The 140,924-nt window shown below is 37.5% G+C and overlaps 2 protein-coding genes across 6 annotated transcripts; one reads left to right on the forward strand and one right to left on the reverse strand.

Annotated features, from left to right (window-relative positions):
* Positions 1-57,792: 57,792 nt before the first annotated feature.
* Positions 57,793-90,660, reverse strand: TYW3 (tRNA-yW synthesizing protein 3 homolog). Of its 4 annotated transcripts, XM_016920874.2 has the most exons (7): positions 90,338-90,511; positions 87,128-87,208; positions 84,965-85,063; positions 75,387-75,458; positions 71,780-71,913; positions 70,871-70,971; positions 57,793-60,572 (listed from the first exon to the last, which is right to left on the reverse strand). In XM_016920874.2, the coding sequence occupies exons 1-7, from the start codon at positions 90,509-90,511 to the stop codon at positions 60,529-60,531; spliced, it is 705 nt and encodes a 234-aa protein (XP_016776363.1). In that variant the 3' UTR covers positions 57,793-60,528. The 4 variants fall into 4 exon arrangements, with proteins under 4 accessions (XP_016776363.1, XP_009421824.1, XP_009421831.1 ...); XM_009423549.4 differs by lacking the exon at positions 70,871-70,971 and having other exon boundaries at positions 90,338-90,660; XM_009423556.3 differs by lacking the exons at positions 70,871-70,971; positions 84,965-85,063.
* CRYZ (crystallin zeta) lies at positions 90,340-118,175 on the forward strand. Of its 2 annotated transcripts, XM_009423536.5 has the most exons (10): positions 90,472-90,777; positions 93,205-93,243; positions 98,810-98,926; positions 100,368-100,520; positions 104,273-104,436; positions 109,023-109,074; positions 113,407-113,556; positions 116,453-116,554; positions 116,662-116,757; positions 117,199-118,175. In XM_009423536.5, the coding sequence occupies exons 3-10, from the start codon at positions 98,816-98,818 to the stop codon at positions 117,358-117,360; spliced, it is 990 nt and encodes a 329-aa protein (XP_009421811.1). In that variant the 5' UTR covers positions 90,472-90,777; positions 93,205-93,243; positions 98,810-98,815; the 3' UTR covers positions 117,361-118,175. The 2 variants fall into 2 exon arrangements, with proteins under 2 accessions (XP_001167460.1, XP_009421811.1); XM_001167460.7 differs by lacking the exon at positions 93,205-93,243 and having other exon boundaries at positions 90,340-90,777.
* The last annotated feature ends 22,749 nt before the right edge of the window (positions 118,176-140,924 follow it).

The raw sequence follows: 140,924 nt of genomic DNA on the forward strand, positions 1-140,924 counted from the left end.
TTCAGTAATTAGCTATATATATGTCCCCTACTCCATTATGACGACACTCACTTTTCACTAAAATAAGTGGAAGTGGCTAGGATCATTTTCATATTTGGGTCAAATTGTCCTTGCATCAGTAGAAAGAGTGGAAAAAGCATTGGTCTTTTCAAATCAATTTGCTGGCTGGTCACAGTTAAATAATTTAACCCATATGAACCACATTTCTATCATCTGTAAAACATGGATAAATGTGCTAACTTTGGAGTCGTGTTAGGAAAACAAGATATAAGGACTCTAAATTGCCTGGCACAATATAAGTCCTCAATAGATATATCTTTAGAAAGTCTCTTGTAAAGTAACATTTTAGTACCATCGTTATTATTTTTATTTGTTTCCCGAGGGCCTAAAATGATAAAAGTGTTAATGTTATAGTATAATAATACTAGCAACTATGATTTAGCTTATTTGATCCTCACAGCACATGGAATAGTTAATGTTTTTCACTTTTTTTAGATGAGGAAACAGTCATGGAGGAATGGTTAAGTAATGTGCCAGTGTTAGTTGGGATTTAAATCTTGACAGACCAGGAGGGGAGAAAAATTGTCTTTTAGCACAGTGGTAAAAAAAGATATTCTGTTACTATTCGACCTCCCTTTCAGGCCCTATAGGGAATAAAACCAAGTGTAATATGCCTGATAACAGCCAAATCTTCTACCAAGCCAGATGATGACCCAATCATTCTGGAAAGTGAATCAAATTCTATGTAATTGTATGTAATATTAATGTTGCTTAAGAGGTTTTTCTGGAATGTCATGGATTTATTGTCTAGGGTCTTCAGTGTAATTTTCATGTTCCAGATAAAGGCTCCCAACCAGAAATGCGTATACTCTAAATGAAGCTATGAAGTGTATTTGCAAACTGAAGTATGAGACACCACCATTAAGAACTATTTCAGGCTCAGAATGAACCTGAAATGAATGTTTATTTGCATTGCGCTATAATTTTTAGATTCATGATTCAAGAGTTTTGAAGTAAATTGTCTTTATTGTATTGTAATGTTACAGCTATCTGTACATGTGGATCACATTACTTATTAAAAAATTCTTGGGGCTTTTACATTATAGAAATCCTTGCCATTGGCCAATAATCCCCTTATTCTTTAAAAATGTAATACACTTATTACATTATTACAATTTTCTAGTGTGAAAGTATCTTGTAAATTTCCATGTTGTCACAAAGCTATTCTAATAGCCCTGATCATTTCTCTTGGCAACCCATTTAGGATTGCTCACTGGGGAAGAGTCTGGGGAAATACCTCAGATGTTAAAGCTCAAAGGCACATTGTAACTGCCTGTCTTCATTTCCTTAGAACTCAGACTGTTACAAAAGTCTGAAAAACTAATGTTCTCTACTTTCTTTCCTGTCCTCCATAAACTTCTTCAAGCCCTTCCTTCTCATTCCCTGCAACTTACATAGTCAAATGAGAATGTCTTGCTTAACTAGTAGAGTGATGCATATGCTTTTAATTCAGGAGAGGGAGGCTGACAGTTTAGCATGTTTATGAATCAAGACCAGACTTGCACTTTACTAGAAACAGTTTGTGCTTACATATTATTGGAGGATGCTGGGAAGCTAAGTGTCCACTCTAAAATTTTTCCCAATTTTGATATGTCTAGAATTTTACCGACGGAGATGATTTCTTACAGTTATAATAACACAAACCCAAAGAAATGCTGGATAAAATACACAGTTAAGCAAACAAGAAAAGGAACATAGATGTGCTGGAATTAAAAATGAACAGTAGCCATAATGATAGTAATGTGAGCTCTTGAAACCACGGATCAGGAGGACATAGCATCTAAACAGAAGACCTAAAATCTTCTCATGAAAAAAAACTTAAAAAAAGTAAATCACGTCGAGAAACAATCCATGAAAAACTAGAGAAATAACACAATCCAAAAGAGAATGTGTTCCCTCAAAAACCTGAAAAGACAGAACTACCCAAAAGATCCTATAAAGCAAATATATTTAAAGTAATTAGAGACATAAAATAAGGAAATAAAAATTTTTTAATGAAATGGTAAGACCCTATAAGAAAAGAGTAATGGTTATTTGAAAAAGTACATTTTAGAAATAAAAAATAGTAACTGAAATTTAATTCCATGACCATCCTATATGGCAAGTACTGTAATCATCCCCTCCACTTAACAGATAAAGAAACTGAGGTTCAGAAGATTAAATAATTTGCCCAAGTTCACAAAGCTTGTAAATGCTGGAGCTGGACTTGAACCCATGTCTCTGACTCCAAAGTTTGTACTTTTAACTATTATGCTATAACTATTAATGAAAGTATGAATCGCATAAACATAATAAAGGTAGACACACACATATATCTTTATAGGTTACCAATATAAATATCTATATAAGCAAACACAGAGATATAGTAATGTTAATAGTGGTGAATTATGAGAGTTGATTTACTTGTAATCTTCTCTGTATCTAGAATTTTTTATGCTATGGACTCTTTGTCCCCTCTCCCCACAGATTCATATGTTGAAACCTAATCTCCAATGTGATGGTATTTGGAAGTGAGACATTTTGGAGGTAAGTAAAACATGAAGATGGGACCCTCATGAATGGAATTAGTGTCCTTATAAGGGTATGAAATTACCCTCTCCTCTATGTGATAATATGAGAAGACAGCCATCTGTAAACCAGAAGAAAGCCTTCACCAAGAACCCAACCATGCTGGCAACTTGATCTTGGATTTCAAGCCCCTAGAACTGTGGGAAACAAATGTTTGCTTAAGCGCACACCTTATAATATTTTGTTACAGCAGCCGAAGCTAAAACACTTTACTTAAAACATAATGCTATAAAAATAAATAATCACACCTTATGACTTCCTTTGCTGAATAATTGGATGAAGCAAAGAACGAAAAAGCAAAACAAAACCAGCCACAATGAAGAGGATAAAAGGCAGTTTGGATTCTGCTGAAGACAGAATGTGTGATATGAAAAATAGATCTGAGAAATTACCCATAATACAGTGAAAAGAAATCTTATACATTCAATTTCTAGTGGTTGCTGTCATATTTTAAACATACATACCTGGTTTTAAATAATCTAGTTACTCAGTATCTTTAGGCTCTTCCCAATCAACACAATGATATTCCAATTTTTAACTCTGAACATCTGTTTGAAATATAATTTTTGCTAGTATTTTATTTCTAACTTCTGTGTGTTCCCTCATCTTTATTATTATTTACATTGTCCTATATAGTCAGTTTGTTTAGAGTTACCCATTGCTTTTTATATCTCCTGTCTCCATCTTTTAAAAATACAGTGTAATAGTATTCCATAGCAGTGTAAGAAATTATCACAAACTTGGGGGTTTACAACAACATACAGGCAAGCGTTTTTTTGTTTTGTTTTGTTTTGTTTTTTGTTTTGAGATGGAGTCTCACTTTGTCGCCCAGGCAGGAGTGCAGTGGCACAATCTCAGCTCACTGCAACCTCTGACTCTTGGGTTTAAGCGATTCTCCTGCCTCAGCCTCCTGAGTAGCTGGGACTACAGGCATGTACCACCACGCCCAGCTAATTTTTATATATTTTTTGGTAGAGACAGAGTTTCACCATGTTGGCCAGGCTGGTCTTGAACTCCTGACCTCAAGTGATCTGCCTGCCTTGGCCTCCCAAAGTGCTGGGATTACAGGCATGAGCCACTGATCCAGGCCACCTTCTTTTATTGTACCTCACTTTATTGTGCTTTGCAGATAACTGTGTTTTTCACAAATTAAAGGTTGTGGCATCCCTGTGTTGATCAAGTCCATTGGCACCATTTTTCCACTATCACGTGCTGTGTATCTGCACCACATTTTGGTAATTCTCACAGTACTTCAAACTTTTTCATTATTATTATATCTGCTATGGTGATCAGTGATGAGTGATTTATGGTGTTACTAGTTACTATTGTAATTGTTTGGGGATACCACACACTGTGCCTATAAAATGAAGAACTTAATTGATAAATGTGTGTGTTCTGACTGCTCCACTGACCAGCAATTCCCCTGACTCTCTCCCTCTCCTCAAGTCTCCCTATTCCTTTAGAAACAACAATATTAAAATTAGGCCATTTAATAATCCCACAATAGCCTCTAAGTGTTCAAGAGAAGGAAAGAGTTGCTAGTCTCCCACTTTAAATCAAAAGCTAATTAAGCTTAGTGAAGAAAGCATGTCAAAAGCTGAGAGAGGCCAAATTGTATGGCCTCTTGTGCCAAGCAGTTACCCAAGTTGTGAATGCAAAGGAAAAGTTCTTGAAGGAAAGTAAAAGTCCTACTCCACCAAACACACAAATGATAAGAAAGCACAACAGCCTTATTGCTGATAGGGCAAACATTTTAGTGGATGGAAGATCAAATTAGCCACTACATTCCCCTAAACCAAAACTGAATCTACAGCAAGGCCCTAACTCTCTTCAATTTTATAAAGGCTGAGAGAGGTGAGGAAGCTGCCAAAGAAAAGTTTGAAGCTGGCAGAGGCTGCTCATGAGGTTTAAAGAAAAATCAGAGAAGTTATAAAAGTGCAAGGTGAAGCAGCAAGTGCTGATGTAGAAGCTGCAACAAGTTATCTAGAAGACCTAGCTAAGAAAACTGTTGAAGGTGGCTCCACTAAGCAATAGATTTTCATACATGAAACAGCCTCATACTGGAAAAAGATGCCCTCGATGCCTGAACCCAAAGTTTCAAAGGATAGGTCAACTCTCTTGTTAGTGGCTAATGCAACTTGTGAATTTAAGCTGATGCCAATGCTTATTTACCATTCTAAAAATTCTAGGGCCCTTAAGAATTTGTGCTAAATCTATTCTGCCTTTGCTCTATAAATAGAACAATTAAGTCTGGATGACAGAGCATTTATCCTGGTCTGTTGAATATGTGGCGCTCAGTGCTGAGAACTACTGCTCAGAGAAAAAGATTTCTTTTAAAATATTATTGCACATTGACATTCAGCTAGTCACCCAAAAGTTGTGATGGACATGTACAAGGAGATGAATCTTGTTTTCCTGCCTGCTAATATAACATCCATTCTGCAGCCCATGGATCAAGGAGTAATTTGAAAACCTTCCGGAAAAGGATGACTTTGAGGTATTCAAGACTTCAGTGGCGGAAGTAACTGCAGATGTGGTAGAAATAGCAAAAGAACTAGAATTACAAGTGGAACCTGAAGATGTGACTGAATTACTGCAGTCTCATAAAACTTGAACTGAAAATGAGTTGCTTCTTATAGATGAGCAAAAAAAGTGGTTTTTTGAGTCATCCATGAAGGTTGGAATCAAATTCTTCCAAACTCCTGTTAATGTTTATATTTTGACTTCCTTTCATGAACCATGAATGTTCTTAATGGCATCTAGAATGATGAATCTTTCCAGAAGATTTTCAATTTACTTTGCCCAAACCCATCATAGGAATCACTATTTATGGCTGCTATGGTTTTATGAAACGTAGTTTTTAAGTAATAAGATTTGAAGCTCAAAATTATTCCTTGATCTATGGGCTGCAGAATGGATGTAGTGTATGCAGGCAGTCTGTTCCTGGCGAAGATGCTGTAAACATTGCTGAAATGACAACAACAAAAAAATCAGAATGTTTACATAAAATTGGTTGATAAAGCGGTGGCAGAGTTTGACTCCCATTATGAAAGTTCCATTGTGTCTAAAATGCCATCAAACAGTATCTCGTGCTACAGAGAAATCTTTCACGAAAGAGTCAACCAATGCAATAAACTATAATGTTTTGTTATTTTAAGAAATTGGCACAGCCACACTAACCTTCAGTAGCCATCACCCTGATCAGTTAGCAGCCATCAACATTAAGACAAGACCCTCTGCCAGCAAAAGGACTGTAACTCACTGATGACTCAGATGATTGTTTGCATTTTTTATCAATAAAGTATTTTTAAATTAAGATATGTACATTGTTTTTATATATAATGACATTGCACACTTAATAGACTATAGTGTAGTGTAAACATAACTTTTATATGTACTATAAAACAGAAAAAGTTGTGTGACTCGCTTTATTGCAATATTTGCTTTATTTTGGTGCACTAGAATGGAAGTTGCAATATCTCCAAGGTATGCCTGTACATCCTTTCAGTTCTCTCTCAGTTTCTGTGGATCAAGAGTCCAGACACAGATGGAAACTTGGACCTCTGCTCAGCTTTTCAAAGGGTTGAAATCAGGTTGTCAGCCAGCCTGCATTGCTTCCTGAAGCCTCTGGGAAATAATATGCTTCCAAGGTTATTCAGTATATTGGTGACTTCCATTCTTTGTAGTTGTAGGATTTAGGATCCCATTCTGTTGGTGACTGTTGGCTTGGGTCTACACTCTCAGCTCCTAGAAGCTGCCCAGTTTCTTGCCATGTAGCCTCCTTCAACTACCCTCACACTTTGAGTCTCTCTGGCTTCCCTGTCTCTGATCCCTAAGCCCAGATCTAAAGGTCTCATATGATAATCTCCTTAAGACCAGTTGATTTGGGGACATCAATACATCAGCCAAATCCCTTTACGACAGCACCCCGATTAATGTTGATTGAATAACGAGTAGAAGGTATGTTTACAATAGCTACGGGTAAGCATCATGGGTGCCATTTTAGGATTCTGCCTACCACATAAAAGTGTTAAAATTTTTTAAAATAGAGAAACTATAAAGAGTAAACTCTCTCAGCATTTTCTTGTCTTAAAATTGTTGTATGGCTACAGTCTTTTAAATGGTTGTTAAGTTTGACTGAGGATTCTATATTGACAGTACAGTAGTCTCCCCTTATTTGTGGGGGCAACATTCCAGGTCCTCCAGTGGATGCTTGAAACAGTGGATAGTACCAAATCCTGTACATACCATGTTTTTTCCTATACATACATACCTGTGGTAAACTTTCATTTATAAATTAGGCACACTAAGGGATTAACAACAATAACCAATAATAAAATAGAACAATTATAACAATATGCCGGCATCACTACTCTTGTGATTTGGAGCCATAAGTGAAATGAGGGTTACTTGCATACAAGCACTGAGATGCTGCAACAGTCAATCTCACAACCAATATGGCTAATCAGTGACTAACAGGTGGATTGTGTATGTAGTGTGGATATGCTAAACAAAGGGAAGATTCACATCTTACCTGGGTAAGGCTACTCAGAAAGGTGCCCAATTTCAAATTTAACATTTTTTTTCTAAAATTTTCCATTTAGTATGTTTGAACTGCAGTTGACTGCAGGTAACAAAATGTGGAAAGCAAAACCACAGATAAGGGGGAACTACAGTAAACTCTCAGCTTTAAAATACTCCATTGTCTTCTGGCTTCTCTTGTTGTCCATAAATCTGCTGCATGTTGGATTCTCATTCTTCATATGTAGCAAATCTGTCCTTTTTACTTTGTTTTTGTTCTTTAATTTTTCTTTATTTTTGATGTCCTGCAATTTCACTAAGGTATATCTAGTGTGGATTTAGTTTTATTTATTCTGCTTGTTATACATCCTGAATCCAAGGATTTGTGTCTTAATAATTTTGCAAAATTCTCAGCCACTATTTGAAAATTACTTCTTTCCTGTTTTTCTTTTTTTTTGGAAACATCTATTAAACCTATGTTGTACCTTCTCATCAGATCTTTCATGCCTTTTAATTTTGCCTTAAAAATTTCCATTTCTTTATATTGCTAGGTTAGATTCTGAATAATTTTCCAGACACATTTTCTAGTATATTAATTCTCTGTTCAGCTGCATTTAATGTATTTTTAATTCATCCATTAACTTCTGAATTTCAATGACATTGTCTATCATTTCTGGATGTTCTCTTTAGTTCTTTTACAAATCTGCCTAGTTTTGTTGTTGTTTTTTTCTTTTTATGTTGTCATTTCTTTATTTTATATTTTAATTTATTTAAAATACTAATTTAACATAATTTGGCAACTAACATAGTAATAATTGTTTCAGGTAAGAATCATCAAGAGATCCTAAAATGAATGGGTAGAAGTTTGATAGGAAATAGAATATTTACATAGTCTCAAAGTATCTCTCCACATGAAATCTATTAATTACAAAGGAGAAATAGTAAGTTTGTGCTGAAGAAACCTGACATACATTTCTTAACCAAGTGCTCAAAGTTAATCTCCCACAGTAAAAGGGCAAATAGACATCATTTGCCTTTGATATGATGCACTAAGAAGAACACAATATTATTCCTGCCAAAAATACCTAACTTGAATCTACTCATGAGGAAATTTGAGAAAACGAAATTAGGAGATACAGTACAAAATAACTTGCCTCTAATCTTCAAAAATATCAAGGTCATAAATGACAAAGACTGAAGAAGGATTTTAGATTGAAGGAGACAAAAGAGACATAGCAACTAAAAGCAATGTATGGTCCTGAATTGGACCTTAAACTAGACAAACATTTTTTTCTTTTACTTTAAAGTATGTTCAATGGACAATTGACAAAATTTAAATAAGATCTGTAGATTAGATAATAGAACTATATCATTGTTTATTTTCTGATATTATAATTATATACAGTGATTATATGAGAATAGCCTTATTTTATGAAATACATACTGAAGTATTTAGTAGTTAATAGGCATTACATCTGTAACTTACTCTCAAAAGGTTCAGAAAAATATCTGTATATCTATAATAGAATGCTTACGTTAAACATTGGGAAAATCCAGATTAAAGGTATCTAGGACTTCTTTTCATTATTTTTGCAACTTTTCTGTAAGTCTGAAAAATTTTTGAAACATTAAAAATAATCAGTCTTATAGGTTCTATCATATTATATTATCTAATCAGCTGTTTGTAGCACTCATAATGAATTGTGTACTCTTTGATTGTAGCATTTGGAACTGTGAACTGATCTTTAGTGGGGCTTTAACTATGAGACTCAGTACACCTGAACTGACAGCATTTTGTGTTGGTTTCTTCCAGGAAATCTAGGGATAATATTGGCCTGAGAACAAATTTGGAGTCATTTGTTTCAGCTTACGGTTTCCCACAATACAAAGATGGTAAAAATTTGAGACCAAAGTACACATGATTTTCAGTTCTGTGGTTATAAAGTCTTAAGGGAGACTTTGTCCACCTATAGACAAGTTCTCTGTTATCTTCTTGCCAGCGAGCAGATTTTCTTTCTTTCTTTTTTTCACCCTGTCATTCACTGATGCTGTAGCTCTTTGACTTGTATTACATTTCCCACTCCCTCCCACATGTAGGCCTAATATCTCAAATTTGTGTGTGAATGTCAAAAACACTTTCTGAAATTGTCAATATGCTGGCTCCTCCCTCCTAACCTCATCCCAGTGAGAGTTATCACAGATTGGGTTTATATTCTTACCACTCTATCTTTTAGTTACCATCTCACATCTGATCCTTGAGGATTTTGCTTACTTTCTTGAGAACTCAGGTACACATTTATTTATTATATTTTAATCAAACAGTTCTTGGCACTTCCAGAATAAATTTTAGGTAACATTTCCAGAACTGAAGCTAACACATAAACAGATAAAAAAAATGTGTAAGCAGTTAAGAGATTTGGAGGCTAGAATAAGAAAGGCCAATGTATGCCTATAGAACTTCCAGAAGGATGTAATAAAAAGAATGGTGAGAGGTACTATTTGAAGAATTTTGTAGAGATTGAATAGCACATGCTAATCTAATGTATTTATTCCTTTTCATTTGAAGCTTTGTTCATTATCAATTGCTATTTCACTTTTGAGGGCAAAGTGCTATCAATCAATCATAATGTAATATATATTACCTACTGCTATGGTTTGGATGTTTGTCCTCACCAAGTCTCATAATGAAATTAAATTCCTATATGAACAGACACTTCTCAGAAGAAGATATTTATGCAGCCAACAGACACATGAAAAAAAGCTCATCATCACTGGTCATCAGAGAAATGCAAATCAAAACCACAATGAGATACCATCTCACACCAGTTAGAATGGCAATTATTAAAAAGTTGGGAAACAACAGGTGCTGGAGAGGATGTGGAGAAATACGAAAGCTTTTACACTGTTGGTGGGAGTGTAAATTAGTTCAACCATTGTGGAAGACAGTGTGGCAATTCCTCAAGGATCTAGAACTAGAAATACCATTTGACCCAGCAATCCCATTACTGGGTATATAACCAAAGGATTATAAATCATGCTCTGATAAAGACACATGTACATGTATGTTTATTGTGGCACGATTCACAATAGCAAAGACTTGGAACCAACCCACATGTCCATCAATGATAGACTGGATTAAGAAAATGTGGCACATATACACCATGGAATACTATGCAGCCATAAAAAGGATGAGTTCACGTCCTTTGCAGGGACATGGATGAAGCTGGAAACCATCATTCTGAGCAAACTATCACAAGGACAGAAAAACAAACACCGCATGTTCTCACTTATAGATGGGAATTGAACAAAGAGAACACTTGGACACAGGAAAGGGAACATCACACACCAGGGTCTGTCATGGGTTGAGGGCATGGGGGAGGGATAGCATTAGGAGAAATACCTAGTGTAAATGACGAGTTATGGGTGCAGCACACCAACATGGCACATGTATACATATGTAACAAACCTGCAGGTTATGCACATGTACCCTAGAACTTAAAGTATAATAATAAAAACAACAACAAAAAAAGAAATTAAATTCCTAGTGTGGTGGTATTGGGAGGTGGGGCTTAGTGGGAGGTGTTTGGGACATGGGAGCAGATCCTTCATGAATAGATTAATGCCCTCCCTCATGGGTAAGTGAGGACTCACTCTGTTAAGTTCCCAAAAGAGCTGATTATTTTAAAAAAGAACCTGGACCTCACCCATCCCTTGCTTTCTCTCTCACCCTGTGATCTCTGCACATATCAGCTCCTCTTTGTCTTTTATTGTAAGTGAAAGCAGCTTGAGGCCCCTACCAGATACAAGAGTGGGTGCTATGCTTCTTGCATAGTCTGCAAAACCGCAAGCCAAATAAACTTATTTTCTTTATAAATTACCCAGCCATAGGTATTTCCTTAGAGCAACACAAAACAGACCAAGACACCTACTGATTCAGAGCACAGGATTTAGAGTTACATGGACTTGATTTTGAGATCTTGAGCCATCATCCACCTTGAAAGTATAAAATGCTGAAGCTGAAATAGCTGGGAGAGAGGATTACAATGGAGAAGGCGTTTCTACTCCTGCGAGATAAAAGGGGTGCTTGTTTCCCTCCTTGAGCTAAGAAAGTCAGCTTCGAAGGAATTATTTGCAGGACTTGTCCTGTAATCCTGGATCCCTGAAGCAAGGGAAGGCAAAAGAAACTAGAGACAAATTGTCCCAAGACAATAGAGCAAGAGAAAGAGGGTTAACTTAGGAATGAAAACCTTATCCATCAACAGCATGGTGAGACAAGGATGCAATAGTTTTTTTCATAGGCTAGATAAGAGCCACGTGAGAGAGAGGTGATTGGAACTACTTTAAATTCCACCCCCCACCACCACTTCAAGAAACAGCCTGAATATGAGGTGTGACCCCAGTTAGGTAGTTGACTGCCACATGATCAGAGGCTGAGGGAAGAATTGAAAGCAGCTAGCAAGCAACAAGTAAGCATCAAGGGAGTTGTGATTAGAGGAATCCAGTTGGGATATCATTAAGAAACTCACCAAAGCATCCCACGAGAGGAAGAATCATCTTTGGAACACTGCCATACTCAGGGGCTTCCAGCATAGATTTTATCCATGCCACTCAAATAACACTCAAGTGTTGCATACCTCTCTTCCTCACTCTCCATCTCCAAGCCTGATAGAACTCAGATAAGTCCTAAAAACAGGAACAGGAGGATGAGGAAAAATAGACGGAGAAAAGAGAGAAGTGAAATGTGCTTTTCCCTCATTCTGTATTTCCAGGCTTAAAGCAATATCAAGGTGAGAGGTGGTGGCAGTGGTAAGAATAAGGAGCAGGGATTATTACATTCTTAGCCCTGTAATAAGACTATGGGTACACATAAAAGTGACTGGAGCACTTCTATTACCTGAGCATAATAAAAAGATTTTGAAACCTGCCAAGATTTCATTGTAACAGTGAGGAAGAAACAGGTCAAGAGTACATTTGAAGAGACATAGTGAAAAAGAATAGTTTTTGGTTTTGGTTTTTCTGCTTGTATTTGTTTCAGTTCAGATCACTCAGTGTCCAGGTTTCATCTGCAACTTGTGCAAGGTCGTGTGGTGGTTAATTGGCAGAACTGAAATTGAAATTCAGAGACTGTTTACACTATATGATAATGGCTTTCTTTTAAAAGGAGTATATTTGGTACTTATTTGCATAATTAGAAACTTAGTTTCATCTCTGGATAATTTTTGGCCCAAAAGATAAACACATGCTAAGTTCTGGATCCACAAAATGTTCTCTCCAAGGACACCCAAGTCTTGGCTGACTTGGGTATGGAGTTTACTCGGACATGAGGCTGAGACCGAGATGTCAGGATTTCCCTGGTGAGCCAATACTCAACGAGAGAGCAGATGGTTTTCAAAGTAAAACCTAGGGAGAGAGTTCCCAAGAGACACTGGATCTGAGGTTTTTTGGCAGAGAAGAGGTTGTTTCACCAGTAGACTGGAAACAAACCACACTCCCCCGCCCCCCAATTCCCAGTCTGATTCCCTTCATACACATACTTGAAGGATATATTCTCCACAATGACAACACACAGCACAGTGTTCACCACTAAAGGATAATCATATCTTCCTGCTGAACGCAGTGGGCTTTTCAAACAGATTATGGGGAGCCTGCATTTTGTCTATAAGCCTCTAGTAAGACTCAGAAGAAAACCAGAACACAGAGTTGGGATTTGAAACCATAGCCTGGCTAGTGACAGGAACCAGGCCTGGAGCGTCACTGTGGAGGGCAAGGAAGGCGGAGTGGGAACCAGGTGCAGTACAGGAAGGGGATTTCATGCAGAATCTGCTTTCAGTTCTGCATCACTTGGAAACGTCACTGTTACTGGAAACCATGCTAATGAATGGCAATCAAAGCATATGTGGTGTACTCCTATAATACCGGAGTTGCTTTCCAGAGCCATTGGCCTAACTATTTGCATGATATTTGGGTTTTAATGTAGTATGGCTTCAGTGTGTTATGAGGGGTAGGATACCAGGCTTAAATTGGATGTGTTTCCTACAGGAAATTTGCCATCTGAGCAGTGCTCACTCTAAAGCTCTGAAAACCAGTACTTCAGCTCCCTTCAAACAACCTTTCTGAAGTAGAATAGAAAACAATATTGACAGGAGGCTTTGAAGTTGGATTTATTGTTCCCGTCTCCTTTATAATAAAAGTTACCTTTCTGCCTCATTTTTACAAAAAAAACTTTGAGGAAATTTCAATTTACTTAATATTTGAGAAGGAAGAATGTAAAACTGATAATATTAGCCAGAGTTCTTAATGTTTGAAATTTTAAAATATTCTTTGAGAACACATTATAATTCTTCATTAATGGTAGCCTGTATTTCTTGAACATAAATAGGGATTCAATGGATAACTTAAAAATGAATAAAAATGTAAATATAAATTAAATTTAATAGTAATTATTAAATATGTAATTAAATATAAACACAATTACATTAATTATTATATTATATTATACAGATAATATAATATAGATATCTATGATATAATATTAATTAATTATCTTATGCAATTTTAATTATAATATTAACTATATATTAATTATTATATATTAATAATTAATGTATTACATTAGTTATTAATTTTATATTAATAATCATTACATATGATATGTAATAGATATAACTATATAACAATGTATAATTATTATACAATATTATTAATACAATTATATAAACATAATTATACTAAATTATATTTAATATAATTTTATATAATAATATTTTTTATATTTAATATAATTACATATAATTATATTATAATAATTATATATGAAATAATATATAATTTATAATGTAATACTTATGTAGGTATAACAAATATAACTATTATATAATTATACTATTTTATAATTACATAAAATGTATTATATAACAATATATACAATTATATATTTATTATATGTGATTATATTAAATATATTATTATATAACAATATATAATTATATTTAACATATAATTACCAATTATTATATATAACAATATATGATTATATTGAATTATCTTTAATATAAAATTATTAAATAAGTATATAATTATTAAATAATTTCATAGCATAGAGAGTATTATAGTATAATTATAAATATTTCTGTCTTTGAATAATGACCCAAAATACATAACCTTCTTAAATTCTTTATATTCTTTTATTTTCTGCATATAATATTAAGGAATCACATATAAGAAATATTGATCATATGTTCATTGCTTTTTGCATCTGTGGTTCTGACTCCATTATTAATGTTAACAGTAAATTATTTTTCAGTTTATGTAGTTTTGATGCGTTTAAAATGGGAGGCATGATGAGGAGGTAGATTAAGGAAAATTTCACTGAAGTGTCTTTCCCCTTAGATCTGAATGTGGTGTAAATAGCACATAAAAATGATCATTTATGTATATAGGGTCACGAAATAATAAATGTAAAATCTGTTACTTGTCTTCCTCTCTCAGTAATTCTCTGAGGGTGTCTATTAGCTGACTGGTCTCCCGTCAAATCTAAAGAAACAATTAAGTTGCATGCTGGTCTAAGAACATAACTGATGAAAATATAAATTATTCTACTATATTGGGAGATACAAAAATGCAGTGTTTTATGGTTGGAACAATATTTTTCATTCATATGTTTATATAGGATATGTTTCATTATACTAGTGTTTATCTAGTAAAAACAATACCACACTATCAAATACTTCAGGAGTAAATAATACCAGTCCCACACAAATGCTTTCAGAAAATAAAAAGGAGGGAACTGATATGAGATCCTCATTCCCCTTATTCCAAATGCAGGAATAAAAATAAAAGTACAGTAGTTCCCCCCTTATCCACAGTTTTACTTTCATGGTTTCAGTCACTCATAATCAAACATAGTCAACCGTGGTCTGAAAATAGGTGAGTGTAGTACAATAAAATATTTCATATTTTGAGACAGAGGGAAAGTGCACACATACACGTAACTTTTATTTTAATATATTGTTATAATTGTGCTATTTTATTGTTGTTGATAATCTCCTACTGTGCCTAATTTATAACAAACTTTGTAATAGGTATGTATGTGTAGAAAAAAATAGTATATATAGGATTCAGTACCATCTGCAGTTTCAGGCATACATTGGGTGTACTGGAATATATTCCTTGTGGATAAGGGGGTACTACTGTATAAAGAAATATCTCTTATCAATAGAGACTCAAAAATCTGTAAGAAAATTAGCAAATTAAATATAGCAATACATAAAAAATACTATATCATGATCAAGTGGGATATACCTCAATTAGCAAAATTTAACATTTGAAATTTTATCCATGTAATTCATCATAGTAACTGAATTTAAAAAGAAAAGACATATTATTATTCTAGTAGATATAGAAAAAGCATTTGAACAAATCTAATTTCTGTGACTGATTTAAAAATTGCTCTCATCGAACTAGGAACAGAAAGGAACTTCCACAACTTGATAAAGTACCTACAGGTAATATTATACTGAAGGTTGAAAGACTGAATGCTTTCCTCAAGATTCTATTTAACATAGTACTAGAGTTCTTAGTCAGTACAATAGGCAAGTAAAAGAAAAGAAAGGCATGCAGATTTAAAAGAAGGAAATAAAACTGTCTTTATTAGTGGACACCGTGATTGAGTACATTGAAAATCCCAAGAAACCTAAAGGAAAGCTGCTAGAACATGTGAGATTTACAAGATCACGGGATTCAAAGTCAGAAATCGGTTGTATTCCCATATATTAATATAAGCAGAAAACAATCAGACATTAAAATACTGATGCAATTGATGAAAACCTAAACTAATGAAAAAATATGCCACGTGTTTTATGAATTTTTAAAATATGCCATGTCTTTTATGAATATGAATTCTACATTATTGTCACTTCTCCCTACATTGATCTATAAGTCAGTGCAATCCCAGTCAAAATTCTAGTAACTTTGTTGTTAAAATTGGCTGCTATAGTTAGGATATTTGACCCCTCCAAATCTCATGTTGAAATTTGATCTTCAGTGTTGGAGGTAGGGCTTAATGGGAGGTGTTTGGGTCATGGAGATGGATCCTTGATGAACAGAATAATGCCCTCCCTGGTGGTGGAGACAGGCAGTGAGTTCTCACTCTATTAGTTCCTACACAAGCTGATTGTTAGAAAAGAGCCTGGCACCTCTCTCCTTTCTCTCTTGCGTCCTCTCTCTTCATGTGATCTCTACGTACATATCACCAGCTCCCCTTCCCCTTCTGCCATGAGTGGAAGCAGCCTGAAGCCATCACTAGATGCAGATGCTGGTGCCATGTTTTTTGTACAGCCTGCAGAAACATGAGCCAAATAAACCTCTCTTCTGTATAACTTATCCAGTCTCAGATGATCCTTTATAGCAAACAAATGGATTAAGACATTGGCTATCTTATTCCAAAATTCATACAAAACTACAAAGAACCTGGGATAACCAAAGCAATTCTTAAAAAAAGAACAAACTTCTATCTAATCTCAAGACTTGCTACAGCACTGTTAAAGATAATTTTATGTGATAATAAACATGTTCTATAACTGTGTGTTGACCTATATTGTATGAGATAAAGTGGGGAATCCAGAAGTATGTCTTCATTTTTCATCTAACGAACTAGGTTTATGGTGGTACTTTTTCCCATGAGGAAGACGGGGAAAAGAATTGGTTGAGGTGGACAGCCTCTTTTTAATATGCTTGCTAGACTTCCAAGTAGAAATTTAAATATTTATGTTTCAGTAGTCAGGAAGATTATGGTAGCTTGGACTGGGATGGTGTGGTGATGGCAGTAGTGAACTTGTGAGATATAAACTAACTGAAGGTGTTTTTAGATGTTCTCAAACCTTGTGATAGATGGGAGTGTAAGAAATATTCAGGTGTCAGAGATTACACCAGTTTCTTCTGGCTTGCTAGAAGGGTGGTGGCACTTTTGAATGGAAATGGACAAGATTTGGAGGAAGATCATGAATTTCATACTGGATATTTAAAGTTTAAAATGATTTTTAGACAGCCATAATGTGCTGTCAAGCTGACAGTTGTATACGTGTCTCTGGAGATATAGATTTCAGTATCACTGGAATGTAATAGGTAATTGAACCATGGTCAAGAAAAGTAATCATCTAGGCAGTGAATATAGAGTTATATGATAAAGCAGCATAGGACTGAGTCTGGAGGGATTCCAGTGCTGAAGGACTGGGTGAAGTATGTTGAGCTTGTAAAAGAGGATGCTGAGAGTCCCAGTAAGATAATTTATGTGGAAGGTATTTTACAATTTGTAGAAGTTCAGGCAAATGATAATTTTGATAATTAAATTAAGCCCATGCTTCTCAAATAGGGATTTGAGTGCCCCCAGATGTAAGCTGATTGAATCAAGGGGCACTTAAAGCCCTGGGATAAATAATGATACATTTTCTTTGAACATGAATTTTACTCAAGAGTAAGTAATTTTAAATATTCTTTTTATATGGAAACAAACAGATATATTATGGATAAAATGGAAAAATCAAGTCAACTTAAAGGCTATTATATAAGACTTCAAGGAAATCATCTGATTATACCCCCAGAAATTCCTCCCATAGCATACTTTTTCCCTTATCTCTTGTAGTCTTCATAGGAATGTTTAGTGGGGACATTTGAGTGCACTGATCAGAGTCTTTAAGGTGATGAAAAACTCTTCCCTCACTTTCAACTCAACATGGTAGCAAACAAGGTGCTTTTGAAAAGACACTCCTTTTTCATTTATAATTTTTAAAAGTAACTTTATAAAAACATTCAAGGTAGAAAAGTGTGAAAAGCAAAAAAATTCTTATCACTCAGAAATCACCAAAGTTAACATTATACAAATATCATTTCTCACAAATCCCTTTGTAAGTATACAAATGGTAGGATAAATATTTAAAGCCAATTATTTTAAGATGATGCTATGGACTGAATTGTATCTCCCCAAAATTCATATGTTGAAATTAAATCCCCAATGTATCTGGACATAGGGTCTTCAGCAGGTAATAAGGCTGGTGCCTTAATCAGATAGGATTGTGGCCTTATAAGAAGAGGAAGATCTTGCTCTCTTTCTCTCTCTCTGTGTGTCATGTGAGGACACAAAGAGATGGTGGCCAACTGGAAGCCAGAAAGAAAGAGTCCTCACCAGAACTCATCCACACTGGCTCCTTAATATTGAACTTTCCAGACTGCAGAACTGTGAGAAAATAAATTTCTGTTGTTTAAGCATCTAGTCTATGGTATTTGGTATGGCAGTGCAAGCTAAGGCAGATGAGATGATACTAAGAAAACTTTTAATTCAAAGTATAATTTAATTCTATCTTTAAGAAGAAAAAGAGAAAGTAAAATTAGACAAAAAGGAATTACCGAAGATTCCTAGAGGAGGAATTGTTTGTTTCTTGGAAAACAAAGAGTAAATTTTTTAATGCAAACTTACGCTCTCTTCACAAGGAAATAAAAATTCACATTTTCACTACATCCTTGCCAAAACTTAGTATGTTATTTTCAAAAACAGTAATTTTTTTTCCAATGAAATATGTATTGTCTTAATTTGTGTCAATTTGATTCCTGGAGAGGTAATGTTTTTCATTTGAGGATAATTTATATTTTTTTTCAAATATTACCTGTCACTACATTTTCTCTGTTTTGTTATTTTGGGGTCTTAGAGATACATAAACTAAAGTAATAAAGGAATTAGAGAATTGCTATTGAGCAGCCACAATAATAATAATTATTTTAGATAAGAATAATCAGTGGATGTGAAAATTGTCCTTTCATGAAGGGAGCTGGCTTGCCCAAGGCTATCCTCTGCTAGGTGATAGCACCAATCCACAAGCCAGGAGAGTTTATGTGGGACTGGATTCTGATGGTGCTGAATCAAAGGGATAGAATATAAAATTGGGGAAAAGAGAGTTTATCAATATAAGAGTGTTTTCCCAGGACACAGGATTTAATGCCCTGGCAAGGACCCTAGGAGACAACACTAGTATGTTCTAGAATGGCTGTTGAAAGCTTGGAAAAACTGATAGCCCACACTAAATGAAATAGAAATGCAGATTTGCCATGGGAGATGGTAGTAGAAGGGATTAAAAGACCCAAGTGGTGAGCATGCTAGATTGCCAATCAGCTATGTTCAGCTGGGGAACACTGTCAAAACAATAAAGAATGTGCTGGAGAAGGCGGCATTAGCATCATTAAGATCAATGGCTGTTCTCTGTAATCCAGGACTGTTTCAGAACTAGGCTTTCTAGTAGCAAAGGGATAAAAAGATTCTGAAATAATAGAGACAAAGTGACAACATGTAACCAGAAGCAAAATAGGCAGAATTATTTTAATGAGTACCAAGTTCAGAGTGGCATCCAAAAAGTCTGACCTACATAGAACTATAGAGTTTGTCCATGGAACTCAGCATTCCTATGGGCAAGATGGATGGGCAGTCAACAAGCATATGCTTAACTTATTTAACCAAAAGAAATTGAGCATGGATGATCAGGAAGCTGAGGGTTCCTGCCCTAGTTTAAAAGTCAGGATTCAGATCTGAACCAGGCAATTTCCAGACCTAAACCCAGTGCCTAAAAAGAGAGGCTATGTCTCCATGAGGAAGAATCTTAGAATAGCATGGCAAGTTTTGTCATAATGATTCTCTGTATCTTTATCCAAAGGGACATATGGCCTTTCACTTAGGTGACCATACATTGGAGTAAGAATACCCAGACATTTCAAGGACTACTGGAAACAATTGTACAAGTTGACATTGAAGGAAGTGTCACAATGGATTCTTCTATTAGTGCAGCAGTCAGTGGGATCCAGGTAGTAAATGGAGTCCTAACCTTGATCTCCCTCAGTGGGTCAGTTGTGTTCACAAACCCAGTGGCCATTTTCCCAGGCCTCAAGTGTATAATTGAAATGTTCACACTTAGTAATTGGCAGAGCCCTCCCATGGGTTCCTTGATCTGTGGGATAAGGACTAGCACAGAGGCAAACACCACACAGAAGCCTCTGAAACTGCCCCCTCCATTGGCCATGATAGAAAATCAAAAGTATTATCATATTCTGGGTTGGGTTTCTTTTATTTTTATTTTATTTTTTTTCTCTGGAGCATAGATTCAAGTTGCCCTGAATATACACACCTTGAGTTTCTTAGTGGCTTGCAAAAGTACAAGTAATGTTGGAAGAATTCTTTACAAAGAATTGACATTTTTATAGTTTTTAGCCTTCGGCTCCCAGAAGGATAAATATGCCTTTCCATTTATTCAAGGTTCCTTGCATATCCCAATCAGTGTGGTTTCCTACATATAAATATTGCATGTTTCTTGAGAAAGTTGTTCCTAAATATTTTAGTTTTAATTGCCATTCTGGATGGGAAAATTCACTACATTTTCTGATTGTTCCTGCCTCTGACCAGCTCTCCAGCTACTAGTGTAATTCCTTAATCCAACATAGGAATCATCATCTCTATGATTCAAAAAAAAGATTCCTTTGAGAAACACACCTAAGGACAAAGCAACCCATTCAGTTTTGTTTTGTTTTAGGGAGAAGAATATTAATCACTTATTCAACAAATATTTATTGGAGGCTCATTGTGAATACACGTTTGAACTAGATGCTTTGTAGGTAGGTATACAAAAAGGAATATGTAGGCCCTGTCCTCAAGAAGGTTATCAGTTCATAGGAGAAACAAATCTTTGTGTCATTAATAATAAGAATGACAATAACAAGAAAGGTAAAGGATTATTAAGGTGGGGAAGGTGGGAGAGGGAAGGAGAGAAGGAAGGAGGAAGAATGATGGCAGTTAGAGGAGAGAGAGTTGTCTTCTGAATAATGGGATTGCAGATAGTCTCAAGATACTGGGCAAAATGTCAGCCTTGGATAGGAAGTTCTCTTCCCTCTGTCATAAAGAGAAGAGTTGCAAGGATGGATTCAGAAAAAAAGAGAGAGACACTCAAAGAATGGAAACTGAAGAAATGTACCTTAGTTACCTTGTTATCTGTTAAGTAACAGGCAAAGTCATCTGTAGATAGTGAATACTGGGGTTTAACCCATTTATGCCTGAGGTTGCAATTTTTTGAATTTTTGCAATCAGACGTTGGTGATGACCTTGAGCAGTAGGATATAAATAACTCCCGCATGCTTAGCATTCCAATAATGGAACACTAGTTAAGGAAAAGAAGAGACCCGGCATGGTGGTTCAGGTCTGCACTTCGGGAGGCTGAGGCAGGGAGGAGTTCAAGACCAGCCTGGTCAACATAGTGAAACGTGTGTGGTGGCATATTCCTGTAATCCAGCTACTTGGGAGGCTGAGACAGGAGAATTGCTTGGACCTGGGAGGTGAAGTCTGCAGTGAGCCAAGATCCTGCACAATGTATTCTGCACTCCAGCCTGGCCACAGAGCAAGACTTCATCTCAAAAAAAAAAAAAAAGAAGAAGAAGAGATTTTAAAATTGGTAACATGGGAGAGAGTGTAGAGAACAATTAAAGATAAGAAAATGCAAAGTTTCACGAAGTGTGATCTTGCAGAGCACCCATATCTGAATCACCTATGGGTATTTGGTAAAAATGAGAAGTCCCCAGTTCCACTCTAAACCTACATAATCAGAAAGGAGAGGGCAGACAAGTGCATTTTAATGTCTTCTTTAGGAGATTTTTATGTTCACATTAAAAAAAAAAAGAATAGAAGGAATTGTGAAGCACACCAAGTGTTCAGATGAGGTTAGGTTACTTAAATTTGTATATGAAACATTCAATTAATTTTAACTTTTACATCAAGACCGAGGAATTTTTAAAGACTGTCTTTAACACTAATGATCAGTATTAAAAATATGTTTGGTATCGTGATAAAGGCCAGTTAATGACTTCTGGGAAGGGGACAAAACAGTTGGGGGATAAGAAGATAAAGAAGTTAAAGATGGAGTGGGAGGAGAAAAAAGTGGACAAGATGGAAATATTGGAGAAAGAAGGAGGAAGGCACATGAAGGAAAATATTAGAAGCAGAAAGGGAAAAGAGATACAGTTACACAGGGAAAGATATTAAGGGATTTAATAAAACGTGAAAAGGGGCTAAGTAGATTTTGGGGTTAATATTAGCATAGCCTGCTTTTTAATTTAGGCTTCATAATAAATTATCACATTGTTTTCACCTAATTTGCAATTCTGATTAGCTAATTTGCTACTCTCTTCCACAGTTAGGAATTTCAGCCAGCAATGTTTTGGCTAACCACAGCGGTCCTGGGAAGGAAGATGTAGTATTTCTTCTATGGCGCTTTTTGCCACAGGGTGACAAAATTACACCTAGAGCTCATTCTTCTGGGGACTTCCTAGTATAACTAACCCCTAGGGCTCAAACATCAGGGAAAACTGGAAAATCTGAGATGTAGGCTGCAGACAGTTATGGTTGGTAACCTGACGTTTGGTCACATACACACCATCAGGTCATTACTTTTCCTTTTGGAAATCACTTGTTACCTAAGTAACCAATCAACTAACTCTCTCTAATCTGGATGCTAGATCCCTAAATACATCGTCACTTCTTGTTTATATTCCTTTATAGAATAAGTGGAGCTTATTATAAGTCCAGCACTCCTGTGTTAGACATGAAACATAATAGTGGTTGATGCCCATCACAGAGAAGTTAGTTTCTAGTTGACCAATGGTATGGAGACTTTCCTGGAAATTCCTAAGCAAAGGTTTGAAGTGCAGAAATGAAGGCAATGTGGGAAAATTTTCTTCCAGGTAGTAAAATTTGTGTAAATTAAACTGTGTATTTACAAAATGACCTTTGATGAAGTTGAGAGGCATCACAAAGATTCGAAGAGGCACCTGTTGAAGGAGAAAGAGAAATTTCTTTCAGCAAGAGGTAGAGCAGACCTGTGGCCTTTGCATACTTCATAGCCTCACCACATTCTCACTTTTACCATCTTCATGATCAGCGAGTCACCTCCACTTCCTCTCTTCCCTCCCTCATGGCTTTGGGTGTTCTTTCATGAATTTTCTTCCTGTCATTCTTTTTGTTACCCTGATTTAATGAAGATAAAGATATTTCCTGTGGAATGGGGTGCATCTGTAGTTGTTTTTTTCCCCCCCAGAGATGACCTACTTAACAGCCCTGGAATGATGTAGTCTGCTGGGAATCAGTTTTTAGTTAGAAGGAATTTAGACTGTTACTATAACTTCATAGAGGATAGCAGCCTTGGACAGAGCTTGATTAATTTTTTAAATAAGTCTTAATTGCTTATTTTTACTATTGTTGAAGACAATTGGAAATTGTACCAATATTCCCATATGACATTGTATGCAAAAATAAAGTATAAAAATAACATGGACTCTTTAAAAGTGCATACGCTTTGGCTCAGAAATTCAGATTCCAAAAAGCTATCTAAAGAAAACTGGGATACCACAAATGACTGCTATGTATTTACCAATCCTACTTCTCTTTCTTCATGGGTACCTAGCCTATATCTCTCAGTCTCCTTTGCAGTTTGGTAGAATCAGGTGACTCTGAGATCTAGTAATTACAATGAGGGAAAAGTGATTTACATCACTTCAACACCTGGGCCATAACGAAATCTTCCATACAACTCTCCAGGCTCTCTCTTTCTCTATCCATGTGACTTTATGCTGAGGAGGAGAAAGTCCTAGAAGATGGCCGAGTCACATAAAGGAAGATGCTTAAGTCTGGGACTGATATGGTTTGAATGTGTCCTCTCCACATCTCATGCTGAAATGTTGTCTCCAGTGTTGGAGGTGGGGCCTGGTGGGAGGTGCTTAAATCATAGGGGCAGATCCCTCATGAATGGCTTAGCACCATCCTCTTGATGATAAATGAGCTCTTGCTTTGAGTTCACATGAGATCTAGTTGTCGAAAAGTGTATGACACTTCCCCCTTCTCTTCTTCCTGCTTTTGCTATACGACATGAAATCTCCTGCTTCACCTTCTGCCAAGAGTAAAAGCTCACAGAGGCCTCCCCAAAAGCCAAGCAGATGATGACACTGTGCTTGTACAACCTGCAGAACCGTAAGCCAACTAAACCTCTTTTCTTTACAAATTACTCAGTCTCAGGAATTTCTTTATAGCAATGCAAGAATTGCCTGATACAGAAAATTGGTACTGAGGAGTGGGGTACTGCTATAAACATACCTGAAAATGTGGAAGTAACTTTGGAACCAGGTAACAGGCAGAGGCTGGAATTGTTTGGAGGGCTCAGAAGAAGACAGGACAATGAGGGAAAGTTTGGAATATCTTAGATACTCGTTAAATACCTGTGACCAAAATACTGATAGTGATATTGACAGTAAAGTCCAGGCTGCTGAGGTCTCAGATGGAAATGAGGAAATTATTGAGAACTAGAGCAACGGTCACCCATGTTATGCCTTAGCAAGGAGCTTGGCTGCGTTGTATTCATGTTCTAGGGATCTGTGGAAGTTTTAACTTCAGAGTGATGATTTAGGGTATCTGGCAGAAGAAATTTCTAAGCAGCAGAGCATTCAAGAAATTACCTGGCTGCATCTAACAGCCTGTGTTCAGATGCAGGAGCAAATAAATGACTTAAAATTGGAACTTATATTTAAAAGAGAAGCCGAGAGTGAAAGTTGGAAAAATTTGCAGCCTGGCCATGTGGCAGAGAAAGGAAAAGCTTTTTGATGAGAGAAATTCAAGCAATCTGTGAAACAACCACTTGCTGGAGAGATTTGCATAACTAAAAAGAGCCAGGTGCAGATAGTCAAGACAATAGGAAAAAGACCTCCAAAGCATTTCAGAGATCTGTAAGGCAGCCCCTCCCATCACAGGACCTTAGACCTAGGAGGAAATAATGGTTTCCTGGGCCTGGCCTAGGGCCTTGCTGCCCTGCACAGCTTCAGAACAGCCCTCCACACACCCAGGCCCACTCTGGCTCCAGCCTCAGCTCAAAGAGGCCCAGATACAGCTCAAGCCACCACTTCAGAAAGTGCAAGCCATAAGCCTTGGTGGCTTTCATGTGGTGTTAAGCCTGCAAGGGCACAGAGTGCAAGAGTGAAAGAGGTGTGACAGCCTCTGCCTAGATTTCAGAGGATGTATGAAAAAGCCTGAGTGTCCAGGCAGAAGCCTACTGCAAGTGTGGGGCCCTCGCACAGAACCTCTACTAGGGTAGTGCCAAGAGGAAATGTGGGGTTGGAGACCCCACACAAAGTCCCTACTGGTGCACTGCCTAGTAGAGCTCTGAGAAGGGAGCCACTGTCCTCCAGACCCCAGAATGGTAGACCACTGGTAGCTTTCACCCTGCACCTGGAAAAGCCACAGGAACTCAACAACCTGTGAGAGCAGCCTCAAGGGCTGAACCCTGCAAAGACATGGAGATGCAGCTGCCCAAGGCCTTGGGAGCCCACCCCTTCATTGTGCCCCCTGGATGTGGGACATGGAGTCAAAGGAGATTATTTTGGAACTTTAAGATTTAGTGATTGTCATGATATGTTTAGAACTTGCATGCGGCCTGCAGCCTCTTTCTTTTGTTTCACTTCTCCCTTTGGTAACAGAAAAGTTTACCCAATTCCTGTACCCCCATTGTATCTTGGAAGTAAATAACTTGTTTTGATTTTATAGGCTCATAGGTAGAAGGGACTTGCTTTGTCTCAGATGAGACTTTTGACTTTTGAGTGATGCTGAAATCACTTGTGACTTTTGAGGGACCATTGGCAGGGGATGATTGTGTTTTGCAATGTGTGAAGAACATGAGATTCTGGGGGCCAAGGGTGGAATGATATGGTGTGAATTTGTGTCCCCTCCACATCTCATGGTGAAATGTGGTCTTCAGTGTTGGAGATGGGGCCTGGTGTGAGGTACTCAGATCATGGAGGCAGAGCCCTCATGAATGGCTTGGTGCCATCCCCTTGGTGATAAGTGAGCTCTTGCTTTGAGTTCACGTGATATCTGGTTATTTAAAAAAATGTGTGGCACCTCCCCCTGTCTCTTGCTGCAGCTTTTGCCATGTGACATGAAGCTTCTAATTTGCTGTTGCTATGAGTAAAAGCTCCCTGAGGCTTCCCCAGAGACTTCAGGGAGCTTTTGAGTAGATGCTGGTGCCATCCTTGTACAGCTGCAGAACCATGAGCCAGTTATACCTCTTGTCTTTATAAATTACCCACTCTCAGGCATTTCTTTATAGCAATGTAAGAACAGCCTAATACAGGGACTAACTGCTGAAGCAGAGTTCTCCTGCCAATATATGTTGAACTACATAATAGATAATTCAGTTTTACTAAGCCACTGAAAGCTTTCATCTATTTTTTATAGCATTTAGCTTACTTTCACAAATACACACGCTATAACACAATATACATGTTATAACACTTTAGTAGATTGAGAAGGGAGTACATAAAGATTAGAAAGTAGAAACAAAATGGTTAATATCAGCTAATATGGTCATCTAGATAGACTGTCCAAGAGAACATAAAGCATTAGAAACAATAGCAGAGTTCAGTTACATTTCTGAAAATAAAATAAATATTCAAAATTTATTTATGTGGAATCTATACTCAAGCATCAAACTATAAATTAAAATTATAAAATAGGTACTGTTTATAATACCAATAAAACCTATAAATCTGTTAAAATATGTGAAAAACTTATATGCAGAAAAATTAGAAAAGATGACCTGAAAATGTAATATATAAAGACATTTATCATAAGGAATCAGTTCATGTGATTATTAAGGTGGGCAAATCATAAGATCTGCAGGGTGAATCAGCTGACTGGGGATGTAGGAGAGCCAATGGTTTAGTTCCAGACTAAAGGCTAGAAGGTTTGAGACCCAGGAAGAGCCAGTATTTAAGTTAGTGTCTGAAGGCAGGAAAAAAGCCAATGTCCCAGTTCAAAGGCAGTCAGTAAGGAAAGAATTCTGTCCTACTGGAGGGAGGGGTCAGCCTTTTCGTTCTATTCAGGCCTTCAGCTGATTGGCTCAGGCCCACCCACGTTAGGGACGACAATCTGTTTTACTCAGTCTACCACGTTAAATGTTAATCTCATCCAAAAACACTCTCAGAGAAACATCCAGAATAATATTTAGCTGAATATCTAAGCACTCTATTGCCAAGTCAACTTGACATGTAAAATTCGCCATCACAAGCTGGAAGCCACCATCCTCAGCAAACTAACACAGGAACAGAGAACCAAACACTGCATGTTCTCACTCATAAGTGGGAGTTGAACAATGTGAACACATGGACACAGGGAGAGGAACAACACACACTAGGGCCTGTGGAGGGTGGGGGAAAGGGAAGGGAGAGCATTAGGACAAATAGGTAATGCATGCAGGGCTTAAAACCTAGGTGATGGGTTGATAGGTGCAGCAAACCACCATGGCACACGTTTACCTATGTAACAAACCTGCACATTCTGCACATGTATCCCAGAACTTAAAATATAAATAAATAAATAAATTTGAATGAATTGTTTAAAAAATTCACCATCACACCAACTTTATGGAAAGGAAGAGTTGCTACTATAAAAACAGCCACTTCTACCAAATTGATTGGAATTTAATACAATTCTAATCAAAATTCCATTTTTTATATGATTTGATAAATTCATTCTAAAGTTCAAATAAAAGAATAAAGGTCCAGAAATAACCAGGAAGGTTAGAAAAGAAAAACAGTAGGAGATAATTCTTCTTATTATTTATATTCATTTTCTATGGATGGTATAACAAATTGCTACAAAATTAATGGCTTACAACAATGCAAATACATTATGTTAGCATTTTGTAGATTATAATTTCAATACAATTCTTACTGGGCTAAAATCAAGGTGTCAGAAGGGCTATATTCATTTCTAGAGTCTCTTGGGGAGCTATTTCCTTTCCTTCTCCAGCTTCTAGAAGCAGCCAGCATTCCTGGCTCATGCTTCCTTCCTCCATTTTCAAAGCCAACCACCTTGCATGGTTTTCACCATTCTGCTGTAATTATATATCCCTCTAATTCTGACCTCAGCTTGGAAAAGTTCTATCCTTTTATGGACTCCTGGATGAGGTTGGGCCCACCTGAATAATCCAGGATATTCCCATCTCAAGGTCCTTAACTGAATCAAATATGCAAAGTTCCTTCTGCCATGCATGGTAACATATTCACAGAGTCCAGAGATTAGGACGTGGACATCTTTGGGGAGCCAAAGTGTGATATTGGTATAAGACTATAAAAATAGAGACCTAGGAAAATCATATATATTGGGAAGTTTAGTCTACAAAAAAAGAGAGTTGTGAATAATAGGATGAGGGATAAATTATTCAATTCTTGACACGGGGACAAGATTAAAACAGACCCCTACATTTTATGCAAAAGTAAATTTAAAAAATAGTGGCTCACTCCTGTAATCCTAGCACTTTGGGAGGCCAAGGTGGGCAGATTGCCTGAGCTCAGGAGTTTGAGACCAGCCTGGGCAACACGATGAAACCCCATCTCTACTAAAATACAAAAGAAATTAGCTGGGTGTGGCGGCATGTGCCTGTAGTCTCAGCTACTCGGTAGGCTGAGGGAGGAGAATTGCTTGAACCTGGGAGGCTGAGGTTGCAGTGAGCCGAGATCGCACCACTTCACTGCAGCCTGAGTGACAGAGTGAGACTCCATCTCTACATAATAATAATAATTATATAAAAATAAAAGTTGTAAATCTTTTAAAAGAAAATATTAGAGAAAACTTTTATGGCATTATGTGAAGAAGCATTTCTTTAACAGAATACAAAACGCAAAAATCATAAAGGAAAATATCAATAAATTTAAGCCCATTAAAATAAAAGCAGTTTCATGAAAAAGACATTGTAAGATGAAAAGACTGACATAGAAAGATATTTTGCAACCTTTGTCTTAAAAACCAACAAGAATAAGAAGACATAAAGTCATAAAGTCAGAAGGGAAATTAGCAAAGGATATGAACAAGCAATTCATAGGAGTGTAAATAGTCAATAAAATATTAAAATATATGCTCAATAGTATTAGTAGTCAGACAAAATTAAAATATCAATGAGATATAACTTCACAACCATTAAACTGACAAAAATTAATCAGTGGGTTTACATCAAGTGTTAGCGGTGATGTGAGGAAACAGCAATTCTTATTTATTGCTGATGGTAGTATAAATTGTTACCATTTTAGAGAGGAATTTGGCAATGCATGAGAATGAAGATGATCATTCCATAGCTTCTAGCAATTTGACTCCTAGAAAAACTCTCTTACATGCATTCAAGAATATATATACAAAAATGTCATTTTCAACCTTGTTTGTAATAGTAAAAAACAAAACAAAAAATCCCACCATCCTATTTATTGGGATCAATCTAGCAATTACTGAGAACTTGGACTGGCCCCTCAGGAAGAGAATGGGTTATGCACATAAAGGGATAAAGAAATGTTATCCTGCTGTTAAATCACATACATAAATATGAATAAATCTTATGTGTTAGAAAGTTGCAAATGGATATATAAAGCATAATACCACGTATGAAAAGTGTGAAATGAAATGATAGTGTATGGAACACATACTAATGTAGTGAAAAGTACGAACATATGTACAAAAATGATTTTAAAAAACTGCAGATAAGTTTTCACCTTTGAGGAGAACTGAGGGGAAAAGGATGATGGAGTGAGGCTATAGCTATATGACACTTATGTCTATAAAAGAGGGAGATATCAAGCATATATTTAAAAAACATTAAAGTCTGTTTAATCTTGGTGGTGGAAAACAGAGGTCTGTTATATTACATCCTGTGCTTTGCTGCATGTTTTATATTTCAAATGAAATGTTTTATTGTTTTTTAAATAAAAAAAGAAAAGCAGAGATGGGCAAGAGATGAGAGGAAAGCCAAGCAGTGAAAACATTTTCCTTGAACTGAAAATCATTCAATATTTTTTTCAACAGGCATTGATTACGGATTTGCTATGTGACTTATCTTTGTGTTAAGAATTTGAACAAAGTCCTGTTTTTTTAAAGCTGTGCCAGTAGTAATTATATTGGTGTTATTTAACAGTAGAACACTGTGGCTTATGACTTCAGCCAGCTGAAGTCAAACTCAGTAGGGATGCTTTATTTTGTATAATACAGACTAGTCCAAGTCCTTAGTTTCCACTAGATTGTTCCTGTGTATTTGGATGGCTGCTGAATCTTTTAAGGACATACCCCTGTTCATTCACTCAGCTGCTTCCTCTTCAGTGAAAACTAAACCATCTGTTGTAATGAATATAAGGCTTCCTGCTCTCAATTCTGTCTTCTGATTCCCCTACTAAATGCTGGTTGTCACTTTTAATTTAGAAAAACATCACTATACTCTCCACTTCCTTCTTTAGAATTTTCCTGTGAGTATCTCAACGCTCTTCATCCACGTGAGGGAGGTGTTGCAGTTTTTCCGGGGGATTCAGTTGTGGTGTTAGCCCCATTTTATAGACTGAACAAATGGAGATTTCTAAAAGTCTCAAGGCTTTCTAGCTACTGTTTTGAAAGGTAGTTCCAGTCAAGAAGCAAAGTATTAGTTGCTACTTTGAAACCTAAAATGTCAACACCAGGCAGTGCTCTGTGGAAAAATATCAGCAAAATGTTCACAGCATTAAAATCTACCCTGACCGACTCTCTGTCAGCTGTGGCTGACAGGTTTTCAGCACTTTTCCACTTGTAGGATGTGGGTGGTCTCCAGGACCAGCCCTGGTAGAGCTGGTTGGTGAATTGGATGGGACTTGAGGAGGAGAGAGGTACTTGGAAAAGAGAGGGCCTAGAAATGGTGAGCTGGAGGTAGGGGAGGCTTTTACCAATGAAAGCAGACACAGCAGAATACCTGGACCCTACAAGGGAATCATTGAACAAGCTATTCATTAATCAAGGGAGCTGGGATTTAGAGTTGTAATAGAAAAGGCAGAAAAATCCTCATTTGTAAATAGGAAATGGGAAATTTCACCATAGTAACCATAAACAAGTAGTTTAAAGTGAGTTAAAGGGTTTTCCTAATATACTTCTTACCTTTCCTTTGCTTTCTTCTCCTCTTCCTTTTTTTTTCTAGAAGTCTCTCTAATATCCATCCATCAAAGGTGGTCCATGAGATATTGTCAAGAGACAGCTTAGCAGTTTGACCCTTTCAGATCCTGAACCACGAGATGCTCATTGATTGGATTCTGTGCCCCCAAGTAACATGATTCATTCCACTCAACTAAGAAATTTAACTTTTCACTTTCCACTCTGTTAAAAAGAAAATAAACCTCTTAGCAATGTGGGACATACCTGTATCTTGAGCACTGAAACTAACCCAGTGTTTTCAAGGAAATATAGTCTTTATATCATGTTTAGGTATTAGCCTAACAAAAATCATCTAGGAGTCATTAAGGAAGTGGCTGAACTGTGCAAGTACAAATTTCTGATTTGTTAATAAAATGAACTTTTCGTTCTAAAAGACCAAATGCCAGTTTCCTGTGTGAACACTATATTGATCTGGCTTATATTCTAAACATGGCCACTCAAAAGAAATCTTGCAAGATTCTGGCTTGCCCTTTGTATTGACAGATTCAGATCTCAACTATATCAGACCTAAATCTTAAGTCTCTTTGTTAGGGACCAGCAATAAATTACTTGAGGTCAAGTTCTGTTTATACAGTGGACTGTTCTAAGAGAATTACCTTCTTGACTTAATAGCTTCCTTTTGGGTGACATTTCTCCCTGAAAGAAGACAAATTGTCTAAGGTCAGTCTGCAGATCAGTTCCGAGTGTAGGAGGAAATTGTAGTGGATCAACAAAATTGCACCAGTTCTACCAACCAGCATTAGGCAGCATGCCGCCAGTCAGAGGCAGACCCTGAGGGACTACAGCCAGAGCTCCTTGAAAGAGCAGAGTTTTCAATTCTTTCTTTTTGGGCTGCTCTTGACTTTTATTTTCTCAGGCTCCACCAAAAAACAAAAACAAACAAACAAACAAAAACAAAAAACAACAACGAAAAGTCCAAAACAAAAAAACTCCTGCATTAACAATGAAATAAGATCTATTAAACTCTTCATTCAGTGCTGAGTTGCTTTAAAAGTTTGTTTCCCTCCATCTACCAAGGCTAATTTGAAAGTTGAACGAAAAGAGAGGGTGAATTTCAGACTCAACTTGAGCTTGAATCTGTTCTGTTTCATATATTGGAATGACTAAGTGAACCCCAAATTGCCATTTTAAAAAGGGAAACTTTAGAAATTAGAAGTGGACTTAAAGCAATTAATAAGCTTCAGGATACTAAAAATTGAGTAATTTATTCTTAAAGTTATATGTATTCTACATGAAGAAATTTAAAAACACAACTACCTCATTACATATTCACCTACAATGGAATTGGTAGATTTGCCTTTTTACTCCTCCTTTAGAGGAAAAACAGAGAAAGAGAGAAAAAGTAGAAGTACAAGTCTCTTTTTAATTAAGCATTTTATCCTTTGAAGTTATTCTGATTTTTTTTCACATTGATGATGTAATTTATGTAAATAATCATCTATCTATGAAAGGAGTGTGTCTGTCAAAAGCTGAAATAAAAAACATCCGTCATTTTGAAGTGATTAACATTCTCCAGATGTTTAAATCATCAGATTTCAGGAGTTTCTCTTTGTTGTGATAATGATATAGTATCCAGAACAAGAATGTTTACTTTTTTCTATGGGTCAAACGCAGATTTTTCACAATCCTATTAAGGCATGCAGCTCATTATAATTGTATGTGCAGATGAAAGCATATTCAGTTATTATTATTCCCCTTAATTGTAAACTGCTGCTGGTAATTTTACTGTAAAGCTCAAACAAAAGGAGAATACTTGAAAGGACCACCACTGCCCACTTATGTAATCAATTTATATATGTCAAGTTTGTACTGGGATGGTTATCCCCTTCTGTTACCAGACATGTGACATGCTACCACCCTGCAGCTTGGGGCCATGCATGCATGTCTCTGGCTCCTTTTGCAGGCTGCTTGGAAATACAGTACATGTCGGCAATAATGTTAAATGACAGCTTCAAACTATTTCCCTTAGGCCTGTTTGACCCGTGGGTTCAAGGTAAAACAGGAATGGTTCCGCTTACCTTCAAGACCTGAGCATCCTCACCACTGGCAAATTTAACTTGGAAGCTTGGTGAGGTTCCCTGGAGATCCAATTACCCTTGTTAGGGGACCTATTGAAACATTAATGACATGTAGCCACTTCATTCATAAAGTTGGGCTCGGCTCATGCCTAGCATTACCTCCCACACACCCCCAGCTTCATATCTGAAGTGCTTGTAGGGTTTTATTAAAACCGTTTGACTAGGGCACAAACTGACTACACGCTTATTATATGCTACCTCAACGCAGATAAGGCTGAGAGGGGGGTCTCAATCTCCATGTGCCAGTGCAGTCTTATAGAAGTGCATTAATTAAGAACAAGAGATATACAGAATAATGTCTCCAGAGCTGTTCATTATTCATGCTTCTGGTGGTTTTTTTTTTTTTTTTGTCTGTTGTGCTCCTGACATATATGTTCAGGAATTTAATGTGGTACTCTTCCATACATTGCCACACAATTTTTCTCTCTCAAACATACCAACAGAAGGAGGAAATGTCTTCTTTTTGTGTTCTTGTGAGAAATCAAAGCACTGAAATTCTTAGATGATGATGAGTCAGACATAGAATACCTTCTTTCTTACTGGACTGAAGCCTTGCTAATAGGCTAATAATTAATAGTTACCATCTGCTATTCCTTGTGCCCTACCTTCAGATCATTCTTCATTTGTATTTGAACACACACATTCCTTTTAATCATTCCATGGCCATTACAGTACTTTGATAAACCTTCAGTCCCTAAAATGTTTCCAAATCACCCCCATCTGACATGGACCCTTGAATTAGAACTTTATTAAAGAGGAAATGTGTCTAATAAGTGACAAAGGGCTGGAGCATTGGGCTGGGAATCAGGTAACTGGGGCTGTCTTCATTGTTATGTCCAAGCATCAAAGCAGACACCTCAGCCAGTCCATTGGTTCAGTGCATTAGCATTTTGTTCTTACCTTTTCTGAACAAATGTAGTGGCCTCTTCTTTCACGTAAGAATGGGTTTCAACCCTCCTGTCTATGTACCCCTCATTTTTCCTCTATCTAGAAGAATGTTGACTCTGGGATTATCATGAGACCTGAACATCATTCTTTCTCTAAATTAGAGAAAAACATTTGCTTCCATGGTTTTATACATTTCAATTATGTTTCCACCGGATATTGAAAAGATCACAAATGTCTTGGGTAAAAGAAAAAAAAATGTGCAGGGGAATCTGGGGACATAGCAACTCTATTTTTTATTTATCACCATCATCATCACAGCTACTCTTCACTTAACATTGATAGAGCACATTTTAAATCTTCATATCAAATTAAAATGAGAATATTATTTCAAAATTTTAAAATGGTTCCAGATAGGGTAAATGACTTACCCAAGGTCTTAGATTTGTTTATTCATTGATTGAACATCTAGTTTGCTGAGCACCGTACTTTATGTTTATCATAGAGCAGGAATAAAATAACGATTTCCTGTCCTAGGAAAGAAGCAGAGCCAACACTAGAAACTTAGGGTCAAACTAACTGCTTCTGCTTCTATTTCCCATTTTTTCCCCTGACATCTGGACCCATTGTTTTTAAGCATAAAAATAATTTTCTGTTGTGATTTGTTTTTATTTGACAATTAACCTCATGAAACAAATGGTGGCCACACTTCTCCAGGGAGGATAGGCAATGGCTATAGAGGAGAAGAAAGAGCACGCAATTTATTTTCTCAAATTATTAACCCTTCACATTATGATACTTCTTTTTTCCTGAGATCCCAAACTAATGTCTTTACTGATAAACCAAATCATATCATTGGCAGAACAGAGATCTTTTTGATAGGATAAAATTTCCTGACCAATTTTAGACTCATTGGGAAATTTGTAGTAATCTTCAAAATGGCTAAAAATGTTAATGGTGAACCTTTCATCTTGAGCAACCTCTCACCCATGAGCTACTATCATAGATGAATGATGTTCAAGAGCATAAATATGTAAAGTTGAACAAACAATGGGGAAGGTATCAGTAGGACATTCTTAAGATTGCCCAGTCCTCCCAGATCTCTAGCGAGTAATTTAGCAGGAGATGGAGAGAAGCTTTCTTATTTTTGTATTAATACCATATTAAATAGACTCCTTAATGAAGTCTGTAGATGTTCCCTTCTTTAGCTTTTAAGACTTTTGAATTAATGTACTTAAGTCTCAGGCAATTTTCTTCTGTTTCATTTCCTTGATACAAAAAAATGTGACGTGCAGTTTAAGTCTGAGTATTTTTAAAATTTCAGTATGAATGGCTATAGTCTGTTGGCAGAATCAGAATAATGTGTTTTGGTAATTTGTTATGCAAATGAATCTTTAAAAAATTCTTTATCCCATTTCTCTCTCTTCGCCTTCCTCGTCTCCCTCTCCTTTCTCCTTTCCCCTTCCTACCATTTGCTTTTCTTGATATATTGGTTATAAAGACTCACTGTCTCTACCTTCTTAGTCTATATTGGATCAAATTGTTTCAACAGGTATTGTATCTAGGCCCTAGCAAACATTTCTTAGCTCTTCACTTTAAGGCCATGTTTTTCACCCCCTCACTCACTGCTAGGTTAATCTTCCTCATATTTCATTTTCATGTTAGTAAATAACCACTAGCTAATATAAAATCCAAACTCCTTTGGATTTTTTAAATTTTATTTTATTTTATTATTATTATACTTTAAGTTTTAGGGTACATGTACACAATGTGCAGGTTAGTTACATATGTATACATGTGCCATGCTGGTGTGCTGCACCCATTAACTCGTCATTTAGCATTAGGGATATCTCCTAAAGCTATCCCCCCCTCCCCCCACCCCACAACAGTCCCCAGACTGTGATGTTCCCCTTCCTGTGATCATGTGTTCTCATTGTTCAATTCCCACCTATGAGTGAGAATATGCGGTGTTTGGTTTTTTGTTCTTGCGATAGTATACTGAGAATGATGATTTCCAATTTCATCCATGTCCCTACAAAGGACATGAACTCATCATTTTTTATGGCTGCATAGTATTCCATGGTGTATATGTGCCACATTTTCTCAATCCAGTCTATCATTGTTGGACATTTGGGTTGGTTCCAAGTCTTTGCTATTGTGAATAGTGCCGCAATAAACATACGTGTGCATGTGTCTTTATAGCAGCATGATTTATAGTCCTTTGGGTATATACCCAGTAATGGGATGGCTGGGTCAAATGGTATTTCTAGTTCTAGATCCCTGAGGGATTGCCACACTGACTTCCACAATGGTTGAACTCGTTTACAGTCCCACCAACAGTGTAAAGGTGTTCCTATTTCTCCACATCCTCTCCAGCACCTGTTGTTTCCTGACTTTTTAATGATCGCCATTCTAACTGGTGTGAGATGGTATCTCATTGTGGTTTTGATTTGCATTTCTCTGATGGCCAGTGATGGTGAGCATTTTTTCATGTGTTTTTTGGCTGCATAAATGTCTTCTTTTGAGAAGTGTCTGTTCATATCCTTCGCCCACTTTTTGATGGGGTTGTTTTTTTCTTTTTTTGATCATTTATGTGTTCTTTTTAATCATCTCACCCTCTCATAACTCATTTCTGGGTTAGCATCTTTACTAAGTATATTATGTAACAGTTTACCATTTACAATGTAGCTACACAACTGATAGTCCATGAGAGACTCCCAAAAATCTTAGATGAAGCTTGGAGATAATAAACTACTTGTCTAACATCTCACAGGTATTCAAAGAGCATGCTTAGGCTTGAACTTTGGCTTATTGCACCCAAACCCTAGGGACAGGGATTGGCAACCTATGACTTGAGGGCCGAATATGATCTGCTGCCCATTTTTGTAAATAAACTGTTATTGAAATATAGCTAAGACCATCTGCTTTTCCTAATGGCAGAGTTGAGCAGTTGTGACAGTCATTGTATAGAGTGCAAAGCCAAAAATATTTACTATTTGGCCCTTTACAGAAAGATTGCTAACCTTTGGTCTAATGTATCAAAATCTGATCTTTAAAATTAACAAAAAACTCTTAAAAATTATAAAACTAATATACATTTATTGTAAGAACTTTGCAAAATATCAAAAAGTTTCAATATTCATCCTATTTGTCCTTCGTTTTCCCTCCCTAAACAATTAGATCTCAGAGCCTGTAGGTGGAGCTGAGCCTTGCAGTGGGGTAACGGTTTAGGAGTTGCAATGGCCCAGAACAAGGGCACACCTTACCCATTTCCCTTAGTGATTAAGAGAAAATAGGACGGCATATTCATAGGAAGACTGCCTTGCATGGGGAGTTAGAGCCCAAGCAAGGTAAGGAGGGCATTTCTCTGTGTGGACAGCCCAACATGTCTTACACAGCTCCAATGGGATAAGAAGGGATTGGAGGGAGGGGGTCGCTGTGGGGAGTCAGATCCTGAGTAGGATAGGAGATTGCTACATACACAGGCATTAGTCAAATAAGAAATACTAAGAATCATGAGAGCTAGGTTTCTCATTGTCAAGGAAAGGATTTGCAAATATGAAAAGGATGAAAATGGGAAAGAATACTGTGAGATTTGCTTGGAATTGAAGGCATTGGTATTAATTTATAGATTTCAATAACTATAGGAATATATAAAAATAAATATAGATGTAAACATGGGTGTAAATGCATATGTTTTACAGCTCTGTATACTGAGGGACCAAGAACAGTGACAAGCAAATAATTAGCACATTTGGCTCTAAAATGTTATCTTTTAAATGCCATTCTGCACTAAAAGAAATCAAGACTCCTTAGAGAAATGACTTGGTCCAGGACTGGAAGAAGGAAAATACAAGATGAGCTCAGAATACCTTGCTGTGACAGAAAGCAAAAAAGTACTCAACAAATGACGAGGCATGTAAGCTTCCACTGCTCAAACAGAGGAAAAACTAAGCATCAAAATAGTGTTATTAATAGATTACAATAAAACAAAATAAGAAACCAGTTAATAAATTGAAGTTGGATGAGAAAGAATATTAGCATAGTGCCAAAGCATCTCTCTACAAAAACACTTCTTAATTACAAGTAAGAAGAGTAACTTTACATGGAGAAGCCTAGAGGACACAACTTTAATAAAATGATCAAAGTGAACATGATTTATAATGCTGACAAATCAAAATTGTGAACTACCTGATAGGATACAGTGAGAATACATCATTGCTTCCTGTGATATTCATGCCTCAGATGCATAACCAGAATCTAATCACTAGGGAATTCCAGACAAACACCAACTGGGGGACACTCTAAAATTACTTGCTTGTAAACTTCAAAAATATCAAAGTTATGAAAGTCAAAGAAAGCTTGAGGAACTATAGGAACTATTCCTAGTTCTCATGTCCCTTTAATATACCATGAGACGTGAGAACTAAATACAATATGTGATCCTGAACTGGTTTTATTTTGCTACAGTGTACATTTGGGGGGACATTTAATGGAAATTAAATGGGATTGAAGATAGATAGTAGTAATGTATCAATGTTATTTTCATGATTTTGATATTTTTCAGGTGGTTGGGTATCCATATGAATGTCTTCGTTTTTAGGAAATACACACTGAAGTATTCAGAGATATTGGAGGTAATATGTTGGCAACTGACTCTCAAATGGTTTATGTTATGACCATTTAAGAGCTGCAAATTAAATTTATTTGTATTATACTTACAACCTTTCTGTTAATTTGAGACTGTTTCAAAATTTAGAAAAAAATATTTCTTTTAAATTAAGAGAACAAAAGTCACTTGTCAGTTTTCTATCCAAAGATAGGTAACCATTTTTTTAATTAACTTTGATTTATAGCTTTCCAGCTTTTGTTTCTGTGTATGTATTCTAAAATATTATTTATTATTTCTAGTGTTAGTAAATTTGATCATACCACTTTTAATATTTCATTGTTTTCTTTTTTATTGAAGATAGTATTTTCTCAATGTATTAAATGTTAAGTAATCAAATATTAGTCCTCATTTTTCAACAAGTTCACCAATAATGGCTATTATAAATCATTTTATTTTTAGCAAAGAGTCAAAACAAAATATCATTTTAACTTTAATTTTTGATTATTAAATAGATTGTATCTTTTAGATATATTATTGGCTATTTGTGCTTATTCCTCTGTAAATTACTTTTCTCTTTTTTGCTAATTTTCTACAATGATATCCCTTTTTATTGATTTACACATTCTCTTTATATAGAATGACGTTAACTCTTTTTTTCTGCACACATATATAGTAGGTATCTTCTTTTACACTTATATTGACATTGTTTCTATTTTCATTATTTTTAGGAAACAAAAAACTTCTCAATTGTCATTGTCTTAATTTTTTTGTATTGCCAAATATATTTGTTTTCTTTAGAGTGAGGTTTAGAAAAGCATTTGCCACCTGAAGTTCAGATAAATATTTATCTATTTGTGTCTATTACTTTTTAAAAGTGATTTAAGTTTTTCCCAGAAGTAGCAAGTGAAGATCCATTGTGAGTCACAAAAGACCACACTACAAACCATATACTCTGCTCAGTTAGGTCTGCTCCTGGACTCCGAGGCTTTCTCCAGTCCCAGAATAATCCTTGCTTATAGGCTTGGCTTCTTGGAACAATTGTCCACCTCCAGAAGTAGAGTATGACTCTACAATTTGGGGAGCCCAATCTGATGCAATGGAGCTTTCCACATGATCATCTTTGTAGTTTTTAATGTTGTTTGTGGTTTCTATCTTGATAAAATAAAAATCTGCTTTTATGGTATATCAAAACAAATAGAATTGTAGTAAGTTACATTCTAAAAATAATATAACTATTCAATAAAATATCCGTAGTATTAAGAGGCAAACATGTCTGGGTGTAACTGACATATATTGAAACACCAGTGATTTGTTTTCTAATAATTTACATCCAAATGAGGTTTAGGATAGTCCAAGTTTAGCCTCAAACAACTTAAGACAAGAATAACTAAGATTAACCCTTTTGAGTGTGGCTGGCACCTTGTTTTCTTTCTCAAATTTAGTTTTTATTTTTATCAAAATTTGTTCATAGGTTAAAGAGTAGAACACTAACACTGATAGTAGCAAGTGTGGTAGTCTTTAGTGCTTTTTGCCAAAATTTCTGCCTCTCTATTTACTTCTGAATACATGGTAGAATTGTATGTTTTTGGTTCCCTTATATTTGTGTAGAGCCAATGTGTTGCAGGTAGAAATGAGGTATGAGGTGTGTCACTTCCAGGCTGGAGCATTTAATTACTAATGTGAGACTCTCCAGTACTTTTTTTTTTACTCTGGTGCAGTGGCTGGCAACATTCAAGACAGTATCAGCCTGGGTCTATGGGAATACAATGAATAGAGACTGCTCCTGTCAGCGGTGGACATTTAATATGAGCAAGAATAAATATTGATGCCAAAAGTCACTGAGATTTTGCAATTTTTGTTACTGCAGTATCACCTAATCTACTCTGATATGTATAATAATGGTGATATTATAATATATTGTTATTTATATTATTTATCATAAGTATTTTATGTTTACTATTATTTTATCATTTTTAAAAGCTTAGTATTGTTTTATTAATAGGTTATATTACTTGCTACTTTATCATTATTATAATAGCAAACACTTAGTTCTTACTATGTGCTAGGCACTATTCTAATGCTTTACCTATATTAACTAATTTAGTGTTCACAATTATTCATAGAAATGCCATTATTATTCTCATTTTATATGTGACAAAACTGAGGAACAAGGTGATTGAGTAACTTTTCAAGGTGGTGGAACTGAATTGTGAACCCAGGCAGTTGTTCCCAGATTCCAGCATCTTAACCACTAACACAGTTTTAGAAAGCTTCATTAGTTTTCTATTGTATAACAAATTACTCAAACTTAGTTACTTAAAACAACACTCATTTGTTATCTCACCATTTCTGTGGATCAAGTGTCTGAGCCTAGGTTCTCTGCCTCAGGATCTAAGCAGGTAGCAATAAAGGTATTGGGTTGGAGGCTTGAATGGGGAAGAATTTACTTCCAACCTCTTTCAGATTGCTGGAAAGATTATATTTCTTGCAACTGTATTACTGAGGAATCTGCTTTTTGCTAGCTTTTGGCTAGTGTCTACTCTCAGGACTGAGAGGGCACCTGCAGTTCTTTGTCGTGTCACCCTTTCCATAGGCAGCTTATGACACAGAAGTTTGTAATGGAAAAGGTGGAAAACATTCATGAAGACATGAGAAATTTAAGCAAAGATGTGGAAACTATAAAATAGAGCTAACCTGGGATACAGGATCAAGTCTGAGTACTGTGTGGTGCTTGACACTTAGATCAACATCCAGATAATCGTCATGGAGGGAGTGCTATAAATTGAAGGAGGAGAAGAAGAAGCGGGAGGAGAAGGGGAAGGATAAATGAAAGGACAAGGAGAGAGGGAAGCGGAGGGGGAGAAGGAATGGAGGAGGTGAAGAAAGAAAGCACTGTTTTATTAAAAGTTCTGTAACACATTAGGGCAAGGGCAGATCTGCAGATGCATCAAATAGAATGTAATGCAAACAGTCGGAGACATATGTCCCTTTACCATGCTTATTTGGCGCATTGAGGAATTCAGTACGTTGGGTGTAGCCAGCACCTGGCAGAGCAGTGATAAGGCATGGAGGGAACTTCAGGTTCCTGAAAGGAGGCAGTGTTAGTTTCTGACAGGAACAGTGGTGTCTGGTATACACTTCAGTATCTAACGGAAGCACAAGTGAAGGTTAGTAAATGTGTTAGCATCCCAGTGGAAACAGTAGTAAGCACATATCTCAAAACAGTTTACTTAGTTTATACATGGTATCTTCTGCAGACTCCCGGAAAATGTATTGAGGACTTTTCAGGGACTTGATGTCTTGCATGGTATGTGGGGGCCAAAAAAAAATGACACCTGGATTAATATTCTGTTAATAATATACTGTTAATATTCTGGCTATAAAATGGGCTGATAAGCCCTGCTTCTACTCAGATTTTGATGAATTAGAACTATTTCCCTTGTTGCAGAACTTTCATGATGAGGGAAAAGTGGTTTATTTCCTTGCTGTGTATAAAGTTGCTCAGTTGATATAACAGTCAGTTAAGAAATCAAAGAATATTCACCTTATTTTAGAATAAGTCTTGTTGATCCAAACCACAGGTGTTATTCTGTTAATGGTTTCATTTGTTCTTGAAAGACATCAACAGTCTTTTCCCCTTTCTATTTGGCATTCTTTTCTTTCCAGAGCATAGCTTATTGTGTGGGGGCTATGCCTTTTCCATTTTCGTTTATAAAAACTACTAGGCACTGCTTTAGTTACTTTACATTTGTTGAGACAATTTCTTATTCTCAACTAACCTAATTTTATTTCTGGTGAAACTTGACTATCCTTAATAGGCCTTTCTGTTTTAATTCCTTGCATATTAGCACTGCTTTTCAACATCACTAGGTTGATTACAATCAAGAGCTTTAACTGCACCATCCTTCAGTTTAGGTTTCAGTGTATGGATTTGAACAACTTATGCAACTCTGTCAAAAAAGGATTAACTCTGTCTTTAAGATTGAATTATATTCTTAGCAGAGTCTCCATTGAGAGTCACTTTTAAAAAAAGTAATCCAGGTGGCTCATAGTACCAAGTCAAGTATAAAAATAATAGAAATAATGACTTCTTTCTACTGTGTACAATGAAATTTGATGGAAATATTCAGGCCATGCAGCACTTGCCATTTTTAACATTATATTTGCAACAACATTTGCAGCTATAAGATAAAATATAATAATGATAATTACTGAATTATTAGTTATATCCACAGTTTTTGTAAAAAAAAGAAACACTTTTAAGTTCACTAAGTCAAATAAGAGTCCTTAATGTTTTGTGCAATTGTATGTTGTGTTTATTGGGTATTGGTGGCTAAATTCTTGTTGGTAAAAGGGTGGGAGAGAAATGAGAGGCCTCTAGAGCAACCAAACTGTATTATAGTTATATCTTGCTTGTGATATACAACAGATACCGGATGGAAAACTGGACCTACAAAGTAATTCATTAAAAGTTGATAATTTGATTTCTAAAAGGATTCACTGCAAGGGGTTTTAAATTGTGGTCTCTAGAAAATAATGAAATGCTTATCAATTTTATTGCTAAAAGCAAGGTACATGTACGTCTGCTACTTTAGAGCTGAGCTGTGGAGATTACAAAAAAGTTCTGGGTTTTCCTTACAGGTAAGCTCCCCCCATCTGCCCTCTGACCCCCTACCAACGAACTTCAAAAACAAATGCATTAATTACCAATAGTTTTGTCCACATTTCTACCAGATTTGCCTGGTGAGCTTGATTTTCAGCAATGGCTGTAAAGGTGCTGCTGCTGGTAATCACTTTTGTGAGTATAGCTGAGAAGAAAGCATTTTACAAATAACATCCTGCAGTAGGCCTGGGAGGGCAAAGCTCAGGGTCTCTTGCCTGAGAATAAGCTTTTTTACATCCTGATTTTTCCTGTCATTTACTGTTACTCAGAGGGAGAAGCACAGAGAGTGGGGTTTTGTGGCTTCAGGTTCATTTACATATGCATTGTTCAAAACCACTTGGACCTAGGCAAGGCTCAATTTTGAGATTCTGCTGACCTAGCAAGGAAGAGATTTAATGATGAACACGAAATTAGAAATGAAGATTTAAAAAACAATAAAAACAAACTTGTTTTAGTGAAAACTTTCATGTTACTTTAAAGGAAATGTAATGCAAAACAATTTCTTTCTTCTCAAACTGACACAAATTGACTGTTGATTTTGTTTTTAACCTTTTACTTTTCTATCTTGCTCTGATTTTCTTTAAACAATTATGTTAGGAACTGATGGGATATCGTTCTCCATTAAGAGTTCAAAAGAGATTTGCTCAAAGTTAAAAACTTTTGTGCTTTAGAGACACCATCAAGAAAGTGAAGAGTCAACCCACAGACTGTGACAAAATATTTGCAAATCATATATCCAATAAGGGACTTATGTCCAGAATATATAAAGAATCCTTAAAACTCATTAATAATAATTTTAAAAAACTAAAAAATGGGCAGAGGACTTGAATAGACATTTTTCCAAAGAAATATACAAATGGCTTATCAGCACATGAAAAGGTTGTCATCATTAGTCATTAGGGAAATAAAAATCAAAATCACTAGATCAAATTTTCACACACTAAAATGGCTATAACTAATAAGACAGACAATAACAAGTGTTGATAAGGTTGTGGTAAAATAGGAACTTTATACATTGTGTTGGGAATGTATAATAATGCAAACATCTGCAAAACAGGCTAGCAGTTTTTAAAAAGTTAAACAGGTTTATCTTATGACTCAGCAGTTCTGTTCCTATGTATCTACCCATGAAAATATATGTCTACACACAGATCTATACAGGAATGTCTGTAACAGTAATAATACAAACATCCCAAAAGCACAAACAATTCACATCCAAATGTCTGTCACTGGATGAATAGATAAAATGTGATGCATTCATACAATGGAATACTATTCATCACTAAAAAGGAAAAATAGGACTGTACATGCTACAGTGTGGAGGAACCTCCAAACTTTAAAAATATCTCAATGAAAGGGCCTGACAGAAAAGAACACATATCATATTATTCCATTTATATGAAATGTCCCAGAAAGGCAAACATATAGAAATAGAAAATAGAATCATGGTTGCATAGGGCTGGGGGTGAGAATGGAGAGTGATTGTAAATGGGTGTAAGATTTCTTTTTAGTATGATAGAAATGATCTAGAATTAGGTTGTGATCATAGTTGTGCAATTCTAGAACTCTACAAAAGTTTATTAAATCATACATTAAATGAATGAATTTTATGGTTGGCAAATTATAACTCAAGAAAACTGGGGAAAAATTCATTATGAGTTTTGACTCAGATTTTGAGGGAATTACTACCTACCAGAATGGTATTAATCTTTGTGAACTTCCTTTTATTACACAGGTTTATTATGACCCAGACTCGAGGGTGTTTTTAAGAAAATTCATTTCATGGAAATTATTAGGACATTTTAATTTGGGGGAACAGGAGCAGAAGAGGGGTGTAGGGCACAGATTCTTACATGTGTATAGTTATTTGAAGATGATCAGCTCATTCCAACGTTGAAACTCCAGTTTCTTTGGTGATTTTCTAATAAGTTTTAAGGTGTAAAATGTGCTGAGTTTAACTCCTAATAAAAATATCCCTTACTGTTGACAAGAACAAATCTTTTTAACTTAGAGGAACTATTAAGTAATTTTTGAACCTGATAACGTAAGTTTCTATTTTCGAGAGTTTTTAAATGCCTTCTTTCCATAGGCTTTAAATATGGTAGAAAACGTATAAAATGCCCTCCAAAATAAAGCAAACAAGAAAGATCTTGTTTCTGTAATATTTTCTAGAGAACAAAGACTATGCTAGTGTCAAAGTTGAATGTGCCCTCTGATGTCTCAGCCCCAGCTTTTTACCACTACACCTGTTTTTTTTTTTTTGAAGGGTTAGAGAAATGGGAAATATGCTCTAACAAGCTTCAAGTCGCTTTCCAAACTTATTTATTGAGTGTAGAAGTTCAAGTTCCAACATGACTGTTATTTAGAGTGAAAAACTTCTCTCTGAAAATATAAAATAGGCACATTAATGAGCCAAATGTACATTGGTTACCTGCTCCCATCCCCCACCCCCTTTTTTTAAAGAGATATGTTCTGCGTGATGGAGGCTAAAAGGTGGCAGCTGTGCCAAAGTAGTGGACCCTAAATCGCTGTGCAAAAAAGAGAGGGGGAGCCTCTGATTGCTCACAGTACAGGAGTGAATATGCGCTCTCAACCACAAATCAAGCAAGCTGAAGAAAAAAAAGGCCCAATCAAGGCAGTAATGGCCTCCACTTCACAATCAGACAAGTGCTTCTTACTTGAAAAATCCTACCATTTATAGCTGATTGCTAACCCGAGCCTCATTTCTAATCTAAAGGGCGAGTAATAATTTGGAAAAGGAATTATAACAACTTCCCAACAATTTAGCAAATTGTTATTATTTCAGGGGGAGGGAAGGGTGGAAAGGAGTTGCTTTTGTAATGTGTTTCTCTTGTGGGCTACCATTTTCATGACATCAAATCCCATTGCCACTATGATAGAATAGCAACTAATATATATTGAAAATATGCTTTTAAAAAAAAAGAAGAAAGAGAGAAAGATGATATTGTATGCCATGTCACATGTTTCAATGTGGTCAAAATTAAGGGTCTCCAAAGAAGAAAGGAGGAAGAGGAGCTGTGAATTCTTTTGCACAATTTACCTATAATACACCCAGATAAGTTTGGGTGATTCTCTCTGAGTACCACTGTTTGGAAAGGATTTTGACCTTTCAGAGAATTGGACTTCACAAAAAATAATACCTTTAAATGCTTCACTGAGTTTGTTTTTCTTTCAGTGTTGATGAATTTGGCTCAGATAATGCTTTTGTTACTGAAAATATTGTAATATACAGTCATTATCTACAACCTTACTTTTTAGCTTCTAACTTGGAATGTGTATGTGCATATGTACATATATTTGAAAGATATATATAGCCAAGCATTTCATTAATATTTTAAAATGAGGCTCCTTTTACATAGATGCTATTTTGGAGATTCAGCCTCTTTATTATTGTACAAATGAGAAAACAGAGGCTACAGTAAGGTAATAATTTCCTAAAAGTCACACAGCTAGCCAATGACAGAGATTAAAATAGAACTTGGTTGACCTTATCTGACTACCATACCTTTTGTATTATGTTACTTTTTCAAAATCATTCTTTCAAATGGCTTTAAATTATGCATTTTTAGGAACGTGGCATATTAGCCTCATGTAGTAAAGGCATCAGTGATTTTTGGTAATAGAATATGCTTGACATCAACATGCAACTTTAAGCCTGAAGTGTGAGCAGTAATATTGTTTCCTCGTGTTTTGCCACTTTCCGTTATCTTTATAATAAAACCTATCTGTAATTTAGAACCGTTTTGTCCTCAGATCTGAGAATGTTAAATGTCAACTATTGAAAATATGCCTCATTCTCTTTTATTTCCAAAATTAAAACAAGCTAATTAAAACTGAATAGACAATTAGCAGAACCAAAACACAGTATTGGTCATTCATTTCCCTTTTATAGGTAGGTAACCAATGACAGAATTTGGTAAGCAGAATGCAGGCCTCTGCTGCAGCTGTAGCTATACACGGGCCAATTGTCATGTCTGCAAAATCAGGCTGTAATTCTGATTCTAAGTTAGAAAAAGGGCAATTCTCTATCATTTGCATGAATGTAAGCTTAATAAACATTTTTATCACTTATTCATTTTTAGTAGAAAAAATAACTTTCTTTGGTATTTTCCATATGTTAGAATATGCTAGATATGGAAAACATATCTAGTTTTTGAATCAAAGAAAATATTTTGATTTTAGATTGAAAAGATTAAACATAATATACCACGCTTTCTGAAGCACAGCCGATTTTAAGCAGATCTAAAAAAATAGATTTAAAGAAACAAATAAAACTCTCTTTATTTATGTGTGCAACTCGAATAAGAAGGCTAAATTTTTCAGATATGCAGAAATGATTTATAGCTTGCAATTACCCACTCCATTCAATATAAACAGGATCATAATTCATATTACATAATCTAGAGCTCATTTGAAAATACATAATGCTATTCTGTAAAAAATAGTTTCTTATGTCATCTTGCATGTCTAGCACCATGCTCTTAAAGTGATTTTTTAAAAAGAAATAAGTAATTTATATTATTAAGTCCCAGAGAGGAAAATCAAAGAACTTTTAAGAAACGGCTTGAAATTTTAAAAACGTTTAAGGGTAGAAAATCTGACCTATAATAGAATGTGTTTATTTTGTTATGGAAAGAACAAAGCTCTACTCTAGCAGATGCGTGTGCTATACTTCACAGCAGTTTGAAAATTAGAGAAAAATAAGTAAGACTTCCATTGTAACTCAAGACGATCAGAATGTAAAGGCTTGAAGAAAAGGGCCAAGCAAACCCCAAAAGATGACAAAATAGTAAGTAGCAACCAGAGGCAAAATGTGAGATGAAACATGATGCCTTCAGGAGTGGAACCTGAACATTTTAGTAGAATTAACAAAAATGAGCTCAAGAAAAGAAACCCAAAGCACTTCTTGGTTTTACTTTTGAAAAGTAGACACTGTAACAGAATCTGTTCACACTTTAACTAGGGGAAAAATTAGGAATCCTAGCCCAGGAAAATGTTTCTCCAGGATAATATTTTTCTAGGAAATGTCATATTCCTACTCTCTTCTTTTATTAAAACTAAATATCATACACTGTTGCCACAAGCTGAAATGACCCCTAGTGTTAGGAAGTAGATTCCTTACAGTGAATCACAGGCACCAAATATCATCGATAGATACAATAATGTTAGCACCCATTTTGTCTGTGCCTGTAATATAATAGGCTGCTTTAGTCAATACAAAAAGACACAATCAAAGCGTATGATAAAGGAAATCACTGTCCTTTTGCCCATTAAATAAAAGAATATCTAATCCTCAGAGCCACTCAAGCAATTTGAGATTCTTGTCATCCAGAAAGGACTTTGTTTTCATTATACAATATATATTTATAGCCATGAGTTATAGCAGATGTAGCTACAAGAAGGAAAAAGGAAAGATTTTTTAGTAAAAATTCTGATAGCATCATCAAGGATAATGTGTGGAAGAATTTCAAAACAAGTTTCTTGAGTAATAAAGTTACTTATATATGGGAAATCCTAGCTTTTATGGTTAAATGGAAAAGTACTCAAGCTGTTTTAGCTGTGCAAATCATTAGCTACATTATAAGGAGACTCTAAAACTTAAGTATTTAAAAGTACTGTCTCATTAAACCTACACAAATGAATTCTATGGTAGCCACTTAATTTTTATATCTTAAAGAGCAAACTTTGAGATACAAATATAATATTAAGGAATACAATTCCCACAGGGTATCAAAGAAGTACAACATGTACATTGTATACAGATCTCTTTACTAAGAAAAATATTGCTGAAAGAAGATTGCATTACAATTCAATAATTAATAAATAAACTCTACTATGATACTTTTTGTATTTGTGTCAAATAACCAAAGCTAGTAAATACCAATCAGTGTGGTTTATAGAAGCAAGGAGGGATTAAGACAAAAATTAACAAAAAACCTTCACTGATTATAATTAATGCAAAATGAAACATTAAAATACAAAATACAGGCATATACGTAAGCTTTTTAGAAAGTATCAGTCATAAATGAGATAGATACTTATGTTAAAAATAAGAGGTTTTATTTGCACTGCATTATTTATAAATGAAAAATAGAAAGAAATGAGAGTAAGAACTAATAATTTATAGATTTATGATACAGGTTAAAAAATAAAAATTACTTACCTAACATCCAAGAACAATGTAATTACATTCAGAAAATAAATAATACTACATACATATGCATATTAGAAATACAGAAAGCCACTTTCAAATACATGTTTTGAACTCTGCTCTGAGATTAATTTGAAAGCTTTCCTGGAAGAAAAAAAAATACCAACCTTCTTATGTGCTTATTGCTAACAGAGTAATTATCTAAGAAGAATATGCCATGATGATAAACTTCATTACTCAATAACATTAGTAAACATTAAAATATTTAAAGAATACTGTACTGCATTACGGTTTATTCTATTTAAATCTCACAATTATAGCAGTCTTTTCTAACTTGTATTGCTCTATGGAATGAATTGCTGGGATTTGATAATCTCCTGCTAATGCAAGCTGATATTACAGTCATATGACCTAATTAAACATTAGGATTCATATTTTAAATATATAATTACCAGAGTGTCATTTTTTTAAAATGTAATTACTGGTTTCTACTTTAATCGCAAAAATTGGTGTTCGAGTCAACAGACTAAGGAAAGTTTTCTGAAAAATGTCTTTTTTCTCTGATTGTAAAGAAACAATGAAAAATCTCAGTGTCAAAAACCATTATTAATATTATTTTCATGAAATAAATTCCCTTGTTTTTTATCATTGTGGAAATTTCTACTTCCAGGATTATATTACATGTCATTTCTTATTGTCACTTAAAATTCATTCATCTTTTCTTGTGGAAGTATATTTTCATTTTTGGCATTTAAGAAATTCACCTAACAATGCTAGCATGATATATAAGTGAAGAAACAAATTTCCATTATTTTAAAACAAAACAGACTCAAAGATTTGGGGCTTTGGGGAAGAATTTTTCATTTCTGAATTGCACAAAATCATTCATAATTATCTCTTAGTGATTTCAATATCACAAATCCCTTCTGATTAGCCCTCTTAAAAAAAGAGACAAACCCGCTTCAGAATTGTTTAGCCCTGTTGGAAGCCCTGTCTTAGAGAATGACAGATTATGTAATTAAATTGAATCATGTATTTTCCATAGAAAGAAGGCATGATACTGGAACTGATGCAAGCTATATGCTCATTTCTATATTTAGACGCTCAACATCAACAGGTCAGCCCACTGACCAACCAACCAAGTTAAGGGATCATATGTAGCTTTTCCATTTAAAAAATATGGAAAGGCAGAAAAAGAAAGTGACTATAGAAATGGCTGATGAAATGTAACCCTTTTAAATAACCATTCTTCATCCCTTGAGTGAAAGAATGTCCCCACAAATAATATTTTCCCATTTAGGAGATTGATTTACTAAGAGTGCAATATAGAAATCTGGGGAAGCAGTTAAGTTTAGCATCCAAAACGGAGATCCAGGCAAGAAAGCAAAAACGCTAAGTTCACGGAGGAACACATGCCAAATACCTCCAAAAGTTTGTAAGTGAAAATACAAATGTGATATTTAAGAAAAATCCTGCTTTGTTTTTCAAATAAAAAGTGCAAACTAGAGATTACAAGGATAAACCAGATGTTACTGGGACTAAATCTAACACACACTAGCAGTAGCAAGGCAACAAGTCACTAAAGGTTTCTCAGCATTTGGTTATTTTTATCTGCATGCAGGACAATATTTCTTATCAGACTTTACTTCCAGAGTCTCTTAATTTATTTCTACTTTTCTGCCACCAACCACAATTGTAGTCCTAAGTACTCAGCTGTGCTGTATTTCGAAATCCTCAGCAGTGTCCTCTAAACTGAAAGTGTATATTCCATTTTACTTACACAATCACAAAGAGAAATCAGTGTCACAAAATCCCTTAAAATTAAGGGATCAAAAATAATTTATCAATAGTTGTACAAAATCCAGAATAAGTTGTCATTAGGCATGAATTACTACCAATCTTAGAATGATTGTTTTAACCTGGAAGCAATGGATTATTTAGAGACTTGGTGGCTAAATGTAGGTAGTTAAATATTGTAACTATTTGTTGTTCAAGTATTGAACATTACAGTTAACATAAAGAATAAACGGGACTGCATGAGGAATGGAAATATTAAAAGTATAAATGCAAACAGTTTGACACAAAAATCTATAATCCTAATAAATTTAACTGTAATTGTTTACTTTTTTCAGACCATGAGTAGATTTAATACAGATACACTGAGAGAACAATTTCCTTAGAGACCTATACACAAATAAATAAGCCCTGTCTAGTGTGTATAGGCATCTAAGGAAATTGGCTAGAATAGGATAAATAGGATTTATCCCTTGAATTTGTACAAAATGATGTTGATTATGAATTCCTTACATATATACATGATGTGTGAATAATGTAATTAAAGATACAAAGTTTTTTTAATGATTTCACAATTTTAACTAAATGCAGGTTTTAGACCGAAACAGCCTAAAGATTTGAAGTAAATTCTTGTTCCCAATATTTCTTTCATTTTACTCTTTAGAAATAACATAATTTTAATGGCATACTTTAATAACAAAGGTGAAAACTTCTGGATAGCTTTTGCTATTAAAATACCGTATGACCGAATTATCCTTTGATATTAGATAATTTAATTTATTAGAAGGATAAGCAGAAATTATGTTTTCCTAATGTTATTATTTCTTAAAAATAAAACTATCAAAATATTATAGAATTGTTTTTATAAAAAAAAAACAACAAACGAAAACCTACTCTGTCTTAAATGAAGCTCAAACTACTGTGTCCACTGCGTGTAGTACTCTGCCACCTGGTGGATAATTGTGAAAAATCAGACAATGTGAGCATTTGGTTTCTCCTTTTTCCTTCTTTACCCACCGTTTCATAGAACCTATGAATGAAACTTCAATTTGACAATATGCCTATTGCTGTGGGAGACAGTGGCTGTAGGAGAGACTGGTTAGTCTACGTGACTTATACATTTGCTTTTGCCTCATTTCAAAGCATCATTAAAAATTAGCCACAAAGATAAACAGGTTTGAATAATTTATTGGCAATTGTTAAGTATAATGAAATTAGCCAATATTTCTTGATCTCTGCAAAGTTATTTTCTCCAAAGAGTTAAGGACAGTTTATTTAAGTCTTATGATGTCACAGAAAATAGGTAGGAGTTGATATGAAAAGCTGAGGAATAAAAAAATTCATTAAATGAATATAATGAGACAGTATTTCAGTATATTAATATGAACATTCCCGCTGCTATATCACAGAGAAATGAACTTAGTAGACAGTTTTATATGTCATTTCTGTCAACACATCTCATGGACGATGTAAACTATAAGATCTAACCTTTGAATAATGATTATTTACTGATTATTATAGACTGATGAATAATTCTGTAATTTAAAAAGAGAAAATCTGTCATGAACGCACTTATTGCTTAGGAACTTTGTTTCTAAATGCCAGTCCCCACCGAAACGAATTGGGGTTCTTTGGCTGATTCTATGACTGGGGGCGATGAATGTACAAGATGAGCCTGGAAGGCCTCCTTGTGCAAGATAATGAGGAGATGCTCAAACACTGAAAGAGATACGTTAAAAGTAGACAGGGGTCAACTTGAAGGGGCTCCCACTGGTCAAATCTGGAATAATATGAACATTAAATTAAATAATGATAGCAATGGATTATAACCTTTTGAATCAAACAAGAATCCATGAGTTCATATGTGGGGAGAGTGTGTGAAAGCAAAGCTGTCTTTTAAAGTTGAATGCCAATTAATAAACGTACAAGGAATAATGGAGGTAACAAATCATTATTTTGCAATCATAGTAATAACTTATTTGGAGAGGAATAATCAACAGATGCTGAAATTAGTGGGTAAAAGTTGGATAAAAATAGGTTATTTACATATTCTCAAAGTAGAGCATCCTTCAAATTTCTTATTAATTACAAAAGGGAAAATTACCATTAAACCTAGCAGACACCACATTAGCCAAGAGATCAAAGTTAACATAACCAATAATGGGACAAACTGAAATCCTGTACCCACTGAAGTCATGCTTTGACAAGAACACATCACTTATATAATATTCTTGCTCCAAATGCATAGTTTGAATCTAGTTAAAAATGAATATTAAAAATATAAATCGATGGCTATTAAATTTTCCTGTATTCTTCAAGCCTGTCAATGTTATCAAAGAAAGAGGCTTATAACCAATTATGTACTATTAAACAAGATTAAAGACATATGAAACAAAATGCAATTCAGTTTATCCTACAAAGAATATCATTGGGACAAATGATGACATTTGGATAAGTTTTGCAGATTATATAATTATGTTGTATAACTGTTAGATTTCCTGATTTTATAATTTTTCTGAGATTATATGAGACTTTCCTGGTTCTAAAGAAATATACATTGAAATATTTAAGAGTGAAGAGTAAAATATATTTAACTTACTCTCAAAAGTTTGTATATTTATATGAGATTATTCATATGTACTGTATGTCTGTATATGAGAGAGAGAGAGAGAATGGTCACTCTGGGTAAAGTATATTCAGGAATTCTTAGTGCTATTATAACTTATTTGTAGATCTGAAGTTATTTCAAAATAAAAAGGCTTTCAAAAGGCTTGGTGTGAAAAAAGAAAGACAAGACCTATCATGTTTAGTCACAAGGTATATCTTGGAATACTAACATCTGGAAATTTGGATATTTTGTGAGATATAAAGAATAGTATTATGCACATGTTTAGTGGCTTCTAAGCATCTTTTTTTTAACTTCAGTCATTTAACTTTATCAATTTCAAGATTCCTTCAAGAATTGAATAGTAATATAATTTGGTTAGGGATTTTGTCATTTGCTTATAAAATAATGAATTACATAATACTCATGAACTCTCCCATCTACAATGCATTTATAAACCAGAATAGAAAGTAGTTGTTAAAAAAACAACAATGTCCAAGATGCTGGGGATATAAAAATATTGGAAAAACAGCTTTGTCCCTCAGTTAGTCAAAGTTTAATATGATGGTGGTGATGGATAGATATATATGTATGCAATTAATAGCTACCAAGAGACTTCTTGGTTTGTGTGGTTATGTAAGTATAAACAAAATGCTATGTATATATAGTACTGGGAAAGTGCTATGGAAAAACAGGAATGTAAGAAGTTAATTATGAAATGAGCTTTTAGGAAAGCTTCTCAAAAGAGGCAACATTTGAGCTGAGCCCTGATTGATGAGTAAAATTTAAAGAGCACTAAAGATCCTAGGCAAGTGCCAATACAAACAAAGTCTTTAATAATGTTACTAGAAGGAAAGCTCTATGAAGGCAGAGTCCTTGTCCTGTTGCATGTGACTGACATATAGTGGGTGCTCAAAAAATATTTGTCATGTAAATGAATAAACAATAAAAATGGCATGTAAACAATCTGGTTATTGAGAAATAGTTCACTTTCTTCTTGCATGGCTTAGATTTGGTAGTGGTGAGGACATTCTTTTCAATTATCCTTGGAATAGCTAAAGAACGTAGATCATTTCTATAATATACAAGTGTATGAAAGGTTTGTGTAAATATAATTTATTGAAATATCTGGGAAAAGGTATATAGAAAGAAATAATTATTAGAACCTTTAAATAATCTGCCTCTGATTTGAAAATGAACCAAAAAGAACTAGAAATAATTAAATATAATCTTTGAAATGTAAAACTCAACGGACTGTCTAGGCAGTAGATTAGACACAGTTGAAGAGGGTATGAGTTAACTAAACAATAACCCGAGTGAATGACACAGAATGACACACATAGAGATGAAGAGAAGCTGGTGAAGGGGGATGAAAAGATTAGACAATATAGAGAATAGGCCCATAAGTAGGTATAATATAGGACTAATAGACTAATAGTTACAGGAGAGAACAGAATTGAAGAGAGATGAAGAGAGGCATGAAATATGGACTTTAGTCAAGAAACATCAATCTTGGCTTATCGATTGTAACAAAAAGTCCCACACTAATGTAACATGTAGGATATATAAGATAATAAAGGATATCGTGTGTGGGCAGATAAAGTGGGTACATGGGAACTATCTGAAATTTTTCTCTCAATTTTTCTGTAAACCTAAAACTGTTCCAAAAAATGTTATTAAAATAAATGAATAAATAAATAAAATATGCAATGAGTTAAAGTTATAGTTTAAATTCAACCACATTAAAGGCAAAACCAAAAAGGGCTCATAAATTCTTGCTTGGCAAGAATAGAATGCATAAAAACCCAGGACATTAAAGGACTGTTAAGTTTAAAAACATTAGCATTTGTGAATATTAAAATCCTATTGCATTAGAGAAGCGTGAATGTTGACAGAAGCCCAGTAGAGTATGGAAAGAAGAGGCTTGAAGGTCAAAGCCCATTTTTAAAAGCCAAAAATCATAACTAAAAAATAGTCACTATTATACACCTTATATGGGAATGTAATATTTACTCCCCGCAACTCCAGTCAAAGCCTGCTCAAGGACCCATCTATAAGAATAATGATGGTGATCATTTTTCATGGCTCTTCAACACTTAACCCAGCAAATCATATAACTCGTCTCAAAATGGAGAAAGCGCTTGTTTTCAAAACGTGGTGCTCATCACTGCCTTTGCTCACATTTGAAATCAAGTGGCTCTGAAAAGGACTACGGTTTACTCCATCTAAGGGTAACCACTGAGACCTTTGCCCTAGCTTCCAAAACATCCACCCTTGCAGGCTTCCAAACAGCTACCCACTGTCCTGGAACCCAAGGGCGCCACATGTGAGCAGGAGTCAAGTCCTGGCACATCACAGAATCTGCAGCACTCTGCCTCCTTCTCAATGTGGGGAGGAGGGTTAAACACCCAGTTGAGTGGGAAGGCACCCATTCCCCTTAAAGCACCAAGCCTCACGTAGGTGCAACCTGTGCAGCTTGCATAGGGCCCCGTGCTTAGATGTACCTGTACGTGATTTAGTGCTCCGCTGTTGCCATCTTGTAATTCTTAAACCTTTTTTAAGGGGTCCCACATTTTCATTTTGCATTGTCCTTTGAAAATTATATAGCTGGTCCTGCTCTCATCTCTTATTTATTATATAATATACTAACATAATAATAGACTTTAATTCTCCCCAAAGATCTAACCAAAGTTTGCCAATGCTGGTGCCCACAGGGACCAATGTGTAAATGATTGAAGCAGTTGTGTCAGGGAACCAGTAGGGGGTGCTGGGTCTGGGGTGAATAGGAAAACAAGTCTTATCCAAAAGGAGGAGCTAGTACTTGAACGGCTAAGTGTTGTCCTATGGGAATGTGAGACGGCTCCAGCCAGATCTTCCAATTAAAAAAACACACACAAAACAAACTAGAGATACGCTTTATAGTTTTAAATATTAAATCATCATATTTTAAAATGTTGATTCAATTAGAAAAAATATACTCCATGTGGGCCACACAAAACATATCTGCTTGGCCATAACTTGGACAAGTTACAGCTTATGACTTCTGGCCTAGAACCTCAAAAGCAAAAGCATGTTCCTTAGTTTCCCTCCTTGTTTTTCAATAAGGTTGACAACTTCATTTTTCCTCTCTCTTTTAGAACACAAAAGCAGTTAACTTGTAGGTGATATGAGGAATCCAGACCGTAGGAATAAATGCTTGCCTTCATCTTGAAGGAAGGAAAAAAATCATTTTATTTTGGATGGAGCCACTACAATGAAAACAAATATAATGCCATTCTCAATAGGCAGGTTATGGTGTGTATTAAATTATTACTAAACTGCTGTGTTTCAGTTGATATTGGTGATCAGGCATAAATAAAACACATAAATAAAATAGTTGTGTGTTGTTTAACAATAGAAACATGTTCTGAGAAATGGGTTGTAAGGTGATTTAGTCACGCAAACATCACTACTGGGCTACATGGTGGAGCCTATTGCTTCTAGGGTACAAACCCGTACAGCATGTTAGTGTGCTGACTACTGTAGGCAATTGTAACACAATGATAAGTATTTATGTATTTAAACATATCTAAACATAGAAAAGGTACAATTAAGATATAGTATAACAGGTGAAAAATAGCACATCTGTGCAGGGCACATACCATGAATGGAGCTTGCAGTACTGGAAGTTGCTCTGGGTGAGTCACTGAGTGGTGAGTGAATGTGAAGGCCTAGGATGTTCTGTATAAACGTATTACTGTATAAACTTTATAAACACTGGACACTAAGACTACACAAAATTTCATTAAAAATGTTTTATTTCTTCAATAAATTAACCTTGGCTCACAATGAACATTTGGTTTATAAACTTTAATTTCTTAAAACTTTTTGAATCTTTGGTAATAATGCTTAACTTAAAACACATTGTACAGCTGTACAAAATATTTCTTTATATCCTTATTCTATAAGCTTTTTTATATATATTTTTAACATTGGAAAAACCTTTTTGTGAAAAACTAAGATATAAACACACACATTAGCCTAAGCCTACACAGGGTCAGAATCCTCGGTATCACTGTCTTCCTCCTCCACATCTTGTACCACTGGAAGGTCTTCAGGGGCAATAACACACATGAAGCTGTCACCTTCTATGATAACAACGCCGCCTTCTGGAGTACTTCCTGAAGGACCTGTCAGAAGCTGTTTTACAGTTAACATTTTAAGTAGTATACCCTAAAATAATGATACAAAGCATAGCAAAGACACAAACCAGTAACATATTATCAAGTATTATGTATGCACTGTACATAATTATATGTACCATACTTTTATGACTGTCACCACAAACGTGAGTAATGTGTTGTGCTACAGCTTTACAATGACCACATCACTAGCAATAGGAATTTTTCAGGTCCATTATAATCTTATGGGGCCACCATATCGTATATGGTATATGGTCCATCATTGATTAAAATGTTATGTAGCTCATGAATGTATATTAAGGAATGTTAAGGAGTGAATGGGATTCAATGTCTTCTTAGGTTTATGGCCAGCACCTGGTGTCTCCTCTCTACTAACCTTATATAAACAGATTATACTATACTATACCTTATATAAACAGATTAGGAAACAGCCCCTCTCTTCTTAATTCTCATTCATATATTCAGTTTATGGAATCTTTAAAATACATAGTTCTCTTGGAGATCAATTTAAATGAATGAAGAAAAGTCAATGAGCCTCTTAGATTTCAAAACTGCAGAATGTGTTGTCATTTCACCACAGGATAGGCTCGTTCCACCTGCACTCTCTTTCCTACTGTTATTTATAACTTTTTTTTATTCATTTATCTTCTCTTTTCATTTACTGCACTGCCAGGCAGATACTTCCATATTCTGTCCACCAGACTAGAAGAAATGCTCCAGGCATTCCGACACTGTGAGTTCCCTTTCCTGCCAAAATTTCCTTCCCAGAAGGACTGCTGTATATGTTGGTAGATAAGAATGTGCACTGCACAACTTCGAGTGCCACTGACATTGTCATCTAAGGGAATGTTCCCTCCCAAGTGGTACAGAGTTCAACTTACATAGCTGAACGAGTTGCCATGCTTTCCTGGAAACTGCCTTAGACCCAATGGTAAGGACTATAACTTACCTAAGCTCTTGCTTATTCTCCTATAAAGTGTACACATGAAATCCCTGGCACAGGTACACTGCAACATCTGTTCATGTGACCCTTTTTCTTTTCATTAGAAAATCTTCAATTCCTCCTCAAATGCTGTCTCCAGGAATAAGTCTGTTATCAGTGGGTTCTAAAAGTGCTGGACTGATTTTACCAGAACCACTTGGATGAGTTGTGTGAAAAATAAAGATTCCTAGACTCCAGGATTAAGATTCTGGTTTGGAAGATCTGCGGCAGGGCCTATTAAAGTAGCATCTCCATGCCTCGTCCTGACCTAGGTAATTCTGATATGCAGCCATATTAAGGAAACACTGTCTACCTCCATGCTAGCTTAGAATGGCCCTTCACAGTTGGGCATCAACTACCTTGACTCGCATCACATGCTGTGTTTCAGACTTTCTGGACTATTCCCCATCACTGACTATACCATGCTTTTTGATGCCTCATATCCATTATATACCCTTTGTCTGCGAGAGGTTTTCTGATTTTTCCCATCATGTGAACTTGTATCTTGTCCTTTTAGTCCTAAATGAAATGGTATCTCCTTGAACTGGAATTCCAGTACTTCCTCTCCTGTAATCAATTATTCCCAAATCTTTGTTCCTATAATAATACGTATTATAGAAGTGATACTTAAAAGTTACATGTCCCTAAAAGAATTTTTAAAACTATGTATTTACATCATTAATTTAGTTTATAGCATAAGTTTAAATCACAACCAAAGATATAATTTCTGGCATATCAACTATAATGCTAATTTCCAGCATTAAAATATCCACTATTATTTAAAATAAAGGTCTTTTTACTTAAAATATTTATGCTATCCCTTTTCAAAATGTATCCAAAATAATCTAAATACCTGTCTTAGGTCAGGTTATTTCAGAATAAGACACCATTCAAACATCTTTGATTTATTAAGCAGGTGCTTCTGGGAGAAACTGGTAAAAAAGTAGGGATAACTATAGCATTTCAGGTGAAGTCGTAGGATAAGCCGGGTACTGCTGAGAGCTTAGATGACGACTGCACATCCTCTGGGCAACAAAGTTATAGTTTGAAGCTCTGCACTTGTCATTACTGGCTTATGAATGGCTGATACACTCAACAAACTAAAATACTCTTATGAAGAGCAGCTTTATAAAACCTAGTGGAAACATTACGGCCTAGATACATCAGAACCAAAGCTTAGTAATCTTCAGGGAAGATGGTAACATTGATTCCTAGATCATCATCATCATCATTTTCAAGTTCTTCATCACTTTCTTTAGTAATACACTGGGCACGTGTTTTTTCTGGGTTTCTTTTTTTCTTATGAATATATGATGAGTTATTTTTCTCTTTGATCTTGGGATGTAAGTTAGTCATAGTTTCTCTTTCCAAAGCATGCTGTAGGCAGTTGCAAAACCTGTGAAGAAATAAGTACTACTGTTATATCTGTGTGTACTGAAACGAAATGACTGAAATACACCAAGAGCTTATAAGTTATGTAAATTTGACTATGTCCCATATTAGCTTTATAAATATAAATCAAATAAATAATATGTTTTATTAGGGAAATAAATGCATTTCAGTTCTTTAAGAACAGCCCTGAAAACTGGATTGGAATCACCTCTTGACAACCTCTGTCCTACCTCACTTTCCAACCAAATGTAGGGGTCAAAGAAGAGGGTAAAAAAGAATGCAATTATTATTACATAAATGTAATGGCTCATTTTAGGTAATTTGTATAATGTGTGAGGTTACAAATACAGATCACCTCTACATAACTAGAAATAACTCCTCTCAATATTTTTCTTTTCAGTTTATTAATGTAGTCTGAATTAATGTATTTATTAATTAATCCATATACCTATTTGTCACAATTAGAATATTACATATAAAGTTTTACATTGTTTTTTCAAAGTTAATATTTATTGAGAGTGGCAGTACAACATTATGTCATCTAGATTGGCCTTTATTTACATTCAAATTTTCCCTGATACAAACAAAAATGTGGTAAGCATTTTTGAAAATGATGTGATGTGAGTTTTTAGCCATTTCTTTATATAGACACCTAGAAATATCATTACATGGTTAAAGGGCATAAACATTACAAGGCTCTTGATAAATACTGCTTGTTTCCCACAATAGATATTCAAAGAAATACGCTTCTAATAGCTGCACTTGAGAGAGATCACTACACCTATACACTGAATATTCCCATCAAAAAACACATTCTACCTGGATGGGTGAAAATGATATCGCATTATTTTAACTTTCATTTCTTTGTAAGTAAAATAGAATGTTTCTCATTTATTAGCTATTTGAATTTTTTAGTGTAAATTATTGTTTCCCTTTATTCATTTTTCTATTGGAGTTTTAGTGTTAGTTTTGTGATACAATAAACTGTAGGCTCTCTGAAAACCAGGCCTCATTTCTTTTCTACCCTCATGTTAACACCTAACACAAAACTCTGCTTGACACAGTAGCCTGCAGCAGGCAGCATAGCATGGTGTGTTGCATGCATTTGACACCAACATTCTTTTAGGAAAGGTGATGTCAGCTAATTCCAATTAATTTCCCACAGTCTTGATTTTTCACATTTATAAAGCTGGATATTATTATCCTGTAGCTATCAGGGTTGTCACAGGATTACAGATGATATATGTAAGTACCCAGAGAGTTAGTTATCAAAAATGACTACTTTCATAGAATATAGACTTCATGAGAGCAAGGATCCTATCTACCTGTCTCCTGTTATATTCTGAGCATGTAGTAGAGTGCTGGCATACTCAGTAAGACTATATTGAATAAATGAATGAATAACCCCAGAATAAAAATGTAACTATAAATGTGTTATCCTAGGTCTCAAATCAGAATGATCTGAAAGTTAGGAAACCCCCCTGCCACTGCAGAGATCTCATCTTACTTTTATGTCCTATTATAATGGGAGACTATGGCAAGAAATTTTTGATATCTACAGAATAGATCTCTATTTGGACCAATTTTCATCTTTGTTTGATTCAATAAACAGGCTAAGTTCTACTTACGAAGCCTATAAAACTCGAAAACTCCAAATATCCACCTATTCCTAAATATGTCACCTAACTCTAATACATATACAACATGATGAGTACACATCCTGTCCATTTTCAAGAACTTATGCACTCATCACTGTACACCTTGATATCTAGTGCTGTGCTTGGCAAACAACAGATGCTCAATAAATATTTTTATCAATGAATGAATTAATTTCAAAAACAGACATAGAGTTAAATTTAAAAAGACTGAGATGCGTGACATACATAACTTTTTGGGCCTTGTTCCATGGTAACATCCTTTCACTTAATGCACCCTTTACATCCTTCCGTTACTGAAACCTGGCTCCCCTGTAGACACCATCTTCCATCATTCCTCCCAAGCGGAGACTGCTTATGTTTTCCATATCCTGCTACCACAGAGCTGAGAGATGAGGTCAGAATAAAACTGGCTCATCAACATTTCCCCAAATTCCTCCATCTGCCCCTCATGTCATCTATCAATAATGTTTGGTTCCTTACATTGATGAAAACTTCTATGCTTGACTTGATCTTTCTTTCTAGGTCTTGTCACCATCTTAGGTGATGTCAATGACTGGTATCCTTCTCATGTTCCACACAGCCTGTTCAGAATGACTTACATTAACATTATCTAAAACATAAATCTGAGCATGCCACAAGATGGTGTGGCTCATCCTGATCATAAGACGCCATCCCTGTTATACAACCTCATCTTCTACCATTCTTTATCAACCCTGCACTTTAGGCTTAGGTAACTGAGTGTTTTTTTCTGGATTATACTTTCTTCCTAGAAAATGAAAGATAAGATTAAATTGCTCCTTTATGATCACCGAGAATTAACAGCTTGTGAAAAATGCCTCATCCATCACATTAAAAAAAAGTAATTAAAAAGGAATGTATGCCTTACTTTAATCATCAACCATTAAAGAACCTAAGAATTCAAAGCTATGTCCTTAGGGTACCAAAACAACTGGTAAAATGGAACAAAGATCCTTTCCTGAATAAAAACTTCAAATACTAGTTTTCCTTTCCCTTTTCTAAGAGAACTTTAAAAGTCCTTTGAGAAATAGTACTCAATAAGTCAAAAGTTATGTTCTCCCCTTATACAGTAACACTTAAGCCTGATTCTCAAAAGTGCAATTTTCTGAACTCTCACAGGCAACAAAATGAGCTCTGAGATTTAAGGAAAAAAAAAAAAAGTATGTTCAGGCAACTGTATTTTTTCTCTCCTTGAAAGAAAAGCAAATAGCCTTCAGTTTTTCTGCCTCTGCAGTCAAGATTATCATAGCATAGGACAACTTGTACTTAGTCTAACTCTTCATAAGTTTTCAGGCCAAGCCTGAGAAAATGAATTCTTGTTTTTCAACGTCAGTTAGAAAACCACTTTCAACAGAAAGCTGGAATTTCTCTAACTTCTCAAACAAAAACACAGAATTGAGGAAACTGAGGCACAATTTTATTTCCTTTAGGCTTCCATCATTCACAAATATCAAAGAAGGCTATTCTAATATGTATTTAGAATTTAACTAGCATTTTCTTTAAAAAACAACATGTATGTGACAGGCCAAGTGCCCAGTACTAGAAGCCCAGAGAAGTGGTCTGTGGTCTGTGCCCTCAAGGAGCTCATGGTTTAACAGGAGCTACAGAACTGTAAAGCCACATTTAACACACCATGAAAAAGATGGGACACAGTGCTCCAACTGCAATCACAAAATGCTCTCCGTCATAAGATCCAATGCCTGGGCTGAACTGCAAGGATGAATGGAAGCTGACAATGTGCTAAGAGACGAATTAGGAGGAAAAAAGATGGGGGCATGGGGGATGTCCCAGGAAAAACTATTAGAAAATAAAATATATGTTTTCGCTTTATATTATTTACTTATTTGGTCTTAAGTATACAGTTGACCATTGAACAATATGGTTTTGAACTACACAGGTCCACTTACATGCAGATTTTTTTTGAATAAAAGCTACACCAAATATTCCTGCTTCTCCTTCTACCTTCTCTACCTCTTCTGCCTCTGCCACCCCTGAGATAGCAGGACCAACCACTCCTCTTCCTCAGCCTACTCAAGGTGAAGACGATGAAGACAAAGGCTTTTGTGACGATCCATTTCCACTTAATGAATAATAAATATATTTTCTCTTCCTTATGATTTTCTTAATAACTTTTTTCTCTAGCTTACTTTATTGTAAGAATAGAGTACACAATATATATAACATACAATACATGTGCTGATCAACTGCTTATGTTATGAATAATGCTTCCAGTCAAAGGTAGGATATCAGTACCTAAGTTTCTTGGGAGTCAAGTCATATGTCAGCCAGGTGCGGTGGCTTATGCATGTAATCCCAACACTTTGGGAGGCCAAGGCGGGCGATCACTTGAGTCCAGGAGTTTGAGACCAGCCTAGGCAACATGGCAAAACCCCATCTCTACAAAAAAATACAAAAAATTATCTGGGCTTGGTGGTACATGCCTGTAGTAACAGCTACTCGGGAAGCTGAGGTGGAGGATCACTTGAGCCTGGAAGGCGAAGGTTGCAGTGAGCCAAGATCATGCCACTGTACTCCAGCCTGGGTGACAGTGAGATCCTGTCTCAAAAACAACAACAACAAAAGCCATGTGGATTTTCAACTACATAGGGGGGTGGTAACCCTAACTCCATGTTGTTCAAGGGTCAACTATACAGGGAAATGTGTGTTATTTATTTAGCTGCTTTAGACCCATTTTTAGAAATGGTAAGACTTGACCATGTGCAGTGGCTCATGCTTATAATCCCAAAACTTTGGGAGGCTAAGGCGTGACAATCACTTCTGGCCAGGCCAGGAGTTTGAAACCAACCTGGGCAACATAGAAAGACCTCATCTCTACCAAAAAAAAAAAAAAAAGAAAAGAAAGAAAGAAAAATGATAAAGACTAGCAACTATGAGGAATCTAAGAGAGCTGTTATTCTTTAGTCCTCCTTCTCTGTGTTACCCATATTTCCAATCTGCTGCCATGTCTGATGGATATTCTGCAGTCTCATTCTCATTCATCTTGTTACTCAGGGACCTATTACTTCTTCCCTAGGCTATAGAAAGAGCCTACTTGTACTCACCCCATCTCTAAACCATCTGACAGGTCTTCCAGAATAATCATCCTAATGCTTTGAAGCCTTAAAAAAAGTAGCACTATTTATGAAAAAGTCTAGTCAACTAAATTTGTGAACATTTATTAACCACTATTCTCATTCCAGACACTCAGAATATAATGAACAAGAAACTGTTTTTGCCTTTGGAGAACTCAATATAATGTGTTAACTTTCAAGCTCCTTTATCTTTTATCATTAATTCAATAAACATTTCTTGGGCTTCTACTATGAGCCAGATACATGTTACATTGTAGGATAAGATATCTCAAGTGTGTTTGTGTATGTGTGTAAGGTTGGGGGCTGGTGGGGGGAGTCCTATCTTCAACGTGACCATGTTGCAGTGGAAAAAAAAGATGTGCAATTAAGTAATTGTAATTCAATGTAATAGAAATACCTGTTTTGCACTGGTAAATGATGATAAGAATCAGAACCATGAAAATGGCTGGTAAATGATGATAAGAATTGGAACCAAGAAAACGGCTGGGGGATTTAGAATAAGATAAGAAACATGTTAAGGAAAAGCTGGTGAGATATTTTAATTAGATATGTTCAAATGGTTATTGGATATGTTGGCCCAAGACTCTAGAAAGATTTGGAAGACCTGCCAGTACATGGAAAAGTAGCAGAACTAGTTGAAGCCATGGGCCAAGGACAGAAGCTTGAAGAACAGTATTTAATGAAGAGGAAGAAGAGAAATCTACAATGAAACTAAGAAGAAACATCACAAGCAGGAAGAAAAGCAGCAAAGTGATACAACAGAAATTCTTACTCTCTCATCTTCTAGGTAAACTGAACCATTCACTGATCCCTATTTATGGCTTACATATTGCCATCTGTATTAGTCCATTTTTGCGCTGCTGATAAAGACATACCTGAGACTGGGCAATTTACAAAAGAAAGAGATTTAATGGACTTATGGTTCCATGTGGCTGGGGAGGCCTCATGGTCATGGTGGAAGGTCTCACATGGCAGCAGACAAGAAAAGTGAGCTTGTGCAGGAAGACTCCCGTTTTTAAAACCATCAGATCTCATGAGACTTACAATCATGAGAACACCACAGGAAAGACCTTGTCCCCAGGATTCAACTACCTCCCACCAGGTTGCCCCATTGGCCCCTCCCAAATCTCATGTCCTCACATTTCAAAACCAATCATCCCTTTCCAACAGTCCCCCAAAGTCTTAACTCATTTCAGCATGAACTCAAAAGTCCACAGTCCAAAGTCTCATCTGAGACAAGGCAAGTCCCTTCTGCCTATCAGCCTGTAAAATCAAAAGCAAGTTAGTTATTTCCTAGATACAATGGTGGTGTGGGCATTGGGTAAATATAGCCATTTCAAATAGGATAAATTGGCCAAAACAAAAGGGCTACAGGCCCCATGGAAGTCTAAAATCCAGCAGGGCAGTCAAACATTAAAGCTCCAAAATGATCTCCTTTGACTCCATGTCTCACATCCAGATCATGCTGATGCAAGAGGTGGGTTCCCATAGTCTTGGGCAGCTCTGCCTCTGTGGCTTTGCAGGATACAGCTTCCCTTCCGGCTACCTTCACAAGCTGGCACTGAGTGTCTGTGGCTTTTCCAGGTACACAGTACAAGCTGTCGGTGGATCTATCATTCTGGGGTCTGGAGGATGGTAGCCCTCTTCTCACAGCTCCACTAGGCAGTGCCCGAGTAGGGACTCTGTGTGCGGGCTCTGACCCCACACTTCCCTTTGGCACTGCCCTAGCAGAGGTTCTCCATGAGGGCCCTGCCTCTGCACTAAACTTCCATCTGGGCATCCAGGTGTTGCCATATATCTTCTGAAATCTAGATGGAGGTCCCCAGATGCCAGTTCTTGACTTTTGTCCATTCGTAGGCTCAACACCACATGGAAGCTGCCAAGATTTGGGGCTTGCACCCTCTGAAGCCACAGCCCCAAGCTCTACATTGGTCCCTTTCAGCCATGGCTTGAGTGGCTGGGACACAGGGCACCAAGTTCCTAGGCTGCACACAGCACAGGGACCTTGGGCCCAGCCCACAAAACCACTTTTTCCTCCTAGGCCTCTGGGCCTGTGATGGGAGGGACTGCTGTGAAGACCACTGACATGCCCTAGAGACATTTTCCCCATTGCCTTGGGGATTAACATTCAGCTCCTCATTACTTATGCAAATTTCTATGGCTGACTTGAATTTCTCCTCAGAAAATGGAATTGTCTTTTCTATCACATTGTCAGGCTGCAAGTTTTCAAAACTTTTATGCTCTGCTTCCCTTATAAAACTGAATGTGTTTAACAGCACCCAAGTCACCTCTTGAATGCTTTGCTGCTTAGAAATTCTGCCAGATACCCTAAATCATCTCTCTCAACATCAAAGTTCCACAAATCTCGAGGGCAGGGGTAAAATGCTGCCAGTCTCTTTGCTAAAACATAACAAGAGTCACCTTTGCTCCAGTTCCCAACAAGTTCCTCATCTCCATCTGAGACTACATCAGCCTGGATTTCCTTGTCCATATCATTATCAGCATTTTGGTCAAAGCCATTAGACAAGTCTCTAGGAAGTTCCAAACTTTCCCACATTTTCCTGTCTTCTTCTGAATCCTCCAAACTGTTCCAACCTCTACCTGTTACCCAGTTCCAAAGTCGCTTCCACATTTTTGGGTATCTTTTCAGCAGTGCCCCACTATAGTGGTACCAATTTACTGTATTAGTCCATTTTCACACTGCTGATAAAGACATACCTGAGACTGGGCAATTTACAAAAGAAAGAGATTTAATGAACTTACAGTTCCATGTGGCTGGGAAGGCCTCACAATCATGGTGGAAGGTGAAAGGCATGTCTCACATGGCAGCAGGCAAGTGAAGAGAGCTTGTGCAGGGCGACTCCCGTTTTTAAAACCGTTAGATCTTGTGAGACTTATGCACCATCACAGGAACAGCACAGGAAAGACCTGCCCCCATAATTCAATTACCTCCCTCCAGCTCCCTCTCACAAGACATGGAAATTCAAGATGAGATTTGGGTGAGGACAAAGCCAAACCATATCACTATCTCTTTTTCCTTTGTTCATGCTCTTCTTTTTTATCTATCATGCTATTTCCCCCTCCCACAGAGCTCTTCACATAAAAACTCTGCCTGCATTTTAGGCCCTGCTCAGTGACTTCTTCCAATATGCTTTCTTTGATTACACTATACCACTTCTGAGTATATATCCAACAGAACTGAAAGCAGTGAATCAGATACTTGTACAATGATGTTCAGAGCAGCATTATTTATAATAGCTAAAAGGGAAAGACACCTTAAATGTCCATTGACACATCAATGAATAAACAAAATTCAGTCTATAAATACAATGGAATATTATTCACTCTTAAAGAAACTGAAATTCTGATACATGTTATAGCATGGATGAATCCTACATTAACGAAGTAAAATAGGCCAGATACTGGAGGATGCATATTGTATGATCCCACTTAGATGAATTACCTATAATAGTGGAATTCATAGAGAAAATAGAATAGTGATTACCAGGGGAATGGAGTATGAGGAATCGAGAGTTAGTGTTTAATGGGTATAGAAGTTTAGTTTGTGATGATGAAAATGTTCTGGAGATGGACAGTGGCGACAGTTGCATAACAATGTGAATGCACTTAATGCCACTGGTTAAAATGGTAAATTTCCTATTGCGTACATTTTATCAGAAAATAGAGTTAAAAAAAAAAACCATTGAAAGTGGATTCAATTACTTTTCTTCCAGATTTGCTTTATCAACAATATTAGATGACAATATATTCTGCCCCTTTATTGTACATTTTATGTAATATTTTCTCATTACACAGTTGGTGAAAAGCACATGGCTAATTTTATGCTACTCATAGCCAGATGATGGTTTCATCTGACCCATGTGCTGACTGCTTATTAATAGATTCAAAGATAGCCTTCCTTTTGTAGTCAGTCAATAGCTATCCAAATTTCTCTAGATCGTTATGTATGAATTGTCTTCCTACATCTGGTGTCAGTCCCTGTCTCTTCCAGTCTCCAAATTAGATGTTTATAAAGCAGTCTGCTGCTTGAAGGTCTTGTCTTGCCCAGCTCCAGAAACAACAGGAACCCAATGGATAAGTCTCTTTCCATAAGAAGTGGGCTTAGGAATTGTTTCTCATGAACAAGGCCTTTTTTTTTATTAAAAATATTCTACCTCTTTAATTTTCACATTTATAGAATATTTCTTATTGCTGAAATGTTTTTCAGGATTTTTTGAGTTTTTGAAATTCTCTGAATTGTGAAACTTTGGTCCTATGGCAAACCAATCTTAGTACTTAATGAATGTCTGATTGCATAACTCATCACCTCCAGGATTTTTTTCTCTTTTCAACATCAGAAGAGTAACTCTTTCACTGCATTTGGTTGAACATACAGCTGTTCCCAAAGGAGCTCCTTAATTTGTTCTTTCTAAATTCACATGTAATCTTCTAATCAGTATCTTAAGACATTTTTACCCTTCTTTAATTTTTCCCTGATTTTATATGATAAGCATGGCTCTTAATGGCAGCATGCACATTATAATCTCAAAACATATTTTTGAGTCAATGGATTTAAGCATAATTTGATTTTATAGTTGGTGAACGTGGCTCAATTAACTTCACCAGGTGTACAGTTAGTTGATCTTGGGCTCTATTTATAAGCTTGTTAAAATTCAAGAAAGGAAACAGAAAAAACTGATTTGCTACCTCCTATGTTTTAGCAAACAGTCTCACTGGATTACAATTTAATAAGTGGTAAACTTATGGAATGGTACCAGTAAATACTTACATATAGTAGTCTGTAGTCTGGTGGAATGGGTTTTGCTTATTTAAAAGTATTACTTTAGTTAGAATACCTGCTCAAAGTATTTTGTGGCCAGGTTTTTGTGGTCAGTTTTTCTCAACCAGGGTGTGGCTGCAAAATTAAGCTCTAGTACCCTAAGACATCCATTGTAAGTAATGAATTGACTTTTCTCCAATGTATCTAAAATAGTACATGTTACATAAAATCCTTGGGAGAATTCAGAAAATAGTCACTCAAATAACTTTGTGAATTATGTGGTTCAAATGAGGAACCCTAGTTGAGAAAGCCTGAATGGTGATATTTTTATGATTATAGGTTTATTCTCTATGAATCAATGAAGGAGAATGGCTATCCTGTCCTGAGAGTCCAAAACATAACAGGGTCAGGGCAGTCATTATAAATACACTATCTAATGAATATAATAATTATTCTTTAAGATAGGTATTTCCCAGAAGTTAGAGATAAGAAAATTGAAGTCTGGAAAGTTGAGCAATTTGGTGGAACCACACTGAGTAACTCAGAACCAGGATTTGAACCCAGTTCTGCCTTGGTGGCATACTTCTACCTCACTTCACCCTTTTACACTGCCACCACTAGCACTTGTTGGCCTTCAATGCTTCAAAAAAAGTTCTAAGTATTAAAGAATCTTAAGCAGGCAAGTTAAGCAACAGGAATCCTTTGCACTTTACAAACATGATTTGATAAAGAATGGCTTAGCAGAGAGGCATACCAGAAGCATCCTGAATGAGGCTATTGCGATGGTCATGAATGAGGAAAGCAGCAGTATGGATGGAGACAGAATGACTGAAGAGATATTCAGACAGCGATTGACTGAATGGAAGTAGCCAAAAGAGTGGGGAGAAGAAAGAAGAAAATTATAAACGACATCAAATTGGCTATTACTCCTTGTATAACTCAAAACTGTGCATCTAGCTGATGGTAGGTCAGTGGCATTACTTTCATATATGAAAGACAGCATAATATTTACTGCTTTATATATAAACTTTATTCTTGGGAAAAAGTTGTTAAAGAAAATAATATAAAAGTTTCCTTTGCCAGGAGGTAACGATGAAGAACAAAAGAAGTATGGAGACGTGAAATGAAAGCCATACCTTCCTATTTAGAAAGTTATGGCAATTCTAGATCTAATCCATGACAAGAGTTTGGTATTAAACTAGCCTAAGCCAGAGAAGTGAAATATTTATTAGACAAAAAAAGTCAACCAAGCTGTTCCCCTCAACAGGAAAGACTAGGTAATCTCTGATAGGTCCCATCTAGGGGCAGTGTGCATCTCTTCCCTGGCTGCCTTCACAAATTGATCAGTTACAGTTCCTGTGGCTGCTGGGCTGTCCTTCCAGAATAATTATGTTTCTCCCCTTTATGCCGGCTTCTGGTGGTCATGTGCCTACCATCCCCCAGAGAGCCTCTCCCGTATGCTCCATTTAGTGCCCATGGCAGCCAGACCTACTCTCATCTATTACTTTGATCATCTTTTTATTATTAATGATAATAAAAGTATTTTTAAATTATCTACAAATAGATAAGCAGTTGACATTATAAACTGAAGATGGTAAGTATTAATGTTTTCAAGGATGATCTAGGCATATAAGAATAACATGGAAATAACCAATTAATATACCTCTCAATTCTTTTCTTGTTTTCCTCCATTTTTTGATTTGCCACATTTAACAGGAAGTCAATATATTCCTCTGTCACCATCAGTTTTCCCTTATGGCTTAATGGAACTTCTAAGCCATGTGTACTCCGGACAGCCTACAAGGAAAAAACAATTTAGATATGAAGACTTAGATACCACAGAAACTGAAAATAACTCAAGAAAAGTCCCGTCAGGGCTGTGTTTGAACATACTTTAGTTCCATTACAACAGTTAAGTCAGCGCTTTGATAGAATTTAGCTGAGCACAGTTAAAGCAAAGGAGATTAAATAAAATTTTTTCCATCATCTACAGTCATTTCTAAAGAAAGATATTCTATACATTACCTTTCAGAGAAACAGATGATATCAAAGAATCAAATAACTTTTAACAATTTCAATCTCACTATAGCTTGGAAAGCCATAATACACGACTTAAAGAAAGAAAGAAAACCTCAACAGAAATCTCAAGGGAAAATAAAAAAGAACTGGATGCCAAAGGGTCTCAGTGCTCTTGGAGCAGAGCACAGTTACAAGAGTAAACTATGCCTCCTCTATCATACACAGGAGCTGCTTCTCAATGCTTTAGGGTTCACAATCTTAATAGCCCTGTTGATGAAATAGTCAACATGTTCCAAGTAGAGGCAAACACTGGATAGAGGTTAAGAACAACCATACAAGCTCTATAAAAATTATTATGAGAATAAAAATTCACTCCATACATTTTCTTTTTTTTTTTTTTTCAGACAGAGTTTCACTCTTGTTGCCCCGGCTGGAGTGCAATGGTGCAATCTCGGCTCACAGCAACCTCCGCCTCCCAGGTTCAAGCGATTCTCCTGCCTCAGCCTCCAGAGTAGCTGGGATTACAGGCATGTGCCACGCCTGGCTAATTTTGTATTTTTCATAGAGACGAGGTTTCTCCATGTTGGTCAGGCTGGTCTTGAACTCCCAGTCTTAGGTGATCCACCCACCTCGGCCTCCCAAAGTGCTGGGATTACAGGCATAAGCCACCATGCCTGGCCACTCCATAAACTTTTGCTGAGCATCTGCAATGTTCTAGGCTCCCTATAAGGTATGAAGATACAGGGTGACTATAACATGACCTCTGGCTTTAAGACTTATGACAGAAGAAACGCACATGCATGCATGTGCATGTACATACACACACATACACACACACTGGCAAGAAAATGTTGAAGAGAAACAACTGAGTCTAAGAACTCAGCTTTATGGGAAAGGCAGCAATTGAGTTGGGATTTTAAAGGATGAGTGCAATTTCACCAGACATAAAAATTAAGAAGGGGCCGGGCATGGTGGCTCATGCCTGTAATCCCAACACTTTGGGAGGCCAAGGAAGATGGATCACCTGAGGTCAGGAGTTCGAGACCAGCCTGGCCAACATGGTGAAACCCCGTCTCTACTAAAAATAAAAAAATTAACCAGGCATGGTGGCAAGGGCCTGTATGTAATTCCAGCTACTTGGGAGGCTGAGGCAGGAAAATCACTTGAACCTGGGAGGCGGAGGTTGCAGTGAGCCGAGATTGAGACATTGCACTACAGTCTGGGCAATAAGAGTGAAACTCTATCTCAAAAAAAAAAAAAAAAAAAAAAAAGGAGGAGGGGAGAGAAAGGGGGAGAAGAAATCCAGCCAGAGGCACCACTTATCTGTGGGCATAGAGACATGAAAGAGCATGATACCCTTGGAAAACAACCAATAGTTCTATATAGCTGGAGCATAAGTATGTAATTGGAAGACGAACATAAACAGGTAGATGCAAAATAGTCTGGGTAAGACCCTGAATACCAAGAAAATGTTTGGAGGCCCTGAGGTTTTTTTCTTTTTTTTTTTTGAGACAGAGTCTTGGTCTGTTGCCCAGGCTGGAGTGCAGTGGCATGATCTTGGCTCACTGCAACCTCCACCTCCCAGGTTCAAGCAATTCTCCTGCCTCAGCCTCCCAAGTAGCTGTAATTACAGGCACATGCCACCATGCCTGGCTAATTTTGGTATTTTTAGTAGAGATGGGGTTTCACCATGTTGGTCAGGCTGGTCTCGAACTCCTGACCTCAGGTGATCCATCTTCCTTGGCCTCCCAAAGTGCTGGGATTACAGGCATGAGCCATCGCACCCAGCTGAGGCCCTGAGTTTTTTAAAGGGGGATTCTGAGAGCACTGGTTGGAGGGACTCAAGGAGAAGACCTAAAGTAAGAAGACTAGTCGGGAGACAATGGTAAAGACTGAGGTTAGGGATCTTGAGGGCTGGGCAGTGCCAGAAGACCCAGGGTGGGGTCAAGTATTAGAAACGAGGGGCAGCATGGATAGGACCTATAACGAATTGAATACGGAAACAAAGAAGAAGGTGAAAGAATGGCTCTGCTTTCATCTGGGCTACCAGATGGAGTAAAGAGTGAGTTGGGGACACAAACCAGTACCACGGGCTTTAATTTTCTTTTGTTTTTTTGAGACAGAGTCTTGCTCTGTCCAGCCAGAGCGCAGTGGCGTGATCTCGGCTCACTGCAACTTCCACCTCCTGGGTTCAAGTGATTCTCCTGCCTCAGCCTCCCGAGTAGCTGGGACCACAGCTACGCACCACCACGCCCAGCTAATTTTTGTATTTTTAGTAGAGATGGGGTTTCACCAGGATGGTCTCGATCTCTTGACCTCGTGATTCGCCTGCCTTGGCCTCCCAAAGTGCTGGGATTACAAGCATGAGCCACCACGCCTGGCCAGGCTTTGATTTTCTATTTAGCCATGCTTAAAGGGTGTCCTCTTTTGTCATCCACCCCTATTTGGGAAATAGGTTATTGTTAAAAATAGATAGAAAATAGGAGAATATAGGAAGGTAGAAGGAGGGTAATCTCAAATAGTTCAAAAACATGCCATGCCAAACAGTAAATATCACAGGAGATCAGAATAGGGCGAAATATCTAAGGGCTAGCTTGGCTAGAGAAGGACTCAAAAAGAAAGCAAGTCTTAAAGACCATCTAGTCGAAAGGTCGGCAAATCTTTTCTCTAAAAGGATAGATAGTAAACATTTTTTGACTTTGCAAGCCATATAGTATCTGTCACAACTACTAAAGTTTGCCATTGTCTCACAAAAGCAACCTCAGACAATAAGTAATCAAATGAGTATAGTGGGATCCTGCCCCATGTGGGCTGAATGTGGCCCTACGACAGTAGTTTTCTGGACCACTGATACTGCTGAGAAAATTCAAACCCTGAGAGACTGAGGAGCTTGCCCAAATTCACACAGCTGTGATCCAGCAGGTATCAGTAAAGGGGACTTTGAACTCTCTCTGTGACTCTTTCCATGATGTCATAGTGCTTTTGGGCCTTGCCTACTTAGGATGAGGAGGGCAGAGTTAAGAATCAGGTTAAAAGTAAGTGGAGAAGAATATTATTAAATAAGACCTCAACTGTAAATCCAAACTCTGGACTTTGCCCTGTAGGAAGGAGCAAGTCACTGAGGGTTTATGAGTAAGAGAATGGCAAGAAGATTTGAGAAAGGAGACATTAAAGGCAGGAGTCTAATTAGGTTATTCAATTTCTGGATCACTTTACACTAAAAAAAATTGCTCTTTGACAAAATATCTTACCAACATAGTTTTTCCTCTCTTTCCCACCGTTATGCCAGAGTTCCTGAAACCAGAATCTATTGCCATGGAATGCTGTAAGAAAATAAAACTTGTTACATTTTGATACTGTGGGTAACCAGATCATCTGTTTGGCTCCACAAACTACAGAAACATATATAACCCTAAAAGCTATTAAGGTTTTTAAAAAAATTTTTTGTCTAGCCAATACGGACTATGCTTAAAAATGACTTTGATCAAACTCCTAACATCAGGAAAAATATTGAAATATGAACTATGGATGTGTCATTGAGAAAGAGTAAAAGTAGAATTCAATCACAAACAGTGACATTTGGCTAGTGATTGCTTCCAGAAAGCAGAATGTAACCAAAAAACAATCATTCTTCTAATTGTGTTGTATAAAAATAAACAAAACAAAATCTTTTAAAATGAGTACAATGTTTCTCAATAGCCCTTCTATTGCTTAAAAAACTTTGTTGAAATGATATAAGAAAGCATAGAAAGCACACAAATTCTGATCTGACTGAGGTGACTTTGTAAGTTATTTTGTCAGTCTCTAAATGTCACAGAGCCCTGGGGAGCAGACATGGGTCCCTTATTTTCTCCAGCTCAGTAGTTCTTAAGCAAGAATAATTTTGAACCCCAGGGGCCATCTGGCAATGTCTGAAGCCATTTTTGGTTGTTAAGTTGTCACAACTCAAGGGAAGAGGAAGGGAGATCTCTAGCAAATAGTGGGTAGAGGCCAGGGATGCAGCTTAAACATTCTCCATTGTACAGGACAGCCCCCACACAAATAATTATTTGACCTGAAATGCCAGCTGTGCCATGGTTGAGAAACCTTGCTCTAAGTACATGCTCTCCTTTTGAGATTCCCTGGTTTAAATACCATATATACACACATATGTATATATGTATATATGTATATACGTGTGTATATGTGTGTATATGTGTATGTGTATGTATACATACATATGTGTATACACATATATACACGCCCATATATATACATATGTATATATGTGTGTGTATATATGTGTATACATATATACACACACACATATGTATACATACTCACATCCAGTCTAATTACAGTAAATGACACCATCATCTATCTAGCTGCTCAAGCTCCAAACCTAGATAGCCCTGATGCTTTCTACTTCTTCATCCCCTATACCCAATTCCCATTGATTCTACCTCTACGATTACCTCAAATTAATCCAGCTCTTGCCACATCCACTGCCCACTCTTTTTCAAGTCTCCATCACCTCTCTCCTTAACTTCTGGAGGAGTCTCCCAATTAGTCTCTTCTTTCACTCTTGCCCCTTCAAACCATTCTTACAGACTAGCTAGTGACAGAATCCAAGCTCTAAACCATGACTAATGATGTTCTATTTGCTCCAGCCCTTGCTATTTTCTCTAACCTTGAGTGGCTTCCCTTCTGTTCTTTGCATACTCCAAACCCTTTCCTGCATCAGCTGGTTTCTTGTCATTCATCCTGTTTCCATTCAATGCTACTACCTAAAAAGGTCCTCTTCTTTTTTGAGATGGAGTTCCACTCTTGTCACCCAGGCTGGAGTGCAATGGTGCAATCTCGGCTCACTGCAATCTTCGAATAAAGGCCTTCTTTAACCACCTCTTTAAATGCAGCTCTCCCCTGACTCTCTAGTGGAGTGCCCTTCTTATCTCCTTCACAGCACATCTCACAGTGAGAAATTCTGTTTTATTACATACTTATTGTCTGCCTCTGTCCCCTAGAATACAAATATAAGCTCCTTAGGTAAGGACCCCCCTCAAAAAGGGGCTGTGAATGAGTGAATTTCTCAGTTCCTCTAAGTCCACTTCAATTAGCTCCCTGAAATGTTAGCCTTCCAATGAGGCTTAGGCCCAAAGAAGAGCATGGCTGGGCTCAATCAGGATTAGCACAGAGAACAGAACATGGATATAGAAACAGGAGAGTTAAAGTCTGGAGACACATCAGTGATGTGATGTGGTATAATGAGACTAAAATAAGGTTAGATAAAAGTTCAGGGTTAGAGCAGAGACTGAAGCCATGAGCCACTAAATGATTAAACACCATGTTTTGGAGACTATCTCTAAATGCTCGTGTTCCTCAGGCCCCCTTCTCTTTTTCTTCTGTACTTTCTCCACAGGTGATTTCAACTAGGCTCATGGCTTAAAATAATAATTGTGTATTGGCATCTTCTCAATGTCTGTCCTCAGTCCACATGGCTCCCCTGAGTTCCAGACTTCTACCCAAATGTCTATTTGAAATTTTCACTTAGGTGGTGTTTTTATGGACTGAATTGTGTCTACAGGGCTTCAAAATTCATATGTTGATGCCCTAACCTCCAATGTGACTATATTTGGAGATGAGGCCTTTAAGGTGTTAATTAGGTTAAATGAAATCATAAGGATGGAGCCCTGATCCAACAGGACTGGTGTCCTTACAAGAAGTAGAAGAAACAAGTGACATGCATACACAGAGAAAGGGCCATGAGAGGACACAGGGAGAAGGCAGCTGCCTGCAAGCCAAGGACAAGGGCCTCAGAAGGAACTACCCCTACCAGTACCTTCATCCTGGACTTTCAGCCTCTTAACTGTGAGAAAAATAAATTTCTGTTGTTTATACTACCCAGTCTGTGTTATATTGTTCTGTCAACGCTAGCAGACAAAAACAGGTGTCTTAACAGACATTTCACACTTAACATATGAATCACATTCTTGATTTCCATTCCTTCTGAGAGGTGAGGCCAGCTGGACTTCCTGGGTCGAGTGGGGATTTGGAGAACTTTTCTGCCTAGCTAGAGGATTGTAAATGCACCAATCAGCACTCTGTAATAATGCACCAATCAGCACTCTGTGTCTAGCTAAAGGATTGTAAACACACCAATCAGCACTCCGTAAAAACACACCAATCAGCGCTCTGTGTCTAGCTAAAGGATTGTAGATGCACCAATCAGCACTCTGTAAAAATGGACCAATCAGCACTCTGTAAAATGGACCAATCAGCTCTCTGTAAAATGGACCAATCAGCAGGATGTGGGTGGGGCCAAATAAGGGAATAAAAGCTGGCCACTCGAGCCAGCAGTGGCAATCTGCTCAGGTCCCCTTCCATGCTGTAGAAGCTTTGTTCTTTTGCTCTTCACAATAAATCTTGCTGCTGCTCACTTTTTGGGCCCACACTACCCTTATGAGCTGTAACACTCACTGCGGAGGTCTGTGGCTTCATTCCTTTAGTCAGTGAGACCACTTATCCACCGGGAGGAACAAACAACTCCAGATGGGCCACCTTTAAGAGCTGTAACACACTGTGAAGGCCTGTGGCTTCACTCCTAAAGTCAGTGAGACCATGAACCCACCAGGAGGAACAAAGAACTCTGGACGTGCCACCTTTAAGAGCTGTAACACTCACTGCGAATGTCTGCGGTTTCACTCCTGAAGTCAGCGAGACCATGAACCCACTGGCATGAACAAACAACTCTGGACACGCCACCTTTAAGAGTTGTAACACTCACTGCGAAGGTCTGTGGCTTCACTCCTGAAGTCAGCAAGACCATGAACCCACGCGAAGGAAGAAACTCCCGACACATCTGAACATCTGCAGGAACAAACTCCGGACACACCATCTTTAAGAACTGTAACACTCAGCAGGAGTGTCTGCAGCTTCATTCTTGAAGTCAGTGAGACCAAGAACCCACCCGAAGGAACCAATTCTAGACACATTTTGGCAACCCAGCTGGGACACATCTGGCAACCCAGATGGGACATATTTTGGCAACCCAGATGGGACAATCGCCTATTGCCAAGTGGCGAGTACCATTGGCCTGCTTTCGCTTGCTATTCTGTCCTATTTTTCCTTAGAATTCGGGGGCTAAATACCAGGCACCTGTCGGCCAAACACTCACACATCAACACGCTCACCCTTGAAATGCATCCTAAGCCATTGGGACCAATTTGACCCGCAAACCCTGAAAAAGAGGCGGCTCATTTTTTTTTTTTCTGCATTACAGCTTGGCCCCAATATTCTCTCTCTGATGGGGAAAAATGGCCACCTGAGGGCAGTATAAATTACAATACTATCCTGCAGCTTGACCTTTTCTGTAACAGGGAAGGTAAATGGAGTGAAATACCTTACGTCCAATCTTTCTTTTCATTGAAGGAAAATACACAACTATGCAAACTTGCAATTTACATCCTACAAGAGGATCGCTCAGCTTACCCCCACATCCTAGCGTCCCTATAGCTCCCCTTCCTATTAATGATAAGCCTCCTCTAATCTCCCCCTCCCCGAAGGAAACAAGCAAAGAAATCTCCAAAGGACCACAAAAATGCCTGGGCTATCAGTTATGTCCCCTTCAAGCTGTAGCGGGAGGGGAATTTGGCCCAACTTGGGTGCATGTCTCCTTCTCCCTCTCTGATTTAAAGCAGATCAAGGCACATCTGGGGAAGTTTTCAGATGATCCTGATAGGTATACAGATGTCCTACAAGCTCGAGGGCAAACCTTTGATCTCTCTTGGAGAGATGTCATGCTATTGTTAGATCAAACCCTGGCCTTTAATGAAAAGAATGTGGCTTTAGCTGCAGCCCGAGAGTATGGAGATAACTGATATCTCAGTCAAGTAAATGATAGAATGACAGCCGAAGAAAGGGACAAATTCCCTACCAGTCAGCAAGCCATCCCCAGTATGGCTGCCCACTGGGACCTTGACTCAGATCATGGGGACTGGAGTCGTAAACATCCGTTGACATGTGTTCTAGAAGGACTAAGGAGAATTAGGAAAAAGCCCATGAATTACTCAACGATGTCCACCATAACACAGGGAAAGGAAGAAAATCCTTTTGCCTTCCTCGAGCAGCTATGGGAGGCCTTAAGAAAATATACTCCCCTGTCACCCGACTCACTCGAGGGTCAACTGATCCTTAAAGATGAGTTTATTATCTCATCAGCTGCAGGTATCAGAAGAAAGCTCCAAAAGCAAGCCCTGGGCCCTGAAAAAATCTGGAGGCATTATTAAACCTGGCAACGTTGGTGTTCTATAATAGGGACCAAGAGGAACAGGCCCAAAAGGAAAAGCGAGATCAGAGAAAGGCTGCAGACTTAGTCATGGCCCTCAGACAAACAAACCTTGATGGTTCAGAGAGGACATAAAATGGAGCAGGCCAATCACCCGGTGGGGCTTGTTACCAGTGTGGTTTGCAAGGACACCTTAAAAAAGATTGTCCAACGAGAAACAAGCTGCCCGCTTGTCCATGTCTGCTATGCCAAGGCAATCACTGGAAGGTGCACTGCCCCAGAGAACAAACGTTCTCTGAGCCAGAAGCCCCCAACCAGCTGACCTAACAACAGGACTCGGGTTGCCGGGGGCAAGTGCCACCTCATGTCATCACCCTCGCTGAGCCCTGGGCATGTTTAACCATTGAGGGCCAGGAAATTGACTTCCTCCTGGACACTGGTGTGGCTTTCTCAGTGTTAATCTCCTGTCTCAGGGAGTTGTCCTCAAGGTCCGTTACCATCCAAGGAATCCTGGGACAGCCTGTAACCAGGTATTTCTCCTACCTCCTCAGTTGTGATTGGGAGACTTTGTTACAGATAGTAAGTATGCTTATCTAATCCTACATGCCCATGCTGCAATATAGAAAGAAAGGGAGTTCCTAACCTCTGGGGGAACTCCCATTAAATACCATAAGGAAATTATGGAGTTACTGCACACAGTGTAAAAACTCAAGGAGGTGGCAGTCTTACATTGCCAAAGCCATCGGAAAGGTGAAGGAGAAAAGACAGAAGGAAACCGTCGGGCAGATGCTGAGGCTAAAATTGCTGCCAGGCGGAACATCCCATACCTACGGAAGGACGCTTGGTATGGAACAACCCCCTCCAAGAGGTTAAGCTCCAGTATTCCCCAACCGAAACAGAGTGGGGACTTTCACGGGGGCATAGTTTTCTCCCCTTGGGGTGGTTAACGACAGAAGAAGGAAAGGTACTTATACCCAAAGCCAGCCAGTGGAAAATACTTAAAACCCTCCACCAAACTGTTCACATGGGTATTGAAAACACGCATCAAATGGCCAAATCCCTATTTACAGGGCCAAATCTCCTCCGGGCCATCCGACAGGGAGTCAAAGCCTGTGAGGGGTGTGCCAAAGGAATAATCCCTTAGTTCATCCTAAGGCCTCTTTTGGGGAACAAAGAATAGGTCACTATCCCAGAGAGGACTGGCAATTAGACTTCGCCCATATGCCTAAGTCAAAGGGATTTCAATACTTGTCGGTCTGTGTTGATACCTTTACAAATTGGATAGAAGCTTTCCCCTGCAAGACAGAGAAGGCTCAGGAAGTGATTAAAGTCCTAATTCATGAAATAATTCCTAGATTTGGGCTTCCCCAAAGCTTACAGAGCAACAATGGTCTGGCTTTTAAAGCCATGATAACTCAGGGACATTTCCAGGGAGCTAGGGATACAATATCACCTTCACTGCGCCTGGAGGCCACAATCCTCAGGGAAGGTCGAGAAGGCAAATGAAACACTCAAGAGGCACTTAAGAAAACTAACACAAGAAACTCATCTCCCATGGCCTATTCTTTTGCCCATGGCCTTGTTGAGAATCCAAAATTGTCCTCACAAAATGGGGCTCAGTCCATATGAAATGCTGTATGGAAGAACTTCTCACAAATGAACTCCTACTTGATCAGGAAACGGCCAACTTGGTCAAAAATATAACTTCTTTGGCAAAATATCAACGAAACCTTAAAAACCTACCTGAAGGATGTCACAGAGAAAAGGGAACAGAGTTGTTTCAACCAGGAGATCCAGTGTTAGTCAAATCTCTCCCCTCTACCTCCCCATCTATAGATTCTTTGTGGGAAGGACCATACTCGGTAATCCTCTCTACCCCCACTGCAGTTAAGATGGCAGGAGTGGAATCTTGGATTCACCACACCCCAGTTAAATTTTGGACACCCCCTGAGGAACCTGCGGGACCATCAGCTCAGGAGTCCCAAGATCAGCCAGACCAGCCTCGATACACCTGTGAACCGTTGGAGGACTTGCATCTCCTATTTTGGAAGGAAACATCCCAGACTAAAAAGGCTCTTACCTCTGATCCTGAGGAAAAACCCATTCCTCCTTAAAAAAGATAAGTGAAAACCTACATAATCTTTAACACCTCTCTTTACCCCTTTAATGGAATCCTTTTACTATTTCATCATATTATCTAGCAGCATACTAACCATACTCTTTGCGATAGAACTATATACTGTAGCCAAACGAGCTCAACTAACAACTTCTACTGAGGACCCCTGGACAGACCCACTGGCCCTTTCACTGGTCTAAAGAGTTCCCTTCTGGAGGACACTACAACTGCAGGGCGCCTTCTTCACCCCTATCCAGCAGGAAGTAGCTAGAGCCGTCATCGCCCAATTCCCAGCAGCAGTTGAGGTGTCCTGTTTAGAGGGGGGATTGAGAGATGAAGCCAGCTGGATTTTCTGGGTCAAGTGGGGACTTGGAGAACTTTTCTGTCTAGCTAGAGGACTGCAAATGCACCAATCAGCACTCCGTAAAAACGCACCAATTAGCGCTCTGTGTGTAGCTAAAGGACTGTAAATGCACCAATCAGCACTCTGTAAAAATGCATCAATCAGCGCTCTGTGTCTAGCTAAAGGATTGTAAACGCACCAATCAGCACTCTGTAAAAATGCACCAGTCAGCGCTCTGTGTCTAGCTAAAGGATTGTAAACGCACCAATCAGCACTCTGTAAAAACGCACCAATCAGCGCTCTATGTCTAGCTAAAGGATTGTAAATGCACCAATCTGCACTCTGTAAAATGGACCAATCAGCAGGATGTGGGTGGGGCCAAATAAGGGAATAAAAGCTGTCCACCCGAGCCAGCAGCAGCAACCCACTCCAGTCCACTTCCAAACTGTAGAAGCTTTATTCTTTCACTCTTAACAATAAATCTTGCTGCTGCTCAGTCTTTGGGTCTGCATTACCATTATGAGCTGTTAACACTCACTGTGGAAGTCTGCGGCTTCAGTTCTGAAATCAGCAAGACCACGAACCCACTGGGAGGAACAAACAACTCTGGACGTGCCACCTTTAAGAGCTGTAACACTGACTGAGAAGGTCTGCAGCTTCACTCCTGAAGTCAGCAAGACCACAAACCCACTGGAAGGAAGAAACTCCGGACACATCTGAACATCTGAAGGAACAAACTCCGGACACACCATCTTTAAGAACTGTCACACTCACTGCAAGGGTCCGCGGCTTCATTCTTGAAGTCAGCGAGAACAAGAACCCACTGGAAGGAACCAATTGTGGACACACTTCAACTTCAGCACACCCCATCTGGATAAAGGCGCCTACCATACAGCTAGGGGCTCCAGCCAGACCTAAGTAGTTATCCTTGATTCCTCTTTCTCCTCCTCCCTCTGGCTGTCCTTCCCCAGGCAGTCTTACAAGTCTGTTGATTCAAATGCTGAAATACATTTTGAATCTATTCCTTTCTCACCTGCTTTGGTGCTATCACCTTACACCAACCTACCACCACTTCCCACTTAAATCACCACAAACTACTCCTAACTCATATCTTTTCACTTACTGCACTCCTTTCTCTATGCTGAAGCAGAACTGAGTTTTTCAGAACAAAAACCTAGAAAGCCACTCTTTGCTTAAAACTGTCCCTTCAATAACTTTTCCCTGAACTCAGAAAGAAATTCAAACTCTTTAATCTGGTCTACAAAGCCTTAACTGACCTGGCCCCAGCCTCCTTCTGGCACCTTCTTTCCACTCTCTAGACCCACTGAAACTTTGTATGTACTTTTCCATCTTCATGGAATGTTCATTTCCCAGCTACATGCCTAGCTCTTTCTGTTCCTTTAAGTCTTAGCTTAAAGAAAGCTTTTCAGAGAAGCCTATCTTGAAGTGAGCTGCTTCTTGCACTGTTCTCTATTACCAGGTTGTTTTTTCCTTTGGTAGAACATTTTGCAACTTGCAGTTTGTTTTTTGTTTTTTTGCCTGTTCACTTGTTTGTTTTTGCTGTCTCCTAACTTTGGAAGAGGAACCAAGACAGTCTCTAATCTTGTTCATCACTGTGCCCCTAGTACTTGACACACTGAGACTCAACACATTATTGTTGCTTAAAATGCAATTCAGTTTTATATATAAATATATAAAAGGTATAAAAAGGAGAATCAAGACTACACAGATGTTTACCTCATGCTCATTTAAATGGGAAAAATGAAATATTCTTTAAAACTCTTAATTTTACATGTAGTTCCACAGTATTTTTTCTTAAAGCTTGGCAAACAAAAACAAACTATAGAATGCTGAAGTAAAATTTATAAATAAAAATGTTAAGAAAGAAAACAGGAAGCATAACCTGGGACTTATATTTTCCTAGCAATGATTAGCTACTCTTTTTTTCTAATATTAAAAATTAATAGATTGAGCAGACCAATAAATAATAAATACATAACTAGTTGAATAAGGTAATATCTCATTGATATTTATAGCAGGTTAAAAGCTTAAAATTACATCTACCCACATATCTATAAATTCAAGTACAATTACAACAAAATTTTACCAGAATCTGTGCATCCTGCAATTGTCGACACTGCACATGAAGAACAAATGGTTCAAATTTCAAAGTGGCATCACCATTTGCTTTCTTCAGAGCTACAATCTAAATAAATGAACAGTGGTATCAGACACAAGTATATGGCCTGTCCTTTGGTGACCCTTTACCCCATACATAACTTCAATTTCTCTTAGAAATTTTCAGAATCACTCAGCATATTTTTTCTGCAATAACTTTTCCCTCTGCTTTCTTGGTCCTTTTTCACCAAAAATTTATTTGCTTATTTTCTTAAAATTTCTAGTTCTCCCATAAATCTTCTATACCATTCTTTCCACCTATTAGTGTGCTTTGAAGAAGTAAACTACTACTTTATTTAATTCCATAACGGATTTTTCATTAGGAAATGTAGTATACAAAAACTGTATTAGGATTGTTTAAATTTTTTGTTAGATTGAGATAGAGACAAATGTAATGTGAGAGAAGGGTCCAAACAAAGCCTAACTGCCACCCATGTTCCCAAGAAGCATCCTGTACCAAGCACCAGTGCTTACCAGCAGCACTAGTAAGCTCACAAATAGCAGTGCATGCAAAGAGCTCAGAGCACAGCCAGTAAGTTCCTGTTCCCTCTGTAACAGGCACAGTTGTTGTAACAATTGCAACTTGCAGTTTTTTTTTTTTTTTTTGCCTGTTCACTTGTTTGTTTTTGCTATCTCCTAACTTTGGGAGAGGAACCTTGGAACTGCTCAGCTACATGAGAACCAATGGCCCCTAAGCATGTTCCTAGCTTTCTGTATTTCAGACTCTATGCGGCAGTGTTCAGGGTCTGGGAGCTACTGCAGCACAAAGTGGGGTACATGCCATCACTCTGCCCTGATCAGCTGTGGAACCAATCTGCTAGCCATGGGGACTGATACATTGCAAAGGGCTAGATCTTGTGTAGTCTCTTCCCTCCTGCTATAAGCAAATGTTACAACACTTGAGCCTAGTATGCGTGTTTTTTGTTGTTAGTGACCTTGAGTCAGGTACTAGTCTCTTCCCTAAGTAGCACTTGCCTGCCTTTTAACCTTGGCTGCACCCATGTTACAGTGTATCCTGCAGCATAGTCTGACCCCCTAGTGAAACATGTAATATTGTGTCTGAGCTAGAATTTATACAAGACAGTTATTATTTCTGTCCGCCCAGCATCCCTGGGCAACATCGTCCTGCCTTCACACCATTTGATTTCTGGTGGGGCTGTCAATCATTACCCTGTCACACATCACTCTCCCTATCACAATATCAGAGGTGCCAAGTGCTTGCTTATGTCTGATCAAGGATATCATCACATTCCACTAGCAAAAATAATTAACCTAAGAGGGAGAGCACCTAATCTAAGCAGGACAATTCCAAGTCCTTCTCTAAGATGGACACATGAATTGCAGGAAAAGGAATTCTTTTTCTACTGGTGTTGCTGACAGCTACCATTTCTGCAACAAAGATTATCTGCAGCAGAAGAGAATAAAGGCACACTGCAGAGAACCAGTGCCTAAAGATGAAAATGAAGTGGGTACTCTGAAGATAAGATTTGAACATCTGAACCAGCAATACTTGATTCTAGCTCCATTCGCCCTTTCCAGTTAAATAAATTATCTTTTTTGCTAAAAACAGAATTGGATTTGTAAATTCACTGGGAATGAAAAGTGCCTGGCTGATAAAAACTTATGAATTCATCTAAACTCTTTACCTTAGGAAACTAAATAACCCAGCAGAGATATGAAGATTTTCAAAAAGCAATGCAAGTAAGTAATGTATTATTTATTTATATCAGTAAAGCTGGTAACACAGAGATAGTGCTAATCCCCTTCTCTTTCTATAATTTGTTCTAGGTTACAGGGTTTTCAAATAGCAGAATTAAAATTCAAAATTTGGATCCAATAGGTGTCCAATATCCATGAACTTTCTGCTGTGTCCAAGAGGATGTGTTTTGTTGAGTAGCAGTAAGTAATGCTTCCATACTTTTTATCTCCTACAACCCAAAAAGAGCCATTGTAATGAAAGCTCTCTAGGTTTTATAATCTTCAGCCATTATAATTCCGCATATAAATTACCTTGAATTTTCTATTCTTGTCATATGTATTTAAAGTAACTGAATTTAAAAGTTTATTTCCAAATTTATTTTTTAAAACTTACCACATCATCTTTTACACAAAGTTTGTGTGTAACCAGTAGCCAGCAACAGTTTTGTTTCTGAACCTCAAAACCATTTATACCCTAAAATAAAAAATAACATAATTTAAGTTTCATATAATATTTTACAAAAAATAATAAGCATAATGCATAGTATATTGTAGGCTTTCTTAAATTAATAATCCCAAGTCAGGATTTTAAGTATTAATAAAAACAATTCGGTATGTTTTTGGGTAATGTTAACCCAGAATAAGAATGAGCCCAAATAACTTGAGGTAGAAAATTATGTGAAAGGTAAAACTACTTGATAAACATCTTCTGAAATATAGTCATGATTTTGCAAGAAGAAAAGGGATTAGTATAAGGGATAATACTAGCAGCACCTGAGTTGTACTCTAGCTATTTGGCTAGCACAGTATTTAAAAATGAAAAAAAAATAATTTTAATTTCTTTTGTAGGACAGCACTGTCCCAATTCCACACAAGACCTACTACCCTTTATTGTCACCTATGCCATTTACACATTTATAATACTTCCTTGGTCTCTAGAGGCATAAATTTGTGACCTCTGAATTAGACTTTAGATGTAGTCCTGAAGGATACAGCTAAGACTGAAAGGTCAAAGTTTCATGAAGGCAAACATTTTAATATTAACTTAAATTGAACAAATGTTTATTTGCAAAGTTCTATTAGGTACTTTGGGTATACACAGAATCTACCCCTCAAGGACACTGGAAAGGGGATGCAGGAAACCACATGAACAGAAATCACTATACTCAAAGTAACTATAATTTATACGATGGATCCACAAGAGACTCTGCTGTCTGCCCTTGGAACCGGGAATTGCCATGCATGTCCTAAATAAATATTTTGACTTCATTGTATGACTTCGGTGATGGTGACTTACGTATCTGACATTGTGCTGGCTATTCTGAATCTTAGAGCCAAATGTATGGCCCACTTCTAGCAACTTTACAGGATCTAGTGGTGGGATTGGAAACTAATGCCATCGCTGGCTTCATCTTATCTATATTTTCTTTATCCAGATTTTCCCACTTTTTATTTTTTCTTGTGTTGCCTGTTTGTAAGTTGCCCCAAATCCTTACTGAAATAAGGCAGATTTTAAAATAAACCATAATACAAGGTGTAAGATAAGAAATAAAAGTCTAACCAGTACAGAAGCAGTCATTACTTCCAAGTAGGTAGTATGTGTTTGTGTGTTCAGGTGGGAGAGGGGAGTTTTGGGAATCATGTCTCAGATATGCAGAGATAGGAAAACATTTCAGGAAAAAACTGCCAAAAAACATGAGCAAAAGCAAGTAAATACAAGATGAAAAGAACAGTTTAGTTTCAGTAACTAGCTAAAGATGAAGAAAAGCAATGAAAAAAAGGTTGAAACGTATACTAGAGTAAGCATTTGGATTTTCTGATGTAGAAAAATGTGTAATAAAACATAGCATAGGTGAGAGATAAGCAGAGTTGCAATTTGTCAAACATGGTTTGGAGAAGAGTAGTTAAGTGGCTTGTTAGAGAACCATTGCAAAAATCAAGGCGAGATAGAGTTATGGAAATGGGGCAAGAGAGAGTTTGTGGGCAAGAATGCCATTGCTCTGGAGGTAATGGAAGTGATTTAAAAATGAACAGGCCCTGCTAACTTGAGAGATCAGCAAATAAATGATCAGTCAATAATGGACCTAAAGAATGAGCCTAACAATGTGCTGTCTTCCATGCTCTTAACCCAATACTACGAATAAAATCAGTACACAGCCAACTTTTACAGTGCATGGGCCAGGCACAATGCCAAATATTTCAAAAAAAATTATCCTATTTTCTCCACACAAAATCCCTATAAAGCAGATACTTTTTATTATCCTCAGTTCATAGAACAGGAAGGGGCAGAGTTGAGATAACTTTCCTAAGGTCACATAGCCAGTGGTTTTTAATCTAAGCAGTATCACTCCCAAGCAGCCTTATCCTCAGGGGATATGTCCCAAGACCCCCTAGTGGATGCCTGAAACCTCAGATGAATGAATTTCTTTTTCCTTCTTCACTTCACAATTTCACTGACAAGATTCATTCTTTCCGTAGATCTTAGCAACCTCAGCATATGCTGTTTTTTCTTTCCTTAAGTCTTTCCTTAAGAACTTTCACCTTTTCACTTCAAAAAAGCACTTTAAAACTTACTGTTGGCAGATCCAAATCGCCAGCATCATTACTCCCGTACTTTGGGGCCATTATTAAGTAAAATAAGAGTTACTTGAACACAAGCACTGTGATACCACCACAGTCGATCTGATAACCCAGAAGGCTACCAAGTAGCTAAAGGGCAGCAAGAGTATATAGTGGAATATTCTGGACAAAGGGATGATTCACCTTCCATTCTGGAAGGAGCTGGTTGGCTCAAGATTTTATCACGCTACTCAGAACAGCATGCAATTTAAAACTTACTAATTGTTTATTTCTGGAATTTTCATTTAATATTTTCAGACTGCTGTTGACTGGGGTAACTGAACCTGCAAATAAGGAGGTATGGCTTGTACAGCTGCTTCTTGATTTATGATGGGGTTACATCCCAATAAATCCGTCATAAGTGGAAAATGTAAGTCAAAATGCATTTACTACCCCTGTAAACCCATCAAAAAGTTAAAAAAAAAAAAGTCTAACCATCCTAAATTATATACGATCGTACTTTTCTCTGCGTAAAACTACTAAAGTTGTAATAATGGAGGGGCTCACTAGGAGGCAGTAAACTCCTTAACACTGGTGATGTTCAAGCATGCAGTAACAATGATTTGTCAGAGCTGTTGATGAGCGGATTCCGGCATTCAATACCTTAGCAAACTACAAAGTCTTTAAATTCCCTTAGTATTCATATAATAAAATCAAATTTTCTAAACTTTGCCACACAAGATAGTTCCCAGGTCAGCAGTTTCAACATCATTTGGGCACTTGTTAGAAATGCACAGTATCAGGCCCTACCCTACACTTAAAGAATCGGGATCTGTATTTTAAAAGATCCTCAGCTGATTAATAGCCACGTTAAACTTTTAGAAGCACTGATCTAATCCCCTAAATTTCACATATAAAGAAACAGAGACCACCCCGCAGAGGAGCAAACACAGACATGCTGCATCGGGTCGTCACTGGATGGGAACAGGGCTCCTAAAGTTTCGCACTAGAAGGCAGGCGATGGACAGGCGCAAAGGGGCCTCACCTGGTCAAGGAGTAGGATGCGGCCAGCGCAGGAACTGGTGGTGAAAAACTGATCTCGCATGTTCAGAAACTGCACAAGCTCTACCACATCCTCGTCCACACTGCCCTTCCGGCTGAGGTCCGCTTTGCTCAAACATTGCGCCTTCCATTTCCTGAACTCCGCGCTGCGATCCATGGGTGAGGGACTCAGGGTCTGCGCTCGGCTCCTTCACGGTGGCCTCGTCTCTCCCTGGGGGCAGCCATATTGAAGCGAGCGGTGGCCGAAAAGGTCCAAACTTCCTCTTCGTTCTTAATTTGGGAAATTCTAGTGCCTTCGCCTAGGGGTGGAGAGAGGCGCACAGCCTGGGTGGAGCCTGCAAAAGTTGGAGAAGCTGTGGCAGTCCTCATTTCTGTGGAATCTGAAGAAGCCCACGCAGATTTTAATTCCCACTCTAGATTCTGGTAAGTGGTTTTAAAAACTCTCCTTAGTTGTTTAGACGGCGAATCTCCCCACTGCTTGTCCAAGTGGAACCGAGTTTGATTTTGGCTGCACCCCTTTCCTGCCCTCTGTCCTCCCAGAGAACTAGTGCGTAGAGCTCCAGACCGAAGCCATTCCCCTCCAGGGGCTGCAAGTTCCCATCCATAAATCACGTAGGAAGTTTTGCCTTCTGGTCCTGGGCTCCTAGCCCTGGTCCTGCGTTTAGGCTCTGAGTTTAGGCTACCACACCATGAGGTGTCCGTTGCCACTACCCCTGCCCAGCCTCCGCCCCCCGCACTCCCTGTCCCCCAGCCCCACGCTGCACCCCCCCGCCAGTCACCCGCTTGATTCTTCCCTGCAGCCAGTGCCTGGGTTTGGGGATTCCTGCAGCAGCGCCTAGCGGTCTGTCCAGGGCCCCTTCACACAGCCCAGCTCTCAGCTGTAGAGGATTTGTCCTAGGTAGGGAACCCTTCCCGCAGCCCAGCTGTAGGGGATTTCTTCTCCTAGGTAGGGCCCCTTCGCACAGCCCAGCTGTAGGGATTTGATTTCTTCTCCTAGGTAGGGCCCCTTCCCACAGCCCAGCTGTCAGCTGTAGGGGATTTCTCCTAGGTAGGGCCCCTTCCCACAGCCCAGCTGTCAGCTGTAGGTGATTTCTCCTAGGTAGGGCTCCTTCCCACAGCCCAGCTGTAGGCGATTTCTTCTCCTAGGTAGGGCCCCTTCGTACGGCCCAGCTGTAGGGGATTTGATTTCTTCTCCTAGGTAGGGCCCCTTCCCACAGCCCAGCTGTGGGGGATTTTTTGTCTTGGATTCCCACAATTACAGGTTTCCCGGAGCTTCCTCCAGCTTTGCCATCAGGATTGCAGTCTTTGAGAGAAATGTATATAGTTTTATTGACCCTGTGACCCCCACCACCTAGAATAATCTTCAAAACAAAATTACAAAACACCCTGTTAACACATCGTTGGATGTTTATACTGAGTGTCTAGAGGAGACTCAGTGACCAGGGAAGGTGTGTCAATGATTAAACCTAAAGGCTAAAGTTTGGAATGCTTGTCCGTAGCTAATGGAAATTGCTGTGCGAATCCCACTGAAGCCACTGTGATTACGTGTCTGGTTAGCGCAGAGAGTTCAGCAGCAAATCTCTCCAAGCTCTACTCCTCCAGCATTAGGGAACAGACTGCCCTGTTCCATACGATCGTGGAACCTGGAGGAGTCCGGAATTATTAAACTCCTCCCCTCTTCATACCCCGTCCTATCTCAAGTGAACAGAAGTGACCTGATAAGATCACACAGCCAGGAAGAGACTTTCTCTGACCACTTGTAATTCTTGCCTTTTTTACATTTCTGGGTTAATAATAAACCATATGCTTACATGAGTCATTGTGTATTAGCAGCAGAACAATTTGTAATGATTGATTTTTTTTCTAAGTTTTCAGTTTTTAAAATTCTTGCCAGAATTCTTATTTAATTTTACTTTTGCTCTTGTCTCATAATGTTCCTTTGCTCTGGCTTTGTGACTTGATCTGTTCATCCTATGTTAAAATATACTCCTAACATTTTCCCAATTCCTTTAATTTTCGTTTAAATCAAATGGATACAAGCATAGCCAGGAAAAAGATCACTGTTGGAAGAGGGATTTTAGATTTCCTATTTCCTAGATTTGTAAGGCATATTGGCAACGTTTCAGAGGTAAAATTAAACCAAAAATTAAACCAAGGGACTCTAATTTTTAAAAGTTTATATTTGATAAACAGGAAGGCCTGTTTGAAGTATAGTTTAATTAAAAAGCACAAGCAATGGAAAGGCCTGTCCTGTTCACAAGGATCCGATGCTAGGGGGTAATTTTTTTATATACATTTTTAAAAATAGAATCATGTCCTTTGTATTTCTGCTGCATTCCCTGACTTAGTGGGCATTTGAGAAATTTCAAACTCTAAGCAGATGCCTTAGTCATAAAATATGCGATTCTACCTGCAGGTTAGTTTGATTTCACATTTTCTAGCTCAATCTGTCTCACTATCACTATTGTAAAGTTTATTTCTACGAAGTAAAGGGTCTTATATGCCAGCATCTCAAAGGGTGAGATGAAAAGGATGGTAAAGAAAAAAATCAGCTAACACCATTTAATTACAGGACTTGGGTTCTAGCTTTGCTTCTGTGTGACCCTGACCAAGTCTCTTAACCTCTTGTGATGTTTTCTCATCCATAAAATGGTTGGCGATTTTATTTTTACTTCTGCATAAAATAATAGTTTAAATAACTTCTCTACCTGTTCTGAAAACAGTTAAGTCAATGGAGGTGGAAGACTTATGCTTTTTAGAAGAAATCTGGTATTACAGGATTTTAAGTATTATCCTATTTGCCATCAGTATGCCACGTTATTTTATTCTTTGTGTAATCTCCTTTGACAGGCTTCATCGTTATGAAGCATATGATGATCCCGTGGATAGGTGAGTTCAAAGGCAATGAGTGCAGGTTGGAGCCTGATGAATCAGAATGCTAAAGGCTCAGTGGGAAATAAGATCAACAGAAGCAAAGTAGGAGATAGTGTGGTCAGGCCATGCCCCATCACTTTCAAGCCCGATAGGATAATGTAGTCAGATAGTACTGGGCAAAGCAGATGAGTCTTCCAAATCCAGTAGGATGAGTCATCTTCCTTTATTCCTTTCTCCCAACTTAGCCAATGCCAAAATGTGGGGGGGGAAAGATACAGATCCTATTTCAGAGTAATTTTACTTTTATTATTACAACAGGTTTTTTATGGTAATCGTGAGATGTGAGTGAAAGAAATATGTAGGAAGTAGGTAGATATCGAAAATGGAAAAAGCAAGCATCTCATAGGCTATGTGTGTAGGTGTGAGAGAGAGAGAGAGAGCACCCAGCTTACAGAAGCTAGGGGCAGGGTGGGGCATTTTCTTCTTGCTCTTTGTGTTCTCTGAGTTTAACACACCGCTTCATGTACAATTAAGGTTCAGAAAAATACACATTGCATAACAACCAATGTTTAGTATTAATGTTTTGTTTAAGTCATCTTCTAGACCGAATTCTTTGAGAATAAGAGCTTGTTTTGATAACCAGAGTTCTGTAAATATCGTTATATTAAAGAAGATTATAGAACTATAGAGTATTTTTTTTATAACATTTTAATGACTTCTCTAGTCTGCTGCTTTTTTTTTTTTTTTTTTTTTTTGAGACAGGGTCTCACTCTGTCACCCAGGCTGGAGTGGTGCAGTGGCAGGATCATGGCTCACTGCATCCTGATCTCCTGGGCTCAAGCGATCCTCCCACCTCAGCCTTCTGAGTAGCTGGGACCACTGGTGCTTGCCACCACACCTGGATAATTTTTTTTTTTTTTTTGGTAGAGATGGCATTTCGCCATGTTGCCCAGGCTGGCCTCGATCTCCTGGGCTCAGGCAATCCTTATGATTCAGAAATTGAAAAGAAGAATAGAGGGGAAAACAATAATGATGTCAACTGTATACAAGATCATGTGTTTACTAAGTTCTGTGCTTGGTGCTTGCCACATCTCTAGCACGTAACTCTGAGTGGGATCCCAGATTTCAAATGAGGAAACAGCATCAAGAGGTTGACTGCCTTGCCCAAGGCCATGTGGCTCCCACATGATAGAGCTGGGACTCACACCTCGAGCTGCATATTCCAAAACCTGCTCTTTCCGTAATGTCATGTTGAAAAAAAAAACAAAACAAAAACAACCTCTATGTTCTTATATCCACCATGGAAAATTCTCATCTGGGCTACCTTTTTCTTTTTTATTTTCTTGATACTTTCACTTTCTTGTCTAAGGAATTCTGAGCTAGAGTGAAGACCTGAATGGAAGTAGAGTGGTGAGATTGTTGAGTAGGACTGGACTGTTTTTTCCCAGCCCTGCCCTCTGACAGATCATCTCCCCGTCAGAGACTGCCAAGCTGTTCTAAAGTGCAGTCTTTATGCCGTCGGCCTGCTTCTGCCTCTGTTTTTCCCCAAGGACCACCCTTCAGGATATGTCATTGCTAAACAACCTTTGGAAATGTCACTTTCTCCTTTGTGCTAGACATTGTGTTAAATCCTTTTAAGGGTTTTTAAATGGCACAAACTTTTGATTAATTATATCAAGAACTTCCCATCAATAACACTACCAAAATACTTCTGATTCCACCCCTTGCCCCAGCTGCTGTATGTGGAAATGTGGAATGACATTTAATAGCCTGTATGGGCTCTGTTCTGAGTAGTCCCATGTGGAGTTTTGATACAGTAAAAGTCTGAATTCTTTCATATCAGGTCCTGGTTTCTGCAGCTCTTCTTAATGTTTAAACTTCTTGTGGTTGAGGCAGATGTTTTAGGTGATGGCAGAATCTAACACTATTTGGTTGATTTCAAGAAATTATAACCCACAGATAAAATTATGGGGATATAGTCAAAACCTTTCATTACATCTTTACAGGTACAAAAATTTTTCTAAGATTATATAACTTTCTGTACAAATGTTCTTTGCTTTTTTATAGGTTATTTGAACTCTGAGTTTTCAGTTCATTTGGTATTAACAGTGATAGGACAGAAAGGTTAGCTGTGCCCTTGTAATTTATAAAAGATTGCATATGGTGCACTGTTTTTAGTTTTTTGATGTTTTTCCCCTTTTGTTAAAATGAATGAACTACATAAAGCCAAGTGTTTTGACATTGATAAATCTCAAAAACTTAATGCTAAAAGGAAATAGCGAATTGTAGAATTCTTTTTCAAATCAGAATTTTCTTTTTCCTTTCAGCACTAAGTTTCTGAGATTTTTATATTCCCTAAACTGTGTAAATAAAGTTTGAAAACATGCAAAACAATAACACATATTGTTTAATATTACATACTCATGTAGAAGTGGTATTAAATGCTTGAGAATGATGAGTACTAAATTTATGGTTATAGTCACCTCTTGAAAGGGTGGGACAGAAGCAGGTTTGGCTTCAATTATATCTATAATGGTTTAGGTTTTTTAAATGTTAAGATTTGTTAAAGCTGGGTAATATCGTTTGGCTCTGTCCCCACCCAAATCTCATCTTCAGTTGTAGCTCCCATAATTCCCACGTGTCATGGGAGGGACCTGGGGGAGGAATTCAATCATGGGTCAGGTCTTTTCTTTTGCATGCTATTCCCATGATAGTAAGTCTCATGAGATCTGATGGGGTTTTTTTTGTTTTTTGTTTTTGTTTTTGTTTTTTTGAGACAGAGTCTCGCTGTGTTGCCCAGGCTGCAGTGTAGTGGCTGGAGTGTAGTGGCATGATCTCAGCTCACTGGAAGCTCCACCTGCCGGGTTGATGCCATTCTCCTGCCTCAGCCTCCTGAGTAGCTGGGACTACAGGCGCCTGCCACCATGCCCGGCTAATTTTTTTTTTTTTTTGTATTTTTTAGTAGAGATGGGGTTTCACTGTTAGCCAGGATGGTCTCAGAGATCTGATGGCTTTATAAAGCAGAGTTCCTCTGCACATGCTCTCTTGTCTGCCACCATGCAAGTTGTGCCTTTGTTCTCCTTTGCCATGATTGTGAGGTCTCCCCAGCCACGTGAAACTGTGATCCCTTAAACCTCTTTCCTTTATAAATTGTACCCAGTCTCAGGTGTTTCTTCATAGCAGTATGAAAATGAACTAATACAGTAAATAGGTACCATTAGAGTGGGGTACTGCTGTAAAGATACCTGAAAATGTGGAAGCGACTTTGAAACTGGGATACAGTTGGAACAGTTTGGAGGGCTCAGAAGACAGGAAGAGTTGGGAAAGTTTGGAACTTCCTAGAGACTTGTTGAATGGCTTTGACCAAAATGCTGATAGTGATATGGGCAATAAAGTCCAGGCTGAGGTGGTCTCAGATGGAAATGAGGAACCTGTTGGGAACTGAGCAAAGGTGACTTTTGTTGTGTTTTAGCAAAGAGACTGGTGGCATTTTGCCCCTGCCCTAGACATCTGTGGAGCATTGAACCTAAGATGATTTAGGGTATCTGGCTGAAGAAATTTCTAAGCAGTAAAGCATTCAAGAGGTGACTTGCGCATTATTAAAATCATTTAGTTTTATGTATTCACAAAGATATGGTTTGGAATTGGAACTTAGGTTTAAAAGGAAAGCAGAGCATAAAATTTCAGAAAATCTGCAGCCCGAAGATGCAATAGAAAAGAAAAACCCATTTTCTGAGGAGAAATTCAAGCCAGCTGCAGAAACTTGCCTAAGTAAGGAGGAGCCAAATGTTAATCATCAAGATAATGGAATGGGGAAAATGTCTCCAGGGCATGTCAGAGACCTTTGCGGCAGTCTCTCTCATCACAGGCCAGAGGCCTAGGAGTTAAAAAATGGTTTCCTGGGCCGGGTCCAGGGCCTCCATGCCGTGTGCAGCCTAGGGACTTGGTGCTCTGCATCCCAGCCATGGCTTAAAGGTGCCAACATACAGATCAGGCCATTTCTTCAGAGGTGCAAGCCCCAAGCCTCTGAGGCATTCATGTTGTGTTGGGCCTGCCAGTGCACAAGAGTCAAGAATTGAGGTTTGGGAACTTCCACCTAGATTTCAGAGGTTGTGTGGAAATTCCTGAATGTCCAGGCAGAGGTATGCTGCAGGGATGGAGCCCTCATGGAGAACCTACCTCTGCTAGGGCAGTGCAGAAGGGAAATGTGGGCTGGGAGCCCCCACACAGAGTACCTACTGGGGCACTGCCTGGTGGAGCTGTGAGAAGAAGGCCACTGTCCTCCAGACCCCAGAATGGTAGATCCACTGATAGCTTATGCTGTGTGCCTGGAAAGGCTGCAGACACTCAATGCCAGCCCATGAAAGCAGCCAGCAGGGAGGCTTACCCTGCAAAGCCACAGGGGCAGAGCTGCCCAAGACCATGGGAACCCACCTCTTTTATCAAAGTGACCTGGATGTGAGACATGGAGTCAAAAGAGTTCATTTTGGAGCTGTAAGATTTGACTGCCTTGCTGGATTTTGGGCTTGCATGGGACCTGTAGCCCCTTTGTTTTGGCCAATTTCTCCCATTTGGAATGGCTGTATTTACCCATTTCCTGTACCTTCTTTGTATCTAGGAAGTAACTAACTTGCTTTTGATTTTACAGGCTGATAGGCAGAAGAGAGTTGCCTTGTCTCCAATTAGACTTTGGATTGTGAACCTTTGAGTTTATGCTGAAATGAGTTAAGATTTTGGGAGACTGTTGGGAAGGCATGATTGGTTTTGAAATGTGAGGATGTAAGATTTGTGAGGGTCCTGGGGTAGAATGGTATGATTTGGCTATGTCCCCACCCAAATCTCATCTTGAATTGTAGCTCCCATAATTCCCATGTGTCATGGGAGGGACCTGGTGGGAGGTAATTGAGTCATGGGGGAAGGGAGTTCCCATGCTGTTCTAGTGACAGTGAATAAGTCTCACAATATCTGATGGTTTTATAAAAGGGAATTCCCCTGCACAAGCCCTCTTGTTTGCCACCATGTAAGACATGCCATTGCTTCTCCTTTGCCTTCCACCATGATTGTGAGACCTCCCTAGCCATGTGGAACTGCAAGTCCATTAAACCTGTTTCCTTTATAAATTATCCAGTCACCAGTATTTCTTCATAGCAGTATGAAAATGAACCAATACACTGGGTGTCAGGTAAATGTTTGGAATGTTTCATAATCTAACAAAAGGAGGTCAGTTTACCTAATGTTAATAAAACTCAACTCATAAAATTTCTAAGATATTGCAACTCAAGCAAGAAAATCTAAATATGGTATCATGCTATGTCTATCCAGATGTTTTTGTTTGCATGTTTGATTCCTTTGTTGAAGGCACTGAATCCCTACAGGAAGTAGCATGAAGGATTCTGCTTTATAGCTGAGGGATTTGTAAGATGAAAGGTCCTTAAACATGAAATGAGATCAGTGGTAAGCTCATGATTTAATTGTTATTTGAAAAAATTGTTTGATCTGCTCCCTCCAGGGGGGAAAAACATGGTGATAGCCTAGATACAATGTGACAATACATTAATTTTTTTTCTTCCTTATTATCTAGATCACCATGGCGACTGGACAGAAGTTGATGAGAGCTGTTAGAGTTTTTGAATTTGGTGGACCAGAAGTCCTGAAATTGCGATCAGATATTGCAGTACCGATTCCAAAAGACCATCAGGTAGAAATAAAATTACTTTATTGAGGCTATAATTATACTGAGTGTGAGTCTCTTGCACATAGTATTAAAAAGAAGCAGACTCACAATTATTTTTAAAAACATTGAATTAGGATGCAGTTTACACTATGTATACATATGGACATTGATAAAGTTAACATAAACCTGATAATTAGTGAAGTAGATGTATGAAAAAGAATAACCTCTGGTTATAAGAAAATTTTTGATGTAGGGAATGATCTATGTAGTGCAATAATTGGATTTTTCTGAATGGACATATAAGGAGTTTTGAATAAGTTATTCTATTACAAACATTCATGATTTTTATTTTTTGCATGCTGGGAAAACAATTTTCTTTTGCATTCATGCTTTTTCATGTGTGATTCATGAGAATTTAAGTATATAGTTTAATCATCTCCAATGACTTTAACAATACACTTTTGATTTTAAATTATGTATTTTTATTACTGCACCCTCCATGGCTCCCAAGTCTAATTTTCTTAGCAAGCCTATGAGAGTTTTTACAGTTTGGATATAATCTATCTTTACAAATTTATTTCTCATCACTTCCTCTCCATGTAGAGATACAGTGCTGTAACAACATCAGATTTTGTCCAACTTCCTTAAGACTTCCTTTCATTCCTCTGTCTTTGCACATGCTATTTTTTTTTTACCCAACCTATCCTTTCTCTCCTTCCTAAAGAATTTCTACTTATCTTTTAAACCCTAACTAAATACCACTTCCTTTATAAAGCCTTCCCTTACTTTTATACCAGAGGTAATCATTCTGTGTTAATTAAGGTAAAATTAGCTCCCACAATTGCTGTAACCTAAAAATTGCAATAGTCCAGCCATGGACAATTATTTCTTATACACTAAATTTAAAAGTTCTCAAATGTGGGTGGGTAGCTGTTCTCCAACAGTGACTTAGGGACTCAGCTTCTTCTTTCATGTGGCTCTGCCACCCAACCCGTCTTCAGGGTCTCCGTGGAAGAAGAAAAGCACGATGTGGCTTGGCTAGGAAGTTTTAATGGGTCAGGTCTGCAAGTGTCTACTGTCACTTTTGCTAACATTCCATTGGCTAGAACTCAGTTACTTGGCTACTCATAACCATGAGGGAGGCGAAGAAGTACCACTCTTTCTGTGTACCCAGGAAAAGGAGAAAACGGGTTTGATGAACACGCAGAGGTCTCTGCCACATATCCCCTTAGATATTTCTTTCACTATTTTCCCCAAAATGTTTTTAATGCAGTACATAAGCCATTCTGTCTTACTGATTTATGTTAGCTTGTAAAACTTGGAATGTGAGCTTGTTGAAGGCAAGCACTTATTTGTTTTGCTTTTTTCTCCCATTTTGATAGCTCCCATAATCAGCACAGTCCTAGCATAAAGTTAAATGAATGCCTAAATTCTTTCTGTGAACTAAAATACATTGTCATTGCAGGTTCTAATCAAGGTCCATGCATGTGGTGTCAACCCCGTAGAGACATACATTCGCTCTGGTACTTATAGTAGAAAACCACTCTTACCCTATACTCCTGGCTCAGATGTGGCTGGGGTGATAGAAGCTGTTGGAGATAATGCATCTGCTTTCAAGGTATTGCATTTTTAATTATTTCTATTTTGGCTGAATTTATTTCATAAAAATATTTGAACATAGCTTTCAACTGCATCTTATTTAAGGTTTTAAAAGGCCCCATTACACAATTTCTGCCACTCGGGGGACTCCTCTAGTCAAAAAAGGAATTAAGAAATTAGATTTTATCCAGAGGCCTTATTTGTTTACTACATTGTAGTGAATAGGTGCTGGGTAATTTCTGTATCTTCATGTCCCCACAGAATGAACTGTGATTTTTTTGATTTAATAGAAATTTCTAAGGAAAGAAAACACACAAGGAAGTTAGACTATTTCCTAACTCTTGATGATACATAAGCTAACATAATTTTTAATTTCTTTTATAAATTTTGCTTTATAATATAAAGAGAAAGTTAATTCTTTTGAAAAATAAGTAAAACATGAAAAAATGCAAGGTCACTATACAGTTTTGGAGCTCTGACTCAGTGAAAATGTTATGCTCAGTATATATATATATACACACACACACACACATATATATATGCCAAAAGACATATTCATAGTAAGCTCATGTCCTAGCATCTTTCCTCATAATTCCTTGACCTGCTCAACTTTGGCAGCACCTTACCAAAATTAGGTTGAGACAGAGAAGATTACTGTGCCCCTGTACAGGAAGACTGGCAAATTCATACAGCCTTCCACTCCTCAGCCTGTGGCAACCTGGCTTCTGCCCCCATCGCTCCACTGAAAGGATTCTTGCTAATGTCACTAATGGCCTCTGTATTGCTGAAGTTAATGGGCTCTTTTATGTCATTATCTTTCTTGATTTCTCTGTGACATTTGACACTCTTAGCCACTTTTTCTTTAAAAAAACTTTTTCTGCAGCTTCTGTGACATCATTTTCTTCTGTTCTCCTCTCCCCCTCCTTTCTGGGCCTCCGTTTTCAGGCCTCTCTTTTTCTCTGGATATTCCTTAAATCTTGGTGTTGTCTGGGGCTCTCAGTCTCTATTTAGACCTCTGCTTTCTGTATTCTTTACCTTTTTCATAATCTCATACACTCTTTTTGTTGCCATTATCACATGTTACATCTTTAGCATAGAATTTTCTGCTAAGCTCTGGATCTGTGCTATCCAAAACAGTAGCCACTAGCTACATGTGGCAATTTAAAATTCAACTTAAATTCATATTGAAAATTCAGTTCCTGAGTCACTCTAGCAACATTTCAAATGCTTAATAGCCTCCCGTGTCCAGTGGCTATCCTGCTGGACAGTGCAGATGTGAACATTTCCATCATTACAGAGAGTTCTGTTGGAGACACTAGACTCACATGGTCAACCTCCAGAAATCTCTTACAAAACGTGTCTAAAACTAGCTTATCTTTTCTCACTGCAGATAGCGCCTCTCTTGTGTGACTGTCTTGGTGACTTCTGGGATTTGAGGATTACTCCTCGCTTTCCCTTACTAGAACTGTTTTCTCTCTCCTTTCCATTTCCACTGCCAGTAGTTTAGTTCAGGCTATCTTACCTACTTAACTATACCCCTGACCTGAATTTCTATAATAGACACTTAACTTTCTCTTTTCCCTGGAATTCATCCTTACTCTAGAATGAATCACTTTATAGAATTTAATTCTGATTGTTTTACACCTCTGTTTTCATTCTTGCATCCATGGTCTTGTAGACTTCAGGGAGACTCTTAAAATTCCATATTGCTATGAAATAAGACTGTTTCATGCTCTCTCCCATCTGTCTTTCCAGTCTTTACTCCCACTCCTCCTCACAGTGTAGTTTATTCTTCAGTAATGAATTGTTTGTCCTTCCCTGCACATCCCATGCTCTCTCATCTCTGTGTTTTTGTTCATATTGGTTCTTCTAATTGACAGAATTAAATTGAAACTTACAAACATGGATTCAAAGGATTTTACACTTTAGCTTCAATTTCTTTTCATTTTATCTCCTGAAACAGTTACATACCACACATTAGTCTGCTTACTCATTGGTGATAAATGCTGCTAATTTCGTGGCATTTATTCCTGTCCCTATCGTTTGGCCAACTTTGTTTCCTTCACCCGTAATGACTCTTCCCCATTCTAGTTTTCAAAATCTTGTCCTGTTCTTCAAGACTTACTTCAATTGTTAGCTTCTCGATAAAGCTATTCCTAATTTCCTCTACTTAGAAGTAATTTCTTTCTTTTTCTTGTACCTATCTTCAGTGGCTCATCATGTTTGCCTTGCTTTTTATAATTATTTCTATCCTTTGCTTTTCTCTCCTCCTAGAGTCTAGGATGCTTGAGGTTAGGGACAGTGGTATTGATGTCCCTCACATAACTTGAAATAATGCTTTCTATGTAGTATATTCACAGTAAATGTTTGAATTATATTAAAATCAATTCAACATGTTTTTTAGCTGTTAAAACTGGATTAATCTTCATCATATTTGACATTTCTGGGCAACCATATTAAGTGGTGATACTTGTCTTTGACTCTTGAATGGCTTTTGAATCTTTTTTGTCTTTATCCTATCAGATAACATTTCTACATTTTCAGATTTCAATTAAAGTATACTGAGCAATCATTACCTTAATAATTTGCCTATTCTAAGGAATATCTACTTTTTTCTAAGAAGGAGGAGTTAAGGTAGGTGGTTACGGTGGGCAGTCTAATTTTCCCTAATGTGCAGATTACATACTGGCCCAATAATGCCTGGCCTAGGGCATTATTTCACCCTGAGTCCTGCATCTACTTTTTAATAGTGAGGTCCAGCAGACATTTGTTGAGGCTTTACTGTGTTTCTGGTGCCGTGACAAGAAGAAGGCTGTCCTGGGTCATCCTGCTGTCAGGGTCCTAGTATGGTTTTCTGCCTTTGGGTGTTTGCATGAGAAATAACGGCAATGCAGGGGTGAGGAAACTCATGGACGGGGTTTAGAGTAGGTGTTTGGTGTGCGGAAGAAACTTCATATCTTATTTGTTTCTTCTCCCTAGCATTTTGGGCAAAAATAACAGTTTATATTGACTGCTATTTACTAGCTGCTTGATCTGAGAAAATTATTGAACTTCTTTGTTCCTCAGTTTACTCATCTGTGTAGTGGGGATTGCTCTAAAGTAGAGATAATACATGCCCACCTCACTAGCTGTTGTGAAGATGAAATTAGATAACTCTCCAGAGACACTTAATGCAGTGCCTGGTATAGCAAGCTCTTCATGGACTGAGCCATCAACATCATTATGATGCCATTCAAGGAAGTTTATCCTTCTTTTTCTTATATTTTTTCTGTTTTCCTTAGATTTTCTTCCTATTGGTTCCCATTAATAAATATTTTTAAATGTGAAGTATTTTAAAATGATTTATGGCTGGGCATGGTGGCTCACACCTGTAATCCCAGCACTTTGGGAGGCCGAGGTGGGCACATTATGAGGTCAGGAGTTCAAGACCAGCCTGACCAACATGGTGAAACCCCGTCTCTACTAAAAATACAAAAATTAGCCAGGCGTGGTGGTGCACGCCTGTAATCCTAGCTACTCAGGAGGCTGAGGCAGGAGAATTGCTTGAACCCGGGAGGCGGAGGTTGCAATGAGCCGAGATCATGCCATTGCACTCCAGCCTGGGTGACAGAGCAAGACTCTGTCTCAAAAAAAAAAAAAAAAATTATTTATATGAGACCCTATAGAGGACAATATATAAGTACTCACTTATTTCTTATTATAAAGGATTATACCTATTTTGACATAATATGTTTAGTCTTCCTGCATTTATTCATTTATCTCTTCCCCTAGAAAGGTGACAGAGTTTTCACTAGCAGCACCATCTCTGGGGGCTATGCAGAGTACGCTCTTGCAGCAGACCACACTGTTTACAAACTACCTGAAAAACTGGACTTTAAACAAGGAGCTGCCATTGGTATTCCATATTTTACTGCTTATCGAGCTCTGATCCACAGGTAATAACACATTCTGTCAATTTTATGGCCAATGCCAAAAGAGGATAGTGTTAACTGCCTGCCTTCTAGCTGTCTGTCCATCCATCTGTTCATCATATTTGGTTACCAGTTACTTACCATTAAACATTTATATAACGGAAACTGTGAATTTGGGGGATTGTGCTAATCACTAGGGATACAAAGAAGAGCAAACACTGTCTTCAAGATGCTCACAGTCTAGTAAGGGAAATGACATAAGAGTGATCATATTTATATATAATGTGGAAAGTACAGTGGTAGAGATGTGCATAGGGATATATAGACTCAGAAGGCATGTGCCTGTGGTGATGAGGTAGGGCTTCCTGGCAAGGTGTAAGACTTAGATTATTTTAAAGCCATGGTTCAAAAATCTTGTTATCCATTAGAATCATCTAGGCAGCAATTTAATAGTACACTATTGGGCCCTACCCCAGACCCTCTGGTCAGTTTCCATAGCTGGTGCCTGAGAGTCTATAGTTTAATCCCATCTACTAAGTATTTGAAAAGCATCAGAGGGAATTCACCTCAGGAAAGGTAACTAGAAGGAGAGAGGACATTCTGGACAATGGGAATAGTATGGGGAAAAACAGTATGGTGTGTGGGAACAGCTATAGAAACTTGATTTTGTTAGAGAAGAGATTTCAAGAGAAAGAGTAGCGAAGAATAAAGTTGGAACAGAGTAATCTCTCAATAAATGTTAGCTGTCATCAAATATATAGAATTCAGGTTGTAAAAGACAGATTATAGAGCTTATCCATTGCTCTGTAAAGGATTGGAAGTAATGAAATGCTTTATTCAGGAGACTGCTATTGTCATATTTATGTTTTATTGAGATCACTTATCTGCTGTGTGTAGGATGGATTTGAGGATAGGAATGGAGAGATAAGAGCGTCTTATAGGAGTCTCCGCTAGACAAAATCCTTATGGGCCAGAGCAAGGATTCTGGTAGAAGAAGTAAGTAGAGAGGAAAGAATAACTATTTAGTGGGGGTAAAATCAGGGGTATTTGGTGATTATTTTCAGGTAGAGAATGAGGAAGAACTTAAGAGTAGTCCAGCTTTCTAGCTTGGGTCATGTTTAACTGTGACAAAGAAAAGAAGGAAAACGTTTCAAAGGGAAGCTGTATTCAGTTTTGGATTTGAAGTTGTGAGAGACACATCCTAATGGAGAAGTTCAGTAGCCTATTGGATAAAAAAGTGGGAAGCTTGAAGACTGGAGATACAAATTTGGGGATAGCAGCATGTAGGTAAGAATTGACAAGGTGAAAAGTGGTTGAAATTCCTCAGAGAGTGAGAACACTGGAGTGAGAATAGAGCCCTTGTGAACATCACCATTTAAGAATGTAGTCAGAGAAAAAGGATAGAGTTGAAAGAGACCGAAAGGATTCCATGACCGGCAGAATCTAGAGGTCATGGTATTCCTTAAGCATCCAGTGAATGCATGGGCTTTGAAGACAGAACAGCCTGGGTCAATGTCTTCACATAGTACTAGTTGTGTGACCTTGGTTAAGTTACTTAAACATCTCAAGGGCAGTTTACTGATTTGAGAAACATAGATAATGACAGCACCTACCTGCTAGGGTGTGGTAAGAATTACTTGGAGGTAATGTGTATAAAGTTCTTAGTACGGGGCTGGCACAGGGTAAGTGCGCAATCACTGCTGGCAGCCTTAGGAGTGGCAATTGATATTGCTACTAAGGAGGGAGGCCAGCTGTCAAATGCAACAGAGGTCTGTTCAGAAAAAAATGACAGTTGGGGCCCAGCAATTAAGAGGTCATTGGTGACATTAGTCAGTTCCTTTTCAATAGAATGGTGGGAAGAGCTTGATTGAGTGGATTGAGGAAGGAGGAGGAAATCAATTCCTTGAATGGAAACTATTCTTTTAAAAATGGGGGAGACAAGGAAGAGAGAGTAGAAGGTTACTTGAGGAGAGTATGTGGAAAAAAGGGATTTTTTTTTTTTAAGGATAGACAAGACTTGAACATATTTACAGATGGAATAAGATCTGCATAAGGCAAGATGGAAAGGACTTAGGACATAGGTAGAGAGATTGGCTTCCAGTATGGAAAGCACAGCTCATCTGTAAAACCTAGAAAGGGTAAAGATGATATAATTATGGAAACATTTATGGATGGGGAGATGGAGCGTTGAAGGTACTTGTGTGTGATTGCCTCACTTTTCACAATTAAGTAGGAGGCAAAAAGTGATATTTTAAGAATCAGAGCTGAAGTGGCACCAAAATGCATGGTCATGTGATTTTTTTCTGTAATACTTAGCCATTTGGATGGAGTATCAAGGAAGCTAGATTTGAACATTAATCCAGGGCTAGAATGCTGGTGGCAAAATTGAATGGTGCAAAAGAAATGAGAGCACAGGGGCTGCGGGGAGAGGAGGCTGGGCAATCTATGGAGTCCAGGCTGAGTAGGGATGGAAGGAAGGCCTGGAGCAGCAAGTGGGCAGAAATGGAGCTATTGAGAGTCAGTAGTCTCTGCATAGTTGAAGAAAGATTTTGAGAGAATATGGGTTTTCAGAATTAGGATAGATTACTGTCATAATATTGGTTATTGGCATCTGATATTTCTCAGGGAGAATGGTTGCTGGTAGTTAAGCCCTGGGAGAGAGTGGCTATAAGTGGAGGAAAATTCAGGAACTGTGGTGCTTGATTTTCTTTCTGGGGAATGCAGTGTCTCCTTGATTGGAGCTGGATTTGGGGTGGGAGAGAAAGCCTATGTGCCAGGTCTTAGTCTTCAGTGACCAGAAGATGGTAAAGGACAGCAGCATGGAAGGCCAGGCTGAGTGTTATGAGTACCAGGGAAGATGACTGTATTAGTCAGGGTTCTCCAGAGAAACAAACAACGGGATGTGTGTCTGTCTGTCTGTCTATCAGTCAATCATCTATCTATTTGATCTTCTATTTGATCTGATCTATCATTTATCTCTCTATAAATTCCTTAAGAATCAGTCACTCTGTACACACACACACACACACACACACACACGCACACAGATTGATTGATTTTAAAGAGTTGACCCATGAAATTGTGGAGGACTGGTGAGTCTAAAATCTGTTGCGGTGGGCCAGCAGATGGGAGACACAAGGAAGAGGTGCAGTTTAAGTCCATAGAAAGTTTGCTGGCTGAATTTACTGTTGCTCATCGGAGGTCAGTCTTTGAAAACAAAAGCCTTCAACTGATTGGATGAGGCCCACCCACATTCTAGAGGGTCATCTGCTTTACTCAAAATCCAGCTATTCCATTGTTAATCTCATTCGGAAAAAAAAAAAAAAAAAAAACACTGTTTCTGTAACAGAGTAATGTTGGAACAAATATTGGGTTCCTTGGCCCAGTCAAGTTGACACATAAAATTAACTGTCACAGCGACTCTGTGCAAGGATTCAGGAGGGGATTTGCCTGCTTTTTCTCCCCTCACCCCAGGCCCCAGGGATTTATGAGAATGTGTCTTTAGTGTTTGAGGGGCATCTTATAAGAATTTTTGAAAAATTTCTTTGGGAGGTATTTCATATCCCATAGTTTAACACTAGTCATCCTATCCCCTTATGTTTATGTTTTACTTTAACATATTGTCCTCAGTCCCTTCAGCTCTAAGCAAGAGTGTGGGAGAAAGCTTCACTTATTGCTCATTGTTGCCACTTCTCAGCTGTTGGTGCATAGCTGGGAGCAGGACTCTGGTTACTGTTCTCTTTCCCAGGTGGAGCATAATGTTCTATAATGTCTCTGCAGTGTGGCCACCCCACATTGTTTGAGGAAGTAAGAGAGCCTTCCTGAGAGTCAGATCTGGATCTCACAGCATCTGCTGGCTTTTGACATTGGCACCGTCCATCTGGAATAGTGAGGCATCCCCTCATGCCTTGCTGCATGTCCTTTCTTTTCAGTACATACTAGAAAAGTAGTCATGTGAACTGGAAGTAAAAAGAAAATGCCATTTCACCAGAGAATCTGGACATTTTAGGGGGATGACATGGGAATCTTTGTGATAGAATTTATTGCATTTCCTACTCTCTGACCTTTGCTAACTCAGCATTCCTCCCTGAAAGAGTACAAGGCTGGTGCAACCTGATGTTCAGAGACATGGAGAAGAAAAATTTCTTTCTTTCCTTGGGCAAAAAAAATAGCTACTGTGTTTACTTGGACATTACTCTAGACCACAGAATAAAGACTGAGCTATATAATAAACCTGCTTTGAGGCCCTTTCTGTGGGGGATATATGGGAATGAGAGATTCCAGATCCTCCAGGCTCAGCAATTTTACTTCACAACCCACAAGGACTGTAGCCACTCAGAAGTAGCACCACATAGTCATCCCAGTGTCCAGCAGCATAGTGCCTGGAACATAAAGACTCCCAATAAATATTTGTTCAAGGAATAAATGAATTGAAGGCTTTGTTTATTCTGTGGAGCTTAGGGAATATTTGGGGCTGTATGTCAGGTTGCATTTGCTGTTTGTGTAAGTGTTAGCCAGACTAGGGGTAGAAATTCCTTAAGATGATGAAAACACCCGAGATTAATTAGCTTCAAAAAATAAGGTGATGTAACTTATGCTTTCCTTTGCAGTGCCCGTGTGAAAGCTGGAGAAAGTGTTCTGGTTCATGGGGCAAGTGGAGGAGTAAGTATTTTTTTTAATGTATTTTGAAACAAGCTTGGGTTTATGGGTTTCACATTATAGTTCCTTTGGTCATTTTTAAAAGTCAGATTTATAAATAGAGTCAAAGGTGCTTTTTTTCTTTATATAGTAAAACTTTTGATTTTGGTCTTCTGAAGGTGATGTTTTGTCATTAGTTTAGCATTTCTTGGTTAATAAACTCAACAGAGCACCCCTTCAAAAATATGTTAGATTTTCCACCTGTATTGGGTGTAGACTAAGGTAAACTGGCCTTGTTTTTGCCTTCAAGTAGCATATGTTATAAAAATATTTATTTAGAATTTTAAACAGTTCTTTAAGGTTGATATTAATTCCATATTCCCTTAGATAAGGAAACTAAGGCTCATTAAAGCTTACCTATGTTGCCCCAGACAGCACGGTAAAGCCACACTGTGAATTCTTAGTCCTTTCTATCTCCCTTCTGCTGCTTGCCTGCTGCGCTTTGATGACATCCATGGAGTGCACGTATACAGCCCTGTCCTTAACACCACAACCCATGGCTGAAAATGCTAATGTGGGGGAATGGGGGAGGAGGACTCAGAACTTAAAATAAGCCCTTCAATGAAATCACCCAATGCAGGGCTGTCAGAAACCTCTTCGAGAAACTAGCTGCCAGTCTGCCTCTCAGGAGCTTAGAGGGAAAAGTTAGAGCTCTGCAGTTAGAATTTAACAAGAAATCCACATGAACTCTATCACTGGATGCTTTGGAAATTTTGGAGATAAGATTTTGCATTTTAAAAATAAAAGGCCTGAGGCTAGATGCTTACTTTGAGGAGGCTGTTAACCATTTCAGAGCACTGTGTGTTCTGGAGAGTGGATTGAAAGAAGTAACCTATTAAATGGCACATTGTCCCCTGAATAATGAGTGGTATCCTGAAAATGTGAATTTACCTTTAAAAGTGCCCAGGTAATTTCAGTCCTTTTTGTCTCTCTGTTTCTTTAGGTAGATGAATCACGAGGTTTCACACCTAGCTTCCTACACTTCAAATAGATCAATTCTAAAGGATTTCACAGATCAAACAATTTATGAAAAAACACTAGGATTGTCTTTATGGGGCTTGAGACAATATGACAGATATACCTTGTCCAAAACTCCCATTGTTTAACTTCACTGAAGAGGCTATTTTTGGGTTAAATTAAATTTAACCCTAAATAACTAAAGGGTCTGTCAAACACATACATTTATTTAAATTACCCTGGCTTTCAGAGAGCTAACTTAGTGCTCTGTGCAGAAGGGAAAGATTTCAGTAGGAAGGGGAGAGAAGAGTTTAAAGAAAATCTCTTTATATTCCCTTTACCCTCTTGTAAAAAGCCCAGTTGCTTCACCATGATTTTTTTTTTAAGGTAAAATCCACACTGTTCTCTGAGCTGGCTGAGTTTGTTAAATCCTCAGCTGGCAGGGATAGGCTGGCGACCTGGTGTGTGAAGTGCTTCTGATCCTCCCTGTCCTATCAGAGGGAAACAGTACTAGGTTTTGCCTTGCTTCTGTTTGTACTTTCTGTCCTCATTTAATTCGAATTCCTTTGGGATTATGTTGTGTGTTTAAAATGGTGTGGAATTTATGAACACAGCTATTATCCAGATATGTTGGTGGGGAGTGCCCTATTTTAGTGTTAGCAAAATAAGTAGAAGAAAAATAGTTGACACATAATGGTGCATAATCTGTTGAAGGAGTATTGCTGGTATAATTGTTGACAAGAATAGAATAAACAGCGCCTTTTTAAAAGAGCTATTGAGTGCCCTTTTAAAGCAGTTAGAACACAAGGAGATGTAGTTACGTTAGCTTTTTAAAGTGTGGTTTTATTAGAGGTCTTTTATTTAAATTTGAAAATTAAAATAGAAAATTAATTGTGCCCACCCCATAGTGGATTGTGTTTTATCTAATTGGATGTCTCTCTCCTCCATCAGACAGTGAGTTTCATGTATTTGTTTGTTTCAGTTAAACAAATTCCTGCCATAACCTGGCTGAGTCCAGCCTCGTTATTCCCATGTGCCATACAATCTTTAAGGTCCACTTCAGGCCTGGAAGTCTGTTACAGCTTTAATCTGTTTCTATCATTATTTTTCATCTTAATTCTTTTCTTGCCGAACCCGGTCCTCCCTGTAAATCACTGGTTATGAGTAGCGGGTGATTTTGCATCATTTCTCCTTCCGCTCTGGGACATTTGGCAATGTCTGAAGATATTTGGTTGTCACAACTTGGGGAAGGGGTTCTGGCATCTAGAGAGTAGATATCCTTCAATACATGGGATAGTCTCCCACAGCAAATAATTATCTGGCCCAAAATGTCGATAGTGCCAAGTTTGGGAAACTCTGCTCTAAATGTATGTGACACTTATTTGTACCATCATTTGTCATCTAATCAGATATATTTCCTAGTATTGTTATTTAAGTAATTGCTCTTTTGTCTATATTCTTAAATTACTTTGATTTCTCTTTTATACTAAGCACATTTATCTGGTATTCTAGTGATTTCTTAACAATCCCAGCATTTTGGGAGGCTGGGATTTTGCCAGGTTGCCCAGGCTGGTATCGAATTACTGACCCCAGGTGATCCACTCACCTCAGCCTCCCAAAGTGCTGGGATTACAGGCATGAGCCACCATGTTCCACCTAATCCTTTGGCTTTAAATACCATCTGTAAGATAATGAATCTCTAATATATATCTCCAGTTGAACCCTTTTGAGTCCATACTCATATTCAACTGATTGCTGAACATCTTCGCCTGTAAGTAGATGAGCACTGTGCAGCTCAGCATGTTCCAAGTGATTCTTTTATTTTTATTTTTTAGAGACAGGGTCTTGCTCCGTTGCCCAGACTGGAGTGTGGTGGCATGATCACTGCAATCCCAAACTCCTCAAATTCCTGGGCCCAAGCGATCCTCCTGCCTCAGCCTCCCACATAGCTGGGATTACAGGCATGCGCCACCACACTTGGCAAAGTGAAATCTGGAGATTTTCACAAACTTAGTGTTCTCCAGTCTTCTCACTCTACCCAGTTAATCTGGCCAAAGACATAGGAGACAGCCTGTATTTTTCTCTTTTCCTCATCTCCCGCATTCAATCTGTGAGGAAGTCCCATTAGCTTACCTCTAAACTATATCTGAATTTGTTTATTTTTTCCAGTGCCACCACCTTTGTTCAAGCCAGCTTCATCTCTTATCTAGACTGTTCTAACAGCTACAAACTGATCTTCCTCCTCCCATTTTCCTCGCCGCTTTCTTTGTGCCTCACATGTAATTGGAGCAACCTTTTTAAAGCCTGAGTCAACCAGATCATTTCCTGGCTTAAGCTCTCCCGTGGTTCTGCACAGGTTTTAATATACTCGGAAGCCTCTACCCTCACCCCTCAGATTCTGTGTGACTTGGCCTTTCTGGCCTCATCTTCGACCCTTTCGTACATGCCCCTCCCTGAGCCACACTGCCCCTCTTTCTGTTCTTTGACCCCAACTGCATTCCCACCTCGCCAGGTTAGCCATGGCCATTCACTATGCCCACAGCATCCTCCACGTGGCTGACCGGATGTTCTCGTGGCTTGTTCCTCACTTTTTTCAGGTCTCATTTTTTCAGAGTGGCTCTTCCTGATGACCTAAATAGCCCCTATTCCTGTCTCTTTAACCCAACAGCCAGTCTTATTTTTTCTTAGCACTTTTATTTCCTGAATTTATTTTATTCACTCATATGACTATTATCTTCCTCCACCCTTAGAATATAAGTTTATTTCTTACATTAAGTACCATGTCTAGCACATCGTAAACACTCTATAAACATTCACCATATGGATGAATTAGTTAATTTGCCCATATACCTGTCTCTTCTACTTAAATGGTGGAGGCCTTACATTTGTTATTTAGAATTTCATATGCACAAAGAAGTCAGAGAACATGTTCTGATCATCTTTAAACCCTGCAAACATCTTGATGCAGTGGTTAAAAACTCAAGTTCTGCAGTCAGACTGGTCTAACTCCTGTTTCCATCTCCGCATATGACTTGGCCAAATTACTTATAATTTGAAGCTTCAACTTTCTTATCTGTAGAATAGGGACAATAATAGTATCTACTTTATAGGGTCATTGTGAGGATAGAATAAAACAATATGTAGAAATTATTTAGTATGGTTCCTGGAATATTTTAAATGCTCAATTAAAGTTAGCTGTTTTTCTTATTTCTTCATTTACACTCTTAAGTTCCTTAAAGTTAGGGTGGGTCCTATAGGAATCTTAAGTTCATTGTATGTATTTAAGTGTTTACAGGACTGTAGAGAATATATAACTCTTGGGTTATATTTGTTTTTCAGGTTGGATTAGCAGCATGCCAAATTGCTAGAGCTTATGGCTTAAAGGTTTTGGGCACTGCTGGTACTGAGGAAGGACAAAAGATTGTTTTGCAAAATGGAGCCCATGAAGTGTTCAATCACAGAGAAGTGAATTATATTGATAAAATTAAGGTAAAATTTTCCACTGTTTTACAAAAGTCAAACTTTGTTCCTTGGAGACTTGCGTGGTTTTTTAATACGTTTTTAACCAACTACTCCTTTAAAGCTGTTTGCTTCCTTTTTTCAGTGCGATGAATTTTTATGCGTGTTTTAAAACTTTAATTTATTTAAAAAACAGAGATGTCTAAGTTTTAAACTTTTACTATCATTTTTGTATTGTTTATGTGTATTAAATAGAATATAGCTTCTCTAGAATCTTATAGCTATAAAAATTGATTTTTTAATGCAAATAACATTCTAAGTAAAGCTGCAGCTTTGTATTTGCAACTGTGAGGTATTCTTAATATAATTTCTACTGATGTGAATTCTTCATGGAAGGTGAGATATCTGTAAATTACAAACTGGATCTGTGTGGCCCAGGGAATAAAGTTCATTTGTTAGCTGGATGCTTTGGAGGAATAATCACTACTGCATCCAAAATGGTGAGGTGGCATTTATTTAGTTGCTGCATTTAACAGAATTCAAGCAGATTCTGAAGTTCTTCACTTGTACTATATTAGCAATTTGCTAAACACTTATTGCTTTGCTAATCCTCAACCACTTCCTCACATTAGGGAGATTAGAATTTCCCAAATATTGAGTACTGTGTAAATTAGATCATTACAAATGAAGGAAAAAATAAGAGTGAGAGTTTATTACCTTTTTTGCAATCATCTTGCCAAAAAGCCGAACAAAAGCACTCCTTTGTTATACGTCTGGGGAACCTAAGATCTAGCACTGCTGATACCATTATCCAAGAATATTCACAAAGATGAAAAATGGCCCGTTATTTTAAGAGTATGGTTTTTGTTCAGCAATAATCTAATTTTAAGACCATGAGGTCTTGGGAGCTTCCACTGACTCCTTCTGCTTAAGTCTCTCCCATTCCCAAAAACATTCTCTTAACCTTTATCTTACTCCCCTTTCTCTCCTCCTCTTTCCCACAAAACTTCTTGAAAAAGTAGTATTTATTGCTTTTACTTCCTTACCTTCCACCACTTCTCACTGCAGTTTTGCTTATAGCCCAAGTATTTATACTGCTTCCCAGAGGTCACTGAGAAGCTCCTAATTAACAGTCTGCTGGTCTTCTTTCAGTCTTCATCTTGTTTGATTTTTCAGGAGCATATGACCCTGACCGCATTTCTTTGAAACAGGTTCTCTTCTTACTTTCCTGACTTTTCACTTTCAATCTCTGTCCTCTTCATATTATTTAATATTAATATTCCTTAGGTTGTTTTCGCTTGGTCTCTCATCTTCCCTGGTGCTAGACTTTCATCCTGATCAGTCTCATATACTCTTGTGGCTCCCTTACTACCCATATACTGTTGATTTCCAAAACTGTCTTTGGCCTGAGTTCACTTCCTTCATGCCATCAACCCGCTAGACATTGCTACTCATCTGGTCGCCCAAGACAGAAACCCTCATTTTGTTTGTTTTTCCTGTCTTTTAATTATCATTCTCCCTCCCACCCAGCAAGTTGGTTACCTCATTTTATCAGTTTCATCTCTGACATGCCTTTCATATGTATTTCCTTATCTCTATTCCACTGACCACCATAACTTAGTTTAGGCCTCAGTTTCTCCAGCCTTGACTGTTATTCATAACTGAGCTAATATCCCCTTTTATCTATGCTGTCATCTCCCTCTTTAAAAAGATCTCCAGAAATACATAAAATGGAAGCTTTATGAGGAGAGGAGTTTTGTCTCTCTGTTCCCTACTGCACTTGCACATGCAGTAATAAACCCCTGTAAGAAAAAAACAAAACAAAACAACTACAAAAAAACCCCCACACAATCCAAATCCTTTAATATGGCATTCACTGTATTTTCACTATCTGTCCCAACTTACAGTCTCCTCTCTCCTACCTCTTCCTCTCCCTGCCACTCCCCCTTACCTGATTATGTACTTCAGTTCCGCTTGTATTTCAATCCTTGTGTTCTCAGTCCCCTCCATCTTTGCTTTTCTGTTTCTTTGGTCCAGACTGACTCAGCCTCAGGTCTAGCTTCCCTTTACTCATTTTCCTTTCTTTTGGCTTGGGAAACTCCTATTCATCCCTTAGGGCCCAGTTCATCGTCTCTGTGGAACTTTATCTGACCATGGCAGGCAATCAAACCTTAACCTTTTTTCTCTGTATTCTATGATTTATTTCTGCTAATGTGTTACTTAGCCCATTGCATTATAGCTATGACTGTAGTATTTCCCATCTTTCTCACTAGTTTTGTTTTGAGCTCCCTATGTTTGTCTTTGTATTCCTGGTACCTAGTGCAATCCCGGGCACAGGGATTCATTTGTGTGTGTGTGTTAAAATAAAATGAATATAATGTAGATGTGTGTAGCTTTTTGTAAGAGCCAGCATCCAACATCCAAGAGCCCAAAAGAGTTAGTGCGTCAAACAGATGATAAACCATTTAGTACAAAACCAAATGCACTAAAACAACAAAAATCATGCAAAACCGAACAGCTAATGATATCTTCTTTTGCTTTTTGTTTATTAATAAAAATGGGAGCCCCCTGGAGGTTTGGGGCTTTTGATTTATTGTTTCTTTATGAAAGTTTATTTTACAGATAGAAAATTTCAGCTAAGTATTTTATACTCAAGTTGAGTCTAGCACCCGAAAATTCCAGACAAACTTTATTTCACTACAGCAATGTATTTAGTACAAATTTTTATCAGTTTAGATGTTCTGGCTGGTACCTTGGAATTACATCATGATTATATAATTAGATTATTTAAAATTTTGCATTATTAGTCTCAAAGATGTAGCATTTATATATCATTTGAAACATATTTCTATAATATCTTGTACAGATAGTAGCTATTTTACAGTTTTTCACTTGCTATCTTACTCTGCATTTCTCTTTTATATAGAAATATGTTGGTGAGAAAGGAATTGATGTAATTATTGAAATGTTAGCTAATGTAAATCTTAGTAAAGACTTGAGTCTTCTGTCACATGGAGGACGAGTGATAGTAAGTATTCCTTTTCTTTTTTTTTTTATACCACTTTAATGTTTTACCAGAATTTAACACTATTTTACAGTAATCTTTAACCGTAGAATTGCTGTTTTTCATGTTAGGTTGTTGGCAGCAGAGGTACTATTGAAATAAACCCACGGGACACCATGGCAAAGGAGTCGAGTATAATTGGAGTTACTCTCTTTTCCTCAACCAAGGTAGGAAAAGAAGTACTTCTGATGTTGGTAACTTAAACATTGGTACAGTTTGCCTACTCAGACAAGCTGAAAGTTTGAATAGATGTTAAACTTAGTTATATGACTAGTGGGAGTTGGTAAGGATTAGTCACCAGAAGGACAACTAGGGTGACAGTATAATTTATATCCAGGTAAGCATACCTTTTGAGATAGAAATGTGATACTAGTAATAATTTCAGGACAACAGGTATTTTGTACACTAACACTGTCTCAGGCAGATGGGATTTATGGTTACCCTGTAGATAACTACTTTTTCTATAGTTCTGGACAAGTTGACAAAAGTCACACATTTGTAAGAGACTCTTCATGGTATAACACTTAGATTCTGAAGTGTTTTTAATGCTTCTGAAAATTAAATCATACGGTTCACTACAAAAAGAAATTTGTTTTTCCTTTTCTTAGGAGGAGTTTCAGCAATATGCAGCAGCCCTTCAGGCTGGAATGGAAATTGGCTGGTTGAAACCTGTGATAGGTTCTCAATATCCATTGGAGAAGGTGGCCGAGGCTCATGAAAATATCATTCATGGTAGTGGGGCTACTGGAAAAATGATTCTTCTCTTATGATGATTAATTCTTTCATGGATTTCCTATGTAATTAGAGGTACTGTCTTTCCCCCAGTTGTACTTACCCTATCTTTTCTTTAATTAACATTCGATTCCATGAGCTTCTTAGGTGAAAAAATAAGATTTTTCTTTAGAGAGCAGAAGCAGAAGAGTAAAATTCATTGTATAGCTAGCAATATTTTTTTATGCCATCTGTCTCAAATCAAGGAGTCATCATAGTAGGAAATAGCATGTTAGTCGTCATTTGGCATGAGGGTGCATTCCAGTAATTCTTAATTGATATTTGATTAATTCCATACCTTTGATTAAAACATGCTAGTTCAAAATAAGACTGCTCAGTTTCCAAGGGTTTTCAAGCCTACTTACCTTTATAAAGGTTCTCTAGTCTCTGATTAGCCATGACTGTATTGGACTTTGAACATTTTCTGAACTAAAAACCTCTATTCTAAACTAATCTCATTTGGATGTGTAAGTCTTTTGTAAAGGCAAGAATAAATAATATCCAGGACAATTTATTAGTTTTCTCAGTATTTTCCCAAATATTAGAATATTTACTTCATTATTGGTTGGCTGCCAATGACCCCATATGTTCTGTGAGAATAGTAGCTTTATCTTTGATATAATACATAGTCTCCAAATAGGTAATACTTCACAATTGATTAGATTTTCAGAGTAGATTTAGAGTTATCTGTTTTTCTGGTGAGGGTCAAATATTTTTGTTGAAATAAATAAGCTCACAAATTTGATAAATTAAGAATTATCTGCATTTGTCTCATAACATAATAATGTGTAATAAAGTCTATAGAAAATTAAAACCTGCTTTTCTAGTTTTTATAGTATTTGCCTCTCATCACTTCTGCATAGCTCCTGACAGTTACTTCTTAACAGTGTTCTATGCTGGAAGCCTTTATCTAAACTAAATACAGGGATGGCCTCTTAGCAATCTTGCCATCAATATTATATTCAAGGAAATAAAAGTTTGGTTATTTGTTGTTTTTGTTTTTCTTCACATGAGCACATACTTTTGTCTTGCTACATTATGTGATTGATTGTTTTGACCTGATTTTTTCTGTTGAATGACAATTTCTGGCTTGAACATGGAATCCTGCTTCAGTAATAAACAGAAAACACCGCTAATTTCTACAGTTGAAGGATATCATTGGCTTCTGGTTGTATGTGCCATGGCTGAAGTGTTTTTTGCTATTAGCATTTTCCAAGTTTATCCACTGTTTCTTTTACAGGTTAACTACCCTGTAAAATTACTTAAAAAAAAAAGTGTTAAGGCAATGTCATCAACATAGGCTAGCATTTTATGTGCATCCTAAAATGGAGGATTCCTTTCCATGTAACAAGGTAAAAGAATAATTATTCTGTAAAAGTCAGTTTAATCTGTTTGTATATTTGCCTCATCTATAGAAAGAGCGAAAGCATACAGATGACTTAACACTTCAAAATACATTGATACAGTTTAATTAATTTTGAAGCCAAAACTAGCCAAACTGTGTGCATTAACTACCATATTTATGATGTAGCACTGGGTATGTTCTCTGCATAAATCTCTGTGGTTTTAGTCTTGTCCCAACTTTCAGCCAACTGCATTCACTACTTGGTTGGTGCCTGTGGCCTTAGGGCTACTACATAGTCTTCAGTGCCCATTCTTGATGAAAAGTAGAGAATAACCTGTATAATAAACAAACATTGTTTAACTCAGTCTTTTGGATTTCTGTTCCTGGTTGCTTTGACTTGTGTGTCCTAGTCATGTAATGTATTAGAGACCAAATTGGTCAGCACCCTGAGCCCAAAAAGGTGAATCAACATACCAAAGGTCACATGACTAGGAGATTCAAATTCAGCTGACTTTTTTGTGGGCTGTCGATATAAAACCATAAATTTAACTTTCCAGGCCTCTGGCTTTCCTTGCTCACTGTACCTCTGGCTTCTCTAATAGATTATTCTGTGCATCCATTAGTTCAACAAGTATTTATTGAGTACCTAGAGTCTGAGAAAGCACCCTGTTGGATTTTGAAAATACAGAGATATATAAGACAGAGTGCATATCCTTGAGCTTACAGTTGAGTAAGGATGAGACCCAAGTAAAACATTTTAGAATATAAGGGAGTGTCATACAGGGTTCTCCAGACAAACAAGCAATAAAATATATTAAGAGATGCATTTGAAAGAATTTGCTCATGCAATTATGGGGACTGGCAAGTTAAAATCTGTAGGGCAGGCCAGCAGGCTAGAAATACAACTAGTTTCTATTGTTGCAGTCTTGCAGAATTCTTTCTCTGTGAAACCTTAGTTTTTGTTCTTAAGGCTTTCAACTGATTGGATGAGGCCCACCTGCATTATTGAGGGACATCTCCTTAAAGTCAACTGATAATTTTGTATAAACATGTAAGTGGCACATGATGACTATGTTGACACAAAACTAACCATCACAAGGGTGACAGACACAGAGGAAGGGCCCTTAGTGTAGCTTGGGATTTGCAGTCACACATTTAATACATTTGATGCATTTGTTAGCTGTCTCCATCCATAGTAGCTTTAACCATAGAGGTAAAAAATAGGATGCTTCTGAAAGGGGGAAAAAAAAAACTAGCATTTTTTTAATGTCCGTAACTCGCCTGTTGAGACAAGAAATTGTATGTGTGCCAAGGGGCTTCCCCAATTTGTGGTATAAAGAGCTTTCTTTTTCTGTACTATTTCCAAGAACAGCAAAACCTGTCAGGTCGTTTTGACCTACCTCTTTCCGCCTCCTTGACCGTATCTCGCAAACAGAAAACCACCTCAGCTCAATGCTCAATCATTTCTAATGCTTTCATTTTTTTAGTACAGTGCTTTAAAAAGTCATTTAAAAATTTGTCATATGACAATTTTGCTAATCCATAGGGCTTATACTGTGGGAACTTCCTACATCCCAGGACAAGGCCTAGGAAATGTTATAGAAAGAAACGTAAGTTCACTTTGGTCTGTGTCGACCCCTAAGTCATACATGGAGACACTCCATGTGTGTCGTTAAAAGTGAGTCTAATACTGATCCCAAAATTATGTGATATGGATGTTCATTAAATGTGCTAAATATAACTACAGATCGCAGTCCCTGATTTATTCATTCCCAACTTCATGTAAAAATACCCACAAAACTCCAGTAGTACAAGACAGTGAAGAGAAAACCATGTGACAAAATCCACTGGGAGTTTCTAACATAAGTGTCAATCATTTGATTCGTTGAACCAAATTATCTAGAGTAGGCAGGAAAAAGCCACAACTCAATCACTGCCTCTAACTTGGGACACAGGAGGTACACTGCCTGGAAAACCAAGCCCCCCCCCGCCCACACACACACACACACTTTTTTTTTTTTTTTTTTAACCAGAAATCATCTGAACTAGCTAGAGTTGAGGTCTAGGTCCACCCCACAGTATCCTTCAGCTCCTTGCTTTCACATGCATTTTAGAGACTACAGGTTTCAGTTTTCAGTACAGCTATAGATTAAGGAGGAAGTGGAACTTTGCACCCTCAGATGTCACCACAGAGAAAATCTTGCAAATGGATTGAGAGTGGAATTGCTGGAGAAATACAAGACTTGTGCAAACAACATTTGTCTGACTCTAGCAAAGCCAGATAATGTAAAAATTGGAGCAGAAGATGCCCGTACCTTAGTCCAGCAGGCACTGGAATTGACACAAAATATTGAAGAGGCTATCTCACTCCAGATATTGATCTGGAAGAAACTGACCCCTCTTATGGGCAGGGAGGAAGGCTACAAGTACATCTCTGGTATAGTTGTCAAGAGCATGGGTTCTGAAGGCAAAGAAACTGGATTTAAAGCCTAGCACTATTATTGACGAGCTATGGAATCCTAGGCAAATTAATTATTTGGAGCTTAGGGAGCTCAGAATTGTAAGAATTAAATGAGATAATGGTCGTGTAGTACTTAGCACTCTGTCTTGCACAAACACGTGTTTAAATGATTAATAATCTTTTATTTTCATTAGCCAAAAAAGAGTAAATTGAGACAGAGGAGGAATGAAGAGAGAGCATCCTGAAATATGCAAAAAGGAATCCCAAATGCAAATCCCCAGAGGAGGTGCAAATGAGCATGACTGACATTACAGAAAACTTGGTCACGTGAACAAATTTCATAACTCTCCAAAAGTATAGAGAAAAAGATGAAGAAAATAATATGATAGAACAAACAAAAAGCAAAAACAACCTTTAAATTATAGGCATGCCCCCTAACTTTCACAGAATAATGAAAGAAGTAATAATTAAAGAAAATTCCTGGCCTAAACCAAAGAGCTAAGTTTATTCACTGGTAATATTAATTATGTCTGTGTAAAATTAATGAAGACCTGGTAATAAGATATATCCTTTAAATGTTTAAATTTCACATAGATTTGGAAGGGAGCATGCTGAAGGATCATTATTTACAATTATGTTATTCAAAACCTAGAATATACAGGAGAACAAACAGAAAAACTATTGATGAGTTAAGAAAACTGGTTAATTATATAATATATAGAAATTAATATGAATCAGTAATGATTCATATTAGAAAATTAGAAAATAATGAAAAAAGATCTCTTTCACAATTGCAATGCCACTACTACCACTAATTTTAAAAGCGGTGAGAAATAACTTATGTGTGTAATTGGATTGTTTGTAATTCAAAGGATAAATGCTTGAGGGGATGGATATCCCATTCTCCATGATGTGCTTATTTCACATTGCCTGCCTGTATCGAGACATCTCATGTACCCCATAAATATGTACATCTGCTATGTGCCCACAAAAATTTAAGAAAAAACAATTTTTAAGTAGTAAAATACAAGCTACCAAGTTTACAAGAACACACAGGACCTTTAAAAAGAAAACTACAAAACTCTCATGGAGGACATAAAGGATTACTCAAAGAAATGATTCTTGGTCAGATTCATGTAAAGATTCTCCCTTCATACGCTAGAAATTCAGTTATTTATGTCAAAATAATAGGAATTTTTAGAAACTTGACAACATATTTCTAAAGGTGTTTGGTTTTTTTTGGTGGGGGAGGGGGAGGGAGGGGGAGAAAAAGGCAGCCAGAAAAATTAAGAAAAGAAAATGAGCTGGAACCAGTCCCAGCGATGTGAACATTTTTTCCCAAGTTAGAGTTACTAAGGTGGACTCGTATTAGCTCAATGATAACCAGATTAGTGGAACAGATCTAGTTAGCTCAATGATAACTAGATTAGTGGAACAAAATAGAGTCCAGGTATGCTGCTTCCCTTTGCGGATGATAAAAATGGCTTTTGAGTGCGGTGAGAGGTTATTCAATAAGAGAACTGGCTCCCCATTTGGGAAAAAAAATAAAGCTAATATTTGACTTCACTTCTAGCATCAAAAACTTTTAGATGAGCCAGGTGCAAGTGGCTCACATCTGTAATTGCAGCACTTTGTGAGGCTGAGGCGGGCGGATCACCTGAGGTCAGGAGTTCGAGACCAGCCTGACCAACATGGCGAAACCCCATCTCTACTAAAAATACAAAAAATTAGCTGGGCTTGGTGGTACATGCCTGTAATCCCAGCTACTCGGGAGGCTGAGGCACAAGAATTGCTTGACCCCGGGAGGCGGAGGTTTCGGTGAGCCGAGATTGTGCCACTGCACTCCAGTCTGGGTGACAGAGCCAAGACATGGTAGAATATTTTTATAATCATGAGGGATGAAAAGCCTTACACCATTACTCAAAATCCCAAACTATAAAAGAATAAGCAAAATAGGAAAAGTAGACAAAGATCTCCAATAACAAATAAAAATATTAACCTTAAAAAATTATCCAAACTAATTAGTAAATGCAAAACATCCCACAAAAGAAATGGCATGAATGGATACAAGACTGAATACATATAACCAGTGAACTTATGGAAAGAGTTGTTCAACCTCACTAGTAATAGAGGAAATGGCACTCATGTACTATAGGTAGGAGTATAAAATTGTTTCTGTTCTGGAGAGCAGATAGGTAATGTCTTTAAATTTTAAAATGTGGATTTCCTTTGATCCATTAATTCACTACAGAAATTTATCCTAAAGAGATAGACATATCTGGAAAGATGTGCCAAAATCATTTTCATTGCAGCATTGCTTATTATAGTACAATATTGGAAATGACTTAAATTTCCATCAATTGAATGCTTAAAATGCCAATACATCCATACAGTGCAATGCAATGTAACTATTATAATGACAAAGTAGGCCCATAGTTCTAGACATGCGAAAATGTTTAAGGCATAGTATTAAGAGGATTATTAATAAGTTTAAATAGCAGATATGGGATGTATGTAGTATAATTCTACTTCTATATAATTCTTTTTGTGTATGCATTTCAAGAGATGCCTAGTAGATAGTTATCAAAATGATTTGTCTTAGTGCTGGGATTATAAATATTTTCCCCAACACTTTTCAAAATTTTCAAATTTATTATTTTTAATAAAAAGTTATTTCTGACAAATCAGTAGCTAAAGTCTATTTAGGAAGGATAATTTATTAAATAATAAATATTAACAAAATCTAAAATCTTAACATCAAAAATAAAAATAACCTACTTTGAATTTCCAAATATGTATATATTTATATTATCTTGAATCTTCTGTAATTGTATGTCTGTGCATTCAGATTAACAGTTGTCCCTCAGTATACATGAGGGATTGAATCCAGAACCCTCTGAGTACACCAAAATCCTCACATACTCAAGTCCCCCAGTCATACCTGGGGAACTTGGGTATATAAAAAGTCAGTTCTCCATATTTGTGGGTTTCACATCCTGCAAATACACCTGCCTTTGGTTGAACAAAATCTGCATATAAGTGGACCCACACATTTGTTCAGTGGTCAACTGTATTTCTTACTTGTGCTAATAACTTATGATTTATTCTTAAAACATGCTGAGTAAAAAATTATAGTGTGTTTGTACTGAATTTGAACTAAGTGGATCAAAATGATTTATTTTTTTTTTGAAATAATAAATTGTCCTTTGAAAATATTCCATTTTATTTTCAAAAGATAAAGTATCCTTCAGGTGATGAGAACTATTCTTGGGGGAAAACTTTGTGTTTGCATTTCTAGAAATGAACTCTCAGACTTAACTCATAGTTAATACAAAACCCAAAATGAACTTGGGCTTATTGATTTTCTTTGGATGTTTATTTTGATTGTGGCATCACATTTGAAATCCAATTGTAAGCATCACCTCTAATCAAAGCTCTTTTAGTATGTGTGACTATAAAATGGGGATACTAATAACATCTACCGGGGGTTATTGTGAGGAGTAAATAAATTACTTTATATAAAGTGCCTGGCACATATGGAGCTCCATGTAAGTGTTAGCTGCCATTATTTTGGAAGCATAGAATTAGTTGAAAGTAATTCTAATCAGATGGGGTAAACATACTGCAAAGGCTACATTGGTTTCAAGGGAAATATTACCATTAGGAGAGGCAGAAATGTAAGATAGTATTCACATTCATCTCGTTCAGGCATGTCAGAAAGATCAACAACACTTGTTCCATTATGGATTCTAATGGTACAAATGAATTCTTATGGTACAAATGGATTCTTATGGTACAAATTTTAACAAAATTGTACCCATGTTTTATTTGGTGAAATAAATATTTTTTTGCTTAGGAATTAACACTGTAATTCTGTTTCACAGTTTATCCATGTAATTTGAGTTTTTACATGTCTTGCAGTTTCTTTCATCCTAGAGTAGCTTTTGAGTTTATTAGCTGATTTCACTTAGTCTTGTTTATAGGCCTATCACTATAGCTTCTAAGTGCTTCTCAGATTATGTTCCCTTTTATGTCTATCAAACTGTGTTTCCACATAAATGAAAACTCTTCAATTGCTGGAATTCTTTGCTTCTTTATTGTCAGCCTACTAGCTAACCAAATGAGGAACACTACTTTCTAGAGTTTTGTTCTACCCAATGGTAGGCAATTTATCTGGATTTTTTTTTTTACAATGAAGGAAATAATCCTATTCACACTTAAAAATTTATTTGCATTCTTTTGTCCCATTCTCCTGCTTCACTGAAAGTGATGGCCCTCCTTCTTACTAAGCACAATTTCTCTAAATCTCATTGCTCTGGCCTCTCCGTGAACTTTGCTTAATCAGCCCCTGAATCTTGTATCTTCATCTTCTTCCTAAAAATATAAACATCTCAATGTCTTACCCATCCTGACTTCCAAAATATCATTCTCCTGGTACTTCTGGACCTTCTCAGCTTTGTTTGCAAGCGTCACTTCTTCCACTTGCTTTTTAAATGTTGCTGTGCTTTACTTTCTGTTTTTTATTTTTCCTCTATGCATTCCCTCTGACTGGCATCTGAACCAGGCCTCAGTATCACTGGGTATTGGTGACCCTCAAGCCTTTATCTCTAGCCTGTTCTAGGCCCTAAGGTCCATATATTAGACTGACAACTGGTTATCACTCAGATGTTTTAAAAACTTCTCAAAATCGACATGTTCCAAATCAAATTATCCCCAATAACAAACCTGTTCTACTTCCTGTATTTCATATTTCAGTGTATAAAGACACTGTGTACCTAGTTAGCCAAGCCTGGCAGTCATTCTTAATTCATCCCTCTGCCAAGAACCCCTTCCAAACTGAATGCACAGTGGAAAAGTAGCAGCACTTAGGTGCTGCTACTTGGAGAAGCAGAGGAGCAAGACTTAGCAGCTGCAAGACCAGGAAAAGTAAACTGGGTCTAGAGAGCCCTGGACCCCCAGAAATACTTGGAGAAGATTTTTCAGGGAACTCTATACCCTGAACCAGGCACTGGGGTCACTGAATAATAGAATTTGCATTATTACTATTTCTGTGGCCTCATTTGCCCTACCCGTTAACCCCCAGGTGGTGAGGACTAGAAATTAGGTTGCACACCTTTCTAAACTCATTAGAGAGGGAGGAAATCAGGTTCTAGGGCAGAGCTTCCAGAGCTTCCAGATGGTGTTTAAATTAACCTCTGAAATACATTTGTGGGTGAGGCACAGTGGCTCACACCTGTAATCCCAGCACTTCAGGAGGCTGAGGCGAGCGGATCACAGGGTCAGGAGATTGAGACCATCCTGGCTAACACAGTGAAACCCTGTCTCTACTAAAAATACAAAAAAAAAAAAAAAAATTAGCCAGGCATGGTGGCATGTGCCTGTAGTCCCAGCTACTCAGGAGGCTGAGGCAGGAGAATCACTTGAACCTGGGAGAAGGAGGTTGCAGTGAGCTGAGATCATGCCACTGCACTCCAGCCTGGGTGACAGAGCGAGACTCCATCTCAAAAAAAAAAAAAAAAAAAAAAAAACATGTTGTGGATATTAAAATCATGTTCTTAGTCCATTTGGGCTGTTATAACAAAGTCCCTTAGACTGGGTGGCTTCTAAACAACAGAGATTTATTCCTAACAGTTCTGGAAGCTGGGAAATACGAGATCAAGGGTCCGACAGATTCAGTGTCTGGCAAGGCTGTGCTTTCTGGTTCATGGATGGTGCCTTCTCATTGTGTCCTCACATGGTGGAAGGGCAGAGCTAGCTCTCTGGGTACTCATGACCTAATCACCTCCCAAAGACCCCACCTCCTAGTACCATCACCTTGGTGCTAGGTGCTTGTACCTGTAAATTTGGGGGGCATGCAAACATTCAGACTATATCAATCATTTTCCCTCATTTCAATTTTCCCTGCTCTTTGACCTCATTCAGTCCCTCTCTTCATTTGATCTTTCATTGCCAATCTCAGTCCAAAGGCCCTAAGCAGCTCTCACATCCCACCAAGCTTAAGTTGGTCACTAAAGTACCCTCAATTATCTTGAATCACCAACCTTCTTCAAAAGTCACTCATTGAAACCTAGCCCTGGATGGAACTTGTAATCTACCTTCAACTTCCAGCTTTTTCACCACTTCGTATATTGTAGATGTAGCCAATCATAAGGAGCAGGTGCTGTTCTGCCTCCCCCTCCAATTTGCCCTTCAAACCCAGCACTCTCCTGCCTCTAGTTCTGCTCATGCCATTTATTTCCATTTATTACCTTTTCTCTGAGTAAATTTGAAAATTAATCATTTGATTAGTTTTAGGATGATCTGTGTATGTCTTTGTGTGCAGTATTTAGAGGATGAGATAGGCATCTTTCCCCTTGGAAGGTTAGTGAAATGTGGGAGCAGCTATTCATCAGATGTCACTCCAGTCATGATGGAAAGGGAATTGCTATAAACCTCACAATAGACAAAAAGATGGACTAGGTAAAACTCGTGCAGTTGCTTATCAGGAGGAATGAATATTTTCATCTTAATTTTAACTTTTTTTGCCCTAGAATTTAAGCAACTTGAGATGATGGATAAGACCTAGCATACCCCAGGCACTCAAGTTTGATGAGTGAAAGATTATAACAGGCCAGGTTTTCCTACCTGTACAATTTTCTCTCTCAGGATTAATATGTCACTGATCATTAGAGAAATCCAAAGCAAAACCACAATGAGATACCATCTCACACCAGTCAGAGGCTGACGCGGGTGGATCACATGAGATCAGGAGTTCAAGACCAGCCTGGTCAACATGGTGAAACCCCGTCTCCACTAAAAATACAAAAAATTCGCTGGGCGTGGTGGCGGATGCCTGTAATCCCAGCTACTCAGGAGGCTGAGGCAGGAGAATCGCATGAACCTGAGAGGTGGAGGTTGCAGTGAGTCAAGATCACGCCACTGCACGCTAGTCTGGCAACAGAGAAAGAATCCTTCCCCCACCCCCCCCCCTAAAAAAAGTCAAAAGATAACAGATGCTGGTGAGGTTGTGGAGAAAGGGAATGCTTATACAGTGTTGGTGGGAGTGTAGATCAGTTCAACCTTTGTGGAAGACAGTATGGTGATTCCTCAAAGACCTAAAGATAGAAATATCATTTGACCCAGCAATCCCATTACTGGGTATATACCTAAAGGAATATAAATCATTCCATTATAGACACATGCACACATATGTTTACTGCAGCACTATTCACAATAAGCAAAGATGTGGAATCAACCTAAATGCTCATCAATGATAGAATGGATAAAGAAAATGTGGTACATATACACCACAGAATACTGTGCATCTATAAAAAAGAATGAGATCATGTCCTTTGCAGGGACATGGATGGAGCTGGAGGCCATTATCCTTAGCAAACTAACATAAGATCAGAAAACCAAATACCACACATTCTCCCTTATAAGTGGGAGCTAAATAATAAGAACACATGGACACATAGAGAGGAACAACACACACTGGGGCTTGTCAGAGTATGGAGGGTGGGAGGAGGGAGCGGGTCAGAAAAAATAATTAATGGGAACTAGGCTCAATACCTGGGCAATGAAATAATCTGTACAACAAACCTGTAGGACATAAGTTTACCTATGTAACAAACCTGCACATATACCCCTGAACTTTAAATAAAAGTTAATATATTTGTGTATGTATGTGTGTGTATATATATACATACATATGTATGTATACACATTTAATTTGAAATTTAAATTGTATCACAGAAGAACACACAGAGGTGTATATATACATGTTTGTACATTAACTGTAAAGTAGAAATTTGACATTTGACATTTGGATCAAGTATGAAAAAGCTGGCTTTATGTGCAATCAAAGCTTAGCTCTGGGCACCTGCCATCTTACTTCAAAGTAAAGCTTATTTTTGATTATTCAGAGAAAAAAAGGAATTAAAAAATAAGTAAAACCAATCTATTAAAAATTATTTTTGTTTATTATTTTATTTAGGTGAAACAAGAATCTACTTCTTTTACCCTTATTCAATTTTTTACCTTTAAAACTTTTAACAGCCTGACTCACATTCTAAATACTGAAAGTGCATAACATAGGTCAGTATTAATTTTTTAAATGTCAATTCAACTTAGTAGAAAAAAGCAATTGATGTGCTTCAGTAATAACTTCCACTTGTTTTAACTTGTTATGTTAGCGCTTGCAATTCTATTTAATTGGCATGTAATTTAATTGCCACATAAGTTATTTAATTATATACTACAAATGGGAAAAGTTGTTTATAGGCAATCATATCTCTTTTGTTAAAATCTGGAATACTAGATGTTCCTCAATCTTGTGCTTATAGGTAATTCCTTCATGCTGATTATTTGCATTGCCTGATTGAGTTATATCACATATTAACTCATTCTGTCATTGTTTCTAGAGGGGTGTATATTTATATTTTAGTAACAAATTCAGACAGTTAAATTTCAATCTACTTTATTATTAAAGACAAAGGCACTAAGACCTGTGTTTCTCTCTTCATGGAAATTACAATATCACAATAATTCACAGATGTTATTTCTTCAGGCCAGGATGCCTTACTCTCTCTCCTTTCTTTGCCTAATTTCAGTATATTACTTTTGAAGGTTTACCGTAGGTGTTACTTTTACTTAGAAGGCTTTTCTGACCTCACTAATGATCAGGTGGCTTTTCTCTGTGTTCCTTTCAGTACCGTAACAATATAGAATGAGACAGAACTAGGGTATAGTCTTTATTTTTCAGTAGTGTGGCAACCTTGGACTCTAGCAGGATATCCTTGGAAAGCCTCAGGTTTTTTGGTTGTAAATCAGGGATAATAGTTACTTATTTGATTGTTATGAAAGATATATTAAACAAACCTTATTATGTTTTTGCCTGATGCCTGGCACATAGAAAAGATTTGAAAAATCTAGCCGCCTTCTACTTAATGTTCAATAAATAAAGGTTGAATGAATTAATGGATTACAATTATTTATTGACATTTGACTCCCACTGTTCTGTTCATTTATTCAGGAATGGGTCTGTGATCTTTTGCCTCACATAAGATAGAAAATAGTACTTTCCTCATAGTAAGTGGTTGACAAGTTGTAAAAACCTTTTGCTTTTCCATCTGACTAAATCTTCCATAAATGTTTCAAGTAAATATTACTCATTTAACAAGTATTTGTTAAACCCTTACTCTGAGCCAGACATTGTTCTGCAAGTAGGTTATACTTCAGTGACAAAGACTCTGGTTTCATGGAATTTGCATTTCAATGGAGAAAGACTGACAATAAGCAGATAGACAGGCAAGTACACTGTCCAGCGACGAGAAGAGCTACAAAGAAACATGAAATAGAGCAAGGGGTCAAGAGAATATCAGGAGCAGTTGCTATTTTTATGCAGCATAGTCAGGAAAGATGATATTTGAACAGGAGACCTAAAGGAAATGAGGAAGTCAGTCCTGTGGACAGATATCCGGATACAGAGCTTTCCAGGCAGAAGGAATAGCAAGTATAAGAAATCTGCTTTGGGAGGCCGAGGCGGGCGGAACACAAGGTCAGGAGATCGAGACCATCCTGGCTAAGACGGTGAAACCCCGTCTCTACTAAAAACATAAAAAATTAGCCGGGCATGGTGGTGGGCGCCTGTAGTCCCAGCTACTCGGGAGGCTGAGGCGGGAGAATGGCGTGAACCCAGGAGGCGGAGCTTGCAGTGAGCCGAGATCGCGCCACTGCACTCCAGCCTAGGCAACAGAGTGAGACTCCATCTCAAAAAAAAAAAAAAAAAAAAAAAAAAAAAAAAGAAATCTGCACTTGTGTCTCTTAAATATATAACAATTTTTAAAAACTTTAAAAGAAACTTTGGCATTCTAGCATTCGCTATACAGGGTGGCAGGCTAAGATGCTCCAGTAGATGCTGAGACCCAGTAAGTGGCAATCCACTCAAACCACTCACTATTCATCACTGGCAGTCATAGGAGGGTATTCAGGAAATACACAATCTAAGCTGGGTTTTAACAAGACCACTCTGGCTGCTGTGTAGGGAACAGACAATGGAAGACCACTTAGAGGCCACTGCAATAATCCAGTGAAAGATGATGGGGCTTTGGTGTAATCTTGTGTTTGAAAGAAATATCATAATTTAGCCCAACTCAGTCATTAAGCTGATGACATTAATTCATTCATTCAACAGTTTATGTATCTTGTAATATAACACATTGTATCTGTAATTCTTAAGGAGATATACCTGTGTGGTCTTATTCAAAACGGAGTAAACATTTCTGTAAAACCAATAGTGAAATTTGTATGGCTATATGAAATAAAGTTTAATTTTAAACCATCTTTCCAATGATGATTACCTACATTGAAAAATTCAAATACACTTAAAATAGTTTTCTTTCATTTTTTAACATCACAAGATAAACTAGTTTATCTCATATTTTCATCCACTTGGCTACATGTAAAGCATGTCCAAACTTGTAGGAGGCTGAATTATAGACAATTACCCCTTGCAGGTTTGATATAGGACACTTGTACATTGGCAATACTGCTTATTTACATGACCCTCATGGAAGCTCATTATTTTGTAGATCAGGATGTGGTAATCATTCCAATGAAGAAATCAATATTACGTAGCCAAATCTGGTTCTTATAAGAAATTTTATTTTTATCATTTTATTTTTTCAATTCTTAAAATTTATTCAGATTGATATAAAATTCCAAAATAAGAATAAATGCCACCAGATGGCATTTAAATTAGCCTCTGAAATACATGTTGCAGATTTTAAGCAGATGATTAAAAAATAGACTTCATAATAAACATAATTTTTATTTTCTGATCAAATATTTTTGTAGATAGAAATAATTCAGCTTCCTTGCTTATTGTGGGATATGTTTTCCCAGGTGATAGTTCTAATTACATTAGCTGGCAACATTAATTCACTCTATGTTTGAATTTTTATTCCTTTGTACCTCTTTTTAATATATTCAACACACGCTTTGTTTTTTAAAAGAACACTGTAATAATTATTCCTGTGGAACCATGTAATGTATTGAGTGAAATGATTTTAAAATATATATGTTTTTGTACATAGTACCCATACAAGTGAATATATATGTAATATTTATAATTATTATATTATAACTTTGGTTAATTCAAGTTTCTTCTTTATTTTTATTTATTTTTTTCCTTGTGTCTGTAAATTATATTTTAACATACTTGACTAAATAAGTGGTATTATAATTAAATACTCTGTTCTCACTATTCAGCTGTCACAGGTAAAATATGTCTAATACATAAGAAAGTTTTCATTGTTTATTTCTAGAATACTTCCTCGCAATTCATGGGTTAAAACAGATGTATACACACACTCATACACATGTGCACACACATACATACACACAGGAGTATGTATATATTGTATACATATATGTGATATATATACTTTAAATATATACACTTTAATGAATGGGACTATCTGTTCCTGGAAGCTGAGGGATTTATATTATTTTTAATACTTTTATCTTAGTTCATACATACAAACACTCAGTAAATATTTGTTAAATAAATGAATATAAGTGCATGCCCTTGTCTGATTCTCAATGGGAAAATGTATTCTTTTGAGTTACTTTGACAGAGAGGGAAATCATGGCCTATTTTTCACTATATTTAATTTCTCAATTTATAACTATAGCTATTGGTTTAAGAATTTTAGGATGGGTACAGTGGCTCATGCCTGTAATCATAGCACTTTGGGAGGCTGAAGCAGAAGGATCGCTTGAGCTCAGGTGTTCAAGGCTGCCAAGAGCCACGATAGCACCCCTGTACTCTAGTCTGGATGACAGAGCAAGACTCTGTCTCTAAGTAAGTAAGTAAATAAATAAATATTTTAAACCTTCCTTTGAAAAAACATTTATTAAGGTCATCCAAATTTCTCAAGGACCTTGAGTGTGTTTTTCATTGGAGCACTTAAGCACTGTTGACACAAATTAGTGTCTCTGAGTCCTTGTCTCCAAATTGCACTTATTAAGCACTGCCTTCAGGTGAGATCAATATTTTTTGAAAGTCTCCAAATTTACTTTATAAAATTATGTGCTTGGATTTGCTGAGCAATTATGCGCTCATAAGATGTGAAATATTTTAACTCTTTCCTAAGACCACACACAAAGAAAGCTATCTACACTAAAAGGCCAGACTCTCTTTTTTTTTATTTTTAAGAAAAATAAATGCTCCTTTTGTTTGTAACCATATAGACATAAAGGATCTTTTCAAAATCCTTCTTCTTTCTCAGAGTCCACACCCAAAACATGCTTTAATTTTGGCTGATGTTCTTTCCTAAGAAAATTTTCTACTTGCTACATCTCCACATTCCCTGCCCTGACTGAGGCTCTGACCTCTCCCGAGCTTTCTCAGCAGCTTCCTGTTTACCTTCCTGACCCTAACTAGTCTCTCTCCCTTCTTTCATATTGCCGTCAGGGTGATTTTTCTAAGGTGAAAATCTGATCCCTTCACTGTTATGCTTACATTCTCCAGTGGGTCCCTGGAGCCTCCTCCTTCAATATTTCAGCATTCCCTTCTCTGTGACACTGTCCCTGATTCGTGAAAGGTCATCTCTGTGGGCCCTGTGTTATCTTAGGTGTACCCAACCCAACCTGACAACCTTGACTATAAAAAATAATCTCTCTATATTTAGGTGTGTAGATAGAGATATTTCTTCCCAGAAGTCTGTGAGATTCTTGAGTGTAAGGATCAGACCTCCCCCTATCAGTTCCAGTGCCTGTCACAGCACCTGAAACATACCAGGTATTCACAAAAGATAGATTTGTAGGAATAAAATCTATCCAAGCGATCCATTGTTTCCATTTGCTTTTGCTGTTGTTGACACAATGCACTTTATTTCTTACCAGCAGGTGTCGCAATAGCTCCATGTTTTCAACATGATTTTTGGCTTTTCAGCTTTGCTGTAACGTATTAATTGGGCTGTTATGGGAAGGAGATGATAATTTAGGCACTGTTTACAGAATAAAGCTGATTTAACCTTCAGTTTCTCTGCGAACATTTTTTTTTCCAAACATAGTGTTCCAACTGAAATTGCCAAAGTAAAAGGAAGACTTCAAATTTAAAAACGATTAGAGTGAAATAAAAATTCAAGCTAGGACATCAAGTTAAAAACACAGGAAAAATGTGAAGCACAAAATCAACACCTCAGAATGGTAATGGCAAAATGGCAGCTATAGCCACACAACTGTTTCTTTCCATCTCACAAGCGAAAAGCAAATTGTGTTTGGTATTTTAGCAGGAGAGCTCAAAGGAAAAACATGGCCCAGAGTGAAATGTGCCTTGTTTTTAGGGTTCTTTAGCTTTGAAGAGCTCGAGATACTGACAAAAAACTTTAAATCGTGGACCCATGAACATTAGAAATGTAACAGTTTTACAAGCTGAGAACCAGGGAAAATGAAGAAACAAACAGAAAAAGAAACACCAGGAGATGATAAATCATCTCTAAAAGTATGCAAACATATAGTGAAGAAAATTATTTAAATAAGATATGCAGTGGTCAGGTACACATTACTGAATACTTGCAGCTGAGGGTAGTAAAGGGACAAGAAAGTCTTGGAATCAGACGATCCAGGTGATGGATTCTAAAATTACTAGTCGTGTAACCTAGGACTATATAGACCCTGGCATCTCAAATCATCTGTAATTCCAAACATAAAATAAAGCCCATTTACAAAGGGTATTGTGAGGGCCAAATAAGATAAATCATGTAAACATGCTTCATGTTCTTTAAAATGCTATATTTGCATAAAGCAGTATTAGAGAAGGATGAAGGCAACACTTATTGAACATCTGTGATGTGGAGTGCTGGATACTTTACATAAAATCACATGCAATTATTTTCCAGTAGAGAAGATTCTCTCCAAAGTTTCCTAGTCCACAAGCTGCAATCACAGCTCCCTCCTCCTCACATCTCCTTTCTGTCATGGCCCTGTCACCATATTCCAATGAATACCTCTGAAATATGTAAATGATAGATATTACTGCCAGCCTAAACACTGAAGGAACTCAATGAGGGGTGAGATTTACTAGAACTAGTAATTTTCAGCTTCCAGAGGCCTTGTGGTAGGGTTGAGTTAGAATTAGTGCTTCTAAAGAAGCTCTGGATATATTTGCCAACAAATTCTGAGTGGAAACTTTCTTTTGAAGATGTAAAGGAATTTATCATCAGATCAAGATCACATATACCTTTTTAGACCTTTTTATGTGGATAGAAGAGACTTTTTAAAAAAAATTCAAAGGTTTCTTCTATTGCAGGTTAAAACTAGTTTTGGAAGATGACACTTTGAGACAATAGGAATAGCCTTACCCCAGATGATCTCTCAATGAATTTTTCTTAATAAATTAAGATTAGGCCATATACCAAGCAATACAGCAATCTATATTTCTAAGGTTATTAATTTCATTATATGCACACAAGTGTAAATTGTTTAGTGATTTGTAATTTCCATTCCAGAAATAATCAGACTTGGAGAGGCAAAACATATCATCTTATATGTATATACTTTTGGGTGCATTCGAGTCAATAGTGTTATTCTAATGAACATCACATGGGCTGGGTAAAAAAAAAGAAGCAAAAAAAAAGTGAAAGAGAGAAAGGAAACTCTAAGATTTTGTTCAGTTTAAGGTACAGAAAGTGAATCTTACAGCAGTGAATGCGCTTAATTCCATGCTAACTTTCTCTCCTTTTATTCACCTTTGATTTTAGATAAATTATGCTTCAGATATTTGCTGTTAAAAGAACCCAAATAGTGCCAGAAATTAAACTGTTCATCCTAAAATATTTGCAGAGGTTTGAATCATTATCACACAAATACTGTTAGGACATTAGCAATCTATGCAATAGATTGTAATATCCATAGATTTTCTTGTGCAGTTCTGCAAAACTTCATTATTTCCATGACTGTTGAACTGGAACTATTTCCAGTTACTAAAAAGGCAGGTCGAATATTATGTCAATTGCTGATTAGTAGTTCTATTTCTTGACAATGTTACCAGTGCTGCCATTTGATGTTTTGCACTGAGTGGAATTAATGTTATTCAGGGAGGTAATGATAATGAACTAAATTTCATATCTACAAAGAAGCCTGGACAGCGGGGCAGTCTTGCACTTTGGTCTTTATCTGAAATCAGATGCCTTATCACCACAAATCCTGTCTGTCAAGCTCCCCCAAATAAGGTGGATTTATTAATACGAGTTGTTACTCTTTGTTCCAATAATGAGCTCCACTACTGGTGGTTGCTCAAAGAGCCACAGAAAAGCAAAGCAGAGGACCTGTCATTAGATAGCAGACTACATAGGCAGCAGGAATTGGATATGGCTTTTAACTCCATGCCATTGATGGTAATTTTTGGTTGCTTGCCTGATTTGCCTGGGGCAACTAAAAACATCACCTTAGTTTTATTCAGACTAATTGTCAGCCTGTGCAGTGGTGCCAAATTTGAGAAATGATTGACAACTAGATATATATCCTCAGATGTATGACCCTCCAGTTCATAGTCATTAGCACTCCATTACGGGGGTGCTGTGACCCAAAGACATTAGTAGAGGCCAGTGATCTGCTAAGTCCAAAGAGCTCTGGGGAGGAGAAGCAGCACATTCCCACCCAGGTGTTCACAATATTTGTTGCATTATTGACCATCTTGCATAGGAGAAGCCGGATGGTGTAGGGCCTGTTGATGACTTTGTTTGACACCCATTTGTGTGCAGAGGCAGCTCAGGCTAGACGCCATCTGTCCTGACTTGCTGGCCATATCGTCATGTAGCTGTCTCCTTGTGTTGATGGATTTCTTTGAATAGCTGAGTGAGTCGAGCATTAGCTAAGTCCATAAAAAATCAATGTATAAACCCTGATGTTCCTTACCACATTTTTTCTCACTCTAGAAAAACCCTAAAGACTGTGTCTCTGAGACTTGTCTATAATTTAAAGAAATGCACATGATAACAAGGAGAAAGAAAGATATATAGAGATATTATATCCATCACCTTTAAAATCTAAACATATCTCAAACTCAATTCTTTTCCCCTTTGTTCTTTTTAAACACATTCCCCACACAGTGAAAGAGGATTATCCTGTGCCTGTCACTTTTTTGGTGCTTCTAGTGCTTGGTTGTGTAACCAAACATATTAAAATTAAAATCCATATGAACAAGCTGTTGAAGATTACATCTAAAAACAGGGCTGATGGCAAATGTGCTATGTACTGAGGGTTGTCTTTGTCAGGGAGAGACACTTGAAATGGTGTAGTAAACATGACTTTTTCCCCAGTCTGAGTAAAAAAATTCATGCAAAGAATTAAAGCTTTCACGGGTGTCTTCTGGTGGTCATCCCCACTTTCTAATCTTGCTATACTTCCTTAGGTCCCTGCTCCTTCCTAAGAATGACTTTCTCTTCAAACTAGGCCTTGAGGGTCATTTACCCTTTGGGAAAAATCCACTCCCCACCTACAGGGGCTGATGTTGCCAGAGGATCCAGTGGCCTTCCCAAGTCTGAGCTATTTCTTCCAGAGAGAAATACCCAGGAGCTTCAGCAAGACAGTGAAGAGGGGCCTCTGGCCCTTCAAGTCCTGCAAAGCAATCTCATGTGGGAGGAGTCACTCTAATTGAGCCTTCTTCAGATCTTCCCACCAGTGTAGTTGTTCCTACTTTTCTTTGTCTTCATTTGCCTGATAGATACCTGCTGGTTCATATGGAGACATATATGTGTGCATGGGCTTCCCACTTGCTGTTTTCTGAAGGTCAGGCCTTCCTTTCCTGAGTAGGAAGCCTATATTCCTACTCTGTTGTCATAAACTGGAAGCCAGTGGGCAGAATTCTAACCATAAATATTATTTATTTGGCTTCCATAATGTTCTAAAACATTTTTAAAAATTCACTCAATCTATCTAGCTTTTCAGTGTCTTTGGAAAAATCAGAATCTGTGGCAACCCTAGAAGGCATTTCTAGAAGGCGACATAGCTTCTGAGTTCAGAAGCAGCCAACTATTAGACAGACCGTGCTATAGGACTGCCTGCCATTCCCCAGTGTCTTAATATTTTTCTTCCTCCTTTGGTTTTCGATTCCTGGTTTAAGACCATAAGGAAGAAGAAAAACTTTTCAGATCAGACACCTCTCTCACAGTGGATTTGGCAGAACTTATTAATATACAGAGCAGTATTAGGTTCTTTATTTCTACTCTCACTCCTCTCTCAAATTGTGATTCTCAGGTCTTCCAGGAATAAAAAATAAAACCAGCCCTTTAATAAAACATAGAATTTCTGTGGCTGTGCTTGCTTAGCTACATGAGACCTGACAGAAATGCATACACATAAGGGCTGGATCAAGCACCTTCTATAAAGCCTCAACCTCCTTCCAGGAGGAAGGTAATGGGAGTTCCTTCTTCCAGGACTGGTCAAGGTTAGTAGGTTTTGATACCATCATATAAACACAGAGTTAGTTTCCTAGAAGATGCCTTATAATTCATTAAGTTCAATAATACTCCATGGAAGGATATCCTATAGAGTATTTGATTCCTCTTCTTGATCACTTCTAGAGATAAAGTGTTTCTCTATTATAAATATTATCCATTTTTGGACTTGTCCCCTATAAAATGGGTCTAAAGTATTAAACTATGCCCTTTCTCATAGGGTTTTTGTGACAAGATTTATATTTGTGGTTTGGTTCTGGAAAGTTGTGTCTTTTCCTGAGCCAAAACTCATCTCATACCTTCTCCTAATTATCTCCCATAGATCTTCTCAGTCTCTTCCCTCTTCTGCATAGAATCCTTTCTAATATTTTATGACATTGCTACTTTCCATGGTCCCAATCATGTTTACTTTAGATATCACCAGTTATTTCAATGCTTTCTCCTATGAAATAGTTTCTAGAGTGATCATCATTTTAATAAATTTATATTTTATATTGTGTTTTAAAAGGAAGTTCTTTTGTTTTGGAACGTTGAATGTCATACCTAGTAGTAAACTAAACATGCTTTTTTCTATTTAATTTCAGGAGAGCTTGCACAGACAGAGAATGTAATATGTGCCAGTAGGACTGCTGAATTGCACAATCAACCATGGGGGGTATCATTCCCATCATGGTCCATGTAAACAGTATACTCTGTAGTTGTGCATGCAGTGTGCAGCCTGAGTGACCCTACATAGAAGTCCCTGACACATCCCAGAGAGAAGTACCAGACACATATGCAGAATAAGCATTAGCGTATTACCAATTTCCAGGGTGTAAGAAAGAAGGCAAGCAGTTCATTGCAAGAAGGAAGAAGTTGGTGGTATGGATTTCATTGGGGTGAGCTATAAATGTTTTGAGTTCTCCCTGTTCCTACACCTACCTGCCATGCATGGGAGGGAATGCTTCCCCGCTTCCCCCTCGCCTTAAACCAAATGAAGAGGGTTTTCAGAGCATAACTCAGAGAAAATTGTCCTTGCCTCTGAATTTGGAGAATGCAGTGAAAAATATGTACTTTGAGATATAAGTCTGTCATATAAGCACAGTATTCCAAACATTATCGGTTTGATGCAAAACACAAAGGAACTTTTATATCTGAGAGCATAAACCAGTACCACATTGATAGTTTTAGTTACTATGTCACAAAATTGCCTTATATTCAGTTTCCAAGCAACTAAAATATCCAGGTATTTCCAGATGAACTGAAATTTGGTCACATATATTGATACTTTATATGGGCAAATCATTTTTTGAAAATGAATCTGAAGCAACTTGCTACGGAAGCAGCATCCCTGAATGTGAGGATTTACAATGCCTTGGTTTGGATCTTACCTCGTTTACTTTGTTGGCCAATCATTGATCTCTCTGAGCCTCAATATCCTCATCTGTACCATGAGAATAATGCCTCCCCCAAGGAATTGTGGAAGTTAAATGAGATGATTTGTGTAGGTTGTTAGCACATTGGAAGCACTAGATAAGTACAAGTTCCCTTCTGCCTTCTTTGATGACACCCACAATTTGTGATTTTGCTCATCTCCAACCACCCTCCATGGGACAATGTGACACAGGGACTGTGAATGGTTGCTAAGGAGGAGGAACTACGTATAAGCATGTGACTTCAGGCAAGTTTCAATTCCCTGCTTCTCAGAACCTTTCTTTGTAAAAAGGGGGAAACAATAGCATTTAAGCATAAGATGAGACATGGCACTTGAAGCATTTGGGCACAGAGCCTGGGACACATCATATGTCCAGTACTTTTTAAATTGTCATTACTCCTCCCCCAGCGACCATGACTATAGTGGGGTTTATTTGCTTTGATGGCAGGGCCCAAAACTGTCCTTCAGAAATCTGACTAAAGGGTGTCTTTGAAACACTATCTTTGTTTTGTTACAACTGAAGAGCCTTTAAATTAGTTAGTCTGGAAATCAATAGCCGATTTCTAGCAGGGGAGGTAGAAGGAAGGATGGCCACAGCACTCCATTTTGAAAGTCTTATTCATTTTGACCCACATCATCTACAAAGTCTTCTGCCAATTTCTCTGAGAGACATCCTCCCCCAAATTCTAGGTGATCTGTTCTGTTCCTCATAAATAACAAGGTAACTTTGAGTCTGTCACTTTCATTTCACCTGTCAGCTCTTCCTTTTATGGAATTGACCTGAAGAGAAGTGGCTTTCCTCTTCTTTTACCTGAATTCACTCTCTGGCTGGTTCCTCTACTAACACTGCGTTTTTTGCCATCCTCCCTTGGTCATCACCTACGATGTTTCCTGCTATG

Source organism: Pan troglodytes, chromosome 1 (assembly GCF_028858775.2).
Source record: "Pan troglodytes isolate AG18354 chromosome 1, NHGRI_mPanTro3-v2.0_pri, whole genome shotgun sequence".
Taxonomy (NCBI): Eukaryota; Metazoa; Chordata; class Mammalia; order Primates; family Hominidae; genus Pan; species Pan troglodytes.

Bases quoted from the DNA above. Each gene is read 5' to 3' on its own strand.
- CRYZ (XM_001167460.7), top strand. From the start codon at position 98,816: ATGGCGACTGGACAGAAGTTGATGAGAGCTGTTAGAGTTTTTGAATTT. The intron at 104,437-109,022 runs GTAATAACACAT...TTTCCTTTGCAG, and splicing joins TATCGAGCTCTGATCCACAG to TGCCCGTGTGAAAGCTGGAG. The intron at 116,758-117,198 runs GTAGGAAAAGAA...TCCTTTTCTTAG, and splicing joins CTCTCTTTTCCTCAACCAAG to GAGGAGTTTCAGCAATATGC.
- TYW3 (XM_009423549.4), bottom strand. From the start codon at position 90,511: ATGGATCGCAGCGCGGAGTTCAGGAAATGGAAGGCGCAATGTTTGAGC. The intron at 85,064-87,127 runs GTAAGTTTTAAA...TCATTTATTTAG, and splicing joins TTTGTGTAAAAGATGATGTG to ATTGTAGCTCTGAAGAAAGC. The intron at 60,573-71,779 runs GTATATTAATTG...ATTTCTTCACAG, and splicing joins AACAAGAAAAGAATTGAGAG to GTTTTGCAACTGCCTACAGC.